The sequence below is a fragment of the Phocoena phocoena genome, chromosome 19 (assembly GCF_963924675.1).
Source record: "Phocoena phocoena chromosome 19, mPhoPho1.1, whole genome shotgun sequence".
NCBI classification, from domain to species: Eukaryota; Metazoa; Chordata; class Mammalia; order Artiodactyla; family Phocoenidae; genus Phocoena; species Phocoena phocoena.
This window is the reverse complement of record NC_089237.1, coordinates 25074962-25204767: the sequence shown is the minus strand read 5'-3', so window position 1 is coordinate 25204767 and position 129806 is coordinate 25074962. Positions and strand designations below refer to the sequence as shown.

Here is a 129806-nt window from a genome sequence, read left to right as displayed (position 1 = left end):
TTGATAATCTACCAAAATGACCACAGATAGTGCTGGTGGTTTAGTAATGTGAGGCGAAGAACGGTGCAAGCCATGGGGTGATAGCACACGGTCCCCCAGAGGATCAGTGGGCCTGGGAGACAGCCCAGAAGGTTCTGCCGGTTGGGTGGGGTTCCAAGTAAAGTGAACGGCCCATCGGTTCTTCTGATTTCTTAGTTTGCTAATGCTGCATGAGAGATATCTGTTCTCTCAGTGCCTGCCCAAGTCACCTCCCAAAGTCTCTTACTGAGAATGAAAAACAAGTGTTTTTCTCTGGGCAGTGACTTGTTGAGGCAACAAGTATTTACTGTGTGTAAGGCCCATGACTAATACTAGTAACGATAGGAAGCAGCAGCAGCCAGCATTTACCACTTGCTTGCTTGGTGCCAAGCCCTGGGTTAGGCATCTTATGGTCTAATTTAGGCCAACAGTCCGTGGAAGCATATCTTGTTATCCTCGTTTGACTGACAGATAGGAAACAGGGTTTAAAGAATGTAGGTAACCTGCTCAAGGGCCCAAGGCCCCACGTCCAAAAGTGTGAGTTAAGGTTGGAGCCCAGAACTGTTAGACTCCAACAGGGATGCAGAGAAGTATAAGCTGTGTTTGCCACCAAAGAGTTGATAACAATGATAATAATGAGGAGAAGGAGGCAGCTGCTGTTTATTGAGCACCTGCTATGGACCAGGTACAGTACTAGGCACTTTGGTTACACTATTAGGTCACAAGAGCGGAAGGTCCCCATGCCCGCTCAAACTCTGTAATGAGTGGGGGTCTGATTTCAATAAGAGAGGTGGTCACAAAGACAGGGAGCTGACGAGAAGCCAGGGGTAGAGATCCTTGTACTGCTGGGCTTCCCAAAGTGTGGACCAGCATTCCAGGTAGCTCCGGGTTCCTATTTTGGGAGATTTCCATTATTTCAAAGTTGGTACATAAATGAGGCTTAGATAATATTTTTGGTGTCTTACTACCTCAGATTTGTACAATTTTTTATTAGTCTCAAATGCTACCCTACCGTATTTGTAAATTAAAATTCCCAAGAGTAAGATTCTGCATTGCCCAGCTTGACCTAGATTGGGCAGTGTTTTTGCCAGAGCCAGAAACTTCACCTGGCCAGCCTGTGAGTGAGAGGTCTCTCCTTGGATCAGGGACTCATCCCTGGCTGTGGCCCAGAAGCAGGAGGGGTGCCCAGGGTCAGGTGGTACAAAACATGGCCGCCTGGGGCTGCCTCTGTCACCATCTTACGATGGACAAACTAGCTCAGAGCCCAAATCCTTACTGAGACCTGAGAGATAGAAGGAGAGAGGGAGATACGAGGCCAACAGCTACTAAATGAATGAAAATTCTGATTCTGATGAAATCTATCAGAGAAATGAGCCACTTTTTGAAAGATAATGAAATGAGACAATATATGATTAGGGCAAAAATGATACAAAAATGTAGGATTCAGAGGAGGGAAGGTTAGGAAACTGGGGAGGGTCCATGAAAAATGTAGAACTTGTTCTGGGCCAGGATTATATACCAGACACTGTGCCTGGTGCTGGGGAAAGAGTTGGTTAGGACAAAGTCCCTGCTCTTGTGGAGCCCTAAGACTGAGAGGAGGCACAGACACCTGAAGACATATTATACATAGAAGACAGTGTGTTGACATGACAATGGCAGTGTACCAAGAAGTGGTTCAGCTCTTGGTTCACTGGAAAGGAGTAAATGTGAGGGATGGCTTAGAGGAGGGGAAGAAGAAGAAAGCCAAACAGAAGTTTCTTGGGAGGACGAGATGAAGGAAAGGCATTCTAGACGGAGGACAGTACAGAGGCAAGAGGCATGAAACTTTGGGTGGGCTTGAAGCGTGTGCAGTCTGGTGTTCCCAAGCATGAAGCACAAGGAGGAAAGGGCAGTAGGTGAGGCTGAGCGGGTGAGCAGAGAACCAATCCCAAAGGGCCTGGTCAAGGCACATGGCCTTGAGCGAACAGAGCACAAACTACAACGTTTTAAACAGAGAAGAGACATGACCAAGCTTGAGTTTTACAAAGAGTACTTTGATGGTGGCCTAAAAGTAGAGAGGCCGAGAGGTCAACTTGGGTGTTTAGACCAAGTAGGAACTGGGAGAAAATGGGGCACCAGACCAGAGGTTTTGATGCAACTGAAGAGCATGTACGGTGGATACACGTGAATGAGAACTGAAAGGACAAGAGCTTATGTTCAGAGAATGAAAGATTGTACTTTTAAGATTTTTTATGACAAATTCCAGATGATGATAAAGTCCAAATGTAACCTGGGAATGGAGATCAGTGAGGTGTTACGAATCCAGGAGGTGATGAGAAATAATTCAGATAGTCCTGGACACTCATTCCTTTCCCGTTTCAGTAGCTCAGCAAAAAGCTAGCTCAGCAGCTACCAGCGAGCTCAATGGAAAAAATAGGCTCCCCCTCCTACTGCGACCATTTCTGTCACCAAGCAGTTGCCACTCTTAGTAGTACAGACGTTCCCTGCCTCACCATCCCTGTAACTGTGACGCACTCCCGGCTGTCTCCTCCTCTACGGGAACTCTACAGGTCACGGGACACACAATCCAGCTAAGTCTGATCTAATCCCCTTCTCTGAAAGCTTGGGGGATTGAGTGCACTCTGTTATTGTTCTGCTTATAAGATCCCCCCGCCCCCGAACAATAAAACCCTACTGTACATTTGCACAGTAGGAGGTTGAGGAATTTTGTGTCCAGGAAAATCCGTGGGTTGTTGGCATAGCAAGTATTGTGGTAGAGGAAAAGGCTTGGGGTCCAGGACCAAAGTCCCCAATGGTTACGAGGGCATCATTCATTAATATGCCAGTTCGGGCTTCCCTGGTGGTGCAGTGGTTGAGAGTCCGTCTGCTGATGCAGTGGACACGGGTTCGTGCCCCGGTCTGGGAAGATCCCACGTGCTGCGGAGCGGCTGGGCCCGTGAGCCATGGCTGCTGAGCCTGGGCATCCGGAGCCTGTGCTCCGCAACAGGAGAGGCCACAGCAGTGAGAGGCCCGCGTACCGCAAAAAAAAAAAAAAAAAAGAAAAAAAAAAAGTCAGTTCAATATATTGAGGGTCTCAAGTCTGTCTGGTTCAACCCTGAATCAGACAGTGTATTGATTATCTGGTGGTATGTAACAGATCACACCAAAATAGTGGCTCAAAACAACAATAAACATTTATTGCTCACAATTCCTGAGTCGAGCCTTTAGGAATATCTTGGGCAATCTGGCTCTGGGTCTCTCATGAGGTCCTCAAGATATCGGCCAGGGCTGCAGTCATCTGACAGCTGGACTGAGACTGCAGGGTCCACTTCCAAGATGGTTCACTCCCTTACCTGGCTGCCAGGGTGGTGCTGGTTGTTAGAGGGAGGCCTCATTTCCTCTCTGCATGGGCCTGTCTCTCCACCTGCTACTTGATTGAATGTCCTCACTACATGATGGCTGGCTTCCTCCAGAGGGAGCTGTCCAGAAGAGACAGAGGTCATTCCTCTTGTGGCCTGGCCTCAGAAGGCACATAGCACCACTTCTGCCACATAGCATGCTTAGAAGTCAGTCACTCGTTCCAGCTCACATTCAAGAGGAGGGGATTTAGACTCCACCTTTTGAAGAAAGAAGAGTCAAAGAATTTGTGGACATATTTTAAAACTACCACAGACAAGAAAATAGAAGGCACTCTAGATATTTCAAGCAAAGAAAAAGCCAGAGAGAGAGAAAGATTAGAACCAAACAGTTGGTGCTTATCCTTGAGGGGGCTAATGTTGGGGATGGGGGCATTGTAGCGCTAGCCTTCAGGTTACTCCACCCCAGCTGCTTTCCATAGACTCAAAACTGCTGCTGCCACTCAGAAGTCAGGAAACTTTGGGAAACCACTGATGAGGTCATTGCAGCCCCTAAGCCCCAAGGGTGGTGACTAGATGGGGAATATGGAGTCTGCTGCAGAGGAGGAAAGAATGATCTCCATCTGCTTTCCACCTTCCAAATCTCACACAAGTACATTTTATTGGCAGAACCCAATTGTCGAGGGGATCTGTGAAATATGGTTCCCAGGCTTCTAGCACCTGCAGAGAAGAGGGTAGAAATGGGTGTCAGGAGCCAACCAACACGACCCAACATGCGTCCGTATACAGGTATGGTGAGGAGGCACCACCTGTACTTGGAGAAGTCCTGGAGCCCTACTCCTTTTTTTTTTATAGGCTTATGGGTGTCCAAGTCTTTGTAAAAGGGGGGTGGTGTCTACACAGAATAACATGGTGGAGAGCTAGCTGAGTCACAAATCTGGAAGGTGTCAGTGTAGTTGGGCAGCAGGTGAGTTGCTGGTGGCATGCAGTCAGCCCCAGAGGTGACTGGAGAAACACCTGGAGTTGATCCTTAGTTGCTCTCTGGAATGTTCTCACTGGGATGAAAGCTGGGTAGACTGCAGGCAGTGCAGCATCGGAGAGAACATAGCTGCCATTCAAAAGGGCTGCCAGAGGAAAGGTGTCCATAGGGAAATATCATCTCTCAAAATATGGTCTGTGGACCTCTGCACTCAAACATCTCTGGGATGCTTCTTTAAAAGGCTGATCCTGGGACTTCCCTAATGGTTCAGCGGTAAACAATCCGCCTTCCAGCCCTCCCTGGTGGCGCAGTAGTTACGAATCCGCCTGCCAATGCAGGGGACATGGGTTCGAGCCCTGGTCCGGGAAGATCCCGCCTGCCACAGAGCAACTAAGCCTGCGAGCCACAGCTACTGAGCCCTTGTGCTGCAACTACTGAAGCCCGCTTGCCTAGAGCCCGTGCTCCGCAACGGATTAATCCCAAGTATATTTGAGTACCTAATAGAGTATGAGTGTGCTAGGTACTAGAAAAAGGATGATAAATCTGTAAATATCGTTCATGAAGTGTTCATAATCTATCTGGAGAAGATTATGGATCTTCTCCATACACAGATAATGGATACAATGAATAAATGGATACATACAATGAATGCCATGGATAATGATATGGATAATAAAGCTATAGTTATTGCTTTGAAACAGTATCAAGATCCAAGTAATTCCTCCAAAGTCAACAATTTTTGAAGTAAAAGAGCTCAGAAGTAGGTAATGGGTGGTCTCCGCTGAGAGGAATCTTAGTTCTAGAGCCGACCTGAGCAGTCAGCTCGCCCCCATAGATTTTTGAGAGATAGTTCCCAACAGACGGCATTGCCTCCTAATGCTTCTCGAAGCTTAGGATTTCAGAGGGAAACTTGTTCATAAAATGAGAAGTGTTTGGAGTTGCAGGCTCACCACAGTTGCCTGTGGCAAAGGGCTGGGGGAATATAAGGGAATGGGCGGTTTGTTTTCCTGGGCGTGAAATTTCCTGCACTTACTTAGCATGGGACCACCCTACAGCATTCTCTGTTCACAGTCTTCTCCCAGGTTGGCCTTCTGTATTCGGTCCGAGTCTTCCCAAACGCAGCAGTGGCCGGTCCTGGCTTCTATGCCATCATCAAGTTTTATTCAGCAAGGGATGCCCACAGAGCCCAAAAGGCATGCTACCAGAAGCAGCTTTTTCAGACATCTCCAGTGAAGATGGGTCCAAATGTGGAATTCCTCACTCTACTGGGATGAAGTGCTGAATTTAAAACTAATAGGCCATCGGGAATTCCCTGGCTGTCCAGTGGTTAGGACTCTGCACTTTCACTGCTGAGGGCCCGGGTTCAATCCCTGGTCAGGGAACTAAGATCCTAGGGGGAAAAAAAAAAAAAGGCCAGCATTTGTACAGCACTGTGCTGTACAGAATGCTTTCAGATGCACTGCTCCACTGATCCCCCAGTTCCCCAGGTCTTTCTTTCTTTTTTTTAGATGAAGAAACTCAAACTCAGGATGGTTAAGTGACTTACTTAAGGTTCATGACAGTAAATGTGGACACTAGAGGCCAAACCGAAACTTAACTGATGGTAAACCCCGTGTCATTTTATGCTGCCCCTTAATTTAAGAAACCTTCACAAGAGTCTTCCTTATATTTACGTTTATGTTGATTGTAAATGTGTGAGGTTGACAAATGTTTTAATTAATTAATTAATGTATTCATTTATTTTTGGCTGCGTTGGGTCTTGTTGCTGCTCGCCGGCTTTCTCTAGTTGTGGCGAGTGGGGGTTGCTCTTCGTTGCGGTGCGTGGGCTTCTCATCGCGATGGCTTCTCTTGTTGCGGAACACGGGTTCTAGGCACGCGGGCTTCAGTAGTTGTGGCTCACGGGCTCTAGAGCACAGGCTCAGTAGTTGTGGCACACGGGCTTAGTTGCTCTGTGGCATGTGGGATCTTCGCGGACGAGGGATCGAACCCGTGTCCCCTGCATTGGCAGGCAGACTCTTAACTACTGTGCCACCAGGGAAGTCTGGAGCTTGACACACTTTTGTCAGATGTAACATAAAGGAGGCTTCATCATCACCATCACTCTCAAAATGCCTATTCAGAACTCCCTTCGGATTCCAGAGAATGGTTAAAATATTCTTTCATGCATTGTAGAAACCTTATTCCATATTAACATGCCATCCAATTTTACTTCCCCAGAATTAACATTTCATTATGTGCCTCCATTCAGCCACCATTCCTTTTTCAAGGACCTTTTCAATTCCTCTGAATAAGTGAGTGAGGCTTAGATTTCCCAGACCTTTCCCTTTATAATTGTGTGTCTTCTCTGATTGGCTTCTTGCTCTGGCTACTTCCTACTGACCTTGCTGCCTATTCTCACCCATATTTCTTTACTCACTGATTTCACGTTTATTGAATCTGAGAACTCTCCTCAGATGTGACTCCAGGTACACTACCTCCCACTTCTGTACCCTGTTTAACACCCTCTTCAATCCTGGCTGTATTCCCTGGGATTGAAATGATTTTATGTCAGACATTCTTTAATTTGTGGACCCTGTGACCATTTCACATAACCACTCAGATACTACAGATGGTCCTGGAAAGATTATGAAACAGTTACTTGTATCAGTTGTGAGTAATGAGTTGTTTTCTTATATTGGACATTAAGACCATTGCATAAGCTTAGGTTCTGAGATTTTCACAGCATAAAGCCCATCACTGATAGAGTAATGAAGAAAATGTTCTACAAGTCACTGTAGAGTTGAGAGGAAAGGGCATTCGTATTAGATTTCTTTATTTAATGCACAGCCTTAGTTTACTACCCACACCCCCGAAATTGTTACCTACTTTAATTATGCGTTCTTTTTCAATTTTATTTATTTATTTATTTGGTTGCACTGGGTCTTAGTTGCAGCAGGCGGGCTCCTTAGCTGCGGCTCAAGGGCTCCCCAGTTGCGGCACGTGGGCTCCCCAATTGCAGCAGGCAGGCTCCTTTAGTTGTGGATTGCAGGCTCCTTAACGGTGGCGTGCAAACTCTTAGTTGCAGCATGCATGTGAGACCTAGTTCCCTGACCAGGGATCCAACCCGGGCCCCCTGCATTGGGAGCACGGATTCTTAACCACTGAACCAGCAGGGAAGTTCCAATTATGTGTTCTTTTATTCATTGGCAGGTATACATACTTCTTCTCTTGTTTCCCCTGTATTTTTTATAAATACAGAAAAGACAATAACATCTTAAAATAAAATGAAGGAGGGTTTCCCTGGTGGCACAGTGGCTGAGAGTCCACCTGCCGATGCAGGGGACACGGGTTCGTGCCCCGGACCGGGAAGATCCCACGTGCCGCGGAGCGGCTGGGCCCGTGAGCCATGGCCGCTGAGCCTGCGCGTCCGGAGCCTGTGCTCCGCAACGGGAGAGGCCACGACAGTGAGAGGCCCGCGTACCGCAAAAAAAAAAAAAAGTGTGATATGCTTAAGTAAAGATAGTAAATTGGGATTTTCACACAGGGGTGATGGGAGTATAAACTGATAAGGGTTCGTAAAGCAATTTAGCCATATCTATCCATATTTCCAATTAATACTGGTCCCATGTGCTTCACGAAATAATACATGTGACTACAGACGGATAAGTGTGAAGGACTATAGAAACACAAGGTAAAGACAAACTCAGGCTGATCAAGCACCTCGTAAATGTCAGGGAGAGTGCTATACTAAGTCCTTTATACATATCATCTCATTGAACCCTTTATAATCTCTGTCAGATAATTATCATTTCAGATGTGGCAACGAAGGCTCAGAGAGGTTTAGTAACCTACCCAGAGTTACCTAGCCAACAAGTGAAAGAGCTTTCACTTCAGAAAGTACTACTCCAGAGGAAAGAGAATAGGGAAGCACTAGCATCTACCCTGACAATTCGCTGGACATCAAAGAAGAATGAAACCCAGTGCTTTCATTGAAGAAAATGGAATATTCTTGCTGATATATAAAAGCAAGAAGCCCAGAGGCCTTGGATGAGAAATAATCTTTTGTAGAAAGAGTAACAGTGTAAAAACACATTAGTATCTTTTCAGCAATATCATATTACAATACCTGTTATAAGAATTAAATGATTCTGGGCTTCCCTGGTGGCGCAGTGGTTGGGAGTCCGCCTGCCAATGCAGGGGACACGGGTTCGAGCCCTGGTCCGGGAAGATCCCACATGCCGCGGAGCAACAAAGCCCGTGCGCCACAACTACTGAGCCTGAGCTCTAGAGGCCGCGAGCCACAACTACTGAGCCCGTGTGCTACAACTACTGAAGCCCGCGTGCCTAGAGCCCGTGCTCCCAACAGAGAAGCCACCACAATGAGAAGCCTGCACACTGCAATGAAGAGTAGCCCCCGCTCGCTGCAACTAGAGCAAGCCCATGCGCAGCAACGAAGACCCAACGCAGCCAAAAATAAAAAAAATAAAATAAAATAATTTTTAAAAACAAGTGTTTTTAAAAAGAAAGAATTAACCGATTCTGCAGTTTTCAAATGCATAAACATATGATAGGTCTTATTTCAAGTGGGAGGGACTCGAAGTAATTCTACTCAGTAGACATCTAGGTGAACACCCAGCTGAAGGCTCAGTGCTCACACTGCATGGATGAACCCCACCAGCCTCACAGCCGCTGAGTGCCCTTCCTGGTCCCTCCTGAGAGAGACCTGCATCCCAGAGCCTCTGAGCGACAGGCAGAAGTTTGGCCCTGGGGTTTCTGGAAAAAGCACCAGGCAGAATTTTGGTAAGAGGAGGAGCAGCAGGAAGGAGAGAGAATTCACAGACATGAAAGGCAGGTCCCCAAGGGAAATACCACTCATTCCAGAGGCCACTCTGAGAACAGAAGAAGCACGGAACTCAGAGTCAGGACACCTGGGGTCCTGACTGTCATTTACTGGATTTGTGACCTCAGACCAAGTCATTTAACATTTCTGAAACTCAGCCTTCCCAGGGGCATAAAAGGGTCAATACAAACTGCCCTGCCTACCTCCCTGGGCTGATGAGACAATAATAACTGCTGGCATTTACTGAATGCTTGCCATATGCCAGGCAACAGGCCACACGTTTTATATGCTGCAGTACTTCTTAATTCTCCATCAAGCCTCTGGAGTGGCCTCTATTATTGCCCCTCTTTTACAGGTGAAGAAACTGAGACTTGGAGAGTGTAAATAATTTGCCCCAGTTAGGGCTGACATTCTAAAGCAAGTAGATTGACTCTGGGTTCTTTGCTCTTAACTGTGATGCTGTACTGCCCCCTGGAGTACATACAGCATAACTAAAAGGACCCTGTGTCCTTAAAACTGTACAACAGGAAGACACACAGTAGGTACCAAATGCCATCTATAATGCAACATCTCCCCAAGCAAAGCAGAAGGGATGCTTCAAGGACACCTCCAAGTGAAGACTGAGGAATGCAGGGAGATTCAGGAATATGTCCTTCAAACCCTCAAGACAAGAGAGACTTGGAAATAGCAGGAGGGGGTGTTGTATCCTCTCCTACCCCACCCCCTTCCCTGTGAGACAGCCAGAGGTGCTCCCTGCACTGGAGAGAGGTCCTGGGAGTTTCCAAGGTTGCACAGGACAGTCCTCTTTTTGCAGAGGAGACAAGAGGAGGCTTCTGAGAGCACAGACTCAAGGTCTTCTGGTGAAAAGAGACAGGGAGCCCCACTGAGCATCCCCAAGGAGAATGAAGAGCATGGGGTACTGTAGTAGAAACAGCATTAAAGTACAAGTCAGGACACTTGGGTTGGAGTATCAAAACTTGGATCTTAAGTCTAGCTCCAACATTGACAGGTTGTGTGCCCTTGGATAAATCACTCTACTGTCAAGACCAGATGACCTCTAAGGTCCCTACCAAACTTGATTCCTACAGCCCTATCTTCTCTGCTCTGCCTGGGCCATGGGGCCCTTGGATGAAGGAAGGGACTCATTACTTATGAAGTCCTTATTATGCGCAATGTACTGTCAGAGTCTTTTTAAAATAGTAATAGCATTAATAAGACATATATCAAGAATTTACTCTGTGCTTGACCCACTGCTAAACTGCTTTATGTTATGATAAGAAAAGTTATCCAAAACTTGGAAATAAGACAAAATGATTTCTCCATCCCTTTATTAGAGCATTGTCTAAGAAAAAAGAGAAGCTGTAGCATTCTCTCTCCCCAAACTGAGAGGGGGAACGAGGTGGATGGACAGATCCATCAAAGAGGAGACAGAGGTCCACTGGAGACCCAGGATCTTCAGGGAGAACCCAGGGTTCGAAATAAAGAGAAGCAGTCAGAGAATGCACAGGGAGTCTTCCCAATAGGATAAGAAATTCCATACAGCATAGTAGAGGCCAAGGCCTTAGAGAGAAATGGGGTGCGGTGACATGGAGGGACTGAGCTAACTCCTACTCACTCCTCCAAACTCAATTTAAACCTGGCTTCCTCAGGGAGCCTTCCAGGACCCTTCGGACCAGGTCGAGCTTCCCTGCTCCATGATCCAAAGCACTCTGCCCTTCCCTTCCAGTTACACTTGTTGAACTTGCAATTACCTGTCTAATGTGTGATTTTCCCTTCGTGAGAGGAAGGCCTGTATCTGTCCATGACTGCTGGGAATCCAGCTTGAATGACATAGTACCTGACATACACAGGAGCTCACCTGATATTCAGTGCGTGGATAGATGAATGGATGATCTGAAAATTCAGGTGAAGGCAACAGGAAGAGGGAGCAAGACTCTGAGGTAGAACAGAGTCTTTCATCTTCTGAGAATTTGATTTCCTTTCACAAGTCCATACATGCTTTCTGAAGGGAGGCAGGACCTACAAAGAGGGAATTCTGTCACCGCTCGGCTGTCTGTGAGATAATGCATTTGCCCGCTGCTGGCTGACTCAAAGTTTCAGAGTCTATTTTCAACTCATTACCTATTTTTAAAACTACTGACTTGAGTTTTGCCTCTGGCTCTCGGCAGTTCATCTCTCCTTATGCCTCAGCATTCTCTCTTAAGCTCTTTTTTACAACTTAACCTCCAACATAGTCCCAATTTCAAGTATACTGACCTGCTGTCTGTATAAACCATCAAAATACCTCAGAAGTTTCATTTCTATATTCATGTTATACCTCCAAGATGGCTTCCCACATCAGAAAGTGGCACAAAAATCCTTAGTTGGGCTTCCCTGGTGGCTCGGTGGCTGGAAGTCTGCCTGCCGATGCAGGGGACGCGGGTTCGTGCCCCGGTCCGGGAAGATCCCACATACTGTGGAGCGGCTGGGCCCGAGAGCCATGGCCGCTGAGCCTGCGCGTCCGGAGCCTGTGCTCCGCAGCAGGAGAGGCCGCAGCAGTGAGAGGCCCGCATACCGCAAACAAACAAAAACAAACAAAAAATCCTTAGTAAACCCTCGCATCTTGATTTGAGATGCAGAAAATGTGCTTTTAGTCATTATCAGTCCATATTTACCCCTTGTTCTCTCTGTAATCAAGTCAGATTTTCTTGAACTCATAAAATTACATATCTAATATATGAAGCAAGCGCTGAACTAGATGCTGGAGATACAGAGAGTAATAAAATATTAGCAGGACAGAAATATATTAACAAATGCATGTCAAGGACGGGTTGAGGGGAGGAGGAAGACTGCTTTCTCTGAGGGACTGGTATTAACTTCTCTTATGGACAATGTGGACCACAGAACTTTGTTGTTTTGTTTTTCTTAATGGAATCAGAATGATAGCACAGGCAAAGTAAGATAATAATAGGTATCATTTTCCCTCATTATGTTATGAACAATAATATCCAGTGGTGAAATTTTATCCCTGTTTAGCTGTCAAAGAGAAAGAAGGGAAGGGGAATGTTCATCCCCATCAGTGGAAATGTCATTGGCATAAAAGCCTTTCTGGAGAGCAGTTTTTATCAAACTTTTAAATCAAAAATTTTAATGTCTTTATCTAGCAATTCTATTTCCAGGTATCTCCCCTGGAGAAATACATATGTGTACAAAGAGCCTGTATAAGACAGTTAATTGCAGTATTGTTTAGTTTACAATAGTAAAAGACAGAAAACTTACCCTCAGTCAGAGATACTACGCAGTAGTTACAAAGGAGGTAAATCCATACGCACTGCCATATCGGCTGGGTAAGTGAAAAATAAGTGCAAATAGTGAGTTGGAGAATACTGCAGCTTGGGCCCATTGCTGTTTAAAAAATAAAACAAAAAATTTTAAAACATGCATGCGTGTATCTGCGGCAAGCACTGTTGGTTTTCTCCCAATGGTCATTCCCTCCTCCCCCTCCCTCCTTGCAAACAGAATGCCCAGAAGTTTTCAAGCAACAGGCAGATCGCAATGTGCTATCTGGGGCAAAAGGTCCCACTGCCAGCCCCTGGGATGAAGCATGATTGGTTTTATGGAAAAATCGGTCCTCTTAGACAGTGATTGGTCTAGAGGTGGGCTTGTGACCCTATTCTGCCAAGGAAACATTAGGGAAAGTCTGCAGGGAGACTTCTATCAAAGACTTTCTCCTTTGATCAAAAAGAAAAGCCCTTGGCGAGGATGTGGAGAAAAGGCCACCCTTGTACACTGTTGTTGGGAATGTAAATTGGTGTTGCTTCTATGGAGAACAGTATGAAAGAGCCTCAGAAAGTGAAAAATAGAACTATCATGTATGATCCAGCAATATCACTTCTGGGAACATATCCAAAGGTAACAAAAACACTGACTCAAAAAGATATCTGTGTGTTTATGGCAGCATTATTTACAATAGCCAAGACATGGAAACAACCTACGTGTCCACTAATGGGTGAATGGATAAAGAAGTTGTGCTATACACACACATACACACACACACACACACACACATATATACACATACAAGCGAATGTTATTCCACATAAAAAAATGAGGAAATCCTACCACTTGCAATAAAATGGACCTTGAAGGCATTATGCTAAGTCAAATAAGTCAGACGAAGACAAATATTATATGATCTCACTTATATAGGGAATCTAAAAATAATAATAACCAAACTCACAGCAAAAGAGATCAGACTGTGGTTACCAGAAGTGGGGGTGGGGGGAGAGAGGGAATTGGAGGAAGGTGGGCAAAAGATACAAACTTCCAGTTGTAAGATACCTAAGTACTAGGGTGTACTGTCCATAATGTACAACACGATGACTATAGCAAACACTGCTGTGTGTGGCATATAGGAAAGATGTTGAGAGCAAATCCCTCTGCCACCTCCATCTATGTTATCTACTATTAATGGAATTTTGTGCAAATCCCTTTGGGTGTGTTGATAAACAAATTAATATGCAAGTCATTTGGGGGGATCTATATACTAGCTACAAATTTTCTATGCAGCAAACACGGTTTTTATATAAATTGTAAATCTATCCAACTAATCTGTTGAAATAATTCCAATGAATTGGAACTGCTAGGACTAAGGATATCCAAAATTTATAGTTTGAGTCCAAACTAGATTCCCCCCTACTATATATAGATGGGACCTCATCAATCTTGTCCCGTGTTTATGTGTGTCTGTTTCCTAAGGCTGTACAAATGTTAGATTTTTAATCTTTGGTAATATGATATTACAGAGAAATTGCTTTTCTTCTTATCGTTCAGCTCAGTCATCTTCATATATGCTTAATCCTTACTAGTCACTTGTGTTTTTTCATTTCCCTTGGTACCTCAATGTCTTTGTTACTGGTTTCTAAGAACTCATTTATGACTGAGGATGGTAACCATTTGTCATGCAATGCAAATGAAATACCATACTTTATTGCCATCAACTTACTATGGTGATTTGTATTTTGGTTGTATATTAAAATATAATCATGTTGTGTTTTATAAAAAAGAGTAAATCCCAAGAGTTCTCATCACAAATTTTTTTCCTTTATTCTTTTCTTCTTTCTTTTCTTTTTATTGTACTACATGAGATGAATGTTAGCTGAACCTATCGTGGTGATCATTTCACAATATATGTAAGTTAAACCATCATGGCTGTATGCTTTAAACATATAGAGTGACGTATGTCAATTACTTCTCAATAAAACTGGAAAAAAGAAAAAGAAAAGCCCTGCCAGGGAAGAGACTGTTTTCTCCCTGTTCCCTACCTTCCAGCTTGGAATGCTCTTGGGTTGTGTGAGGATGTGAGACTTCAGGTACAGCAGCCATTTGGCAGCCATGAGAAACAGGCAAAGAGAACCCCAGACACACTGACCAAAGATAGGGCATTGCTGAGCCACCGAATGGATTCTGAAGCCAGCCTGCCACCTCTAGACTTCATCAACATTAAATGTCCTTATGATTTAAGCCACTATTGGTCAGGTTTTCTTGCATCTGAACATATAATTGACTCAATACCCCCCCCAAAAAAACTACTAGCAAAATATACATCAAACTGTTAATAGAGGTTCCGTTGGATAGGAAGGGAAAGAGGACTTTCACTTTTTCTTGAAATATATTTTTCAAGAAATACTCAATACTCAAAAAATATATGAGTATTGCTTAGGTCAAAAACTGAAAACAAAAAATACAGTTCAACTTTAGTAACCACACATGGCCTACATATTTGGCTTCTAATTTCCCTTGTCTTATTCACTTTCCCAGGCTCTGATTCACTTCTATTTTCCCTCTTTACTGTGTGTTTTGGAAGGCCACTTCCAATCTTCTGTTGAAAGACTGTATTAAAAAAAAAAATGCAACAAAGGGTATAGGTACTATAATAGAAGTCCATCTCAGTCTTGTTAGATGTGCAGAGTTTGAAAGGCAGAAAAAGTAAAGGCAAGGAGGAAGCATCAGCAAGAACAAAGGCATGTGGGAGAAAAACAGCTAAGTTTATTCAGGGAAATCTCAAGTAGCTCAAGATTTCTGGAGTGGTGAGAGCTAGAGAGATGGAAAGAGGCTGAAATTAAGGGTCCTTCTACGAGCACAGGAGCTTGAATGTCAGCTTGAACCTGACTGTGGTCATGGTGATTCTAATGATGGCAGCTAACATTCACTGAGAACATGTTCTGGACCAGGTGCTGTTCTGAATCTAATAACTAGTCCTACAAAGCAAGTCAACTTTTATGCCCTTCCCATAGATAGGGAAACTAAACGGTTTGGGAGAGATGAGCTGTTGAAGGATTTTAAGAGTAGCATGTTGAGATTTATATTTTTAAAACACATCTCTATACATACTTAAATATTTAGAGATGAAATGATACATCTTGGCTTTGCTTCAAAATAACCAGTTTGTGGGTGGGGATATAGATAAAAGTTCCCAGGAGCTGATCATTGTTGAAGCTGGGTGATGCGTAGAAGAGGGTGTATTATACCAACCTCTCTTCTTTTGTATACATCTGAAGTTTTCCATAATAAACGTTTTTTTAAAATCTCTGGCTGCAATATGGAGATCCAACTGAAAGCGTGAAGTTAGGGTATTAACAGGTGAGAGCTGATGAGAGTCGGTGAAGTGGCAGTAGGATAAAAAAAATAAGACATTTTGAGAGAAACTAGTCTTTGTGGTGGGGGGATGGAGTAGCGGAAAAACCTCAGGTTTAAAGTCAGTCTTAGGTGCCTAGCTTAAGTGACGCACTTAATGCAGCAGCTGTTAACATTATAGGGAATACAAAAACAGGTCTGGCAAACAGTGAAAGGAAGGGTGTGGAAGTGTGTTCAGTTTTGGATATGTCAAGTTTGGTATGGCAGTGTGTGGGGCATCTAAATCAGTGGCCCTTTCATAGAAAACCCTTGAGTATATACCTTCAATTCAATCAAACCTATTTGTTTACAAATTACCTAAATGATCTATAGTAATATGTTATGTAACAAAGATAACTTTTTGCATGGCATAGAAGTTCTAGCATTTCCTACCCACAACCTAATGGGCTGTATTTCATACTATTAAGAGTATGGACACACTACCCTTTGAGGACCACTGGTCTCCGTAAGGGTGATGGTTTTAGGACTGGAATGTTCAGCCTCTCTGAACCTCAATTTACTTCCATGTTTATAGAAAATACTACTTTCCTTACAGAGGAACAATGAAAATGTCATGAGATACACATATATGCTGATGTGAGCACAAGTATGGTGCCAGGGGCTGCAAAATGCTGTTTGTACTCCATTCTTCCTTCTCCCCACACCTCTTCCCCCAGTCTCCATTTCCTCCAGATTAGAATAACAGAATAGCCAATGCTTTTTGCTTCTTGTGTGAGGAATCTGGAGATGCATTTAGGTGGACTCCCGAGTGGCCTGAGAGCTGATTACAGGTGTGAGCAAGCACCTCATTTCATGGGCATCTGCTTGCTTACATCCCATCCCCAAGGTGAAGTGCAAAAATGCTGGTCACAAACCCTGCAGCTGGCCACTTCATTCTGCACAGGCTCAGAAAGGGTTACATACCCTCACCAGGAACACACCACACTTAACAGCTAGTACAGCAAGAGACTTCTCACAAATGAAGAAATTTTTCAAGAGGCTAATAATTCTTGAGTTCATTGAATATTAGCAGGGATTGGGTGAGAGATGAGTTGAATACACTGAAGGTCAATTCATTACTCCAAATAAACCCCATGTGGCTCTAGATGACAAAATATCACCTCACAGCTTGACAGTCCCCCCTAAAACACATATAAGCCACATTCATGCTACCTTAGCAACTGCCAATAGAGAAGTGGGTAAATAAGTTCATGACTGTGGCTCTTATCTCCTTGAAGAGTTCGCTTGGCACTGGTTACAAGAAGGATTTGAGCTTGACTCAAATCCTCTAATCCCCATCAAGGGAGTAAAAGAAATTAGAACTGGGAATTCTTTATTCTGCCCCTAGTAGAGTATAAATATGACCTAGAGATGTTAACAAAGTAGAATTAAAATTTAAACTCTGGGGGCTTCCCTGGTGACGCAGTGGTTGAGAATCCGCCTGCCAAAGCAGGAGACACGGGTTCAAGCCCTGGTCCGGGAAGATCCCACATGCTGCGGGGCAACTAAGCCTGTGCGCCACAACTACTGAGTCTGCGCTCTAGAGCCCGCAAACCACAACTACTGAGCCCACATGCCACAACTACTGAAGCCCGTGCTCCACAACAAGACAAGCCACCGCAAGGAAGAGTAGCCCCCACTTGCCACAACTAGAGAAAGCCTGCGCACAGCAACGAAGACCCAATGCAGCCAAATAAAATAAATTTAAACTCTGCTTCCATTATTATTGTCTAGAACGATAAATTCCTATAAGTCTTTCACTCTGAAAACCACATGCAAAATAAGCACATATAACGCTTAGCGTCCATTTCTGAAACAATGATTGAGCTGAAGCTTAAGATAAGGTGATGACAAAAAGCTACAAAAGCTTCAATTACTCACATAATCTATTGCTGCCCTCTAGCAACTCAAAAGAGAAATATGAATAAGCCTACTGGATCTAGGACTCTGAAATTTTTAGCCTTAGTACTATTTACGACAGAAGATGCTGAAAAAAGAGGCCACATAGGAAGGGTCTCCACAATTGTACAGCAATAACTCATCTTAATAGAAAATGTTCTTTTAGAAGGATGCTGGGATACGTTAACACAATCCAGTGGGCTGCTCGAGGTCACCACCCGTAGACCTGGCAGGACCCTGAAGACACTGAAGATACCCAGCACTGGCCTGTTTGTTTGTACAGTTAAGTGGGATCTATTACTTCTCTGGGCAGAGCCAGAACCATTTTTTGTCATTGGAGTAACTTCCTTTTCTAACCTGCCATTTCTTTCCCACATTTTAGAAAGGAGGTGGGGTGAAATACATAATATAACGTCAGTTTTTCCTAAGAAACACAGGGACTTAAGCAAGGTTATATTATGATTAAAGAATTACGCAATCAACCGACAAACTTGGAACCTCAACTAAACTTTTAAGTTGGCGTCATGTACGTTTCCAGGAAGGGGAGTGGCTAGTAATTAGTAGGACAAGCATACCAGGTTTTCATATGCCCCCTTCCCCACAAAGTAACAGTGACAATCATTTGAAGTACTAAGCCCAGAAAAGTCTTTTCGCTTCCACAACTACCTTTCTAGGAAAACCTGAAGGTTCAAAATTTATACCATTAGAGCCCACGGTTCTCATAAATGTGGACTGACCTCCAGCTCATCAGAACCTCTGTTAGCTGATACCCAGAAACACAGAGAAATCTATGCTGGGAAAGGGGGAAATACTAATCAGGGTTAACTGTGAAACAGGAGACTAACTACCTGTATTATTTTTGGCTACAGACAGGTGTTTCCAATCTCTCATGTTGGGTCTTAAAAGAAATGCACCCAAATTAGCGTGTGTGTAGCTGGACAGGGAAGAACCACATACACTTAGTTTCAAACAAAAGTTACTATGGGTTTATTAAAACATTTCTGGTAACTTAAATAAGCACAGCTGGCTCAATATATCATTATCCTTATATTATCACTCATTCTGGAAAGTTTCTGAGAAGATTTATCAGGATGGGTTTCTCTTGTGGCTCAACCGGATCTGAGGAAAGAACAGAAGAAATTATATACTTGATTTACAGTCACTGGTCACCAACAAACAACATGCACTGGCAGTGCTGTTTTGGGAGGCAAGGCAGCTGGACTGCTTTCCCCTCCTGGCTAACGTTTTGCTCAAAATTCCACCACCTTCAAAAATTCTTTCCCCTAATTAAGTCTACATGCACTCCCAGAGTCTCTCCTCAACATTTATGAATCTCAGAGAAGACCAAATTAGTCAACTGTGATGAACAGCTGGTCGCAGCTCCACCTCAGAACCACCACCATATCTCAGGTGAAAAATCAAGCCATAGGAAGAGAAGCATGTCCTACTGTTTTAAATACCAAGCAGCAATTGGAGGAAGGCACAAACCTTGTACCTGGAAGTCAAAAGGTACAAACGTCCAGTTATAAGATAAGTAAGTACTAAGTACTAAGGATGGGATGTACGACATGATAAATATAACGAACACTGCAGTGTGTTATACAGGAAAGTGGTTAAGAGAGCAAACCCTAGGACTTCTCACCACACAGAAAGAAGTTTTTCTCTATTTCTTTAATTTTTATCTATACGAGATGACGGATGTTCACTAAACTTATTGCGGTAATCATTTCATGACCTATGTGCGTCAAATCATTATGCTGTACACCTGAAACTTATACAGTGCTGTATGCCAATTATATCTCAATGAAACTGGAAGAAAAAGAAATACATATATGGCGTAATTGTGTACATATATGCATATGCCAAATATATCTACTATACATGGCAGCAAAACTAATGACCAACCATTAACTAGCTACAAGGCAAGCCACTTATAATCTCTCAAGAAACATACAAAATAAAAGGGTTTGAGCTTACGGAAGCTATAATTATATCTGGAGATACTTATCTCTCTCAGTTAAGTCTCTTCTCCTTTGTGGATTAAATATTCAGTAATTATAATTTTGATGACCATTATGGACAAAATATTAAAGATCTGCCCTCAGAAGAACAGAGCCAGACTGTTGTGATTTGGGATAAAAAATTCCCAAGGAAGATTCAAGTCCAACTAGGCTCTTCCTGATCTATATCCATCCCACTCCCTTAACTGAAGACAGAGCAACCCAGAGGCAAAGAAACAAAAATCAGTTAATACGGCCCCTCTGCCAACTGACAGCAATGGGTGTAACTTTAAAACTTTGTAGGATGAAAAAAAAGTGAAAGATTTTCTTACTTCAAATAATCTCTTTAAAAGTCTGAGTAATGATGCAACCTGAAAAAGTAAAAGACAAAATCATCAAAACAATTTTGTGATTACCCAGGATACTGTCAATCAGATCACAGAATGACACTTAGGGAGACTTCAGGTGTGGGAACGGAATCACAATCGCTCTCCCTAGGCAGCCAGGCGACTCCTCAAGCTGCCATTCTGAAGTACCCTAACGCTAATACCTCAGATTTTAGATAAAAGCCATCAGCTTGCTCCAAAGCGCTACATCACGGTCTATGAAATACCCGATCAGCCACATCCAACAGAAATGCTGTCAGTCCAGCCCACATGCTAGAAACAGTCTCACTAGAGACCAATGCTCTGGTGAAAACTCTAATGAGCTTTGGGGCTTAAGAAAAGAAACAAATCAGCTATAATAAACCAAAGCTTTGGAAGAGAATTCCTAAGTTCAGTAAGAATCTGCATCCTTTTATAAAATCCAAACTGAAAGAACCACTCCAAAAATGAAGTGAAATGAGAATGACGGAATTATCAATTTTCCCGGTACCACCCAACCATTCTCCTTTCAAAGTAATCAAAACTATAAGCCATATTATTGTTTGCTATGTTCTCTTTTCAAAACCAATTTGTATTCCTCCTCTTCTTCACCCCAGATTTCAGTTTCTTTGAAAGCAGGCCTTCCCTGAAGCATACAAACATAAACACAGGGTTCTATGCAACATTCACTGCCAACACATGGGAGCAAGGAAAGGTGGCTATTATTTTTAAGTCACAGGTTCTCCCCCAGAGCTACCTTGTCACCTGTATCTCCCAGCAACAATGTAATTAGATTTTATTTGTTCTTGCTTTATAGCCAAGTAGGTTGAGCACAGAAAAGAACCTGGACAGAGCACAGGCTTTTGGTATCTTTGTAGTTAACATCCTTATTTACAGCTTACAGCTGCAGGAAAAGAAATACCTCTTTAAAAAAATCACTTACATCAAGTGGAGTAAATAGAGCATTCAAGTCAACAAAGGCTAATCTAAACATAAGGCACCAAGAAAGTGGCAGTATTATTAAAGTGGCAACTTTTCCTCAATTTGACATTTTCAAAATATAGCTTCCCCCTGTCCCCCAAAAATTCCCCAAGTAAATTTTCTGCTAGAAAAATCTTATGGTAGAAAAATGCACATTTTTTTTAGATATGACGATGGGAGTCGACTATAAACACTCTATAATTTATCAGTTAATAATTCTTAATTATAATTAATAAACTACAGATCTAATAAATTATATATAATTATAGACTTGAGAATGTAACAACTTTATCTTCACATTTTCAAAAGAAGCTGAGACTTCTTTCTGACTTCTAAACATAAATAATACCTACCTATACATCAGGGCCTTGCCCTTTTCATTCCCCAAAGCAAAATAACCACTTCTGGGAGAAAAATCCATAGTATAAACAAGAGAAATATTCTTCTTTTTAACAACTGGGAAGTTTGAAAATACCGTACAGGAAGGAAGGTGGACCTGCAGGAAATAATAAAAAGCTTTAAACTACAACAACTGGGAGCGCATCTTTCTTAAATTTTAGTCTTCATCCTGTCACTTTGCTAGAACAGAAAGTTCATTTTGATTGTAGCACACATCAAGTACAGTTCTCTTAATAAGGCAAAGTGTTCCAAAATTAAAATTTGATTCTCAATGTGCTATTAACTAAGAAGGAAGGGAAGGAAGAGAAGAAAGTGCTTTCTTGATGCTGCATTAAAATGCGGCATCTAGCATGGTGCCTGGGAGGGTCAAACGAGTAAGTGAATGAATAAAGTGAAAAGTCGACAGCAGAGCCCATTAATGCTCTAACTTAATAACCACAGTAAAGGGTACTAAAATGTAATCACAAGGAACAGATTCTTCAAACATTATGAAGAGTTTGAATCCAAGACAAAGTCATATCAAATCTTCCAATATCATCTAACTTCCCCTTTTTTCACTTTTGTTTCTCTATTTTGTGGTATATTCTTTGCCTTTTGCAATCTCTCCTTGAGGAGGGCTAAACCATGAAAACCTAGTTCATCAAGTGAAACTGTGTTCTGATTGAGAAAGAGCCAAAAGCTCACCCCAAGGCCAGGTCTCTTTCTCCAGCAAAGTCTACCTGGGGGAAAACAGGCCCAAATCCAAGCTAGGCAAGACAAGTCCTCGTCCAATTTGTGGATAAATAAAACCCAAGCACGGAAGCCGTTACCTTAAGCAGACTAGGATTTTAACAAACTCTCGTTTTCACACATTCTCTAGCTCTTCCAAGAAATACAGCACCTTAATACTCACATACAGAATTATCATTCAGCTATTAATCATGGTAGTCTATCATCCTTCACTTTTAGATGAGACTTTAAACCACCCAATCAAGGTGATTTTCATAGACAAGTACCAGGTAAAACCCACTGTTAGATACACCTGTCTATTACACTGGTTTCAGTCAGTCACTAGGTCCTACTCCCCCAATAAATGCCTATTGACCATTTTTTGTCAAGAAAGTAAAGTTTACAGTGAATCTCCAAGCCATTTTCAATTATTTTCCACTTCTCTGGGAAGCAGGCTCTGCCTGCACAGCCTAGCATCAATGCAAAGGCACTAGAAGTGGTCTTGACCCATTAAAGCTAAGAAGTTCACAAAAGTTGGGGCACAAGACACAAAGCAATTTTTTAAAGTTCATTTTTACCAGAAGGTAGCTGTGTATTTTTCTAGCTAAATAAACAGAACAATTCTGTTACCAAAATTATCAGAAATACTACAGTAAATACAAACACAAAGTTTATGACGTAAATGGAGTCTCTTTAGATGTGGTGCCTTGTGCAACAAATAACCTACACAACTGTACACAGCGGCCATGGTTTCACACGACAAGCTGATGTGTTCTTCCTGATGGAGGATAAATACCAACTTATGGGCAATTTAATTTTTTTTTTTTTTTTTTTTTGCAGTACGCGGGCCTCTCACTGTTGTGTGGCCTCTCCTGTTGCTGAGCACAGGCTCCGGACGCGCAGGCTCAGCGGCTATGGCTGATGGGACCAGCCGCCCCGCGGCATGTGGGATCTTCCCGGACCGGGGCACGAACCTGCGTCCCCTGCATCGGCAGGCGGACTCTCAACCACGGCGCCACCAGGGAAGCCCTGGACAATTTAATTTAAAATTTTATCTCCCCTACTGACTTGGATATCAGGGGCAAAAAACATGTTTATGCCCTCCTAAAAGACTCAACTGTAACTATTCCCCAGTGTTTTTAGTACACCTTCCCTCAGACCAATGACCCCCACCTGGTTAGAACTCAGCTGTGCTCTAACCTCTCTTTATGACCCCCGTATTAAAAGCTGTAATTGAACTAATAAGAAAAAGTCCCATAAAAACCCAACTGCTGGGCTTCCCTGGTGGCGCAGTGGTTCAGAGTCCGCCTGCCGATGCGAGGGACACGGGTTCGTACCCTGGTCCGGGAAGATCCCACATCCCGCGGGGCGGCTGGGCCCGTGAGCCATAGCCGCTGAGCCTGCGCATCCGGAGCCTGTGCTCCGCAACAGGAGAGCCACAACAGTGAGAGGCACGTATACCACCAAAAAAAAAACAACCCAACTTCTTTAATTCAGAAAGTTCCCTTTATCTCCAACGCAATTTCTGTATTACATTTAAGGGTCCAGATACCAAAATTCAACAAATAAAAGGTCTCTCATCCTTAATTTAATGGATAAGGAGTTCCACAACTTCTACAACATCCAAGATTGTAGATGTAATAACAATTTAACTTCTGAGTCTCTGACTGGTGCAATGGCTTAGATTTATATTCACTGCTTTGTGCTGGAGTAACAGAACTCTTTGGATCATTATAAGAGATTGCATTTAATGACACTACCAATGTTTCACTGAGGCATTCTAAAGCTATGCCTGGCTTCTTTCCATTAGATATTATGGTTGACTACCATTTAAAAAATGGGAGTTAAAAAAAAAAATGGGAGTTGGCTGTTACTAATGAATTCCTTGTGTGATTTTGCCACAATAAAAAAACCACAAATGCTGCCATGATCACTGAAGCAAACTAGGCAGAACTAACTACTAGGTATCTTGCAGAATACACTATGTCAACAGAGATGGATCCCATGGTTTTCTAAAACAACTTACTACCATTAAAATGATAAAAGGTTAATATGTACTAGTCCACCACTACCATTACAGGAGCGGAGATTTTAAAGCTGACTTGAATTAGGATCCTCTCATTTATCAAATGATTCATTCAAGAGGCAATAAAACACAATGCTATATTTTCCAAACACTTTTTCCAGCAGAACTCTTTCTTCCCTCAAAGAAAATCTTATGCAGAATGCCAATACATACCACAAGTAATACTGAAGCTGCTCTATATAATACAGGGAGGAGCTTAGCCTCCTACTTGCCCTACTTACCATCTGAAGTCCTATACACATTCTAGGGCTCTGAGGAGTTTAGTCAGAAAACCATTAAAATGTTAGAAAGAATATGGAATCTAGCATCACAGTTCACTGCCCTTTACTAGCTGTTGACTTGGGGTGAGCCAATCCTCTGAGGACTGTTATTTGGCTCAAAATATTTCTGTACAATTCTTTATAAATCTTTGTAAACTATACACTATTAAACAAAGCTGATGAAGTGTGTACGGTTTATTTGCTGAGTAAGCAAGATAAAAATAAGAATCTCTGTGAAGTGCTTATGGTATACACATAACAACAGCACAGTGTAATGCTGCCATTCAAAGTTCTATGCCATCTGTATACCTGGCCCACAGCAAATAACTGTTGAATGAATGAAGAAATTGCTTCTGCCTGAAGGGTAGGAAACTTCACACAGATGGAGTGACATTTAAGCTGAACTCTGAGGTTGGGCAGAGAAGAGTCAACACTGGCCTGAGGCTGCTATCCTTAGAAAGGCCCGCTTGCAAGTGGCTCCTAGATGGCGTCTGGGAACTTGACTGGCATACAGGTCCCTACACACATGGGAAACTTTCCCTAAATGATAAGGACAGCTCACTATGCCTAAATGATTTGTCTCATGTGGTTTATGCTGAACACTTGCCTTTACTTCTGGGAGCCTTTACTTTGGGTACCTCCTAGGCAGAGGGTACCTACATGATCAACCCCCAATAAAAACCTTGGGCACTGAGTCTCTAATGAGCTTCTCTGGCAGAAAACACTTAACACATGTTGTCACAACTTGCTGTTGGAGGAATTAAATGTGTCCCATGTGACTTGCACTGGGAGAGGACTTGTATTAAATGCGTCCTATGTGACTTGCACTGGGAGAGGACTTGTATTAAACGTGTCCCATGTGACCTGCACTGGGAGAGGACTTGTATTAAATGCATCGTATGTGTCTTGCACTGGGAGAGGACTTGTATTAAACGTGTCCTATGTGACTTGCACTAGGAGAGGACTCTTGGAAGCCTGTGCCTGTTTCTTCCAGGCTTCACCCCATGCACCTTTTCCTTTTGCTGATTTTGCTTTGTATCCTTTCCCCGTAATTATTCTTAGCCATGAGTTTGACCATATTCTGAGTCCTGTGAGTCCTTTTATTTACTATTCTATTCACCAAACCTGGGGGAAGTCCTGGGGATCCCTGGCACAGAGCTATCTTCACAAGTAACTATCCAGCTATTTAAATTGCAATCTTTGTATACAATTTAATTTCAAGCTCAATTTATTTTCAAAAATTAAGAATTGCCTCTACTCCATTATGACACCAGGCCTTAAAAAGTAGATGAAGAAAGAAAACTAGGGATTTCCCCGGTGGCACAGTGGTTAAGAATCCGCCTGCCAATGCAGGGGACACAGGTTCGATCCCTGGCCCAGGAAGGTCCCACATGCCGTAGGGCAATTAAGCCCGTGCGCCACAACGTCTGAGGCTGAGCTCTAGAGCTCACGAGCCACAACTACTGAGCCTGTGTACCATAACTACTGAAGCCCACGCACCTAGAGTCCGTGCTCCACAACGAGACGCCACCTCAATGAGAAGCCTGCGTACCACAACTAGAGAAAGACCGTGCACAGCAACGAAGACCCAATGCAGCCAAAAATAAATGGATTAATTAATTAAAAAAAAACTATAGAGGAATGAAGTGTTTGCTTTAAACATATTCCTTCATGTATATGCCGAAAGAAACCTCTGAAAATGAAGACTACCACTTAAGAAACGCTAGGAATGGACAGCACAGCTTTCCCAAAAGAACTGACATAATACAAATTTGGTGGCTACTGTTAGTCATTTCTATAATAACACCCAAAAGCTACAATATAAGGAATTTCTACATCAAAAGAGGCTACTCTTTTTAAAATAATCCAACACTTTCCTATTATCTTTCCATGTTTTCAACTTTAAATTTTAAAATTATCAATGCTAAAAGCAAAGGGTAAAGAAATGTTACCAATCTGACTGCTTCTTTCATTTTTTCTGAAGCAATTGCCAAGATTTCTGTAGTAGGATTGAAGGTCAGAGAAGTAACACCTGTAACCAAGTTCATTATAGCTTTTATTGGCTTTGGGTTTGCTTCTTGGAGACAAGAATCTTGATTGTATATGTTTACCACTCCACAATTAGAACTGCAAAGAGAAAAAGGAATACAACAGATTAAAAACAAGCAAAAGGGTTTTCACAACCTAAGTGAATAAAGATCTAACCCCCCAAACTGATATTTACAGGAATCGTATTGTGTTACACAGGGACCATGGGCTGGAGAGTTCATCCCAAGGCAAAAGCTAGACACAGTCTGTCAGTTCTACTGTAGTCTTACTGAACTCTTGTTAACTCTGGCAGCTTTTTAGTTACGAGCCTAGCTAGAAAATCCTACAAAGCGTAAAATCTTCATTATTCATTCCTTCAATAAATATTTACTGTTCAACTCTATGCCAGGCACTATTTAATCGCCTCGGTTGCAAAGGGGAACAAAAGAGAGTAAGACTGCCACTCTCATGGTATTTATGGCCAACCTAACATCCTAATATGCGAATGAGAGCTGTCCTTCCCCTATCTAAATAGGTTTCCTCCTTTCCTTTTTTATTCTATCCTATTTATGAGAACTTCCAAAACAGTGCTGAACAACAGCTGTAACAGCAAGCATATTAATTTTTTGCTCTACCAGGAATATCTACAGTCAAGAGTTATGGAAATGATCATCCACTCCAAGTTAACTGAAACATTTACCAGCAATGAATTATACCCAATATTCATAAAAAGTAGATCTTAATGGCTTTAACAGAATCATCCAAAGACGAGAACTTTCAGTAAACTTTTTTGCCCTCAGTGTTCAGACAACCTAATGTTATGGGCATCATTTATAAGGAATAAGAATAAGGTACTTGTAATTCATAGATACTTAATTCGAACTTAATTAGCAAATGCAACATCAACCTGAAAGATGCAAGAAATTAAGCCTCAAACTAACAAGGGCGACACATATGTATTCCACTAAGTGTTCCCTCATTCCTATACTCATTCTCACTTAAACTTACTGCCTACAGTGAACCAGGCACAGTGCATACACAAGACAAATTCAGTTCACATACAAGATTCCATAGCTTGAAATTATAGCCAACACACAAATAGTATGTTAGATTTAGTGCTTTAAAGTCTTCAAACTGCTTACATATACAGTTTCTGATATATATTTCATATACATTAAGAACGCCTTAATTTAAGGACAGCTAACTATATAGTCCATATTAACCACTCAGGAGAAACAATATATATCCTGGGTTTATATAATTTTGTTATGGACTGAACGTCTGTGTCCCACTAAAATTCTTATGTCGAAATCTTAATCCGAAACGTAATGGTATTAGAAGGTGAGCCTTTGGGCGGTAATTAGGTCATGAATGGGATTAGGGACTTTATACGATCTCTTTTTTTTTTTTTTTTTTGCGGTACGCGGGCCTCTCACTGTTGTGGCCTCTCCCATTGCGGAGCACAGGCTCCAGACGCGCAGGCTCAGCGGCCATGGCTCATGGGCCCAGCCGCTCCGCGGCATGTGGGATCTTCCCGTACCAGGGCACGAACCCGTGTCCCCTGCATCGGCAGGCGGACTCTCAACCACTGCGCCACCAGGGAAGCCCAGGGACTTTATAAAAGTGACCCCAGAGGCTCTCTCACTCTCTTTTCACCCTGTGGGGTCACAGCAAGAAGCCAGCCTATTGCAACCTGGGAAGAAGGCCCTCACCAAGGACCCAAGCATGCTGGCAACCTGATTTCAGACTTCCAGTCTCCAGAAATGTGAGAAATAAGCTTCTGTTGATTATAAGCTACCAGTCTATGGTACTTTGTTACAACAACCTAAGACAAAATTTATATTTTCCTTATTTATGTATTTGACTTGGATCAAAATATCTATTCACTGTACTTATTTTATACTGAATCTCTTTTCTTGCTGAAAACTAATTTATGCCTAAATCCATCTTAATTAAAGATGGAAAGTTATAATCCATATACTCTCTTCTAAATATCAATTTTAGATCAAATCTTATCCTCATGAACATCAGAGTACCCTTAAATATAGCCTATGTTGCTTAGATGTGTGGAACAAAAATGGTACAAGTTAATCATTTTGATATATGGAAACTTACAGTGGTATTTGTGCTAAAATATATTGATAACTGATTCTAATATGCTACTGAGAGCAGTTATTTATTGAATGATATCTATATAACCAGCAATATGCAAACTGTCACAGGAACACAGAATATCAGAAGGAATTTAACCCCAGAAAAAATGCACCTGCAAGAAATACCCAGAAATACAGGAGAACATAAGCTAAGCTCTTTACGTGATCTAGAACCTCAAAGAAGGGAAAAATCAATATGAGGTGAAGTTGCTCCAGTGAAGCTCTGTGGAAGAGGTAGGTAAGACGTGAGATGGAGAAGGGAAATATTAGGTTAAAAAAACAAAGAACAACAACAACTAAAACCAGGTATCGTAAGTGGAAGAACAGGACCAAAGGGAGAAAGGAGCTCATCCCTGAAATCCAAACTAAAGAAACAGACATGACTGTTATCTTTCCACCCTCAACCACAGCTGATTGGACTAGAAGCAGGTTCTTGAATCAAGAAGCCAATCCATTAGCAGATCAGCAACCACGACGTATCCTGGTACACAAAAATCTTCCCCAACAGGAATGATGGCAATTAACCACATCAACCTACCTCTAGTGTCTCTCTCATCTCATTTACCCCCGTGGACCATCAGTGTCTTTAATTCCACTCACTTCTAACTGCTTGTGGAACAGCCCCGTGACACGCCTATCTCTGGCACGCCTCCCTCCTCCACCCTCATTCTATGGACAACTCCACTCTTCTGGCTGTCTTGGCCTAGAGCCTGATAATGTCACTGCTTCTCTCCCATCCCAATTTTCTAAGCAGTTATGACATATGTTACAAGCATTGTTTACCTATCTCCCTATTACCATTCCCACCGTTACTACTTAATGCCTGGATTATTGCAATGACCTCAAGGCTCATTTACCTGCACCTCTATTCCCCTTCTAAAGGCTGTCATGCAAATTATCTACTTCAAACTCTAAAATTCAAATATCATCATGATTCTCCTCTGCTTAAAAACTCTTAACGGCTTCTCTTTCCACTTAATGTCCATATTCTTCGACACAGCATAGAACAACTTTCTACAAGTTATCCCCTGACTGCTTACCTTTGTAGCCTAACCTCCCTTAAGAGTCATCCCATCCAGACTTCTCTCAGAACACAAACCTGAATTTTCTCATCCTTTCCACTATCTGCAATGCCTTTCTCTGAACCCCATCTGGCCCTCAAAATGGCCAGCTCAAGTGCCAATATCCCCCAAAACCTTTTCCAGACATTCAACAATAACAGCCCTCACCATTCCTAACATTCTTAAAATTAAAACACTGTATCTCAACTGCAGCCCTTAAGACATCTCACCTTGTAAACAGAGATACATGTATGCATGTCCTCACATAAGATCAAAAACTATGAGGTGGGCTTCCCTGGTGGCACAGTGGTTGAGAGCCCGCCTGCCGATGCAGGGGACACGGGTTCATGCCCCGGCCCGGGAAGATCCCACATGCCGCGCAGTGGCTGGGCCCGTGAGCCACGGCCTCTGAGCCTGCGCGTCCGGAGCCTGTGCTCCGCAACGGGAGAGGCCACAACAGTGAGAAGCCCGCGTACCGTAAAAACAAAACAAAACAAAACAAAAAAAACTATGAGGTGATGATGCATAGTTCCATCTCACAATCTCCAGCTCAATGCTCAATAAATGTTTTTATCAATGAGGAAACTGAAGCAAAAACGTATCCCTGAATAAAACAGGTTTTCCTTGCATTATAAAGCATACATGTCCTGAACAATCTCTAGATGAAGCAAAATGAAACCCATTTTATATGTTCAATGAGAGCACTAAAATTAAAGAACTATTAATTCCAGGCCCTAAATCGTAACAAATTTCATACTTTTCTATAGCCCTGAATTATTCAGTATTCTTTTAAAATAAAATCAAAAATACTTGGGGGGTGGCAGTGTGGAAAGAACACAGAACTGGAAACTAGACAACATGAGTTCCAGATCCAGCTCTGCCAATAACTAGTCTGATGAGTAACAACATTTAAATTACCTAACTCATAGACCTCAGTTTCCTTATCAATAAAATGACTGGATAAGACAGGCACTACTCAGTATACCTTTCTGTGACTATGGAAATACTCTACAGCCGTGCTGCTCAACATGATAGCCACGAGACACACGTGGCTACTGAATACATCAAATGTGGCCAGTGTCATCAAGGAACTAGATTTTTTAAATTTTAATTAATTTAAAATTAAATAGCACATGTGGCTAGAAGTTACTGTGATGGATGTGCAGAATTAGACTAAGACACCAGCAAGAAATTAAAAACAGATATACAAACAAATGGAAAGATAACAGAAAAGGGACAATCATCATCAGAATAAACTAATACTGAAAATATCTTAGAAAGAGAAACTTTTTGTTAGCTTTAAGTTACAAAAGACTAGTTTCCACATTCTCCCAATCCAGGTAGATTACTGAAATCACAAAAATCCTGAAGCAAAGTTTTAAGCTAAGGGTTTAAAACACAGATTTAAGTAGGAAAAATAGCAATCTAAGGTATATTTAGACATTTTAAAAGATGAAGCTATATAAAAGCTGAAGCACAGAATGTTTGAAGCTGATTTTCCAAAGGGATTATATACATGGCACAAAAGGATTCATTCTAAAGACAAACTGGACTAAATGTTCTTTACTTCTTGTAAGACTCCTTAATTTGCAAAACTCCTAGTGATTGTACCATTTTATATTTAAACACATCAACACACAGAGATGTACCTTTAAAAAGGCAGTAGAACTCAACCATAAAAAACAATGAAATGTTGCCATTTGCAACAACATGGATGGACTTGGAGGACATTAAGCTAAATGAAATAAGTCAGAGAAAGACAAATACTGTATGACACTTACATGTGGAATCTAAAAAATATAACAAACTCGTAAATGTAACAAAAAAGAAACAGACACAGATATAGAGAACAAACTAGTGGTTACCAGTGGGGTGAGGGAAGCGAGTAGGGGCAATATAGGGATAGGGGTCTAAGAGGTACAAACTATTATGTATAAAATAAGCTACAAGAATATATTGTACAACACAGGAAATATAGCTGATATTCTAATAACTATAAATGGAGTATAAACTTTAAAACTGTGAATCACTATGCTGTACATCTGTAACTTACATAATATTGCACATCAACTATACTTCAATAAAATAAAACAGTCCAGACAAAACTATAATTCAAAAAGATACATGCACCCCTATGCTATGAGCAGCTCTATGTACAATAACCAAGACACAGAAGCAACCTAAATGTCCGTCGACAGATGAATGGATACAGTATATATTTATATTCAATGAATATACTCAGCCATAAAAAAGAATAAAATAATGCCATTTGCAGCAACATGGATGGACCCAGAGATTATCATATTAAGTAAGTCAGAAAGAGAAAGACAAATACAGTATTATATCACTTATATACGTGGAATCTAAAATACGACACACAAAAAAAAAAAAATAAAATAAAATAAAATAAAATACGACACAAATGAACATACCTACAAAACAGAAACAGACTCACAGACATAGAGAACAGACCTGTGGTTGGGGGTGGTGGGGAGGGGTGGGAGTGTGGGATTAGCAGAGGCAAACTATTAGATATAGGATGGATAAACAACAAGGTCCTACTGCATAGCAAAGGGAGCTATAGTAAATATCCTGGGATAAACCATAATGGAAAAGAATATGAAAAAGAATATATATGTATAACTGAGTCACTTTACTGTACAGCAGAAATTAACACACCATTGTAGATCAACTGTACTTCAATAAAATTTTTAAAAAGAAAACAAACAAAAATTTTAAAGGTTAAAAGCTCCGGCTCTGGAGCCAGACTATTTGTAATCTTGGGTCTTCCACTTACTGTCTGACCCTAACCAAGTTACTTAACTCACAGTGCCTCAGCTTCCCCACCTGTAAAGCAGGGATCATAGTACCAATATCATGGAGTAGGAGATGAGAATTAAGTTAGATTATATATGAAAAAATATCTATATACATATTTGTATACACACATACATATGTAGCTTATATATATATACACACACACACAAAATACACATATACAGCTATATATGAAAAACAGTGCTTGGCAGATACTAAGTGCTGAAAAATTTTGCTATTAATATTATAAATCTTTTTATTGTAATTATTATTCAGAGCACAGTTTAAGACTATTTAGATGGAAACTAGTAAAAAGACAATCTTAATTTGTGTACTTTTAAGAAGGTAATGAAGACTAAAGTCAACAAGTATCTAACCACCTGATAGAACTTTGATGAGAAAATATAAAAAGAGGTATTTTTATGGCTTTGACCAACAGTTCTCAAAATAGAAAGAGCCCGAAGTGGTTTATCGTTTGCACACCCCCAGCCAAGGCAGGAGCCCAAGCCAGTGATGTTCCATGACTGCAGCACAAGATGCTCCTGACTTCTTCACTGTAAAGCAGAGAAAATAAAGCAACAGCAACAAGATACAGGGGATTCTCCAAGTCACCTTATGGGGCCACCTGAAGTTAGTGAGCTATCTTCTGAAGTCTATGTATTCAAAGAGCTGTCACGTGCAAAGGAGAGAATATGCCAGGTCTCAACTTCCCATTCTTCAATATACAGTGCTTTGTAATACATAGCCAGCATTCAAATATTTCTTTTTCTTTTTTACTGACTGACTTCTAGACTAGATACGAAGTCACAAAACACACTACTGCACATACAGAAGATGCATATACAGAAGGTACAATTTAACTAAGATTCTACCCAGTAGAGCGAGAAGGGCACTGCACCTGGAAAAGTAAGACTGCAGGCTTCAAGACCCCTCCTTATCAATGATTTCAGTTGTGTCTTACAGAACGCTTCAGGGCATCAGCGCCCCCCCCCCCCCCCCCCCCGCCGCCGACCTGTAAGGAAGGGTTAGTCCCTAATGATTTCCCAAGTATGTTCTAACACTGATGTACAAATTAATGTGAAAACTTTCTAAAAATATGCAGCAATCCTTATATTAACCAAAGCCATAAAAAAAAGATACTGTAAACTAACAGACCTCTCTATTTACAACATTCTTAGCGTCCCTATTTCCCTATCAGAGCAAAGCTGTAAATCAAAAGCATCCACTTTATGCCAGGACACTGAGGAGAGTTAACAGACACTATCAGACAAATTCTGAGATCAAGGGAGGAGTTAATTCCCAGCAGCCAAGTCCAGGATAGAGAAATTTCACACCAGTACATGGAGAGGGGTAAGAGAGGGAGGTGGGAGGAAGGGAAGGAGCAGCCAGCCAACCAGTCAAGTGAGTTCAGTTTCTCCTACCTCTGCCCTGATTCCACCACCAACTCTTCCCCGCCTGTCTAATAGCATGGGAAATTCCTCTAACAAGGTAAGGCCTTTCTTTCCAGGTTTAACAATAAAAACCTAATAATGGTCTTTGACCAAGCACATCAGAATTCAATTACACTGAAAGGCAATTAAAATCAAATGAGTTTAAACAACTAATACTAGATTCTTTCCTCTTTGGGCCCTTCGAAGGCGATTCACAAAAAGTGATACAAAAAAGAGAGGCAAGGACTAGAAAAAGATTAACTTCACAGATTTGAGTGAAGGTTATGTTTGTGCAGTTATTCTTTCCCACATAAAGGCAAAAGCAGGCCTGCTTAAAATTATCTATAATTAATTTAAATACCAGTCTTCATTGTAAAGGAGCTTTAGTCTCAGAAGACCTGCTCATCATGCACTGCTGCCATAGTGCACAGCTCTAGCAACGCTGGGCTCAGGCTGCCCTACTGCCTATGCAGACCCACGTGACGTTAGCCTGGCCTCCAAGCTCCACAGCCTGCTTCCACTTTCCTTTCTTCCCAGGCCCCAAGGTAGCTGCTGACCAATTTCCAAATGGTGGTAGGGATATTTATAAGCAGTTTCCCCAATTTTAACCTCTGAAGGAGTGAAATGAAGAAAAAGTGGTGAGTATGCTATAACAGCAAGACCCACTGGACCTCCCACCAAGGCAGAATTTGAAATCTCTTTATGGATCAATTGTGTTTAGTCTAAGAAAGTCATAAAGATTGACTTCTGGAAGTTCTAAAATTACAGGTGCTGATTAGTGATTTGGTAGGTAAAATCGTTTAGAATTACAGGTAAGTATCCAATACCCCCTCCTCCCACCCTGCATCTTTAAAATCAAGTAGGACAATAAAGCCATCTTTTCCCCAGTGTAATAACCATTTTTTTCAGCAGTGACACAATAATATGTTCTAGATAATATTTTCAAAGTCTCGAAAATACTAACAACAGTGTTCCCAAAAAACATGTTTTTGGTTTATACCACCTAGCTAGCTAAAGGCAAAAATGCTTTAAGTATCTTTAAGACTTAAACAAATATTTCAAACATAAGAAAACATACCATAACATAAGGTAGTCCAGTATTTTCATTGCTAAAGAGCTGAAACACTGCCATTAGTATTATTAAACACAAATATTAACAAGTATTATTAAGACAATAAAATGTAAGACCTGGATTTATTAATTTCATATTACTAGTTTATAAACAGAACTACTAGGCACCATTCAGTATACTCAATTCTTTTTTCTTTTTCTTTCTTTTTATAAATTTATTTATTTTATTTTTGGCTACGTTGGGTCTTCGTTGCTGCACACGGGCTTTCTCTGGTTGCAGCAAGCGGGGGCTACTCTTCGTTGTGGTGCGCGGGCTTCTCCTTGCGGTGACTTCTCTTGTTGAGGAGCAGGGGCTCTAGGCGCTTCAGTAGTTGTGGGTCGTGGACTCTAGAGTGCAGGCTCAGTAGTTGTGGCGCACGGGCTTAGTTGCTCCATGGCATGTGGATCTTCCCGGACCAGGGCTTGAATCCATAACCCCTGCATTGGCTGGCAGATTCTTAACCACTGCGCCACCAGGGAAGCCCCTCAATTCTTTAATATTTTCTCATTAGCAAAAGGTGAGTAAAGGTTACCAGAACCTCAGTTTACTTACCCACAAGCCACATACTGTCCATTCCTAGATGTGGCAATGCTTAATCCATATAAACTGCCTTCATCAACAAATCTGTTAAGGCACTTCCTAGAGTTCACATCCCAAACATAAACGTCTCCATCCCCTGAATGAAACAGCCAAAAAATGGGTTTGGTTAATTTTGTTTTAAACTTGAAAGGCAAGTGAACTGACTATTCTCAGTCCCTCTTTAATAGTACAAGATACTACAAATAAAGACCTACTATATACTATAATTGTCCTAGGTCTAGAAAACTGGTCTAAAAATGTTTCTTGTATACATTTTCATATATAGAAAACTACATCCTCATTAGTCATTAATAAATAATATCTTTAGGTTTAGAGTGAAAATCACAAACTCTTGGCTTGAGTTGAACTTTCAGAAAAAGTTTCTACATTTCACTCAGATAAATTATTGGCACAAAATTTGAAAAAACAAAAAACCCACCAGCAAAGGTTTTCCCACATCTATCAAGAGGTATCAGAGTAACTAACATGTGAGGCTAGGTGATTTAGATACCAAACTGAGGATGAAGTTGACGACAGAGGAGGAAATGAAGAATGAACTGCTCCAGACCAAAAGGAATTTATAATTTAATTAAGGAGATATGGATAATTTACTGTAATAAGCACAAATAGTTTAGAGAAGGGAGAATGTGTGAAAGATAAAAGATATTAAATCTGATGAGAACACAAATATTTTCATGATAGAAATGGCCATCTAACTGCCAAAATCAGTCCTCCTTTTTTCTCTCTCCTATACACTCAATATTGATGATCACCCCCTTCCTCACACCCATTACAGATGTGTATAATGACCCTATACCCATCTCAAAGGTGGCTCCTCACTCATGTATTTCATCTTTCTTTTATGTGGATATTGCTCTAACGTTCACCCTTCTATACTATTATCCTTCCAATGAGAATTCAATGAATCTCACTGTTTCAACTGTTTCATTAAGAAACAAAATTTCCCAGGCTGGCATAAGGGTTTAGGTTAGGTAGAAGTAAAATATGTATTTAGAAAAAATTTAATAGGCTCAAATTTTAAAAACTTACGTCTGTCTGTAGCGTAATGGTACAATAAAGGAAGGGGTTTAAAGATCAGCCTAGCTAGCAACAGACTAAAATGGGAACGGAAGGGATCAAGGGCAGGAAGACCATCTAGAAAGCAAGTGTATTAGATGGTCATAAGGTGATGTTGACTTAAGAAGCAATAATTAATCCAAGAGAAAACAAAAAGAAAAAACTGGTTCAGCTAAAAAGGTAAAAGGTAAATTCTTTCTTCAACACTCCTTCTATCAAAATATTCCTTATATGTATAAAACAATAAATATGAACAATATGGTGCCAATCACACAAATCACTCCTTACAGAAGAAGGAAAGGAGGAAGGGGAGGGGGGAGAACACCAATCAAAGTATAGGTAACCCCTAACTTACCAAGGCTCAACTTTTGATTACTCCTTCTCTGATTTTAGGACCTTTCTTCTTATGGTAAATTAGACCTCCATGGTACTAACCTAATTTGTAAATATTCAACATCTATATCCAATTCATATAACCAAATCTCAGTATCTGTGCTGACCCTTCAACTCTTCTCCCCAACTCTGACTCTCCCAGGATCCAAGGGCCATTTCATTAGGAACATTATTTCTCTGAACCAATGTTTATTCCTCACCCCTCATAAAACCTAGCATATCAATTAATAGAGACTATATATGCTGCTGACATTCTTATATTATTGGATTAAAAACATACAAATGTAAGTAACTCAACCTTGTGAAAGTTTGATCCTGGGCCAAAACTAAAACAAAAATTAAAGTTAATGCTAAACTTAATCCTTTTTTTAAAAAAAGTTTTTGAATAGATTGAAGAATAATACTCACTGGCAGAACCACTCTAATGCCTCCCACTACCAAACAGCATGAGCTACGCTGAGCTTGTGATGGTCCCCAAGATCCTTTAGGGAAAGGGGTAAGAGTCACAGGACATTCAGAAAGGCCAGCAGAAAAGCACAAGATTAGAGACTGTCAGGAATGATAAAGGGTTGGTTGGTAGTACTAAAGAAATGCCAGGATGAGATCAGAATTGTTTTCAGTCAATAATGAATAAAATTCCAAACATTATCCAAGTCAAAAGAGGCTAAAAGAAGTGATGATTCTAAGTAACTTTCAAAAAGAAAGTAAGAAAGTCTCAGAATAAATCATCTTTTAAAATGCATTTTCTGGGGACTTCCCTGATGGCGCAGTGGTTAAGAATCCGCCTGCCAACGCAGGAGACATGGGTCTGATCCCCGGTCCGGGAGGATCCTACATGCCACGGAGCAACTAAGCCCATGCACCAGAAACTACTGAGCCTGTGCTCTAGAGCCCGCGAGCCACAACTACTGAGTTCGCATGCCACAACTACTGAAGCCCACACACCTAGAGCCCGTGCTCTGCAACAAGAGAAGCCACTGCAGTGAGAAGCCCACGCACCGCAACGAAGAGCAGCCCCCGCTTGCCGCAACTAGAGAAAGCCCGCGTGACAACGAAAACCCAACATAGTCAAAACTTAACTAATTAATTAAATAAAATGCATTTTCTTCCCATCTTTTCCCCAAACAGTGCATGTTAAGTGGTTAATCCTTCACCATTACTAGTTAGTAAATGAGAAGGCAAATGGCAATGAAAAATGAATTGTAAAAATAAAAATGATTTTCTTACTAACACAAAAGAGTCTCAAATCAAACCCAGTTTTGGTTAAAGTTGGTATTTAAACACACCCAAAGCTTCAAAGAAGCTTCGGATCATCTTATCATTAACTTAACTTACCTGAAGATGCATACACTTTCTTACTATCTGAAGAGAATGTGGATGCTGCAATCCTTCCATTAATTTTCATACTACCAAGTAGCTCTTTAGTCTGGAAGAACAATAAATATTATTTATCAAATTGTTAGGCGCTGCAGAGAAGAATCACAACGTGCAGAATAAAAGCAATCTAGTTCTCTCTTTTGTAGCACCTACTCAACTTTGTTTATCCCTACCCTCAAAAAAAAATTCTTCCCAAACTGCCCACAACTTCTCCCCAAGTCTCAATATGTTCCTCTACTTGAGATGCAGATTTAAGGACACCATGAGTTATGGTTCAAGACCATCCCTACACTAATGTCTTATCCTAGAAAAACAAGCAACAGCTAATAATGGTTCACCTTCATTGACAGCAAGTGAAAATATCCAGCGACACCATTTATAAGCAAAAAGGACCCATCTGGGGAGACTTCGAAGCTCCTCACTATCTTCTCCTTCAAACCTAAGAAAGGAGATGAATCAATAAGGATTAATGGTTTACAGTAAAGCTTTCACTGACAACTGAGTTTCTTACTTTTTAAGTGCCTTAAATAAAACATGGGCTCAGACTCTGAATAAGTCTGACCCCATGCATCACTGAGTATGACCGAAATACAAGGTCACTACAAAATGCTTAGCAAACTTCTGTTCTTTGTCTTGGTTAACATTCACCATTCTAATTACAGGCCTGAGAGCCAGCTCTCCAACCAGTAAACTTATCGATTAATTTTCCAAACGTAAACAGTAATACCTGTAAGTAACTAAAAGGATAAATTATACTTCTCTGTCAAAACGTTCATCACCAGAAGGAAAATACACTGCCACAGAGACAGCTAAAACACAGTAACATGCAGAAACTAGTTGCTAGCCACCTACTATACATCCCATGATGAATGGGAGTCTAATTCTTAACTTTGTGGATCAGAAAGAAAAAACAAAACAAAACCAGGTGTCAGTAGTGTATTCAAGAGTTGATGAAGAAGAAGTAAAGTTGTCACTGTTTGCAGATGACATGATACTATACAGAGAATCCTAAAAATGCTACCAGAAAACTACCAGAGCTGATCAATGAATTTGGTAAAGTAGCAGGACACAAAATTAATGCACAAAAATCTCTGGCATTCCTATACAATAATGATGAAAAATCTGAAAGTGATATTAAGAAAACACTCCCATTTACCATTGCAACAAAAAGAATAAAACATCTAGGAATATACCTAAGGAGACAAAAGACCTGTATGCAGAAAATTATAAGACACTGATGAAAGAAATTAAAGATGATACAAATAGATGGAGAGATACACCATGTTCTTGGATTGGGAGAATCAACATTGTGAAAATGACTCTACTACCCAAAGCAATCTATAGATTCAATGCAATCCCTAGCAAACTACCACTGGCATTTTCCACAGAACTAGAACAAAAAATTTCACAATTTGTATGGATACACAAAAGACCCCAAATAGCCAAAGCAATCTTGAAAAATGGAGCAGGAGGAATCAGGCTCCCTGACTTCAGACTATACTACAAAGCTACAGTAATAAAGACAGTACGGTACTGGCACAAAAACAGAAAGATAGATCAATGGAACAAAATAGAAAGCCCAGAGATAAACCCACGCACATATGGTCACTTTATCTTTGATAAAGGAGGCAGGAATGTACAGTTGAGAAAGGACAGCCTCTTCAATAAGTGGTGCTGGGAAAACTGGGCAGGTACATGTAAAAGTATGAGATTGGATCACTCCCTAACACCATACACAAAAATAAGCTCAAAATGGATTAAAGACCTAAATGTAAGGCCAGAAACTATCAAACTCTTGGAGGAAAACATAGGCAGAACACTCTATGACATAAATCAGAGCAAGATCCTTTTTGACCCACCTCCTAGAGAAATGGAAATAAAAACAAAAATAAACAAATGGGACCTAATAAAACTTCAAAGCTTTTGCACAGCAAAGGAAACCATAAACAAGACCAAAAGACAACCCTCAGAATGGGAGAAAATATTTGCAAATGAAGCAACTGACAAAGGATTAATCTCCAAAATTTATAAGCAGCTCAATAACAAAAAAACAACTCAATCCAAAAATGGGCAGAAGACCCAAATAGACATTTCTCCAAAGAAGATATACAGACTGCCAATAAACACATGAAAGAATGCTCAACATCATTAATCATTAGAGAAATGCAAATCAAAACTACAATGAGATATCATCTCACACCAGTCAGAATGGCCATCATCAAAAAATCTAGGAACAATAAATGCTGGAGAGGGTGTGGAGAAAAGGGGACACTCTTGCACTGTTGGTGGGAATGTGAATTGGTACAGCCACTATGGAGAACAGTATGGAGATTCCTTAAAAAACTACAAATAGAACTACCATATGACCCAGCAATCCCACTACTGGGCATATACTCTGAGAAAACCATAATTCAAAAAGAGTCATGTACCAAAATGTTCATTGCAGCTCTATTTACAATAGCCCGGAGATGGAAACAACCTAAGTGTCCATCATTGGATGAATGGATAAAGAAGATGTGGCACATATATACAATGGAATATTACTCAGCCATAAAAAGAAACGAAACTGAGCTATTTGTAATGAGGTGGATGGACCTAGAGTCTGTCATACAGAGTGAAGTAAGTCAGAAAGAGAAAGACAAATACTGTATGCTAACACATATATATGGAATTTAAGAAAAAAAAAAAGGCATGAATAAACTAGGGGTAAGACAGGAATAAAGACACAGACCTACTAGAGAATGGACTTGAGGATATGGGGAGGGGGAAGGGTAAGCTGTGACAAAGCGAGAGAGTGGCACGGACATATATACACTACCAAACGTAAAATAGCTAGTGGGAAGCAGCCACATAGCACAGGGAGATCAGCTCGGTGCTTTGTGACCACCTAGAGGGGTGGGATAGGGAGGGTGGGAGGGTGGGAGGGAGGCAGACTCAAGAGGGAAGAGATATGGGAACATATGTATATGTATAACTGATTCACTTTGTTATAAAGCAGAAACTAACAAAAAAAAAAAATTGAAGCCCGACAAAATTTATAACATGGCCTTGAGAAAGAAGATACAGAGCTTTAAAGATGTCAGGTATAAATGTTTCTATGGATCAGGGAATGAGATTTTTTTGGCCACCCCACACAGCATGTGGGATCTTAGTTCCCAGACCAGGGATTGAAGCCGCGCCCCCTGCACTGGAAGCACGGAGTCTTAACCACTGGACAGCCAGGAAGTCCCAGGAATGAGATTTTTAGGTCAACTGCTGAGCAACTGATAGATAAGAAAAGAATGGCTAATTTAATTAGAATAGAGCCAAATTCCATAGGATGGAAAGTGAACTGGTGCTTAGTTACAATCTTCTAAAAAATTCTTTTAATATTTTAGAACCCTTGAGCTTACAGAAAGAGAAAACTAGGCTCAGCAATGACCATATGCCTATAAATCAAAATGGCTGCCTGACAAACTAACTGAATTCCCAAATGGTCAAATTCTTTGTGTTTTCCTAGAACAAGACAGCTCCCTTAAGAACTGCCCTTCTAGGACTTCCCTGGTGGTCCAGTGGTAAAGAATCCACCTTGCACTGCAGGGGACAGGGGTTAGATCCCTGATCACGGAACTAAGATTCCACATGCCTTGGGGCAACTAAGCCCACGCACCCCAACTACTGAGCTCGGGCACCTCAACTAGAGAGCCTGCATGCTGCAAACTACAGAGCCCACGTGCTCTGGAGCCCATGTCCCATGCACCACAACTAGAGAGAGAAACCCCACACGCCACGACTAGAGAGAAGCCTGCACACCGCAAAAGAAGATCCAACATGCCTCAACGAAGATCCCGTGTGCCGCAACTAAGACCCAATGCAGCCAAAAATAAAATAAAATAAATAAATAATAAATAAATCTTAAAAAAAAAAAAGAACTATCCTTCTAGGGACTTCCCTGGTGGTCCAGTGGTTAAGACTCGGTGCTCCCAATGCAGGCAGCCCGGGTTCGATCCCTGGTCAGGGAACTAGATTCCACGTGCCACAAATAAGAGTCCACATGCCACGACTAAAAGATTCCCGCATGCTGCAGTGAAGATCTCGCATGCGGCAACAAAGATCCCATGTGCCACAACTAAGACCCGGCACAGATGGATAGATATAGATAAAAGAACTGTCCTTCTAAATGATGCAACAGAAACTGCTTCTGAACTTTGAAATAGTAATCTGTGGTTCTTAACCTTTCTGTGTGCCAGTCTGGTGAAGTGTATGACACCCTTCTCAAAATAATGGTTGTTTAAAACTTTCGTAACCAAAGGAAATGCTAAATTTGATTTAGAAATTAGTGAAAATAAAGGTGGAATGTTTTTCCTATCCAGCTTCACAGACCCCTGAATTTTGAGAGTCCACAGACCCCACTTTAAAAGCCCTGACAGGTTAGTGGAAGGAACCATCAAAGCGGAATTCTTCAGAATGCATCAATTCTGAATTCTTCATTTTTCAGACTTGCATTTGCAAGAACCAAGAGCTCACATACATGTAAGGCTTGCATATCCTACTTGTCAGCAATTTTCCCCCTTGTTCTACTGTCCTTAGTTAATTTCGAGTTATGAATACTGTTTTATAATCACGAGAGACTGAGAATTATATTCAATAACACCACCACAAGAAGAAATAAATGTGATTTACCATTACTATTATAATTATCATTATTACCAAGTTATGCTTATTGAGGAAAGAGAAGGAAAAATATTAAAAGGCAAAGATAAATGCCATGTCTTAGAAGAATCCGGTGATCAGATACACACCCCTGCACACCAGCAGATCCACAGTACCCATCACTAACTACTGGATCTCAGCCACCCCTGGTTTGCTTTTCCCAAGAGGATGCAAGGCAAGGAAGGACCACAGCACATTCCTTTTGATTAGTGGAATGACATTTAAGAATAATAACTACTACATGTTGTTTTCTATTTCAATACGGGGAGACAGTTAAAGGTTTTCCAACTCAAAGGGAAGTCCATGGACCAGTAGCATCAGCAGCATCTGAGAACTTGTTAGAAATGCAGAATCAGGCCCGCCTCAGAACAACAGAATCAGAGTCTGCATTTTAACAAGATCCCCAGGTGATTCGTATGCACATTAATGTTTGAGAAGCACTGATTTAAAGCATAAATAGATAAATTAAAACCGCCCTTGGAGAGTTTCCCTGGTGGCGCAGTGATTGAGAGTCCGCCTGCCAATGCAGGGGGCATGGGTTCATGCCCCGGTCCGGAAAGATCCCACATGCCATGGAGCGGCTGGGCCCGTGAGCCATGGCCGCTAAGCCTGCGCGTGCGGAGCCTGTGCTCTGCAACGGGAGAGAAAGAAAAGAAAAAAAAGAAGAAAACCCCTTGGAAAGGATCACTGAAAGTGTCAGGAACACAGGAAAGACCAGACCGGAAACACTGAAAATAAACTTCATAAATGTTTCTAAAGTTGGCCTTACTCACTTTTAACCACTAGCAGGAAAAAGGCTGTACAGAGCAACCTGTAACCTTTACAGCCCCACATATGTGCAACTTAACAGGGAGACAGCCAGCAAGCTGTAGCATATGACAGCAACACCTCCCAAGATTTATAATGTTACCCCAACCAACTTCATTACAAGGACTTTGGTTCCCAAAGGATTCATGAAGGTGTCATCATATTTTTGAGGTAATGGGAGTAGGAGAATGCAGAAGAAGAGATAAAGCAGAGGAAAGATAAAGTTTCATCTGATAAAAAAAGATGTATTATTTAAGTAGTTCATTCTTCAAAATACATTACAAATTCCAAAAGCAGTGCTTTATTTCCTTTAAACATAAACCAAAATTGTATTATAACAAACAGCAGAAGAACTGGAGGGCACCCAAATTTCAGGTCAGAGGAGTGAAATAATTTGTCCAAGGAAGTAGAACCCAGGTCCTCTAGCTCCCAGGCTCATGTTCTTTCTGCTGCAGCAACTGCTAATTTTACAGCCAAGTGTTTGCAACTGCTTTTCTGGTCTAGGGGAATATATATTTGCAAATTATGATTTTCTTCCCATAGGTACTCAGTAAAAAGTCAGTTCACTTTTTTCATTCAAACATGTTATCTCAACAACATGACATTTTCCAAATACTAAAACCAAAGAAATCCTTATTCTTAATAATTCTATGGGGAGGAAAAAAAGTGGTTGTAAATACTGTTAAACAAACTCAACTATGGGCTGCGGGGGAGGGAGGTGCGTGTCAGCTATATGTTCGTTAAAAACCTTACCTCTTACTTGATGCACAGGAATTAGCTTTCCAGCCAGCATATCATAGACATAAAGAACCTTGCTGTGAGTACTCGTGGCTAAAACCTCTTCTCCATTAGCACTGAAACAAGCTTTAAAGATCGGAAACTTTTCCAAATAGATGCTCTGAATTTTAGGATTTGTTTTTCCATCAACCTATAAGGAAGTACAAAATATTCCTTTTGATTATTTCCACAGACCATGTAAGCTGACTGTAAACACTTTTCACTACAAGTCTTTTTTTTTAATTTATTTATTTATTTTTGGCTGCGGTGGGTCTTCGTTGCTGTGCACGGACTTTCTCTAGTTGCAGTGAGTGGGGGCTACTCTTCATTGCAGTGCACGGGCTTCTCATTGCGGTGGCTTCTCTTGTTGTGGAGCAAGGGCTCTAGGCACATGGGTTTCAGTAGTCGTGGCACGTGGACTCAGTAGTTGTGGCTCACGGGCACTAGAGCACAGGCTCAGTAGCTGTGGTGCACAGGCTTAGCTGCTCTGCGGCATGTAGGATCTTCCGGCACCAGGGATCAAACCCGTGTCCCCTGCATTGGCAGGCGGATTCTTAACCGCTGTGCCACCAGGGAAGTCCCTACAAGTCTTCATTTAAAAATGCATACCTGGGGCTTCCCTGGTGGCACAGTGTCTTTCCCTGGAAAGACATTTCTAGGGCATCAAGCGAGTAGAAAGGTGCCACTTTAGGTAAGATGGCGAGGAAAGACATTTCTAGGGCCTCATGTGAGCAGAAAAGTAAGAATGAGGGTTTCCCTGGTAGCGCAGTGGTTGAGAGTCCGCCTGCCTATGCAGGGGACACGGGTTCGTGCCCTGGTCCGGGAAGATCCCACATGCCGTGAAGCGGCTAGGCCCGTGAGCCATGGCCGCTGAGCCTGCGCGTCCGGAGCCTGTGCTCCGCAACGGGAGAGGCCACAACAGTGAGAGGCCCGCGTACCGCAGAAAAAAAAAAAAAATGCATACCTGAAATAGCGATACAGCATTATCTAGTCCAGCGACCATCACAACCTGTGCACGAGGATGGAACTGCACAGACGAGATCCGAGCAGTAGTAGGACGTTCAGCATTAGCATGCTGGCAGTGCTTCATCTACAGAAAAATAAAGCTGGAATTTTATCAGTTCGAATGGGTTAACATTATTTTCTTTAAAGCATGAAGACATTATAAAGTAGTTTACAATGCAGAAGAAAGTGCATTGGAAGAGTAACCAGAAGACCACAGCTCTGCTACCAACTAGTATTCTAGTACAGTGCTTTACCATACAAGAATCCACTTTTCGGGGGCTTCCACTATATTGAAAATGCAATTACATAAAAAACACAGTATCGTATGATGTTTTCTTTGTAACCCCTGAAGATAAATTTTTGTGGTGACTACATTTTCAATGGAGGTGAATTCACCCTATGAGGAGCTAAATGAATTATCTGCACAGGGTGGGGAGAGACAGAATCACTCTGTCTAATAATTTACCATAATAAGGTCCCCTCTCACCATCTAAATTCGCATGCTACCCTTTTATAATGGGGAAAATTATGTCAAAGAGAGAACTGTTCATTTGGCATATATTTAACTGAAGCAAGTGCTGGGTAGGCACTTGGTTACCACAATGAACAAGTGAGACACAGTGATGAGTTAGACAGTAACTAGAGTAAGCCACTTCAGATAGGATGGCAAGGAAAGACATTTCTAGGGCATCATGTGAGCAGAAAGGTGCCACTTTAGGTAAGATGGCAAGGAAAGACATTTCTAGGGCATCATGTGAGCAGAAAGGTGCCACTTTAGGTAAGATGGCAAGGAAAGACATTCCTAGGGCGTCATGTGAGCAGAAAAGTGAGAATGAGGGCTTCCCTGGTGGCGCAGTGGTTGAGAGTCCGCCTGCCGATGCAGGGGACACGGGTTTGTGCCCCGGTCTGGGAAGATCCCACATGCCGCGGAGCGGCTGGGCCCGTGAGCCATGACTGCTGAGCCTGCGCGTCCGGAGCCTGTGCTTCGCAACGGGAGAGGCCACAACAGTGAGAGGCCCGCGTACCGCAAAAAAAAAAAAAAAAAAAAGTTAAGAATGAGTTGGTCACTGGCAGTGCTTAAAGAACACATGGAGGGATGAGCAAGAGCAAAGGTTCAGGGGCAAGAAAGAACTTGGCATGTGCAAGAAACAGAAAGAAGGCCTGTGTGGCATGAGTAAGGAATAAGAGGAAAAGGCATCAGATGAAGTTGAAGACATCGGCAAAGGCCAGATCCTGTGAAGGGCAGTGTAGACTATGGTAAGGAATTCAGAAGTTTTCAAAGAGCAATGAAAAGTGACAGGACATGATATTTTATTTTTAAGAGAGCCCTCAGGCTACTATAGGAAGAACGGTTTAGGAAGAAGGAAAGTGGAAGTGGAGAGTCTAGCCACAAAGCTGTTGCTATGCACTGGGCGAGAGATGAGAGCAGCATGAACAAGGCTGGTGCCAACAGAAGGAACAAGAAATGCAAAAGGAGGAATCAAATAACATTCCTAAAAAATTCCTGGGAACATAATTTAATCTTGTTTTTGCAAAAGGTAAAAAACCTAACACAAATATTTACCAAGGCAAAATGACAGCAAGCACATTTAATCCCACAGATAACAGGAATCCATACATTTGTAACTGGGAAGTATACTGGATTTCAGAGGTAATTAGTTGGATTGACCCAATTTTACTGATTCTCACCTTTAAGATTCCTTTAGGAAGAGAGGTTGATGTGGAGATGAAATTCCCAGTCCTTTGCAACAAATCATCTTCATCCTCTTCACTTTCATCTAAGTCAAACAAACCCATAGGCTGATCTTCAGAATCAATGAGATGGCCATTACCTATCCCAAACATCTATATTTCAAACTTCAACTCCCCTCCCAGTCTCCCAACCTCAATCGTTTCACTTAAGCTGCAACTGGTAAAAGTAAAACAGCCAAACAAATTTGAAGGAGAGGAAAACGATGACAAGACCTCCATGTATACGGTTAAAATCAACGCCTGACTCTGGAACAAAAGACACGCATTCACTACAGTGACTAAAACAACATGAAATGAAGATGAAACGGAGTCAGCATTTAATTTAAAAAGAGAAACTCGTAACAGTGGCAAGATGAGCAACAGGATGAACAGCAGATCTAGCTTAACAACTCACAGGAAAAAGAACTAGAACTTTTAGCTGACTGAAAGAACAATGCCAGCAAACTGTGTATCAAAACTTCCAAGAGAGGTAATAGGGCTGCTTTTCCCCTGGAGATGACTGACGATTCTAGTAAAGAAAGCTGAGAAGCTAAGCAGAGTGTTTAAAACACTTGTAGGGTTAAGAGAGCAAAAACTAGTACCAAAAGCCCTCTAAGGTTCCTAAGGAGTCTGGTAAACCACCAGGCTCTGGATTGTTGCCACAAAAGGCTATACATAAAATTAAAGGTGAAATCAAAGAATTACGAGAAAATCTCCCAAGAACAGAAACCCGGCATTGAATCCTCACACTCTCTCACTAGAATAAGATGTTCTAGGATTGCTAGTGCCCACTGCCCAACCACCTACCCAAAAACAAACATACAAATTCTCTGGAGAAAGATACCATTGTCCTAGACCTCTAGTTAATCAATACTATTTCTCATATACAATGCCCACCACTCAATGACATATAACCAGGTAAATAATGACAAGGTAAGATAACTTAACTGAAAACCTAAAGAAAAACAAACAATCCTCACAGGAGATCTAGAATGAAGTTATCAGACATAAAACTTTTAAATATTACATTTAAAACTCATAGAAAAAGAGATCAGGTCTGTGGTTACCAGAGATGGAGGGTAACGTGAGGGGAATTGGATGAAGACAGTCAAAAGGTACCAACTTCCAGTTATAAGAAATAAGTACTAGGGATATAATGTACAACGTGATAAATACAACTCTGCTGTATGTTATATATGAAAGGTGTTGACAGTAAATCCTAAAACTTCTCACCACAAGAAAAAATACTTCTTTTCTACTTCTTTAATTTTTATCTATTTTTATCATGAGATGATGGATGTTCACTGAACTTACTGAGGTAATCATTTCATGATGTATATAAGTCAAATCATTATACTATGCACCTTAAACTTATACAGTGCTCTATGTCAATTATATCTCAGTAAAACTGGAAGGAGGGCTTCCCTGGTGGCACAGTGGTTGAGAGTCCACCTGCCGATGCAGGGGTCACGGGTTCGTGCCCCGGTCTGGGAGGATCCCACATGCCGTGGAGTGGCTGGGCCCGTGAGCCATGGCCGCTGAGCCTGTGCATTCGAAGCCTGTGCTCCGCAACGGGAGAGGCCACAACAGTGAGAGGCCCGCGTACCACAAAAAAAAAAAACAAAACTGGAAGGAAAAATAATAATAAAAAATAAATAAAATAAAAAATTTATGTTTAACATATTAGAGATAATGAAAGGCAAGACTCAGAATTAAGCCAGAGAACTAGACTATTAAAAAAAAAGAACCAAATGGAAATTCTAGCACTGAAAAACAGTAATTAAAACTAACACCCCAGTGGATGGTGTTAACAGGATATCAAAATTACCTGAAGAGAGAATTAGTGGTCTGGAAAAAGGATCAGAAAAAAATATCCAGACTAAAGTACAGAAAGCAGAAAAACAGAAGATACAGAAAGCAGAAAGACAGAAGATACAGAAAAGAACACAGTCTACAGCCATACCACCCTGAATGCACCTAATCTCATCAGAAAAGAACAAAGAATGTTTAAAAAAAATTTTTTAACATACATGTAATTGGTATCCCAGAAGGAAAGAAAGAATGGAACAAAAACAATGTGTGAAGAGATAACAGGCAAGAATTTCCAAAACTTAGAAAAGACATGTAGCCAGATTCAACAGCACCTATGAAGACCAAGCAGAATACAAAGCAAGCTAAAAACACTGGAATAGGGCTTCCCTGGTGGCGCAGTGATTGAGAGTCTGCCTGCTAATGCAGGGGACATGGGTTCGTGCCCCGGTCCGGGAGGATCCCACATGCCGCGGAGCGGCTGGGCCCGTGAGCCATGGCTGCTGAGCCTGTGCGTCTGGAGAGACCACAGCAGTAAGAGGCCCGCGTACCGCAAAAAAAAAAAAAAAAAAAAAAAAAACACTGGAATACTGCGGCAGGGGGCTGGGGGGTGGGGGTGAATAAATTGACAAAACAGCAACAATAAAACTCCATAATATTAAGGAATTACTACTGATTTCTGAAGGTGTATGCTAATAGCATTATAGCTGTGTTTAAAGGGGGGAGTACTTCTCTTTCAAAGATGCTCAATCTAGGGACTTCCCTGGTGGTCCAGTGGTTAAGACCCTGTGCTTCCACTGTAGGGGGCACAGGTTCAATCCCTGGTCAGGGAACCTGCATGCCAGTGGGCCAGTGGGGGAAAAAAAAAAAAAAGGTAATTCAGGAAAAAAAAAAAGATAATCTAGTATTTACAGATAAAAACAAATAATATGTTGGAGATAACTGTGAAGCTGGGTTGTAGTCACCGCTCCGCCAATAAGTATACCTTGGACAAGTCACTTCTATCTTTTTGAACTTTACTACTGTCATATGTACAATTAAGGTATTAGACTTGTATATCCCAGATAGTAACAGACTGGCTAACTGTTGACCTAATTCATTTCCTTTTTCTCCTGGGCACAAAGACAAACTATATTTCCTCGTATTGCATGCAGTTAGTGTGGCCTCGTGACTGAGTTCTGGCCAATAAAATGTAGGTGAAAGTATCACGTAGCACTTCCAGGACAGGACAATAAAAACTTCCCTTGGTGAGTTCTCTCTCTTCTCCTATAAGTCAACTGGTGGTCAATATCCTAGGCAACATTGGAAGAGCCAGCCTGAAGATGGCAGAACGTCTATAAACTTGGGCCCCTTAAGTAGAGCATCACCTTCTCACCACCTCAATTGTACTCACAGGAAAAAAAACAATTCTACTGGATTAAGCCACTGGGATCTGGGAGATTTCCTGCTTCAATGTCAGCATAAACCTAATCTATATCTAAACTGCTGTAGTTCTATGAATCCAATATTCTAAAATGGATAATAAAATTATATTTCATCCAGGAAGGTAAACTGATGACCGAGGTTTATAATTATGCCATGTAAAAAAAAGTGACAGGATGGGACTTCCCTGGTGGTCCAGTGGTTAAGACTCCACGTTCCCAATGCAGTGGGCATGGGTTCGATCCCTGGCCTGGGAACTAGGATCCCACATGTTGCGTGGGGCAGCCAAAAAAAAAAAAAAGTGACAGGACAAGATGATTAACATATTTTTAAAAACCTGGAAAGACATTTCTCAAATAACAGAAGACTCTTATATGAAAGAGAGATAAGATTATATCTCTTCAAAAGGTAGGACTACAGTGTAGGGAGGCTAAATTTCAATAGTAAAAAAATTACAATTAGTTTTTAAAGAGAAGAAGAAAAGAGGAAGAAATAGTCTAATAAAGGGCACAACATTATTTGAAATATTTAAGCAGAGGCTAAATTATCATCTAACAGATGTTATAGAGAATTTTCTTGCAGCAGATAAAGTCGGGCTACATCACTAAGAGTCCTTCAACCTCTAAAAGTATCTGGTTGGAAACCAGAAGGTAAGTTTCTACTTAATAACAGATTGAGTTTTCTAACAGATTATATAAAACTGGCTCCTTGTAAGGGCTCCCTATACGTGAATACCATGAAGACTGACATGGGTGGGGAGATGGGAGGGAGAGGTGATGATGATAATCCAACAGAGGTTCATCAGATACCAAAGATGCTAAGAAAGGAGCTCCTGTATTACAATGGGAGGATATACTCTGGAGTTCCTCAAGGATTTCAGAAGTCAATTCCAAGGCTAAAATTTATAACTCCAAGAACTCAAATCAGATCTTGGCCAAACCATCCATATAAATAATATCTAAACTCAAAGATCTAAACAGCAGAAAACAGTTTTGGTACAAGTCAAACTTAAAATCTGCAGTTGAAAAATAGGTTTTTAGAAAGTGAATAATCATCTGGGCCTAACCTGACATGTGCTCCTTAGAAAGACATTCCATTTCCTAGTGGATAGCTAGATCAGCTGCTCATGTCTTTGGAAGGGGCTCTGAATCAAGAAATAACACTACTACTTATTTTTTACTTAATCTATGCCATAATGTAACAGTTCTGTTGAGGAAAAACATCATAAAATCCATCCATTATTGTCTCTACAAGTAAAGAATATGCTACTAAGTACCTCTTACACTATTGTAGAAGAGCTTCCTTCAGAGAAATGATAGACTTCAAAACCAGACATAAAAAAAAAAAAGACATAAAAAAAAAACACAAAAAAAAAACACACCAGGTTTTAACAAGCCTCGTGAGAAACCTCAAACAATAACAGAACAGGAATAGGAATCTATTTATCAACTTAAACAGAGGTGTCAACACTCACCATCTGAAGATGTTTTCCGCTTATTGGTTTCTGCCCAGGCAGGTACTCCCCCCATGGCATGCTGGAATCTAAGCAAAAATGTAAAAATAAAATTTTGTAGTGACCACTGTATTTATATAGAGTTTAATACATTTCAAGAATATAGGTCAGAGCATGAATAGAATCTCTTCCAAAGAAGTTATCTTTCAGAACAGAAGGGCTACTCACACAGGATAGTCCTAAATTGGTAATAACCACCTGGATACATATTTGTTGTTATTTATTTACATCTAGTTACATAGTTGTCTTATTTGCACATATCAACACACCAGATTTGGTGACTAAGTAAAGAAACAGAAATCTCTTTGTGGTTATAAATCAGTGCTATAGGACACAGAGTACACAAAAGAAGGCTAGAACATGTCTGAAAGAAAACCACCAGATTGGTAAAATAAACAAAACTTCATCATATATCCTTTGCATAAAATGGGAGCATTTCATCCTGGAAAAAGTAAGCTTCAGGAGAAGCATGACAGTTATATTCTGAAGGGCTGGTATTTGGAAGCCTGAAAAGAATCTTTCTGTTTAATGCAGAATCACAGACAAGTCCACCAAACTAAGCCCACTGGCCATAAGTAACTAGAAAACTGGACAAAATACGTGAAACTATTTTCAGAAATTGGACAACAGGCAACATAGGACTATGATCTCTAAGAGAAGAAAAATAACAAGGTGAGCAATGCCATTACTGGGATTTTCCCCTCAAGGCATTTTTATAAGACCCTGACACAGAAACAAGGAGACAAAGATCAGACTTGAAAGAGGCTGAAACAACACGAATTTGAGGGGCAGTCAACTGTAGAAGAAAAAGAGAAAGAGCTCCAGAAATCTGCACAGGGGTCCACAGACACTTCTTCTGAATACTAAAAACACTCATAGGATGAAACTCCATGAGGTCAAGCAAAGATCTACTGGGGGTCTGTAAGTTGCACAGAACCAAAACTCAGACATTTGAGTTCAACCAGTCAGAGGAAGGGTCCCTACTGAACACTCAGGGCATTCAGGAGAGATCCCAGGAAGGTCATAACCTAATAATGGGGCTAAACCAGCCTAGAATAAATGCTACTGTAGAAGAAAGCTAAAAACAAATCCTGAAAGGATCAAAGTGATTTCCAAGTCAATTAACTGCCTGCCAAGGCAAAGTTCAACACACATTAAAAGCAAAAAACAAAATCCAGACACTGAACAACATTCACACTGCCCAGAATCCAATCAAAATTACTAGATATACAGAGAAGCAGAAAAACATGAACCATAACCAGAAGAAAAAGCAGTCAACAGAAACAGAAATGACCGACCTGACAGAATTAGCACACAAGGACTTTAAAATAGCTAATACACATAAAAAGGAACAAAATTGTGCCATTTGCAGAGATGTGGATGGACCTAGAGACTGTCATACAGAGTGAAGTAAGTCAGAAAGAGAAAAACAAATACCCTATGCTAACACATATATATGGAACCTAAAAAAAAAAAAGAAGGTTCTGATGAACCTAGGGTCAGGACACGAATAAAGACTCAGACGTAGAGAATGGACTTGAGGACATGGGGAGGGGGAAGGGTAAGCTGGGACGAAGTGAGAGAGTGGCATGGACTTATAAATACTACCAAATGTAAAACAGATAGCTAGTGGGAAGCAGCCATATAGCACAGGGAGATCAGCTCGGCGCTTTGTGTCCACCTAGAGGGGTGGGATAGGGAGGGTGGGAAGGAGATGCCAGAGGGAGGAGATGTGGGGATATATGTATAGCTGATTTGCTATACAGCAGAAACTAACACACCACTGTAAAGCGTTTATACTGCAATAAAGATGTTAAAAAAAAACAACATCATTGATTATATTTAAATGGCAGGATTACAGGTTTTTTCCAAAGATTTTGTACTTGATTCCTTCTCAGACCCCCATACTAAAACTTAATCATGTCTTCCAAGAACAATGCTCTTCCAATTCAAAATGGAAATCTGACTACCCAAGAAGCCAAAGACTGAGCAAATCAAAATAAAATACTGGTTATAAATACATCTTGGCAAACCTATAAAAAAGGACACTTACTCTTCCTTAAGTCTCTTTTGAAGCTCATCTTTTGAAAGCTTATTTTCACTGGCATTTTTCATCATATCTTTCCGAAAATGATTGTTCATCATGTCAACCCTATAAAAAAAACAGAAAACAGCATGCTTTCAATAACTTAAAGAATCAACAGAAATAGTTGCTGCCTTTAGTATTTTGAGCAAACAACATAGGTCAAGATTTATAAGATGTGGAACATCTCCAATGCACATTCTCCATTCTTCCCGAAACAAAAAGGAATCTCCAATATTTCGGATCATCTAGTTTACCCTTTGAAGAGCTATTTCAAATTCACAATTACTTATCTAGACACAGCTTATGCCATTCACCAAAATAAATTCCAGGTAAATCAGAGTTAAATACAAAAAATCAAAAAACAAGAAAAACCAAAACCTTAAAATACTGTGAAGGAAAAATACAGGCAAATATTTCTCTCTCTCTGAAGAACTTTTTACTAAAAACAACAGCAAAAAAAAAAAAAAAAGGAAAAGTGTCATAGACTTCACTACATCAACATTAAAATATTCTGTGCATTAGACAACATTAAAACAAACTTAAAGGCAAACAAAAAGCTAGATAATGTGCAATAACTTTGACATATAAAGGTTCGAAATTCTCAATATGCAAGGAGCTGATATACTAAAATCATTAATAAACAGTCTCATCTGCCATTTGCAACAACATGGATGACCCTGGAGGACGTCAAGCTAAGTGAAATAAAACAGACATCAAAGAGAAGTACTGCATAATCTCACTTATATGTGGAATCTGAAAAGAGTAGAATACGTAGAAGCGAAGAGCAGAATGATGGTTACCAGGGGTGAGAAGGTAGAGGAAATAGGGAGATGTTGGTTAAAGGGTTCAAAGCTGCAGTTACGTAGCATGACTGCAGTTAATGACAATATTGTAGGCTGGAAATTAGCTAAGGGAGTAGATTTCAGGGGCTCTCACCACAAATAAAAATGGTAACCATCTGAAGAAATGGAAATGCTAATTAACTCACGTGACTATAGTAATAACTTCACCATGTATATATAGCAAATAATCATGTTGTACACCTTATGTACAATTTTTATTTTAAAAATAAAAACACAAAATGAAAGTCTCCAGTAGACAAATACGCAAAGACATAATAGAGACTACTTTTAAGAAAAACCAATGACTAATAGTTTTCTCAACACAAGTTAGATGTTTCCTACCCTAAACTATCACCCTAAACTGACAATGTCTGAAAAAAGAGAAATAATTGCTTTTATTTTTCTTTAAGATTTTTTTGATGTGGACCATTTTCAAAGTTTTTATTGAATTTGTTACAATATTGCTTCTGTTTTATGTTGTGGGTTTTTGGCCGCAAGGCATGTGGGATCTTAGCTCCCCCACCAGGGATCGAACGCGCACCCCCTGCACTGGAAGGCAAAGTCTTAACCACTTGGACCGCCAGGGAAGTCCAGAGAAATCATTGCTTTTAAAATGGAGTGAAATGGACACTTTTCAATGGAAAGGTAAATTAGCAGAACCTCAGGGTCAGCCTGGCAGTATTTATCAAGAACCTTAAAAATGTCTGCTCTTTGACTAAGTTCATCTACCTCAAAGAATCTTTCTTAAATAATTTTAAGTAGAAAAAGATTTATGCGTAAAGATGCTCATCTCAACATCAATCTATTAAAAGGAAAAATATTTATCCAACAATAGCTATGTAAATTATGGTTAAATCATATAATGGACTATAATACATCCATTTAAAAATGTTTATAAAGGTTTTTTTTTTTTAATTGGGGAAAATACTTGCAATACAATACATTCTCATCTTAAGGTACATATTGTACATTATGGCTAACTTTTTTGGGTCTTTTCTCAATTTCAGGCATTGTGTTAAGAGCTCTACATACACTATTTAATCTCAAGAGCCTTCTGATACAGTTACTATTATCTCCATTTTACACATGAGAAAAGGTAGGTTCCAAACTTGCCAATGGTCAGTTAGGACTGGCCAAACTAGGAGGCAAACTCAGGTCTGACCCCAAACACTGTGCTCTTTTAGCTTTTCTATACAGCACAGAAAAAAGAGGGAGAGATGTATGCCAACATGTTAACAGTGGTTCTCCCTCGGTGATGGGATTATGAATGATCTTTGCTATACTTTCCAGTACTTTTCAAGTCTTCACGTACTCACATATTCAGAAAGAGAACTTTCTTAAAACCTGCAAAGTAACTTTTGAAGAATCCGGAGGGACTCCAGAAGAAAAATTAGGCAACCTACATCTCCTCATCTTCATCTTCTTCGTCCAACCAAACTGGCTTCTTTTGAGGTGGAAAATTATCTTTTGCTTCATTCTCCACTTCAGAGTCACCTGAGTCTTCCTGTACTTGAACCTAGAAAAGACAAAATACCCACAAGCACTGAGTCTTTCATACCCCATGGTGGCAGACTTTGCAGAATGGTGGCTTGTAGAATGCTTTGTTTTTATGGCCCTCTTATCAAATTATGGGACAGAATGCTACCACAGCAAATGCTGGAGATCGAACAGAAAATGAGGAGATTAGAGAATGGCACCAGCCGTTGGACACGTGAGGTAAGATTGGAATAGTCAAAGAGTCAACTTGCTGAAAGGAAAAAACCAAGTAAGACAAGTAAAAAAGGTAAGTTGGGCTTCCCCGGTGGCGCAGTGGTTGAGAGTCTGCCTGCCGATACAGGGGACACGGGTTCGCGCCTCGGTCCGGGAAGATCCCACATGCCGCAGAGCGGCTGGGCCTGTGAGCCATGGCCGCTGAGCCTGCGCGTCCGGAGCCTGTGCTCCGCAGTGGGAGAGGCCACAACAGTGAGAGGCCCGCGTACCGCAAAAAAAAAAAAAAAAAAAGGTAAGTTGACAGATGAATAAAGGAGCAGGGAAAATCACAGAACTACAGAAATCACAGGACCAAAGGCAGACACCTAGATAAAATAAACATGACAATGTCATAATTAAGTCATATTTCATATTCATAAACATACTTCTCCACTTTTCTTAACTGTTCTTGACCCCTTACCTCCTCAAGAAACTTTATACTACCCAAACAAATCTAAATCTAGACCACAGAATTTCACCTGAAGTGAGCTTGAGAGCTTTCCCAAAACCACATGATAGAAATGTCCAAATGATTTCTACTTGCTCTATTATTGGCCTATGATCCTTCAAAGCCCAACAAACCCCACCTCACTTAAACTGTTTCTTTTCCCGAATGGGAAACTGTCACACAGTTCAGCATTTTTCCAGTAGTATTTCTCTATCTCCCAACTAGATTCTGCAACCTCTCCCATAAGCACCCAAATGAGGTTCTGGCAATCAACTGATACTTGCTAGATCTGCATTCGTTTATCAAACTGAGTAATTCTCAGTAAGGCTTTGCTTGACTACCCTATGTAAAATTTCACAGGCCCCCTCGACACACGCTTATCTCCCTTTCTTGAACGCCTTTATTTTTTTTTTCCTTCAGCACTTCACTGACATAACTTGAATTTTATCTTCTGCCTCTGCCACTAAGTATCCAAGCTCCAAAAAGGCAGGGGTTTTTGTTAGTTTTCGCCCACTGCTGTTTCTCCTCCAGTGCCTAGAAACTGCCTGGGACTCCCTATATTGGAAGAAAAGACAGGTATAGGATTAAAAAAAAAAAAAAAGGCAAAAAGCATGCAAAAAATTATAATCAATTAATCATGCAGGGTTTGCACTGCCAGAAGTATCTGGCGCCAAACTGGCTCACAAATATTACTTTAATAGACGAATACACGGCCACTCTCAAAAGCTGGCTTATCAACCACTCGATGTGGTTGTTAAAACAGACTCCCAGGCCTGTGCCCACGAATTCTGATTTCACAAACGAAGTGGAACCCCTGAATCATAGCAAGTATTGAGGCAGGCGATTGAATGACCAAGAGAGAAGAAACACTGAGTCTGGGGAGAAAACAGTGGAACTGAGCCACTGCCACTAATCGAAAGATGCTCACGATTAGTTGGCTAAACGAATATGTGTTGAGCGCCTGCTGCATACCAGGCTCAGCGGCTCCCTCGGGGGCGGAGAAAGGCGCGGTCTCCGCCCTCCCGGAACTTTCAGTCTGGCACCCCGCGGCGTCCGCATTCCCGGTTCCCTCCCACCTGAACGCTCCCCTGCGCCACAGGTCGCCCAGGCTCCGCCCTCGGAGGCACACCGCCCACCGAGAGCCCAGCCCGCAAGCCGCGGCCTCCCTCACCCGTGGGCTCCGCAGACGCCGCAGCAGCGCGTCCTCGTCGTCCTCGACGTCGCCGAAGACCAGCTCCTCCAAGCACCGCTCCACGGCCGGCTTGTCCTCCTCCAGCGTCTGGCGGTTCCGCTGCCGGAGCCGTCTCTCCTCCTCGGCCGCGACTACGGCGGCCGCCGCGCGCGGCCGGGCCGGCGATTTCCGCTGAAATGAAGGAGCAGCCTTTTGGAGCGGCCCGCCCGGCCCCGCAGCTCTATCGTCCGGCCTCATTCGGGTCTTCCGGTCTGGTCTCGCTCCGGCTCTCCGGTCCGGTGTCGTTCGGTTCCTCCGTTCCGGCGGCATGGTTCGGTTTGAGAAGGAACGCAGATGCTCACGTGGATCCTCACAGCGCGTGCGCCGAGGCCCTCGCTTTCCGTAGCGGCTGAGGCCACGGGGGGCCGGAAAGAGGCTGCACCGCCCTGTGAGCACGTGACCAGCACTGTCCCCCTTGTGTAACGCCCATCCCCTCACGAGCCCCTCCCCGTGTGGGAGTTCCTCCGAGAGAACCAATCTTCCGGGTGGAGGGGGAAGCGGCGTGACTGGAGTGGAAATTTTTTTCCAGCACAACTTCGCAGCTGCAATTGATTGAAAGGAGCGCAAGAAAGCCAGGGTATAAACTGAGATGACAGGCTAATACTGCTGCTCTTCTTCCTAACTTTTTAATCACTCGACTTACACGAGCCCAATCGCCTTTTCCACCCCTTCGTCTTGGTACGGCCCTTGGAGTACGGAGCCTGCAGAGGGTCCCACGCTGGAAGACAGACGGAGGGTATGTAGGGAAGTGGGCCAATCGGGGCGCGGGTCACGGCGCAGGCGCGTTGGGGAGGGAGGGCTATGCTAATGTTGTTGATATCCTGGGGCCACCCGAGTTAAAGGGGGGAAATCCGGGGGCTGCCGCCGCCGCCACCGGTCTGGGCCCAGTCGGGGCCCCCCTGTAGTCGCCGTAGTCCCGGGGAGAGGCGCCTGCCCCCAGCTCGGGAGGGGGCGCCGCGGGCCCGGGGAGCACGGACAGCCCCTACCCATGAGGCCCTGATGGAAAACACAAAGGATCTGGTGAGAGCCGAGCGCGGCATCTGCTTTGTGTGCCAGGTTGGGGGGACGCCGGCAGGCCCCCGACCCCAGGAACCCCTGCAGCCCCCTGACCCCGCTCCCAGGCCTGCTTCTCCATCCCACGCCCCCTCCACCTCCGGAGCCCCCCTCCCCCTACCGGCCGTTAAACGATTCGGGGGTTCCCCTCCCCCCACCCCCGGACTCATCAGGGTTCTTTCTATCCTCTTTACTTTTTGGAAGAAAAATTTTAGAAGAAAGTTCTCTTCGTTCCGGTCCCCCGTCCCCCTTCAGCTCTGGCTTGGGGAGAAAGGCTGGATTTGAGACTTCCTTTTTTGGCCGCCCAAGAATCGGGGAGTGGAGTCTTCACTTCTCCCAAGGGGACAGAGTTTTGGTGCTTTGCAGGGGAAGGCGCCTCTCCGCTGTGGGGCAGGTGCCACGAGGCGTTTCGCACGTGGAGGTGGAAAAATTGAAAGGGGGCGGGGTGGGCACGTGTGGGATGGGAGAGGTGGGAGTGGTGATTGGGAAGCCGCCGCCTATTTAAAAGGGTTCTAAGTCGGTGGGCTTTTACGACCGTTGCGTTCTCTTTTGTGAAATAAGAATCCTAACATTTCAGAGTCCGAAGAGACATTAGAGGTCACCCAAAGCAGCCGTCCCCTGTGCAGCCTCTCTGACAAGTGGTAGGTAGCCTGGCCTCTGCCTAAACCCCTGCAAACACTGAGCGCTCGCTGCTGCCATGGAAAGCCCTTGCCGTTCAGTTCTGATTGTTGTTTGCCTACCCTTATTAGACTCTTTAGACTCATTCATGTCCTTATTAAGTGGATTCCCTTTTTACTTCTCAAATTTTCTCTCACATTCTCCTCACCCACTGCTCATTGGCCTATATTTTGTGTGCCAGGAAAGAACAGCAGGGAAGTGGGGGAAGGAGGGCTTGAGAGATAGTGAGGGCCGTCTGAAAACTTTGTTTTGTTACATTCGTCAGTTCAAATGTGCTGGCTTCTATGTCTGAGAATGGTTGATATTTTTCTACAGGAAGTTTGGGAAATAGGATCTGGGAATTTCATGACTGTTTTCTCTCACTAGTGCATCTTTTTAAAGTTAGAAATTTCAGCATTCTATCTCAAAGCACATTTCTCGTTGCCTAAATCACTTTCCCTAAGGGATGCTAAATTGCCTCTTGGAGATAGTACCGAAGCTGTTAGAAGCATCTCCTGGTAGAGGGATGATCAGAAGAACTGCACTCCCCACCACCACCTCCTTTTGACCTGTGTTTTCCTTTCAAGCTGGGCTTCCTGCTTGGGGCCCCTCCTTCACAATACATTCTCTTTTTTGTTTCCAATTTTTAATGAGATATGAAATTTTTGCAACACTTTAATATTTGCCTAGAGTTTGCAGTATTTTTCATGTTTCTTGTATTAGTATACATCAGTAGTTATCACTCGGTGGTTTATATAGTTCAGTTCTACTATCGTCACTTAGCATTTTCCTAATATTCTCCTTCATTTGGTGAGCTATGCTGCTTCCAAGAGAAGTTTTACTGGCATAGGAATCTTGGGGGCACATGTTTTCCTCTTCCTAATATGGTGAAGTGGGAGTCAAGATGTAACAGATAAAATGTAGAGGTAATGAATCTAGTATAAAAGCCAGAGAGTAAATTTTACTTTAAACTCCCAGTCCCCCGGTTAAAATGTCAGAGCACAGAAATTGTTTTCTCTCCCCCTTTTATGACTTGGAGACTGTTGGTTTGCTCTAATGTGCTTACACTGTATTTTTTTCCATTTGTTTACCTCTACACCGATGAGTGTTTAGAAAGAAAATAGCTGTCTTTTTTTGCACCACCTCCTTCCCTGAATAACAAGTAGCTTCTAATTATGTAGAACCCCATACTCCACGCTTCTGGGTGCCTTGCATATTATGGCAAAAACTGTCTGAATAAGTATCTGTTCATAAGTATCTTATGTTGAACCATGTTTTTTAACTGTCCAGTTTTTAATTTTGTACACACTTTGACATGTGATATTTTCTCTAAATCTAGTCACTGAAAGTTAACATGGGAATGAATACTAGATACTGATAAAAGTTAATGGAGCTGCATAATTCTGTCTTGAAAGTTTTCATTAACGTGAAATTCCCAAGTTCCTGTTCACTTTAAACATGAACTGTCATGACTTAAGCTGACTGACTTTGGAGACGTTTGCATTCTAAACATACTAGACAGGAATGACTGGTTTAATTTTAAAGAAGACACTACTGTATATTTTTATGGCTGGTTATATGTTGATTTAATTAGTGTCTAAACCTTTTCTTAGATGTTCAGAGGCTTCAAACCCTCAGTTTCATCAGAAATTAAAACTATTTAAATTGTTTTAAATGTAACATAGTTGTCAAAGGAAGGTTAAACTATAGCTTAGAAGTGAAAACAACCTATTAATGTTATAAATATAAAACCACTAGATTACTGAAAGCCATGAGTTCTCAGTGATTTGAGTGACCACATCCTAAAATTAGACAAGTCACTATTCTTTTGGTTGCTCTTTGTTTCTTAATTTTTCATCTTTAAAATGTTTGCTAAGTAAGATTTAACTTTTTCATATTTATAATGTTAAGGTAAGCCAATTATCATTAGTTTCAGAGTTTCAGATCCAAAAGAAAGATAAAAACATCAGGATGGTAAAAGAGGAAGGAGTTAATAGTTAAACTAAGATATGCCTCCTAACACTAGGGTATTCTTAACTGTCCAAGGCTACTTTTAATTTTATACAAAAATTGCAGATTGTTTGATTTTAGTCATGAATTTTAAATAAACCTTTGTTTTTTTAGGATTTTTTTCCCACAAATTTAAAATTTCTTACTGCAACCCACAAGGAAGGGTGGAAAGAAAACAATTCCCATTTGAATAAACCCTAAATTTATGGGGATGAAGTGATGCAGTATGAGGGACACTGGCAGATTAGGTTAGCATTTCAGTTCTGCCACTAAATAACTTCATATGCCTTGTTGGACAAGATTCTGTGCCTCAGTTTTCTCATCCTTAGAGTGGAAAGGTTGGTCTAGAATTAACATTATCCAATAGAACTTTCTGCAATGATGGAACTGTCCTATATCTGTGCCATCTGTATGGTGGCCACTAGCCACATGTGGCTGTTGAGCACTTAAAGGGTAACTAGTGTGGCTGAGGAACCCAATTTTCGATCTGATTTAATCAGGTGTAAATTTAAATAGCCACATGTCTGCCACACTGGACAGATAATAGAACAGTGTTTTCCAAGCTTAGCTCATCACCACAGTCACCTCTGGGGGATCTTATAAAATTACAAAACCTCCCTCTTATGGATTATCAATCAGTAGGTCTGCAGTGGAGCCTTCTTCAGAAAGGTTTATCAGATTGGTTAGAGCAATACTGCATGAGAAGATTTCTGAGCTCCCTTCTAGTTCTCACTTTAGTATTGATAACTTAAAATGTAATGTAGTAGAAATGAGCTATGGACAAAGTTGGCAAACTGGCCAGGCTCTGCCTGTGCCACCTCCTGACCTGTGATCTTAACGCAGGTTGCCTAATCTCTTCAGGCTTCATTTTCCTCATCTAAAATAAGGGCCAGCCAGGGATCAGCTGTGCCTTCCTCCCAAGGTTTCCGTAAACCTCCAGTCAGATGTGATGACCACTGTATAAGAAAATGGGAGCTGCTATAAATGATAAAATGTTAAGATATCTATCCAGAATCCCCTTTTCTGATTTCCCTTTTCACTGTTATTATCTAATTCCTACTTATATTGTAGAACTAGTTGTATACGATACGCATTGATTAATTTAGTAATTTCTTATTGTCTCAACTATCTGGCCGTAGTTTATAGTCTAGTTTTAGGATGTGCATATTCAGTTTAACACTTTTTTGTATTTCTGGTGCTTAGCATAATTATTTGTATATATTGCTTAGTAAATGTTGGATAATACCATCTATTACTTTACTATTAGACTTCAAAATTTTAATTAGCTAGTTTCAGATTATTTTATACACCAGAGAAATAACCCCCTTGTGTGCACATGTGTGTTTAACTCTATTTCAATTGTTCCATTATTAATACCCTATAGTGTTTATTGTTAGTGATTGTGTATATTTTGAACAACCAGCTCCAAATATATTTTTAAAAGATAAACACCAAGAGACTGTCATCATTTTGCATCAGTATTTTTAGGTATATCAAATCAAGATGATGCTGAATAACCTATTTAACTTATTTTTGCTACATTAACGTTATAAATGCTCTTGTTTGATTACTCAAATTACATTTACACTTCAGCCCAGCCTTAATATGAATTCAGTTATTTGGAGTAGAATTGATAGCTGATAATGAATGATCTCAAAGGCCCTCTCGGTTACTGTATTTCAGACTTAATTTTGATGAGGTCATCTTATTTTTAATTAGCTTTTCAGGTTCCTACTTAAGGATTCATAACTTTCTTCTGAAGAACTGAAAGCACATTCATGTGAATTATTTTATTTTTCAAACATCCTTCCTGTGTGGTAAGTGGTGTTTTCCTTATTTAGAAGAAAGGGAAACTGAGACCCAAATAATTGTTACATCCAAAGTCCTGAGTAATAGAACCAGGACTTGAACCCAAAGAGATAGAAATTTGTATTTTTTATATATCAAAGATAGCTTCCCTTTGCTCACTGTCGCTTTAAGTCTTAGAGTATTGTTATGTAGAACATTGTCCTCTCCTGTCTTTCTCTGGGTACTTTTCACTTTCTCTAGGTGGGATATTCAGGATATTATTGCTTTCAGTTTCGATGACTGTATTATTGACATGGACTTACTCTTTCACATTGAACTTGTGGGAAACAAAAACCCAACAATCCCAAATCCTTACCATTTATTTTTCTCCTAATAGTAAGCTTAGAAAGCCAGAAGGCCCTTCTGTTTAGCCCAGTGAATTGTATCTTGACAGTGGTATGAGGAAGAAACCAGCAAGAGCTAAGTAGCTCTTGCTGAGTCCAGTCATCATAGAGTATCTGTTAATTCTTATTTTGAACTTTGTCAGTTCACACATACAACTTTCAGACTTAAGTTTCTAGGAAACTTATATTCCATGACTAAATATAAAACTGTGATAATTATATGGGTCACTGTACCCTGTTAGTGTGGATAATGGAGAATTGGTTAACTTTTGATTAGTTTATTCATGTTGAAATTATGCTATTAGTACTTGGTTGCATATTTATATGTGCTTGCATTTAGAATCTCAAATATTTTCTGTAAAATTTCTCCTGGAGAGGTTTACACTTTTACTGCAACCTGTGGGGTGATTATACAAATAAGTTAATGGTTATACTTTTTAATTCCTTTGTAGATTTTATAAGGAGGAAGGTTCATCAGGGTTACAGTCACGGTAGGAAAATGAAATTCTACTGCAATTTATGACTTCCTACATTTTGTCACTCTAAAAACCTCTTTTTTGTTTTATTTGTTTTATTTTTCATTATAGAAGTGTTACATATTTACTGTTTTAAAAAAAAGAAAATGAAAAATATGGAAAAGTTAAAATTATCCTCCCATCCCATTCTCACACTGTTAACAGTCTAGCTGTTCCTTTCTAAATGCATACATAAACAAACACAGATATATCAATCTGTGCATATACCAGCATATATTGTTTCTTTTAATAAAAAATGAGTCAATTATTCATATTTGGCAATTTACTTTTTTTCAGTATTTCAAATACTTTTTACTCAGTATTTTACCTGTAGTAAATCACCCCCCTACTGATTGGTTACATTGCCTTCAGTTTTTCACTATTACATTATTGCTGCAAGAAATATCCTTCCACATGGATCCTTGTGTCCTGTGAGTATTTCTGAAGGACAGATTCCTGAAAGTGGAATTCCCTGGTCAAAGGCATGCTCATTTTTTTTTTAAGTTTTCATAAGTAATGCAAATTGCCTTCCAAAAAGATGGCATATATTTGCCTTCCTACCAAGTGTATATGAGTGCTTTTTCTCCCATACATAAATTTGCCAATGCCAGATATCATCAGTCTCTCAATTTTTTACCAATTATTGAACTTTTTAGAGGTAGTTGATACTTTATAAAAATTAACTTTTGTTTTTATAAAACTAATGCATGCACTTGATAGTACCATGTAAACAATAATAGAAGTGTACCCCCAAAAAGGATCCCTTGCAGCAATCTTTTTTTCTCTTCCCAGTTCAGCTTTCATGAGACAAGTACTTTTTTTTTTTTTGGCCGTGCCTCATGGCATGTGGGATCTTAGTTTCCTGACCAGGGATCAAATCCATGCCCCCTGCAGTGGAAGCACGGAGTCTTAACCACTGGACTGCTAGGGAAGTCCTGAGACAACTACTTTTAATTCTTTTATCTTTTTGATCTAATATCCATCTCCATAATTCTAAATATTAGACTTCCATTACCTGATGTATGAATTTTAGGTATTATATTTTGACTTCCTCTGTGCTAGTTGAGGAGTTACCATATATGCCCTAATATTAGGCAAGGTTTCACCACCTGCAGTCATCCCATCACCTTATATTCAAAGCCTTGAGTAGTCACCTAACATGGTTTTTCAGTTTTATTTTGAAGAGCAGTGTGTTCAGAATGGCACATTACCTGAAACAGTTTTATTTGATATTTGTTTTCTGTGCTTACAGAAGTTAGCTGATAGAACCATAATTAAGAAAGAAAGAGAAAGGAGGTTAAAATTGAACATAGATTTTAGATTATTCCCTTGATTCGTATTGCTAGTGTTCATTTTAGCTCTATGACCTTGGGCAAATTACTTAATCCGTTTGAACCTCTGCTTCCTCATTTGTAAAAAGGGAGTAATAATATTTGTAAGGATTAAATGCATTGCTACATATTAAGTGCTTAGAATGTCCCTAGCACATATTAAGCATCCTTTAAGTTGTATGACTTATATTAGTTGTATTACTAATCTTACCAGACTTTTTACAAATAAGGAGCAAAAGTATTTCATAAGGTTACTGCGGAATTTACAAATAAACTCCTGTAGAGAAAATGTGTTTCTAAACCAAATTAGATGAAAATGAACAAGACTTACTCTGGAGAACTGTCAAGTGATACAAAAAGTGAATCTAATGTGTGACAGGGGAAGTGTTTCAGAAAATGGCAAAAGCAGTATTTCTTAGATAATATATTCTAATATACTACTTAAATAAACATGTATGTATAGACTTCTAAGTCTGGAGAACAGTGGCAGAAGCCTGATGCAATTTTCCCACCCACCTACCTATAAACCAATAAAAAAGCATGTATAAATCACACACCACCCCTGCCTTCAGCATTAAGAAACAGATTACCACAACCTTCAAATTACTTATAAGCAGAGAAATCAGATTCCAAGAGCTCCTCCTGCCCATATGAAGAGTGGGAAAGGGAAGTCTTAACAGGTTTGTTGAAAGAGTTTAGGGACATGGAAGGCTTAGATGAAGCACAAAAGTACCACTTCCAAAAGAGAGAAATTCATCACTTAAGTTCCAAAATACTGAACACAGGTTTGAAATCTGATAGTTCACAGTTCCAGCCACAGAGAAGAGCTTGAATGCAAGCAATACCAGAATTGGTAAGCTGAAATTACCAGTGCTTCATAGGGAAGGAGGGAAGACATGGAGACTTGGAGTCATGGATAAAGAGACAGAAGGAAGAGGAAAAAATTAATAATCTTTCAGAAAAAGAAAGAGGATGTTCTTTAACTAGGAGCTCTGACCATGAAATGAATAGAGATAGAAAAGAATGGATCACATCCATACAGAAATTCTCTGAGAAGAAACAATGTGAGTCAAAGCCTATCAGCTGATGAATATCTCTCCTCCCCCAAAAAAGAAAAACGTGAGGCAGAAGAAAATTGACACAATAATACTGAAAATGAAATAAAACATCTTCAAACCATACTTGGAGATAAGGGTAAAAAAATACCTTCACTCAGAAATATAACACAGAACAGAAAGGGACAAAAAACAGTATGAAATAAGGTCAGATTAGATTAAACTGAGAAAGTAGAAGGAAAAAAATCATATCAGAAATGAAGACTAAGTTACAAGTTTCCCAACAATAGAGTCAAATGCAATAAAAGACATAGAAGAAAAACAAAACTAAGAGAATGAAAATGACAGTTTTAGTGAAAGGTGGGTACAAAAAGTCTCACATGTAATTGGTGTCTCTCAAGAAGGCAGAGGAATAAAAGCATAACATTTAAACGCATAATCAAGAAAAGTTTCTGGAAATAAAAGATCTGAATCTTGAATATATGAAAAGTTCATACCAGAAGATAAACTCCAAGATATATTCTAGTAAAGCTATACAACTTTAAAGATTCAGAAAAATTCTCAGGGCCTCCAGGGTAAAAAGATGAAGTGACTTACAAGGGCCCGAGAATTAGACTGGTATTGGGTTTCTCAAAAGCAACATACACAGCAAGAAATAGTGGCGCATCGCCAATTAAAAATATTTTCAAATTGGCTTAGAAAAGCAAAACCCATTTTATAACGTACAAAAGGCCCTTAAAACAGTGAAAGTAAAAGAATGAACAAAGATATACCTGGTAAACAAATAATAAGAAAACAGGATTGGCAATGCTGATAACAAAGTAGAAGTCAAACCAAAAAGCATTGAACAAGACAAAAGAGGACAGTTTATAATGCTACAACCACAATTCACAACAAAGATACAATAGTTGCATATATGAACCAAATAACAGCAACAATCTGTGTAAATCAGAAGCTATAAAAAATACAAGTAGTGAAAAGCACTAAAAATTGGAGACTTTAAGACTCTTAGCACAAGATAGGTGTTGTAGACAAAAAATAAGGTCATAAAAGATGTAAACCACATAATAAGGCAGATCATCAGGTATATCCATTGCTACATCCTAGTAGACACTATATTTCAAACACAGAGTATTCATAAAAATTGTTGCTAAATTAGGAAAACATCAGTAGGTTCCATTCAAGAAAACAAAAGCAAAACCAAAAAGCAAAAGGGCACTTCCATCTTGAAATTTAGAAACCTTCTATTATATGTTAGAAAGCCTTGTGCAAAAAAGCTCATAGCAGTTTTATTCATAGTATTCAAGTCTGGGTGGAGAATGGATAGACTGATATATTGATAAAGTTCAGTTTCACTCAGCAGTAAGAAGCGTTGAACCATTATACATGCAATAACAGATAAATCTCAAAATGTCCGTATAGTTTTATTCCATTTATGTAAAATCTTAAATATATGCAAAATTAAGCAATTGTGCTAAAACTGGGAGGAGGAGAAAAACTGACTGTGAAAGGACATGAGGGAGCTTTCTAGAGTGATAGAAAATTTCAGCATCTTGATTGAACTTGAAAAGTTCAGCATCTTTGATATGCATTCAAAATTATGCCTCAATTAAAAAAATCAACTTTTGGATAAACAGGGAATGCAAACAAATTACAGTTTCTAAAAAGTAATAATAATGGGGCTTCCCTGGTGGCGCAGTGGTTAAGAATCCACCTGTCAATGCAGGGGACATGGGTTCGAGCCCTGGTCCAGGAAGATCCCACATGCCGCAGAGCAACTAAGCCAGTGTGCCACAACTACTGAGCCTATGCTCTAGAGCCCGTGAGCCACAACTGCTGAGCCCGTGTGCCAAAACTACTGAAGGCCACGTGCCTAGAGCCCATGCTCCACAACAAGAGAAGCCACTGCAATGAAAAGCCCGCGCATTGCAACGAAGAGTAGCCCCTCCTTGCTGCAACTAGAGAAAGCTGCACGCGGCAACAAAGAAACAAAGCAGCCAAAAGTAAATAAATAAATAAATTTATAAATAATAATAATGAAAATGCTACATACATACCAGAATCTGTGGAATATGTTTAAAACAGTGAGCAGAGGAAAATTCGGACTCCTAAATTATCAGCTGTTAAAGGAAAATTCAAAAGTAAATTCTAAAGATTTTATTGGCTTTATCAGCAGTTGATACATTGGGCAACATCCAGTCTAGCAGGTAGAAAGGGGCTCTGAAGAGCTGCAGAAGGCCAAGAGATTTTGATAGACCAAAGTGAGCAGGAGGAACAAGGAAGTTATACTGGGCATTTGCTGATTGGTTAAAATGGGGTTACTGGCCTTAATGGAGCAAAAGGAAGTCTTGGAGCTGGGTCAAGTAACTTGTGCTGATAGGTTGACTTAGGCTTATCTTTTTCTGGAAGAGCTGAGTGTAGAAAACTAACCACTAAATTTTGGCTTTCTGACTTGGGGCATAGCATGAGCAACTCCACCTTGGGCCTAATCCGGTTACTTTAGCATAGTAAAAATAGAAGATTGAAAAGAAATAATTCCCAACTCAGAAACAAAAATAGCAAAGCAAAACACACACAAAAAGGGAATAATAGATAAAAGTAGAAGTTAATGAATTAAAGGACAGAAAAACTATACATAACATTGATGAGTCAATCCTGGACCTTTGTGGGAAAATTCACAAAGTATGTAAACCACTAGCTAGTTTAATCAAGGGGGAAAGGAGAATGCGCAAACATACAAAATAAGAAATAAGAAGGAAATGATACAGAAGAAATTGAGAAAATCGTACACAACTATTTTGCACACACTGTGCAAATAAATTTGAAAACCTAGATGAAATGGATTATTAGGAAAATACAGTTTGAGAAAATTGACCTCACTAGAGAGTTTCTTAAAAACTTAGGTAAATTTCTCTATTTCTTTATTAGGGAAGACAACAGATATCTGTTATCTGGGAAATTATCAAGGAGCTATCCCACAAAACACCAGGCCTGAGTGATTTCACAAGGGAATCTGCAAAACCTTTAGATAGCATGTAGTCCCAATGCTACACAAATCATTTCAGACCATAGAAAATGAAGGAAAACTTTCTAATTATTTTTATGAAGGAAGACTAATACTGATTTCTGAACCTGATAAAGATGGTGCAAAAAAAAGAAAATTAGACATTTATGAATATCAGTGCAAAATCCTAAATATTGTGCAATCTCTTAACACAATATTCAAATACATTATGACGAAGTGAGCTTGATAGTAGCAGTACAAGAATGATTCAGTATATGGAGGTTTGTTGATATAATTTACCATATTAATAGCTCTAAGGAGAACAGTCATATTCTCTTTTTAGATGTTGGGAAAGTCTGTGACAAATTCAACACCTATTCCTAATAGAAACTTTTAAGAAAACAGGAATGGATAGATAGATCCTTCCTTAACATGATTTTTGTAAATGCACATGCACACTCACATACATACATACATCAAAATGTCTTAATCCTGGGGCTTCCCTGGTGGTGCAGTGGTTAAGAATCCGCCTGCCAGTGCAGGGGACACGGGTTTGAGCCCTGGTCTGGGAAGATCCCACATGCCGTGGAGCAACTAAGCCCGTGCACCACAACCACTGAGCCTGTGCTCTAGAGCCCGTGCTCTGCAACAAGAGAAGCCACGTCGGTGAGAAGCCCGCGCACAGCAACGAAGAGTTCTTCCCACTCGCCCGTGCAGCAACGAAGACCAACGCAGCCAAAAAGAAAGAAAGAAATAAAGCAAATGCAAAAAATACAGTTAGGAAAAAGAAAATTATAAGCTTAGTGGAAAAGAGAAAAGTTTCTTTGCAAGTGACATTATAGTGTATCTGGAAAGCCCTAGAAAATCAATGATAAAACTTTCCAAATAATTTAGCAAGATTGCAGGATATAAAATAATAAATCTAAGTGTACTCAGTCAATTCAACAATATAACAAAAGGGAAAATTGCATTTACATTGGCCACGAAAAATAAAATACTTAAATTCATAAGGATTTCCTTTTAACAAGAAATGTTCAAAAAAAAAATTGTTCAAAAGCCTATATGATGCAAACTATACAACGTTTCTTGTTCTCAGTTAAGACATTTCAACATTATGAAGATTCCGAAGTTAGTAAATCTAATGAGGCCCTAATAAAAATACCCAACAATTTTTTGATATAGAACTAAGCTAGTTAATACTGAAGTTCATTTGGAAAAATAAAACATGCAAGAATATCAAAGCATTAAAGGAAAAATATTGGGGGAGGGTGTCTAGGCCTACCAGATTTCAGACTATACTAGGAAGGCTCTCTAATTCAAAAAGGAAGCTATTGGCACATGAATAGACAGACCAATAAGATAGTATAACGTTTAGATATGGACACAACTACATATGGAAATCTAAAACATAAAGTGGTATTTCAAAGCACTGTGACAAAAGGGACATTTTAGTAAAAAGCGATGGTACAACTAGATAGTTGGGAAAAGATAATATTAGAGCCACTGTTTATACCATACATAAGAATAAACTCTAGGGGCTTCCCTGGTGGTGCAGTGGTTGAGAGTCCGCCTGCCGATGCAGGGGACACGGGTTGGTGCCCTGGTCCGGGAGGATCCCACAAGCCACAGAGCTGCTGGGCCCGTGAGCCATGGCCGCTGAGCCTGCGCATCCGGAGTCCGTGCTCCGCAATGGGAGAGGCCACAACAGTGAGAGACCTGCGTACCGCAAAAAAAAAAAAAGAATAAACTCTAAATGGATCAGAGATGTAAATAACAATATGGGTGAATTTTTCTATACCATCGTATAAGGGAAATTTTTCTGTGACTCAAGGTACAATGAAAGAAAATACTGATAAATTTAACTACGTTATAAAAATTTTATTTAATTGTATGGCAAAAAATTCCATAAAATCAAAATTTGCCATATATAACAGAGGTAAATTTAGGGTAAATTCCTAAATACAAAGAGTTTTGAAAAAACATTTAAAAGATTAAAAACGCTTAAAGAATAAAGGGCAAGAGATAAGAACAGACAAGTCCACACACATATACAGAAAGGTACAAAAATGGCTTAGTGTAGAACTATACTGGTTTTTAATACCAAACCCCAATAAAAAGGATGTGAGATCTCCTTGGAGAAAAGGGTAATTTAGGAGCTGGAGCAGTGTAGGGTTTAAAACGATCCTAGAATATCTTGATATTCCAGAAAGTAAGGTACTGCTCAAAAATTGATGTGGGCATGTCAAAATGACATGGGAGTCAGTTCAAGGGGATCCTAGTAGCCAAATCTGGGATAATTTGAACCCCCAAATAATTAAAGACAGAAATGAATTATGAACTAGGGGGGTGGGGCGGGGAAATAGGAGTTAGTGAACTCATACTGATAATGAATAGGTAGATAGATATATGAAGGGGATGATGAGAGTTTCCTGCTGACTGGTAAGAGAGTACTAACACTAGAAAATCATTTTGCAGACATCATAATGTTTGGTTCTGCAGGAGTTATTGGATGCCTAATTTAGGGATGAGGGGGGTAGAATTTCAGTGAGCAACTGTATTAGTTTGTTTTAAATGTGTCCCCAAGATTGCTTATTAGTTGCAAGGAGAAATATGGTAAGTATACTGGAAAAACTGGACAACACCTTGGCAGGGTGATGAAAATGAACATCACCACTGAGGGGCAGATATGTATCTTGTGCCTCTGGATGTAATACTCTTTAGAAGGAAAAATCACTTATATAGTATTATGGAGATATATAACCTGAAAATGAGGAAACTTCAGATGAACCCCAAATGAAAAGCATCCCATTAAAAAGAGGAGAGGTCTTCCCAGCATTGCTTGGGTCTGGATGTAGGTGTTTCCCCAATTGGTGCTGTATGCACTTTTATTTCTATCTATATATATATTGCTTGTTCTCCCAATTTGGTGATGTAAGTTCTCCAAAATTGGTGATGTATGTACATTTATCTCTGTCTCTGTCTCTGTCTCTCTCTCTCTCTCTCTCTCTCTCTCTCTCTCTCTATATATATATATATATATATATTGCTTGTCCTTATATTGTAACTTACTACTAATATAATAAATTTCCTTATTTCTTGCTTATTAAAAAAAAAAAAGAGGAGAGGAGGCCTACATTCTCCAAAAACAATCTTCTAGATTAAAGGAAACAAATACAGCATGTGATGCTGGACTGGAGGGAAGAAATTCTATAAAGGACATTGGGTCCATTGAAATATGGATGGTAAATTAGGGCAAAGTATTAACGTTAAATTCCCTGAAACTAATAACTGTGCTATAGTTATGAGAGAATGTTTATATTCTCAGGAAATGCACAGTGAAGTAGTTTGGAATAAAAAGACATGTATGGGACTTCCCTGGTGGTCCAGTAGTCAAGACTCCACATTTCCACTGCAGGGGACATGGGTTTGATCCCTGGTCAGGGAACTAGGATCCTGCATGCTGCTGCCAAAAAAAAAAAAAAAAAATTGTATGCAACTCACTCTCAAATGGTTCAGAAAAACACCTATATATTTCGAGAGAAGAATAAAACAAATGGAGCGATTTTTTAGTAATTGGTGAATCTGAGTTGAATACAAAGGATTTCTTTGTACTATATTTCCAGCTTTTCTGTAAATTTGGAGTTATTTCCAAGTAAAAAGTTTCTTTTAAAAAAAAAAGGGGAAAAAAGACTACACTGACATACCATTTTCATCCAGCATATTATGGCAAAAAAAAAAAACCTCCCAGTATTGCTGGAGCAAATACAAAACGGTAAAATTTCCATGGAGGGGAATTTGGCAATATCTAACAAAACATTCACCATTCTACCCAGCAGTCACACTTCTGAGGATATGCCCTGAAGTTATACCTCAAACAATTTATATACATATATGTGTATATGTATATATACATGTGTATATGTTCATTGCAGCAATATTTGTTATTGCAAAACATTGAAAGCTGTTGTGTCCAAATGAAATTGATTGAATAAACATGCACACAGTGGAGAACTGTGCAGATTAAAAAGGAATGAGGAAGACGTCTGTGCCCCGAAATGAAGTGGTTTCCAGGATGTATTTCTAAATTAAAGGACAGAGGAATTTAGTATGTGGCCTTTTGTGTATATAAGGAAGCATAAATATACCTGTTTACCTTTTTAAAACATACACACATAAGAAAGATGAACCAGAAAGCAATAAAGTTGGTTACCCACCTACAGGAGACAGTGGTGAGGTAAGGGAAGGAAATATTTCTCCAAGTTATACCTTTTTGTATAGCTGTTTATATTTGAAAGCAGGGTGATTTTTTTGATAGTCCCAATAAATGAAATTAACTCAATAAGGATGTCAAGGGAGACTAAAACCAAAAGCAAACCAAAACCAACTTATTTCAAACTGACAATTGAAGGAGGGAGAAATAGCTAATCCAAGTAACTCTAAAACTCAGTACTCTGTTCCTCAGTTTGAGGAGAAGGGACTACAAAGAAATTCTGAACTCAAAAGTTCATTTTTGTAGCAGTATGGATGTTATGCTCTGAAGCTATTTAAATATATAAAAGGATGGAGCAAATGAATAAATGTTAATTTTGTTGGAAGCCAGGGTTTTCAATAGAAGAAGAGAGAGACAAATACGGATGTGAGAAGGTAAGGAAAAGCCCTGTGGGGATGGATTCTAATTGGAGGTGTAAGTGTGAACTTATGATTTTGAAAATACATTGTATATACATAAGTCATATGTCACATACATGTGTGCATATATATTCCAACTCACATGCACTGAAAGGCTCCAGAAGCAAAGAGATACCCCAGTAGCAATGAACACATGGACCACCTAGATCTTTATTTCTAACATTCCTAGTAAAAGAAACCAAGGCTCTTTGGAGAAATGGTTGATTTCAGAGCTGAGACAGGAAAGTGAGATAAGCCTAGAATGTCTTGTTATGCCAGAAAGCAAAAAATTGTTCAAAAATGATAGGGGCATGTCAGAATGACACAGGAGTCGGCTTGAATGGGTTCCCACTGCCTGAATCTGTCATGATTTGAGCCCCCAAATAACAAAGGACAATAAAGAATTACAAACCATTGAAAAGTTGGAATCCAGGAGTTAATACCCATAAGAGAAAAAAGAAGGGATCTTCCTAACAGAAGAATGCCAACTGATGAATATGGAAGGAATTCTGGGATTGGAAAATCATAGTAAAAGATTGGGCAAGAATCATTGGATGCTAAATCTGGAGTGAAATTTTGATGAGCAGTATATTTGCATGGTCTTGAAGTGTCTTCCATAGGTTGCTTATTAAAAGAGGGAAAACAGTAAAACACCAGTGGAGAACCAGATCCCACAGCTAGACCAAGTCTTATCATCACCAATAAGGGGCAGATGAACATCATATAATCTGGGTTTACTACCCTGAGTAGCATGAGTTATGTAGTATTTCAACTGGGAGTATACAGTCTGAATCTAACGATGAGAAGACTGCAAACCCAAAAGGGGGAAGTTTTTAAAGGAGAGGAAATCTATGTGAAAGAATTCCAAATAATTTGTGTAGATAGCCACACTCAAAGAGGGGGTGCTTGATGGCCTCTTGCTGATGTGCTTTCGCCTATGCTGTTCTCTGCCTAAAAAGATCCTCCTCTTGCCCATCAGAAATCTTCTCTCAGCCTTTAAACAAGTCTAATTTGTGTGTGTGTGTGTATGTGTGTAATACTGAGTTGACCTGACCCCCTGTTTTTCTCTCGGAAATTTTCATTCCATTCATCCACATAATTGTCTTTGGAGCTGCTCTGTTCTTTTATGCCCCTGACCCTCTGGTTGAATACCCCTAGGCATGCACTTAACCCAGGTGAAGACAACATACCCATTATTTGGGATTTTTTAAATTTAGGAACTCTGCTCTTAGAACTGTAAGATGGCAGATTTAAGAAATGAATGATAAAGAGATAATACCAGGGAAAAAAGCTAAAGGCTTTGACTAAGATTTTGTCTGAGGAATAAAGAGGGATCCTCAAATATTCAGGGACAATAATGAGAGAATAAAATGGTTTCTGCTTATCTCCTACCAAATTCAGTTTGTTCATCAAATTAGGAACCACAGTTTAATTAGGTTTCTGTCACTTATAACCAAAAACATAAAGGCTCAGTTTAAATCAGGGTTTCTCACCAGTGGCACTAAACAGCGTTTTGGACTCTCCTGTCATGTTAATGCAAAGGAATGTGACTCTTTTCCTCCAGTCCTCTTAAGGGATATTGCCAAATATCTACCAGGGGGCTAATATCCACTGCCCCCAGTTGAGAGACAACAAATATTTGAGTCCTGCAATGCTGATCGCTGAGAATATTGTGAACAAGACAGAAATACTTACAGTTCATAGAAGATAGGCAAAAAATTAAGTGCTCACAAAAATCTTAAAATCAAAATTCTCTGAAAGAAACAAACAGGATACTGAAATGAGAAATAATGGGGTGAAGAGTGCTACTTCATTTAATTAATTTGTTTAAGAGTGCTTTATTTTTTTAAATAAATTTATTTTTTTAAAAAAGAGGGGGTGTTTAATTCCCCACTCCTTGAGCGTGGGCTTCGAATAGTTACTTCCTTCCAAAGAGTACAGTATGGAGAGAGGTGAAGAGTAATTTTATAGTAGAAAAAACTGCCAAATAATTCTTCAGGCAAGTGGAACTTCCCTGATGGTGCAGTGGTTAAGAATCCATCTGCCGATGCAGGGGGCGCAGGTTCAATCCCTTGTCCGGGAAGATCCGACATGCCGCGGAGCAACTAAGCCCATGAGCCACAACTACTGAGCCCGAGTGCTGCAACTACTAAAGACTGCGCACCTAGAGCCCATGCTCCACAACAAGAGAAGCCACCGCAATGAGAAGCCCGCGCGCTGCAACTAGAGAGGGCCCACGCGCAGCAATGAAGACCCAACACAGCCATAAATAAATAAATAAATTTATTTATTTTAAAAGAATTCTGGCAAGTAATCAAGGTAAACATCAACAGGGATAAGTTATGTTGACAGGATGTATCCCCAGTCTAATCATGAGGATATGAGACAAATTCAATAGAAGCGACGTTCAACAAAATACCTGACCAGTACTCCTCAATTGTCAAGGTCACCAGAAACCAGGAAAATCTGAGAAATTTTCACAGCCCAGAGGAGCTTAAGTAAATCTAACAACTAAATGTAATGTGGGATCTTGGAACAGAAGAAGAACATAGGGTAAAAATGAAGGAAATTTGAATAAAGTATATATAGACTTAGTTAAATGACATCAATTGTAGTTCATTAACAAATGTACAATACTAACGTAAGATATTAATAGGGGAAACAGGTATAATATGGGAAATCTGCGCTGTATTTTCAACTTTTCTGTAAATCTATTGTAACTATATACATTGTAAATCATTTGTAAGTAAAGATATTTTGCAAAAATAGCCATCTATTGTTAACATTCTTAAGGGGGGACATAATCTTATAATAAAGAGTAGTCATTTAAGTTTAATAAGTTAAGCTTTATGGAAAAAATTTATAACCCAGGCAATAAATATAAGTTGACATTCGCCCTTTTTATCTCCATCCTCCAAACTTTTTATTCAAGTTGATCAAAAAACTCACTTCTTATTATTTTTAATCTCATGGGGAAATGAGGAATCACTATATCTTTATACCTATCCACTTCATAAGTTAAATCATTAGTGTTTATATGATAATGTTTACTGCTGCTCAGCCCAGTCACTGGATTGAACCCGGGCTACGGCAGTGAAAGCCCAGAATCCTAACCACTAGGCCACCAGGGAACTTCCTTTGTTCCTTTTTGTTTGTTTGTTTTGGGTTTTTTTTGCGGTACGCAGGCCTCTCACTGTTGTGGCCTCCTCCGTTGTGGAGCACGGGCTCTGGACGCACAGGCTCAGCGGCCATGGCTCACAGGCCCAGCTGCTCCGCGGCATGTGGGATCTTCCCGGACCGGGACACGAACCTGTGTCCCCTGCATCAGCAGGCGGACTCTCAACCACTGCGCCACCAGGGAAGCCTTCCCTTTGTCCTTTTTGATATAACTTCTTTTCCTGGAGTTAACAACTGTCTCATATTTTTTCGTTTAATCATTTAACACTATTAAAAGTGTCTATTGCCTTTTTCCTAAATCCTCCAACAAACTGTCAAACACAAAAGTTTTATTTTTATCCTGGAGCTGCCATCATCCATCCTCCTCCAGTATAGTCTGGTTGCTTTGCAGGCCTCCTGTACAGCTGTCATCCAAGGACATCCCTTTTATCATTGTCTTGGGAATTCCCTGTCCTCTGTTGGATCTTTCTCTTTCTTCATTACTTTGATATTATAATGAAGCACATCTGAGTAAAAGTGGGATCTAAGTTTTTTGAGACTTGGCATATCTGAAAATATCTTTATCCAGCCATTACACGTGGCTGATAGATTGACAGGATATAGATTTTTTTAACAGCTTTCTTGAAGTAAAATTGACACAAGATTTAAACCTTTAAAGTGTACAATTTAATAAGTTTTGACAAATATAACACTCGTGAAACCATCACCACAGTCAAGATACAGAAGCTGTCCATAATCCCCAAAAGTTTCTTCATGATCCTTTATAACCTCTTTCCCACCCCTGGCCCATCCCTTCCCCAGGTAACTTACTGATCTGTTTTCTGTCACTACATTAGTTTGCATTTTCTAAAGTTTTATAAAAATGAAATCATGCAGCTTGTGTTCTTTTTTTTTTGGGTATGGTTTTCGCTCAGCGTAATTATTGTGAGATTATCGCTGTTGTGTGTGTCAAAAATTAATTCCTTTTTATTGCCAAGTAGCAAAATGGAATCATTGTATGGATGTACCACAATTTGTTTATTCATTTACTTTTTGATGGACATTTGGGTACTTCCAGTTTTGAGCTATTATGATCATTCATATATATGTCTTTGTATGGACTTAAGCTTTCATTTTTCTTAGATAAATACCCAGGAGTGGAATGGATCGTAGGCGGTGTATATTTAGCACATCTTATTTAACACTGTATTTAAAACTGCGTGTTCTCCAAAGTGCTTGTACCATTTTACATTCCCATCTTCAGTATATGAGAGTTCCATTTGCTGCACAGACCATAGAGGGCTGTGGGTTTGTTTGGCCATTCTAATAGATGCATAAGAACATCTTGTGATTTTAATTTGTAATTTCCTAATGACCAATGATGTTGAACATGTATTCGTGTCCTTATTTGCCATCCATGTAGCTTCTTTGTGAATTCTCTTTAGATCTTTGCCTGTTTTTTTTTAATTATGTTGTTTAAGTTACTGAATTTTGACGGTTCTTTATATGTCCTGGATACAAATCCTTTATCAGGTATATGATTTGCAAATATTGTTTTCCAGTCTGTGGCTTGTTTTATTCTCCTAATAGTGTCTTTCAAAGACCAGAAGTTTTAAATTTTGATTAAGTTTAGTTATCAATTTTTCCTTTAATGGGTCATACTTTTGATGTCATATCCAAAAACTTTTTAATACCTAACCTAACATCGTGAATGTTTTTTTCCAGTTTTTTTTTCTGGAAGTTTTTAGTTTAAGCTCTTACTTTTAGGTCTGTGATCCGTCTTGTTTTTGTTTTTGGCCACGCCGTATGGCTTGTGGGACCTTAGTTCCCCAACCAGGGATTGAACCCAGGCCACAGCACTGAAATTGCCAAGTCCTAACCACTGGACCACCAGGGAATTCCCTGTGATCCATTTTGAGTTACGTTTTGTTTATGATATAACGTATAGATCCCAGTCTTTTTTTTTTTTTTTTTTTGCATATGGTTATCTGCTTGTTCCAGCACCTTTTGTTGAGAAGACTATATTTTCTCCACTGAATTGCCTTTTCACACTTGTGAAAAAAAATCAATTGACCATATATGTATGGGTCTATTTCTTTTGATCTGTTTGTCGGTCTTTATGTCAAAATTCCACTGCCTTGATTAGAGTAGCTTCAGCATACGTCTTGGAGTCAGGAAGCTTAAGTCTTTCAACTTTGTTCTTCTCAAATTTGTTTTGGCTATTCTAGGCCCTTGCAGTTCCATATGAATTTTAGATTCAGCTTGTCAATTTCTACCCCAAAGTCTTCTGTGTTTTGATTATGTTTTTCGGGGTTGGTTTGTTTGGCCACTCCATGTAACATGTAGAATCTTAGTTCCCCAGCAGGGATTGAACCCCTGCCCCCTGAAGTGGAAGCACAGATTCTTAACCACTGGACCACCAGGGAAGTCCCTTGATTACAATTGTGTTGGATCTATAAATCAACTTGGGAAGAATTGGCATTTTAACAATATTTATTCTTCTAATCTGTGAACACAGTAAATCTTTCCATTTATTTAGATCTTTCTTTAACCCTTTCAGGAACATTTAGTAGTTTTCATGGTATTGGTCTTGCACATCTTTTGCCAGATTTATCCCCAATTATTTCATACTTTTTGATGCTATTGTAAGTGGTATTTTTTTATTTCCAGAAATTGAACTCCAGAAATTTCAATTTCTGGAGTTTTGTTGCTAGTATATAGAAATGCAGCTGATTTTCCTGTACTGATATTTTGTCCTGCATCCTTGCTAAACACTTATTAGCCCAACACTTACTGTATATTCCATCAGATTTTCTACAATCATGATGTCTGGGAATAAAGATTTAGTTAAATTTACTTCTTTACAATCTGAATTCTTTTATTTCTTTATTTCTGTACTTTTTGTTTCTTATTGCGCTGGCTAGAATTTCTAGTACAATATTGAATTAAAATGGCAAAAGCAAATATATAAACTCCCAGTCTTCATGGGAAAACATCCAGATTTTCATAATTAAATTTCTTTTTTTTTTGGCTGGGCCACACAGCATACAGGATCCTAGTTCCCCTACCAGGGATCAAACCCGTGCCCCCTGCAGTAGAAGCATGGAGTCTTAACCACTGGACCACCAGGGAAGTCCCCATTAAATTTCATGCTAAGTTTAGGATTTTCCTGAATGTTCTTTATCGGGTGAGGAAGTTCTCTTCTATTCCTAGTTTGCTGAGGGTTTTTTTTAAAAATCAGGAATAGGTCTCGGAGTCTGTAAAATGCTTTTTCTGTATCTCTTGAGATAATCATATGACTTCTGTTTTTAGTCTATTAATATGATGAATTTATTGATTTTCAAATGTTGAATTAGCTTTGCCTTCCTGGGATAAACCCACTTGGCCATCCTATATTATTCTTTTTATGTAGTGTTTGATCAGTCTGCTAAAATTTAGTTTAAAATGTTTGCATCCTATATTCATGAGTAATATTGCTCTGTAGTTTTCTTACAATAGCTTTTCTGGTTTTGGGATCAGAGTAATGCTGGCCTAATAGAATGAATTGGACACTATTTCATCCTCTTCAGTTTCCTGGAAGAGTTGTTGTAGAATCAGTAGTATTTCTTAAGTAGAATTCTCCAGTGAAGCCATTTGGGCTGGCGTTTTCTTTGTGAGAAGGTTTGTAACTACACATTTAATTTCTTTACCTATTCAGGTTATTATAGTTATTTACCTATTCAGGTACTATGTTTATATGTGAGATTTGGTTTTATGTCTTTCAAAGAATTTGTCCGTTTCCTCTAAGTTGTCAAATTTATTAGCATAGAGTTGTTGGTAATATTCTTACTCTCCTCTTAATATCTCCAGAATCTGTAGTGATGCTGCCTCTCATCCATGATACTGGAAATTTTGTCTTTTCTCTTTTTTGCTTACCTCTAATCAGTCTTATTGATCTTCTCAAAGAACTGGCTATTGCTTTCTTTTTTTTTTTTTTTTTTGGGTTTGTTTGTTTTTCAGTTAGTTGATTTTCACTTGGAGCTTTGAGTGTAGATTTTATGATAAGAATCTTTTTCCTTAACCAGCTATTGCTTTCTTTTTTTTCTTCTTTTTGTTTGTTTGTTTTTTAGTTAGTTGATTTTCACTTGGAGCTTTGAGTATAGCTTTTCTGATAAGAATTTTTTTCCTTTAGAAGTTTGAAGGCATTACTTTTGTTAATCTTGTCATTGAGAAACCCACTGATATCCTAATTCCCTTCTCTTTTTGTGTGATATAGTGTTTTTCTTGAAGCTTTTAGTATGGCAAAGTTCTGTAATTTTTATAAGGATGTACCTTGGTATAGTTCGGTTTTTTTTTAAGTCATTAAGCTGGGCTTGTGTGGTCCCTTCAGTATAGGAACTCTGTCTTTTGATCCTGGAATTCTTGTTGTTGTTGTATTTTTTTCTTTGTTCCTATCTGTTTTCTTTCTTCAGTATCTCTATTCTTTGGATTTTGTATCTTCTGTATTTAACTTTTCTCTTTTCTCTTTTATTATCTACCTATTTGTCTCATGTATACACATACACACATGCTTTTTGAAAGATTTCCTTGATTTTACTATCCATGTATTAATTTATTATTTTGCCTCTTCTGTTTTTTTAAATTCCAAGATCTGTCTTGTTCACTGATAGCATCCTATTATTATATTTCTCTGAAGAATTTTTTTTTGAAGTTTTCTTTTGCTCCCTGTATTACTTCTATTTCCTGTAGATTCTTTTTTTCTGAAGATTTGTTTTGGTCTTTCACATTTTTTTAATTAATTTTTTTAGTTTTAAAATTAATTAATTAATTTGGCTGTACTGGGTCTTCATTGCGGCACACGGGCTCTTCATTGAGGTGTGCAGGCTCAATAGTTGCAGCGCAAGTGCTTAGTTGCAGTATGTGGGATCTTAGTTCCCCAACCAGCGATCGACCAGGGCTCGAACCCAGGCACCCTGCCTTGGGAGCGAGGAGTCTTAACCACTGGACCACCAGGGAAGTTCCTGGTCTTCCACATTTTTAAGAGGCTTTTCACAAATGACTGGTAATCCTTGCCTGTTTATTCATATTTAATGGTTAGTTACTAAGCAGCTGATGGGACTAAATGTGCCTAAACTGGGCTTGTTGACTAGTGAGATTCACTGTTGTGATTGGTTACTTTTAAAATCTCTCTGGTCTCCTGCACTTTTACTGTCATCTGTTTAGATGTGGATATCTTTTTGTAGTGCTTAACGTATATTGTAGTTCTATCTGTGAATTCATGTTTTTGTTATTTCTTCAAAATTTTCAGCCAGTATCTCATTCAGCTTTACCTTTTTCCATTCTCCATAGTCTCTCCTTTGAGAATTTTTTTATATATATATAAATTTATTATTTATTTTTGGCTGTGTTGGGCCTTCGTTGCTGCATGCGGGCTTTCTCCAGTTGCAGCGAGCAAGGGCTACTCTTCGTTACCATGTGCGAGCTTCTCGTTGCAGTGGCTTCTCTTGTTGTGGAGCACAGGCTCTAGGCACGAGGGCTTCAGTAGTTGTGGCACTCGGGCTCAGTAGTTGTGGTTCGCAGGCTCTAGAGCACAGGCTCAGTAGTTGTGGCACACAGGCTTAGTTGCTCCGCAGCATGTGGGATCTTCCCAGATCAGGGCTCGAACCCATGTCCCCTGCATTGGCAGGTGGATTCTTGACCACTGCGCCACCAGGGAAGTCCATATCCTTTGAGAACTCTTACTGACATTTATTATTAGATCTTTACATTCAGTGCTCTTTTAACCTCTTAGTTTCTATGTTTCTGTTCTTCTTTGCCTTTTTGGGTTCTTTCTTAATGTTTATCTTCCATTTCCCCAATTATTTTTTAGGCATGTCTAATCCATTTAGGGTTTTTTTGGTTTTTTTTTTTTAAATTACAGCAATTGTATTTTTCATTTACAGAAATAACATTTGGTTCTTTCTGATTGTGTTCTCTGTTCATTTTTTAATAACATTTTTTATTTCTTCTTAGTTCTTGTACGGTTATTTTATATTCTGTCTCTGGCAATTCCAGTGCCTAACTATTTGGGATATCTAATCTATTTCTGCTGACGCTTGCGGTGGACCGCTTATTGTGTATTTGATATTTGATTGTGTACTGATATTTGATAAAAATCTGTGGAAATGCTGAAAGGCCGGAATTGTAGGTGATTATTTCTGAAATGATTTAGGATTGCTTTTTCTGGGTGTCAAGGGGCACTGGTATCCTAGAACCACTTTAATTTCTTGACATGGGAATTTTCTGACCATCTAGGGTAGGATAAATTATAACCTCAGGTCTTTGGTTGCAAAATCCCAGAGAAGCCTCTCCACCCAGAGCATGGACAGAAAGGCTCCTTTGTAGGTCCCCGAGCTGTGCAGCTTGTGGGATCTCAATTGCCTGACCAGGAATTGAACCCAGGCCACCACAGTGAAAGCCTGGAATCCTAACACTTAGGCCACCAGGGAACTCCCTACATGTAGTCAGTTTTTTTCCCACCCATTTTACAACTTATATTGAAGTTGCAGCCCCCTCAGGGGCTTTGGTCTGATATAGAGAACATTTCTCTAGAACATTAGTCCTTAAAGATGCTTTGGGGGCTTCTCTGGTGGCACAGTGGTTGAGAGTCCGCCTGCCGATGCAGGGGACACGGGTTCGTGCCCCGGTCCGGGAAGATCCCACATGCCGTGGAGCGGCTAGGCCCATGAGCCATGGCCGCTGAGCCTGCGCATCCGGAGCCTGTGCTCCGCAACGGGAGAGGCCACAACAGTGAGAGGCCCGCGTACCAAAAAAAAAAAAAAAAAAAAAAAGATGCTTTGGAAAACACTGCATACTATATATACCTCTTAAATTATTGTAATATTCACAAGCATCTTAAGGGTTCGAAGAGGGCTTTGAAGTAAGGAAAATTTCCCAAATGTATTTGACCATAATACGTTTTTTTAAATGTTAACAGCCTATACTTATTGAAACCAAAATGTTTGTAATCATTGGGTCCCTGAAATTTTAAGTTTATATTCTCTAACAAGTTGAGTCAGAATAAGATATTCTGTGTTGACATTTCAGGATCAGTAAATAGCGGCTAACCAAGCTGACTATAAAGTGGACGACAAACTTATATGAAAACTCTGGATGCAAAAGATCATCTCTGTATGGAGTCAGGGTGTATGAATTTATTTGGATTTAGAATTCTAGCCGGTGTTTACTAAATGTATCTTCCAGGCATTGTGATAAATATTTCATAGTGTCTTTATGTTGCCCTCAGGAAGAAAATACATCAAACTTTAACCTAGCCTTCAAGGGCCCTGGTGATCTGGCCACTGCATCCTCCTCCAACCTCATCTCCCACACCTCTCACACTGGACACCAGCCACATTGGCCTTTCAATGCACCAAGTATGTTCCAGCCCAAAAGCCTTTGTCTTGCCCTTTCCTTCCAGCACCAGATATTCAAGTGGCTGCCCTTTTTGTCCTCAGGGTCTTTCCTCACCACCGAATCTCAGTTGACTACACTTGCCTTATTACTCTATTATCACATGGTCTTGCTTGGATTTCTCCCACCAGTAGACTATAACCTTATGAGAACCATTGATCTCTCTTAACCTCTCTTACTGTGAGGCACACAGATGCTTGATAAATAGTTGTTGAATGTTGAATGAATAAGAGAAAGAAAGTCATCACTTGCCCAAGTTCACAGCTAATAAATGACAAAACTAAGTCTCAAACCTGGGTCTGTCAGAATTCTGTGTTGCTAGTACCATACTTTATCTAAACAAGCATTATCCTATTCCCTGCCACCTTACCAGTTCAAAATATTGTTAGGCTTTTCCTTCTGAATTGCGTTCAGAGTCTTTATTCTTTTGAAATCTCCTGGTGGTAGCAGATTTTGATTCTTTGAAGATACATGTAATTTATAGAAATAACAAAGCTATTCAGAACCAAATCTGCTAAATAATCAGGCTGGGGAAACCAATAGTGGGGGAGGGGGGAATATTCTAAAGTGACCTCAGTCGGCTTTTCTTTTTTAAATTGGGTCTAAAAGAGGGTTCTGAAAGAAGAATAGTAAAAAAAAAAAAAAAAAGAGTTTAGAAGTTGCGGCAATATTAGTAGAACATGTGTAGAGTCTCCCAAGGGGACTTCTTTAAAAGACAGTATTCATTTGAGTATATAATATTTCCATTGCGTGGATTAAGAAACTAGTTTTGTTGCTTTCATAGTTACACCTGATACAAATGAAAATCAGTTCCCCATCTCAAAGCAAATGTTTAATACAAGCATATCTGAAAATGACAGTTTATTCAATAAAACTAAGATATGCATTCGGATGGTTTTATCTTGTCAAACCTTGGACCACAGATTTCAGCTTTGTTATTGGTCATGTTAAGACGTTAAACTAGCCAGAGAAGAAATTGTGCATAAGGTGAAAGATGATACAAAAAAAATTATAACTGAAGCAAAATAATAAGATACGTACCAAACTCTAAAGATTTTTTGGTTGATGGTTTTCACTCTACTTGTAACTCACTGGTATGTTTAGTGATGGTTTGATTTTTTTTCATTTCAAATATTCCGTTTCTTTTTTCTCTTTGTTTTTCCCTGCTTTCTTTTAACTTTCTTCTCACTGAACTTGAAGTTTTGGAATTGATTTCAGGAGAAGTTGGAGTGGTGGTAGGTGTTTAGTTTGGGGGTTTTTGGGTGGCTTGAGTGAGGGAACATTTTTGGAGGAACATATGAGTAGCATTTGCTGAACATGATATGTAGTATCTTTGTGCTTTTTCTTTTGAAAAGGAAATAGTGTTTAGCTGGAGATGATTGGGTTTTTTTCTAATTATGTATGTTAAAAAAATGAAATAGTGTTACATGTAGAAATGCTGTCTTCTATAATTTTTGAAATAGGTATTTGTTATGTGTATTTCACCACAGTTGTTTTAAAAAAAGAAATCATCTGATCTAATCGCATTTTATAGAGAAGTGATATATCTAGTTTATGGCAAAACTTTAATTACATGATGATCTTCTGATTCCCATTTAGTGTTTTTTCCATCATTATTGTTACTCCTTTTAGCTAACATGGTAGCTAATAGATTTGTGCCTCATGGAAGTGGAGGGCTCCACTTGACACAAACATTTAGCTTTCCATTATAAAATAAAATTATCAATTCTCAGGGCTAGATTTTCATTTTTCAAATCTCATTTATCACAATTTGAACTAAGGTCTTTTAGGTAGTGTACATGAGTGCTGTGTCATGTGTTACTGATTTCTTCTACTTTTAAGACTGAACATTCTTCACGATCCGAAAGGAAAAGAAGAGACTCTTTCGGGATGTTTGACGGTTATGATAGCTGCAGTGAGGACACGAGTAGCAGCTCCAGCTCTGAGGAGAGTGAAGAGGAAGTTGCTCCTTTACCTTCTAATCTGCCAATTATCAAAAACAATGGCCAAGTGTACACATACCCAGATGGTAAATCTGGCATGGGTGAGTATGGAGATATATACTTCAGCTCAGGTGAACAGCCTTTACCTGTTACACACCTTTATACTTGAGGGTATGTTTTGATTCCATTTCTCCTGTCATTTCCCTTAGAATTTTTAAAGAACAGTTTGAAGAAACACAGTCTGAAACTTATAGTTCTAGATAAGATCACTGGGTTTGTGTTAGATCTCTTTATTTTGCATACCTACCACCTGCTGGTAGAAAACAAGTAGAAAAAAATGAAAACAAAAGGCAGCTGAGAAACTTAATGGGACTTAAGTTCCATAATTAAATAATAAATCCCTATGTAATTGGAAGTGTGTAAGATAATAGACTTACAGAGTTGAAAGAGACTTTCAAGGTTAAGTCTCCCTTCTCTTTAACGATTCCTTATAAGTTTTCTGTTTTAACACTTTGGCTATAGGGTATCTCTAATTACCAGAATATCCTTTATATTGAACCAAAATTATCCTTGCTCTAACTTTGTCTTTTGGTCTTAATTTTGATTTTTAAAGGTACACAGAATGATTCTAATCCCTGTAACAAAGACATCTCTTCCCATCACATTACAACACTTATTTCTAGGGTGTCTCTAGGACACACTAAGTAAACCTAATTGCTTCAGTCATTTCTCAGCATCAATGATTTAATTCATCAGTATCCTGCTCACTTTCTTCTGGGAATACTTCAGATTATGTGGTAGTAGGGTGACAACTTGTCTTGCCTGAGACTGTCCTGGTTTTAGGATTAAATGTCCCACATCCTGGAGAAGGACCTCAGGCAAATAGTTGGTCACCCTGTGTGATTAGGACAGAAGGTAGTTCAGCTTTTATCTCCTTTTTTTACGACACTGTGTTTCCATTCAGGCCACCAAAATTGCTTTAACTTTTTTCAAACTAATACTGAATTTGCAAATAACTGAAACCACATGAACTAGACCAATTTAAATCAGTCTTGCGCTTTTCCAGTTGATTTTTTAAACCCAAAGTGTTAAGACTTTAAAACTCTCCATGTAACCTTTTTCTTACTAAATTTTGGTCTTAGAAATATTTTATTCCTGATTCTTTCATCTAATGTTGAATGCAGTGTCATCTGATCGTCATTTGCAGATTTGATAATAATGCCCTGTAAGTCATATTCTAGTCTTTTTTTTTTTTAATTAGTTTCCTTTGGCCTTTAATGACATTGGTAACTTTTTTTTTGGCTGTGTTGGGTCTTTGCTGCTGTGCGTGGGCTTTTCTCTAGTTGCGGCGAGCGGGGGCTACTCTTCGTTGTGGTGCGCGGGCTTCTCATTGGGTGGCTTCTCTTGTTGTGAAGCACGGGCTCTAGGCGCGGGGGCTTCAGTAGTTGTGGCACTCGGGCTCAGTAGTTGTGGTTCACGGGCTCTAGAGCACAGGCTCAGTAGTTGTGGCACACAGGCTTAGTTGCTCTGCGGCAAGTGGGATCTTCCCGGACCAGGGCTCGAACCCGTGTCCCCTGCATTGGCAGGTGGACTCTTAACCTCTGCACCACCAGGGAAGCCCTATATTCTAGTCTTTTGATTAAAACGTTGAGCATCGAAGGCCCTGGTACAGAGTCCTGCAGATCATATCAAAGAACTTAACTTCACTTATCAGGACTCACTAGGTGTAGTCATCCAACCAGTTAAAACCTACCTAGGTGTTTTCTACTTCAGCTTGAATTTCTCAATCCTTACTGACAAAGCTACATGAGAGATTTTATCAAATGTGTTAACTCCTGTTAATATACATCTTGTCATGGTTTAGTTATGATATACCAGTCTGGTAATCTTATAACAAAAGGGAGCTTTATATGTGCCAGACTCTGTTTTACAGATACAAATAGAAACAATATAGAATAAACTGCCTGGTGGAGCTTACATCCTGGTCATGAGAATTCTAGTTTGACGTGTTTAGTTCTTGGAAAAGATATACTGTCCCCTTGGGATCGCTTTTTTTTTTTTTTTTTAATGTAGATGATCCACAAACCTTTTAAATAATCTGTTCTAGAATTTTTACAACAGAAAATCATTCAGGCTTTTTTTCCCTTAGACAGCCTTTGTTTATCTCTTATCCTTGGCTTCTTACATTTTTTCCATGATTTCTCATAATTTGTTATGAGAACTTACTGGTTAAACTGTAAGTTCCTCCAGTTATAACTGTTTAGATGGAGATTTGAACCCACTCAACCCACTCAACAACATAGTTTGCTCTGTTATCTTTTTTCCCCCCAGCTTTACTGAGGAATAATTGACAAATATAATTGTATATGTTTAAATGTATAAATGTCTATAAATGTGGTGGTTTGATATACATGGATACGGTGGAATGATTACCAAGATCAAGATAATTAACACATCTGTCACCTCACAAAGTTAACTGAGTGTGTGTGTGTGTGTGTGTGCGTGCGTGCGGTGTGAGCACAAGATCCCCTCTCAGCAGCTTCCAAGTATACAATACAGTAGTGTTATTAACTATAGTCACCATGCTGCACATTAGATCCTCACATCTTATTCTTTTTATAACTGAAACTTTGTACCCCTGGCAACCACCATTCTATGAAATGGGCTTTCTTTTTTTAAGTTTCCACATATAAGTGATACCATACACTATTTGTCTTTCTCTTTCTGGCTTATTTCACTTAGCATAATCCCCTCCAGTTTTGTCCATGTTGTCAGAAATGACAATATTTCCTTCTTTTTATGGCTGAATAATACTCAATTATAATGAATAATATTCCAATTTAATGAATAATATTCCATATATATGGATACCATATCTATCTGTCTATCTATAGATAGATATATACCACATTTTTTTTTTTTATCCACTCATCCATCAAAAGACGTTTAGTGTGTTTCCATAACTTGGCTATTGTGAATAACGCTACAGTGAACATGGGAGGGCACATATCTCTTTGAGATACTGAGTTGCAGTCAACTAATTTTTGATAAGGGCAACAAGAACACACAATGGGGAAAGGATAGTCTTTTCAGTAAATGGTGTTGGGAAATTTGATATCCACATGCAAAAGAAAAACTGGACCCCTATCTTATACCACTCACAAAAATTAACTTGAAAATGGATTAAAGACTTAAATGTAAGACCTGAAACTATAAAACTCCTAGAAGAAAATATAAGAAAGAAGCTCCTTGACGTTGGTCTTAGCAATGATTTCTTGGATAAGACACCAAAAGTACAAGGCCACAAAAGCTAAAATAAGCGGTGAGGTTACATTAAACTAAAGAGGTTCTGCTCAGCAAAGGAAACAGTAAATTGAAAAGGCAACCTACAGAGTGGGAGAAAATATTTGTAAACCATACATTTGATAAGGGGTTAATATCCAAAATATATAAAGGACTCATACAACTCAATAGCCAAAAAAGCAAATAATCCAATTTAAAAATGGACAAAGGACCTGAATAGACATTTTTCCAAAAAAGGCATGCAAATGGCCAATAGTACAGGAAAATGTACTCAACATCACTAATCATCAGGGAAATGAAGATCAAAACCACAATGAGATATCACCTCATACCTGTTAGGATGGCTAGTATCAAAAAGACAAGAGATAACAAGTGTTCAGGAGGATATGGAAAAAGGGAAGTCTTATAAACTCTTGGTGGTAATGTAAATTGGTATAGCCATATTGAAAACAGTATGGTGATTCCTCAAAAATTTTAAAATAGAACTGTTATGTAATTCAGCAATCCCACAACCTATGTATCTTTTTTGAGCTTCACTTCTTACTACCCTGTTCTTCTAATTCTCCTTTCAAATTATTGTCCATTATGCTAGTTTACAAAAGAGACCCACTAGTGGTTAGAGTTTTGTTGCCCTCTATTATCAGTTAACAATGGTGCACGTACTTCAAGCTTTGAACCTATCCTGTTTCTCTCGTCTCCTGAATATAACTTGAGAGAATCCTCATACTGCCTTTAGCATTTTTCTGAGTTGGCCATTTTTATGTTTCAGTCTTTACAGTATTTTAAAGACCTGTGCTGCACTTTGTATTAATCTTCAGTTGTGTTGCACTTTTTTTAATCTTTTGTTTATAATCCTTTCAAACATCAGAGCTTATAATGTCTGGCACAAGGTGGGCACTAAGGAAATGTTAGTTGAATCTAACTTATATTTGTTTGTGAGTCTTTTGACCCTTTTTAAAGCCCTTTCAGACCTTAAGCTACTGTCAGACCTTCTGGAGCCTGTAGCTGTGGTATCATTCCAGTCTTTCCCCTACCTTTTATTAGGTTTTTATATCATTTATGTATCAGATAGAAGAAATTTTCTATCTGCTTTAAAGAAATGTTTTAAATTAAAACCTTTAGATAATTGGAGGAATTATTAAACTGTTAGATGAAAATTGGTTTTATTATATGATCATAACACCAATGTTTTTGTTAATTAGCTACCTGCGAAATGTGTGGGATGGTTGGTGTGCGAGATGCTTTTTACTCTAAAACAAAGCGTTTCTGCAGCGTTTCATGTTCAAGAAGTTACTCGTCAAACTCCAAGAAGGCAAGCATTTTGGCCAGACTTCAGGTAACGGTACAGAAACCTTCTTATTCTTTATATCTGTTATTTCTATGGCTTTCACTGTTTATCTGTCATTTGATTGTGATTCGTTGCACTTCACCTTTGCCCAATTGGCCAGTTATCATTTTCTACCCCACATTTTAAAGAAATATGTTCATTCTATAAAATTGAGTAGCTGTTATAAATAGAGAAGGCATACTATCCAAAATAAACTATGACTTGTTTGTGTCTTTTTTCTAAATAAGTATAGATGTAATAAACATCTTTAGATATATATGAATTGAAGCCATTTTTCCCCCTAATTTTCTTTGGAGTTAACATCAAAGTAGAAACTTTCAGTGTTGGGAGGGGGAATGATTTACCCTTTGGTTTTATTTTTCCATCATCTTTGGTTTGTATTTTTGATTGTAACCCATTTGATACCTTGACCAAGTGTATTTGGTTAATCCAACTAACTTTTTGGAAAAATTCATAATACGAAAGGCAAATCATCTTTCTGTAAATGCACGTCAGTGCCTACAAAATGACTGGAGATTTGACCATTTGACTAAGTTATTACTATTGTAGCATATAAACTACTTTTTAAAGGCATCATGTAACTGATATTTGTAATATATTTTATTTGAATGATCACATTTTTCATATTCTTCTTTACCTTATTGTGATCATTACATAGCACTGAGAGGATTATTTAAATTCCCCAGATTAAGGAAATACATCACTTAGATGTATTTCTATATTTCAGATAGACAGTACCTAAAGATCCTGAGCAATGGTCTGTACCCAAATGGATGGCAGTTTGTCACACTGAATTTGGCCCATGATCATTTTGTCATTGATCTTTTGCGTTAGCGCTAAAGGTATAAACCTCAGTCACTTGCTCTTTAAACATTAAATTATCTTTTCTTATATGAATAGCAATGCTTGGCAACCTGCATGAGTGAATAACCACTGGTTTTATCTAGTACAAGAAGGAATGAATTATCCACCACAGCCTATATTTTAACATCTTATGGGATATAATTTTTTATTAACATATTAATTTGCATATTGCTATTTTAGTCTGTGCCAGCTCTGCTACCCATATTACGTATCTACATTGTAGCAGAACTCCAGAAAACATTTCTCATGTTAAAATTCCTTGTATGTTTCCTCTGCTTTAATAATTTTCTAAACCCTCGATGTTTACTTAAGCAGAATGAGTAGTATGCAATCAAGTTAGTTTTCAGATTTGGGGGTGGGAGGATGAGAAAGAATCCTATTTACTTAACTCTTCTTGTTTTAGGGTAAGCCTCCAACAAAGAAAGCAAAAGTTCTTCAGAAACAACCTTTAGTTGCTAAACTAGCTGCATATGCTCAATATCAAGCTACCTTGCAAAATCAAGCAAAGACTAAATCAGGTAATATGGGTGAATGTAGTGGAGGTGAAATATTTGGTACTGATTCATCTAGTTTTAATTAATAACATTTTAATTTTGGATTCTGTTAACTAAGCTATTTGTGTACTGTATTTGCACATTATGACACTGGGCTTCCTGGTAGTGGTTTTGGTTTCAGTAAATTATTCTAGAATAGAATAGTGTTTGCAAGTTACGGTGCTATTAGGTGGTGGATACTGGATAGAAATCTCATTGAAGTGCACGGTAATAGCTGCGTGGGAATAAAACACAAGAGCAGTCAGAACAGCATTTGTTATCCTGAAGGTATCTGCTCTCTGCTGTTCTTTGTTTCTTATAACTGGAGAGCCCTTGCCTCACTTCCCAAGGAGCATATGTTGTATATAGAAGAGTTAAACTGCCATTTGTTTGCAAATATGATATATGCTAAAGTTCATGTTTATTTAGAGAAGTTTTGTCTTTATAGAAGAAACTTTCTTTAGAGGTGATAAATTTATGTCATTTCACATTTTAAAATAATAGCCTTCTTACAAATTTGAGAACTGTAATATATCTAAATTTATTTTATTTCAGTAGCAGTCTCCATGGAAGGTTTCAGCTGGGGTAACTACATCAGTAGCAATAGCTTTATAGCAGCTCCAGTTACCTGCTTTAAACATGTGAGTATGGAATTTCTCAGTTTATGTTGAAATGCTTAGTCATTGTTTAAATCTGAAGGCACAATGGCATTTAATCATCTTATCCTTAGAAGGTCTTTATTTTATACGTTGTAATGGAAATGTTTCTTTTTTTATTAATTATTGTACTATGAATAGTTACATAACTTCTCTAAGTTTTATAAGTAAAAGGTTCCTATAAAGACATTGCAAGTTGAAATTGTTTCAAACGGGGAAAGCCACTAGTCTCATCCAATTTTCGTATTAAGTTGAACCATATAAAATTGCTGGTTTTGTGCATCAAAAATAGTTGTATATTGGCAAAGTCATATGGTTCAACCTCATAGAAACCATGCATTGTATATGTTACCTAAATTTTTGTGATTTGACCTAATAATTGAGAAAAGGAAGGATCTTCTAGTTTTGTTTTGTCTCAAATGTAAAATCACAAAAACAAAGAAGGAACTATTAGTAATACAGTATCGTGGGCTGAAATGATCTGTCGGAAGATGTTCTTTTTAACAAGTAGTGTCACAGAACATCTGAAGTAATTGAGAGTTATGTTTAAAATGTATCTAATGATAAATTCTTTCCTTTTGATTTCATTCCTTTTGATTCAGTTATCTGATTAATTCTCTTCAATACTTTTTTTAACCTTACTCTAAGCTTAATTTATATTTAAAGCTTCTATCTGCTACTGACCATGCATAAGAAGGAAAGAGAATTTAGAAAGTTAATGAATGAAGTTTTGTGTACACTTGTACACAAATTGTTAAATAATAGCATGTGAACAAAACTGAGCTTGAGTTCTTGCTGTGGAAATCCAAATGAATTTTAATTCATTCGTGTCCAATAAAGGATGTTGATCAAGGCCAAACATATTAATTCAGTGGCAGAAATATGACTTAAAGCCAAATTCATTCATTTGCTAAGTTTTCTTTCTTAAAAGTCCAGGTGTTAAGCCCTTAGTCGGTGGCATGCTGACCATCTGAATCAGCCTAAGTGGAATCTTAGATACTTTACCTTAGTATACAGTAGCTGATATATTTTACTGTAGTGTTGATAGTAGTGTCACATTTATGAGATACATTAAATACATGGCAACAGCAGCTTTCATGAGAATTACAAAGCAAGCCTTTAACTCTCCTCTCTTGAGATAGTTCTTTTTGGTACTAAGAAGATAAGAATTAGATTAAATTCTCAGTTATAATAACTCTTTCATCCCAGATTCCTGGGACATTTGTCTGTTGTCTCCTTCTGAGTATCCTTTATCTCTTTTCCTATCTTTATTTTAATATTTTGTTTTTTTAGGTTTTAATATCATAAGCCATGTTCAGCTATTTTATATAAGTAGTCAGCATATTTTTAAAAATAGCATTTCAAAGTCCCAAAAGTATAATATTTTATTTCATGTCCGTATCTTTGAATAGTAATACTATGTTAAAGTTCTTTGCAAGAAAATCTCTATTATAATGAAACAGATTTTTTTTGACTTTGCTTTTTTAAGATTAAAGTGTTCTATCACATAGAATAGAGCAGCTAGCCTTAGCTGTATGATTAATAATGATACTGTGGGACCTCCTGTTTCTCGTTCAGAAGCAAGGTATCTGTCACCCAGTGCCTTCCTGCTCCACTCATCTTCCTTTACTGCCTTCTCCTTACCAAATAGGAAACATTTTATACTGCTAATGTCTTAATATACTTTAGTACAAAATGAGTTTGCTTTGTTGCCTTAACCAGCATTTTTATTTGAAGTCATTTGGTTTAGGAGGTCAGACTTTGTGCTGTACTTGATTTTTGTCCTTTAGAGTTGACTCTTCATGGTTCTCCCCCTTAGATAGTTTTTGGGGTCTCCAAGGAGAATTACTGGCTTTAGCTTTAGAAAACCTATTGCCAGGAGCAGCTGCAAGCACAAGGTCCTGCCTTGAATCATCAGTCTTCTAATCTTCTAACACTTGATGCCTGCTCTAACACTGGTTCATCTGTGGGGCCTCTTCCTCCACACTCTACACCTGCGTTGTCTCCAACTTGAGCGCAGGTTGGGAGCCTTTCCCTGCTCCTAGGGGATTCTTTTTTTTTTTTTTTTTTTTTTTCCGGTACGCGGGCCTCTCACTGTTGTGGCCTCTCCCGTTGCGGAGCACAGGCTCCGGACGCGCAGGCTCAGCGGCCATGGCTCACGGGCCCAGCCACTCCGCGGCATGTGGGATCTTCCCGAACCAGGGCACGAACCCGTGTCCCCTGCATCGACAGGCGGACTCTCAACCACTGCGCCACCAGGGAAGCCTAGGGGATTCTTTTTTCAAGCATAAGTTTTTAACACATTCTATCTGTGGGAATTCCCTGGCAGTCCAGTGGTTAGAACTCGGCGCTTTCACTGCTGGGACCCAGGTTCCATCCCTGGTCGGGGAACTTAGATCACGCGGCTTGCAAGGCACTGGCACCGCCAAAGAAAACAAAACAAAAAAAAATTTAATGTGTACACGGAAACAGAGCTGTTCTGGTTGAACCAGGATTTGGGGGTGGGGCTGGTGTCACAGCTTTGACTGCCTTGCTTCTTTAAGGTAACTCAGCCTCTTCTGCAGTAGGGACCCCAGGTAAATATATTTTCCAGCACTTAAAAATGATAGTGATTAGTTCTTAAACCATAGAATTTCAGTAGAATTCCTCTTTTCCACGGTCTGTCTTTAAATTTCTGGGAAGTTTCTGCAAAGTATATCATAGGACAATATTCTCTTTGAATATTGCTGTAATTGTGCATAATGGTTTATACTTAATCACTCAATTACAACAGTGTTTGACATTTTTTATAATTATCAGTGTAAATGGAGCCCAGTTGTCATTAAGTATATCTACTTAGAAACCTGTATATTATGATTGCTGTATATCTGATGCAACTTTCATTTCATCTAGGTGGTAGTTTTCAGACTTTTTTTTTTTTTTACAGCATTACGATTCCCGCTTTCCCTAATAAACATAGCTAGCATAGGGGAAGTTATACTGATTGGTCTGGCAAGAGTAGGGTGGTATGGCTAGAGCCTTGGCCCCTGACCCTTGGCTTTCCCTTCTTTGACAATCTCTGAGGTTGGAAACCACTGAATTAGGTTAATACCATTTTAAAAGAAATTTTTATTGGAGTATAGTTTATTTACAATCTTGTGTTGGTTTCAGGTGTTAGGTAGTATCATTTTTAATTAATCCTAAATCATATGGTCACAAAGCTGTAAGTTATCTTAAAAATCATCTAGCTCATCTACTCCATCTCTTATTATAAATGAAGAAACTCTTGCTACATTTTTCAGTAGCTGGATTGAAATTTTCAACTTTGGGCTTTAACCTGCTTTTTCTCACGCAGTTTTTCTTATTTGTTCGGGTGTTAACATAGTTTTGAATTAGGCCCCTATAGGAAAACCCTCCTGTGCTCCCCCTTTACTTACACAACTCGACCACACAGTGCTGCTGATACCAGATGTGTGGGTTTCCGCATATCAAGCATTTCTCTGACACCAGCTTGGGTGTCCTACAGTTTAGTTCAATTCTGACACTGTCTGTCGGGAGTTACCATCAGATCCCACGCTTACGGACTCAGTCCCACAAGACTGCCCCTACTTCAGACACCAGTTGCAAATCCCACATTGTCACCTCTACTTCTGACAGATAGCTGTAAATCAGAGTTCCCATGCTCCTTCCTTGGGTTTGATAATTTGCTAGAATGGCTCACAGAATTCAGGGAAACACTTAGGTTTACTGTTTCATTATTAAGGATATAATAAAAGAGATGAACAGTCAGATGAAGAGATGTGTAGGGCAAGGTATATGAGAAGGGGCATAATTTCCATACCCTCCAAGGTGCACCACTCTCCTAGCACCTTTACTTATCCACCAACCCAGAAGCTCTCCAAATCCTGTGTATTGGGATTTTTATGGAGGCTTCATCACATAGGCATAATAGGTCATTAACTCAGTCTCTAACCCCTCTCCCTTTCCTGGAGGATGGGTGATGGGGCTGAAAGTTCCAAGCTTCTAATCATAGTTTGATCTATGTGGTGACCAGCTCCCATCCTGAAGCTATCTAGGGGCCCACAAAGAGTTGCCTCATTAGAACAAAAGACACTGTTATCACCCAAGAAATTCCAAAGGATTTAGGAGGTCTGTGTCTTGGAATTAGGGTCAAAGATCAAATATTAAAATAAAAGATACCTCTAGTACTCTTATCACTTAGATAATTACGAAGGCTGTTAAGACCTCTGTGCCAGGAGCAGGGCCAGAGACTAATACATACATTTTTTTATTTCACAGCTTCTAAAAGCACCTTTTAGCCTTATCTTTACTAACTGTGGAACAATCTCCAAAATACTACTGCAGTATCACATGCCAGTTAGGTACTCTACATTAATGAAATTCACAGACTATTTTCTCCTATTGACAATTTATGTTTGAACCCAAGAGAGTTGTTCTGTGTATGCAGAACATTTAGCTTTAAAGCATTCTTAATTTTTTTAATATTATAGTCTTTTAAATAGAAGCACTTCTGTTCCCCATTATTTGCCTTATAAAATCAAGTACAGAGAGTTCCATGGTGGCCTAGTGATTAGAATTCCGGGCTTTCACTGCCTTGGCCCGGGTTCAATCCCTGGTCAGAGAACTGAGATCCCACAAGCCACATGGCGTGGCCAGAAAAAAAAATCAAGTAGAATATGTCTTTCCTAAGCATTACAGCACAGGCCAAAATGTGCTAATATCAAATGTACGTGAATCATAAAAAGCTAAAATCATATTCCTTTAGTTATGTATTTACAGACTTCAGATTTCTTTTGTTTGGTACCTGGACTGTATACTCTGGTGTCTTGTTGATACTGTCATTGCCAAACCAGAAATGTAATCATCCTACTTTCTTCTCCCTTGAAAATAGTTGTAGTTAGGTATTTTTTAAAAAGGTCCTTTGCACACGTGCGTGCCATAACTTTAAAGCTGCGTTTACTATACTGTTTCATCCTTTCTCCACAGATATCACCTTGTATTGCTTACATGATGTTTTCTGGTTTGTTTGGGTTTTTTTTGCGGTACGCGGGCCTCTCACTGTTGTGGTCTCTCCCGTTGCGGAGCACAGGCTCCAGACGCGCAGGCTCAGCGGCCATGGCCCACGGGCCCAGCCGCTCCGCGGTATGTGGGATCCTCCCGGACCAGGGCACGAACCCGTGTCCCCTGTATCGGCAGGTGGACCCTCAACCACTGCGCCACCAGGGAAGCCCTACATGATGTTTTCTAATCCTCTCTTTGGTACCAGACCTGTATGCCAGCTATTTTGAAGGGGATAAGGTTATCCATATTTCTTTGCAACACATATTACAAGTATATTTTTGGATTTTAAGGACAAAAACAGAAACCTTTTTGTTTGTGTATGTGCGGTAACAGTAGCTTATAGTAAAACTCATGATTTATTTCTCAGGTCTGTATTTATTACTAAAATAATCTCTTTCAAATAAAATTATTCTTTGTTTTTTTTCCTAGCCTGAACCATGCATACGTAACTCCATTGAAAATTGAAAATAAATGTGATTTCACATCCATTTTAACTAAAGTTAGAATCTTCAGTATGTCAATCCTAGATTGCAAAACTTCTTTCTAATGGAAATAAGACTTAAATTAGTTTCTGGTACTTGTTAGTACTCCATCCAGTTTAGCTATTATGAGTGTTGCCACAAAATAGATTCTCTGCAGGAAAGCAGTGGACTCATATAATAAAACTCACCTGTTTTAAGGAAGGCCTGAATAATCTAGATTATTTTCATTTGATATGTTTTTTTTAAATTATGGGCTGTTTATGCCTTTCAAATTAGTAACCACTGCTTCCTGTCTCTTTTTACATACACTAGCATTCCCTCATTCTTAATCTTACTTTCACCCCAGACATCCCATTTTACTCTTGAGCTTTCCTTGTACTCCCTATCCCCCTGCTACCACCACCCCAAAACGTATTGGGATGGCCAAAAAGTTCCTTCGGTTTTTAAGTAAAAATAAGAACACACATTTTTCATTTTCACCAAGAACTTTATTGAACAACATATTCACTCTTTTGTTCCACTACCTTCTGCCATTTTTTCAGGCAGCTTCATAATTCCATCTTCCCAAAGCTTTATCTTTTTGAGCAAAGAACTGTTCCAGGTACCTTTTAGTCTTCCAGGGAATTGAAATTATTTCCATTAAGAGAATTTTGTAAAGACCGAAGTAAGTAGAAATCCAAAGGTGCAGTGTCTGGTGAATACGGCGGATGAATCAGAACTTCCCAGCCAAGCTGTAACAGTTTTTGCCTGGTCATCAAAGAAACACGTGGTCTTGTATTATCCTGATGGAAGGTTATGCATTTTCTGTTGACTAATTCCGGATGCTTTGCCGATGCAAAGTGCTGCTTCCAGTTGGTCTAATTGGGAGCAGTCCTTGTTGGAATTAATCTTTTGGCTTTCCGGAAGGAGCTCATAATAGAGGACTCCCTTCCGTTCCCACCATGTACACGGCATCACCTTCTTTGGTTGAAGACCAGCCTTTGATGTGGTTGGTGGTGGTTCATTTCGCTTGCCCCATGATCTCTTCCATTCCACATTATTGTACAGTGTCCACTTTTCATCACCCATCACAATTTGTTTTAAAAATGGAACGTTTTCACTACATTTCAGTAGAGAATCCCATGCAGAAATACGGTTAAGAAGCTTTTTTTCACTTAACTTACGTGGAACCCAAACACCAAAGCGATTAACATAACCAAGCTGGTGCAAATGATTTTCAGTGCTTGATTTGGATATTTTGAGTATGTTGGCTATCTCCCGCGTGGTATAGTGTTGATTGTTCTCAATTAATGTCTCAGTTTGATCGCTGTCAACTTCAACTGGTCTACCTGACCGTGGAGCATCATCCAGCAAGAAATCTCCAGCACAAAACTTCGCAAACCACTGACACGTTCCATCAGTCACAGCACCTCCTCCATACACTGCACAAATCTTTTTCTGCGTTTTAGTTGCGTTTTTACCTTTCTTGAAATAATAAAGCATGATAACGCTGAAAATTTTGCTTTTTTCCTTCCATCTTCAATATTAAAATGGCTACACAAAAATTCACCAGTTTTGATAAGTTTTTTTTTTTAAGTGCACACTGATATGACAGCTGTCACAATACAGTCTAACAAAATTGTTTCAAATGAAGTTAAAGACAACTAAGGGCTACTAGAGCCATCTTACGGAAAAACTGAACGAACTTTTTGGCCAACCCAATAGATTGTGTTATCAAATCAAAAGGTGAGTGGACTTTCTGGGGAAAGAGGGGTCGATTATTTTTTCTGTTTCTACTTCCTATCAGTTCTAGCAAATAATACTTAGGAGTTCTACTTTCTTTCTCGTTAATTTCCTATAATGTTTTCTCCCCTTTTTGGCCAAATAATAGTCTGTCTTTCTCTACTAGGTTCATTTTAGTCATCATAATGCCTATTCGTTGAAGTATTTTAATGGTGGCTTTTTGTATATTTGCCATATCATTATTAGGATCAATAATAGTTACCTATGTGCAACCTGAAGGCTAACTTCTGCCCACTTAAATTCTTTGTCACTGCCGGAGGTTGTGATTATCAAAAGCTGTAGGTTGTCAGCTCTGTGGAGGGAAATCTGTATTTCTCCCATAAAGCATCACATGTACAGTGTGTCAGCCCTCTGAGAGTCTAAATACTAGCCATCTGAGCTGTTGGACTATCTGGGAATATTCTTAAAGCACAGAAAAGTAAGAATCCCACCCAATTACTTTCTTACAGATAGACAGTCAGGTGGAGGTTATCATACATTTGTGTTGGGGAGCCCTCAACATTTGGATCTGGCCATGTCCTGCAGGACCTGATGACAGCGTACCTTGCAGGGAAGGAGAGTCGCTCCCAGATAGCCCTCACGAGTGGCCCTGGAGCAGGAAGTGGTGAAGCAGATCTTCTTGGTTTGGGAGGAACCTGAGGTGGACCTCTCGTCCTGAGTCTGGAAGGTAAATTTGTTGTTACCTGTAAATTATGGTTCTGCTAGTTCATGCTATGCCAATCCAGACTTTCAGAGGTATCCCTCCTGCCAGCAAGAGAAGACAGATGACTTGGATGAAGATGGCTCTCAAGCCCTGGGTCATTTAGTCTTCCACACTTAAGAGTATTCATTTTAAACAAAAGGGCAGATATATCTATGAAATGACTTTATTATTTCAACACATTGAGCACATACTATGCAATGACTGTGGTGCTCGTTTTTGTTTTTGTTTCTTCATTTTTTTTCTTAGAGTGAACCATATGGATTGGTTTAAGAGGGCCTAGCAGAACCACAACCTTACAGGCAAGAACAAATGTCACTTTCTGCTACTTTCTCCTATACCAATCCAGACTGTAGGGAGCAAAACATAACATCCCCCACTAAAGTGAGCATTAACTTTATTTTCTAAGTGAGCATATTGACACATTCTCTTTAGTAAAATGTGACCGGAAGTTATTTTCTCCAAACAATGGTTAAGACTTAAAAAAAAAAGTCAGTATGACATTGTCACATCTAGCTCAAAAGGGAGCCAGTCCTGTATGCCAAATTCATTTAACAGTGTGCCCACCTAACACACAACTTGTCAGCATAACCATGCTTCTTCCTTCTCAGTGAAAAATAAAGCCCATTCCACAAGCTTTGGCAGCCAAACAAAGAGGAATGGATAGCCTACCTTAATTTAATGCATACATTTCACCGCATCTGTCTGCTCTAATTGGTTCATCCTCACAGAAATTAACACATGGTCTTTGTGTTAATATATGGTAGCTTAATCTGTTACCTATCTTCTTTCCAGCCTCTCCTTTTCTAATCATATCTGCTGGCAATAGGGATGGCCCTACAGTCTAGAATGATATAGGGGGAGATAGCAGAACCTGAAGAGTCCATTCTTTCAATTTAAAAAAAGCAGAAAGAGGTAGTCATAATAGATGTATTATTTTTTTGCACAGCTCGGGAAGATAGTTATGTGTATCCTTCCAGAATTACAAATAGTTGAGATAGGCCACTGTCTCCAAGTGATTGAAGTATATTCGTTGCTTGCTACTTTAAAAAATAGCCATAAGTTGATTCTGTGTTTGGTTTCTAGACTTATCCTAGTTCAGTGTTGTTTGACATTTTCTTCCTCTCCTTCAGAAATTCCTTAAACTATCGAGAGCATGAGGGTTGAGTACTGTTTTAAGCTAATCCTGTTGGGTTAGCATCCACCCAAGTGTGAGCAGCCTTGCATGGAAGACATTTGCCCAGTGTTCAGATGGACTAGTTTGTGTGACTCTTGGATATCTTTGTTTAGTCATCTTTGAGCTTTGAAGCTATTTTGTCTTTTCCTGATTTGTTCATATTATCAGGTCTTTTATAACCTTACCTAATCCTTTTTTCTGTGATCAAGGTTCTAAATTGTATTTAACGAGGAGCTGATTATCAAGGACCGCAGAAACTGTTTGGTATTATCAGCATTTAAATTCCTATATTCATTTATTTGGTTTAGTTAACCATTGCTAAATTCCAAATAATTGTAAACTGCCTCAAATTTAAGGATTAAAATATAATGGAAATTGTAATTTGGAAACATATTAGATTTTGGAAAATCCCTTCATGGTATTCGTTTAATAGGTTTTCTGAGTCCCCATCTTAACCATTTGCGTGGAGGCCATTGATTACCAGATCTAACACTGAAAGTTTTCTCTTTGTTTATGTTAATTCCTGCATGAGAAATTTTGAAATAATAAATTATTTAACAATTTACCATGGTACGATTCTCCAAAAACTCTTCCACTCCACCTTTTTAATAACGTTTATCTGGTGCTTTTGCCACAGGTCAGTTGTAACAGACTATATTTCTATTCTATGAATTTAACTGAAGTTGAAAATATAGATAACTAAGTTTTGTTTCTCTTATGTTTCTGAAACCACGTTGCTGATTGGAATTATCTTTCTTTCTGCTCTTTGACCAGATCTTTTAAAATTAGAGGTTAAGGTAAAGTACATTCATTCAGTTCATATTAAAAATAATGAATTTCTTAAATCAGCTTTTTCCTTTGAAACCTACTGTCAAGTTTGTAATTTGGATTTTGCAAAAATTGCTGCTCAAGTCTTGTTTTAGGGCAGTTTTGAATTTTGAACTCGACATGGATCTATTCTTATATATGTGAATTCGCTTCATCTTGAGCTTGTCCCTGACATCAGCTTTTTCCAAATAGAATTCTGTGACACAGGGAATACCAATTATATTTTTAGAGAAAAATGAATGAATTAAACGGTATTTTTAGTTTAATGTTTCCATGATTGATAGTAGTGCTTAATTTTGAATGATGTGTTTTAGGCTTTATTTAATAAGATGATAATTTAATAATTTTTATATGACAGGCACCTATGGGGACCTGCTGGGGTGATATCTCAGAAAATGTGAGAGTAGAAGTTCCCAATACAGACTGCAGCCTACCTACCAAAGTCTTCTGGATTGCTGGGATTGTAAAATTAGCAGGTGAAAAGCATGTGTAATAATTTACTTTAAAAATGTCAGTTATATTTGTAACTTATGAGAAAGCATATTTGTAAATTTTCAAGTATTGCCAGATAAGTGTGATGTAGGGCAGAGGTTAGCAAATTTTTTCTGTAAAAGACCAGACAGTAAATATTTTCAGCTTTGTGAGCAATGCAGTCTCTGTCACAACCATTTAACTCTACCATCATAGCATAGAGGCAGCCGAAGCAGTACGTAAATGAATAGGCATGACTGTGTTCCAGTAAAACTTTATTTATTGTTACGTGTCATAAAATATTATTTTACCTCTGATTTTTTTTTCAGCTATTTAAAAATGTAAAAACCATTCTTAGATGGCAAACTAAAAAACATCAGGCAGTAGGCCAGATCTGTGGGCCATATATAGTTTACCAGCCCCTGATAGAGGGAGATGCTTTGGAAAGTAACAAAAAAATCGAAGTACTAAAAAATAGTGATATGGTCCATAATATGAGAAGTAAACTAGTGGTGAAAATTTCATCTATTTTGGGTACTACCTTTTTCTTCATTCCCACCTCTTCCAAGTACCCCAGCCCTTATTACATTGTTGCTCATGAAGTAAATGCATTAGGTGTCTGCTGTGTTAGACACCGTGGGCAGTTGACATGCAGATGTATAAGATTTTTTTCAGCGAGCTCACATCTGCTAAATATTGAATACGTTTTAACACAAGGTGCTTAGTGAGTGGTGCAGTAGGACACTAGTGCTTCAGAGGGGGAGCAGCCGCTCAGATGATAAAAGTTGTCCTGAGATTACTGGTAGAGGTATCTTACTCCTCCTACTCTTTCTGGGCTTATCTCCAGCCATTCTCCCCCATACACCCTGCGTATTGCTCCCTATGTACTGCTGATAGACTTAATTTACCTAAAAATGATCTCAATTCCATCTTTCTGTCTTTAATGGCTTCTTTGTCCTAAAGGATCAGGATGGTCAGCATTTACAGCTATTGATGAGTTTCACCATACACCACTGACAAGATTTTTTATTGTCCCCCAACATAAATGATCTGTTCTTGTGAGATTAGTTTTCCTCCTCTCTCATACAGCATGTTCTGTGTCACCTCCATGCCTTTACTCACTCTCACACTCTCACTTACCGTATTTAACCCAGTTCAGTTCTCACCTTTTCCTTGAAACATTTCCCCAGCTATATAAGCATTCTCTAAATGCTTGTATTATGCTCTACACCTTAATTGAAAACAGCAGTATATATTTTTTGCTTGATGTTTAAATCAGTTGCATTTAACTGGCTCTAAAGATCAATGTATTTAATATCCAAGAATTATTTCTATCTTCCATCTGGTTTTACATTTCTGTTTTATCTAATTGCAACTTATATCTCATTTTAAGCCCCTTTAATGACATGTTAGAAGTGAGCCTGATATTGATCCTGAACCCAGAATCAGCAACAGTTAGCAAAGTCATGAGTTGTTCTGTGAATTATAGAATTTTAAAACTAAAAGTTTAATGCTATAAATTTTCATCATAAATATTAACACATGAAAATGCTGACTGAACTTAGCTCCCAGGCTGAAATACAAGTTTATTGGGCCTTTTTTATTCCACTAAAGGCCTTAAATTAAACCTTAATCTATTATCAATACAAGGTTTATTAAATTATAAACTATATATCATATACTATTTGTTCTTTTCAGGAAATAATTCTTCCAATTTGTTTAGTACATATAGATTTTAAGTGATTTCACATATTTTATTTGTGTTTACGGAACTTTTTGACCTCGCATTTTCAAATCTTATTTCCAAATAAACAAGACAGAAAAGTTTAGGCTCCTAAAGGAGCCACATCCAAATTATCCAATAATAATTTGGTCACCTGATCACTTGGATAAAGCAGTTTCTTTGAAATGTACTTTAACTGGATTTCTGTGACTTAACAAGGTTATACTAACTTACCACAGTCTTCTTTATTTCCAAAACTACACATTCTAATAGAACTTTCCCACCGCTCTTTTCACTGAGAATTTCTTTTGTAGAATTTAAGAAACTATGGGTCAAGTTGAAATATATTCAGAGGAGTAGGCCGTGCTCTGAAAACAGTTAAACTAATGACATTGTTCAGATAGTTCTCAAAGCTTCATCTATACCATTAGTGACAGCAGCCTCTAGGAACGTGTTATAAATGCAGATTCTCAGGCTCACCCAAGATCTACTGAATCTGGATCTCTGGGGTGTGAGGCCCAGCTATGTGTCTGTTCACAAGCCCTGCACGTGAATCTGTTTCAGATGCTCACTGACATTTGACAACCACTACCAGCAACTATATCCTGTTTTATTTCATGTGGTTTTCTTATTATGCGGCAATTGCTTTGTTGGTTTCAGGCTACAATGCCCTTTTAAGATATGAAGGATTTGAAAATGACTCTGGTCTGGACTTCTGGTGCAATATATGTGGTTCTGATATCCATCCAGTTGGTTGGTGTGCAGCCAGTGGAAAACCTCTTGTCCCTCCCAGAAGTGAGTAGCTTCTTTACCCCTACTATAGAGTATTTGCACTTTAATGCAGTTTTACACTTAGTAACGTTAAAGTGACATAGAAATTAAAATAATGTTTTTTTGGTTTCAAGTAACTTACTTGCTAGTAAGACATGCTTATTTTCCCTATTTTTGTTACTCTTCTTGAGAACTTTAATCGCAGGGAAATTTGTTACTTTTTTTATTTTAACAGTTTATGAAGCAATTCTGTTCTTTGCTAAAGTGTAACTGGTTATTTCTTTTGTTTTAGCTATTCAGCATAAGTATACAAACTGGAAAGCTTTTCTAGTGAAACGACTTACTGGTGCCAAAACACTTCCTCCCGATTTCTCACAAAAGGTAAAGACAGGATCTTAGAAAGGACTGAAGTGGCAAATGAGAACTCTAAAAAATGGAATAACTTCGAAGTTTTTTAAGGAATTGTTTCAATTAGTGAGTCAGATGACCTATGTTAACTATCGAGTGCGCTCGGTATTTTTATAGTACAATACTAAAATTATTTGTAGACCTTTGTCATGAATTCCCAACAGTTCTGCTTTTGTTTCAAGGTTTCAGAGAGCATGCAGTATCCTTTCAAACCTTGCATGAGAGTAGAAGTGGTTGACAAGAGGCATTTGTGTCGAACACGAGTGGCAGTGGTGGAAAGTGTAATTGGAGGAAGATTAAGACTAGTGTATGAAGAGAGTGAAGATAGAACAGATGACTTCTGGTGCCATATGCACAGCCCACTAATCCATCATATCGGTTGGTCTCGAAGCATAGGCCATCGATTCAAAAGATCTGGTAAGCACCTGTCACAAGAACTCCTGTTGAAAATATCATTGAGGCTAAATTGTACTACTTGGTTATTTTTCTCTGCAGAATAGCATAGATCAAAACTAGTTGCCGGGGCTGCTTATTCTACCTTAATTAGGAAAGTTTCACACCAGGATATTAATGTCCTAACAGTTCGTTTTTATTCCTTCCATTTGTGCTCAAGTAAAAAATAATGCACTTTTGGTCACAACTACATTTGTTTTTCTTACACTTCTTTATCCAGTCTGTTTGAAAGAACTGAAGATAGCCTTTCCCTTTCCATTCAATTTTAGTTGAAATAGTGAAATTAAATGTGGTTAGACTTAATAGTAAACACATTAAAACATACTTTCTAAAGTTGTAATTCCCTAACTAGGGAATTTCCAGCATTCTGATTGGCTGAATGTATTTAACAGCACATGTACTCTAAAGAGAGAAAGACTTTTAAAGAATATTATTCACCATAAATGTAGAAGGCATGTATTTTTGCCATGTTTTAGAGTATACATACCTTGTGAGTTTGAAACCTTCAAAGAAACGTGGTTTTTGGTCTTCCCACAAATGCTGACAGATTAGTATGTAACTTTTCCTTGTAGATATTACAAAGAAACAGGATGGACATTTTGATACACCACCACATTTATTTGCTAAGGTAAGAAGTTTTTGTAAGAACTCTCATTTGTAAATTAGGTTTGAAATAGGGTTGTGGGTTTTTTCCTAATATTATGGAAATCGTAATTACGTATGTTCACCTAAAAGGATTAAGACCTTGTAATCCATATGTGTCACAACTGTTGATTATAATTATTCTTCAATTCTATTTGCCTGAATTCTCTCTATTCCCTAATGGAAGTTTGAGTTATAATATTAGGTAGGTAGGAGAAGACACTTGGTATTTTCATCTGGTAAACTTCTTCAACTTGGTATTATTTTAATTATTAAACTGTTAACACTTGTGACAGTAGATGTACTTTCATGTAATTCTTTAGGTAAAAGAAGTAGACCAGAGTGGGGAATGGTTCAAGGAAGGAATGAAATTGGAAGCTATAGACCCATTAAATCTTTCCACAATATGTGTTGCGACCATTAGAAAGGTAAGAGAATAGGTTTTAAAATATAGAAATGCAGTTGTAGGAGCTAGGTTTAAGGTAATAGGAGAAGGAGGCCCCTAACGTAGTCGTTTTGACATAAAATGTGTACATCTGCATCTTCGCTGGGGAGAACGTTGCTAGTAATTTCAAAATAGACTTGAATTCTCTTAGGGGCTTTTCTTTTTATATATCTTGTTGTCAAGATTGTTATCTTGAGTCTGCTACCTTTATTTTATGGAAGTATATCCTTAAGTTAGAGGAGGAATATTTATTTAACTTACTTCCTGGTCAAAGCTTGTCCAGCACAGAATTTGTAACAAGGCCAAGTTTATCTTCAGTTTCCTATGTTTCCTTTGTGTGCTTTTTTTTTTTTTTCCCTTTTAGTAGTACTTTACTTCTTCTTTTCTCTTTTCTTCTGTCTTCTGAAACTGTTTTTATACAAAGATGTAGAAGAGTGGTTCTCAATTCTCAGTAGGCATCAGAATCTCCTGGGGAACAAAAAAAATACCATTGACTAGGCCTCTTCCCTGACCCTGCACCCCCATTCTGATTTAATCAGTCTGGTTTGGGACCCTAGCATTGGTTTTTTGTTTTTTTTTTAAGTCCCCAGGTGATTCTCAGGTACAACCAAGGTTAAGAACCATTGATCCAGAATCTGCTTACATAAAGGTGTAACTAAATTGTGATTTGCATTTCAACACAGTTTTAAGCCTTAAGCCAGAAGAATTAAAAACAGTTGTGATGGCTGCCATGTCCCAGACACTTGTGTTCAGGTCACACAGCTAGACCAGACAGGCTCCAAACCCTTGTTCTTCTTCTTGACCTGACTAGTGATCCAGACCACCTGGTACTATTTTAAACATAGATTTCCATGACCTACTCCAGACCTACTCAATCAGAATCACAAGAATTATTGCCCAGATATCTGTATTTGTTTAAAAAATAAAGAAAATAAAAAGTTCTCTTGGTAATTCTAGAAATCAGCCAGGTTTGGGAACCAGCGCCATGCTCTATGTGAAAGGAAAATAAGTGTCCAGCGAGTAGAATACCCAGCTTCACTCAGAACATACTTTATAAATTCTTGCCATGCTAGGTTTGGTTTGGACTTTAAGAAGCTTACAGTCTTGTAGAACGAGATAAGATGTATGAAAATAAGTTTAACACACAAGATCAACTATGATTTAAGAAAGGTACAAGTACTGTTGGAATTCAAATAAAGAAGAGGTCACATCTTCTCAGAGGAATCAGGGAAAGCTTTATGGAAGAGAGGACATTTGAAAACTTTGTCTTGAAGGATAGGAAAAACTCTGCCAAGCAGAGATGCAGGAGGAAACTGTGCCATGGAAAGTGAATATGCACAAAAGCATCAAGAGTGGAAAGTACAGGCCACGTTTTGGAAATGGAGAGTGGTTCGCACACATTACACATCCGACAAGTTGCTTTGAATATTCTGGACCGGGCTTTTTGTTTATAAGGAACAGAAACCCACTCGAGTGAGCTCTAGGAAAGTTACTCTAAAGTTGCAATGGGCACGCTCACAGACATGCAAGGACACAGGGATGAGACCTGGGAGGGCATAAACTTAGTGTTATCCTCCACCTCTCGGGGGCCTCTTTATTCCACCTATGCTCTGTGTCTGCACCACTCTTCTTTCACTCTTTCTCTGTTGGTGTCCTGCTCACTCAGTCTGCACATGTCCCTGTCTGTGTCACAACCTTTCAGTGCCAGCTCCCACCGATGGCTTGACTACTGTCTCTGTGTCTGTTAATTCTAATTACTGAGAGAGAATCTAAACAACTGAGCCCAGGCTTTGGCCTGGTCCTCTGAAGGTTGAATACTAACCCCTGATCCAGTCAGCTGTATTTAGAAAGGGAGAAAAGAATCCCATGTGAGTGGAGGTAGTCCTTTCGAGGTCTTAGAGCTGTTAAGGTTGAGGAGAAAGTTAGTGTGTATATCCAATACAGTAGAAATAACTAGGAGAGAGGAATCTGCAGGCAAAGACAGACAGATGATGTGGGATTAGATTATGCAGTCTTCAATGCTTGGTCAGGCTGTCCGAGTTTTCTTTATGAACAGGAGAAGTTGGTAAAGGTTTCTGGAATGAACAGAGGTCATACCAAAGGAAAGTTTAACTGTGTAAGAGGGGAGATGTCCATAGAGGAAGGCTGAAAGCAATGATATCAAACAACATAATGAGGAGAGAGTTAGTTAATGGCAAGGATAAAGGGACTGAATGTTTAGGGAGAGCTGTGGGGACCCAGTGATTGATTGCCTTTGAAAGGAGCAGGAGAAGGAAGTTGTTGGTTTGATGCCCTGTACTAACTCTCAGAGAATATGTTCAGCATGCAGGTAAAATGCAGGACTGAGACACTGGGAGGGTGACAAACTCGTGATAAAACTTGAGAAATTGTTGGCATAAAAGTCAACCATTGAAGAGTGGATGCCATCATGAAAACAAAAGAAAAGGGCTAAAATCAGAAACAAGAGTTGGAGGTGAAAGGGTGGCCACCAAAATAATGTGAAGGAATGAACACAGAGGTGGGAAGATGGACCAGTAGACTGTAATGTAATGAGAGTATGGGAATAAATGTTTCAAAAAATTGAGTAGTCAACTGGTATGGAATACTGTAAGGGAGGCTGAAGTGTTGGGGAAAAGGCACTGGATTTGACAAACTAGGAGGTCATCGGTGAATTTAGCAGTTTAGTAGGGTCAGGACAGAAGTCAGACTTCAAGGAGTTACATAGTATATAACTTGCATTGAGTCTCTGGGTGAAGAGTATATAGGAATTCATTGTATTATTCTTGTATCTTTTCTGTAAGTTTGAACTGTTTCAAAATAAAATATTTTTAATGTAATGGGAATTGGGAGACGTTGGAGTATAAGAGATGGTGTTTTAGGAGCAAGGTACCAGTGACAATAGGTCAAGATGGAGAAGTTTGTCTTGAGGGGCAAAGAAAGGACTACTAGTTACAACACTTTGAGGTGCAAAGGATGGACTGTGAGGCCCCTCACATAGTTTCTGTGATAGAGGAGCACGGTCATCAGAGCACGAGAGAGGTAAAGTTGGAGCTTGAGGAAGGTGGAAAAGGTTTAGAAAAACTTCTCTATGTGGTAAATCAGAAGGAAGTAACTGAGTAGGATTTAAAGCTTAGCTGAGACTAGATAGTTAAATCGTAGAAGAGCACTCAGCCCACTTTCATGTGCCACAGCGGCAGACAGCCTTGACCACTGGCAGAGGCACTGTTTTCCCTAGACCTCTGAAATCACTTCTATGGAACCATGCTGTGATTTCTGGTACACACTAGAACTTACACAGATTTTTTTCATTATAATTTCGGTTATTTAAGGTAATTAAATAAAGAAACATTTTTCAGTTTTAAGAGACCTTTATGTAATAGATTTTCTTTTCTTTTAGAATGTCACTTAAAGAATCGTTTTTATAATAGTGGTACCTAATTTTTTTTTTAACATCTTTATTGGGGTATAATTGCTTTACAATGTTGTGTTTCTGCTGTACAACAAAGTGAATCAGCTATATGTATACATATATCCCCATATCCCCGCCCTCTTCAGCCTCCCACCCCTCTAGGTGGTCACAAAGCATCGAGCTAATCTCCCTGTGCTATGCAGCAGCCTCCCACTAGCCATCCATTTTACATTTGGTAGTGTATATATGTCACTGCTACTCTCTCTCTTCGTCCCAGCTTCCCCTTCTCCCCACCTCCATGTCCTGAAGTCCATCCTCTACGTCTGCATCTTTATTCCTGACCTGCCACTAGGTTCATCAGTACCATTTTTTTTCCATATATGTGCATTAGCATCCGGTATTTGTTTTCCTCTCTCTGACTTACTTCATTGTGTATGACAGACTCTAGGTCCATCCACCTCACTACAAATAACTCAGTTTTGTTCCTTTTTATGGCTAATATTCCATTGTATATATGTGCCACAACTTCTTTATCCATTCATCTGTCAGTGGACATTTAGGTTGCTTCCATGTCCTGGCTATTGTAAATAGTGCTGCAGTGAACATTGTGGGTACCTAATTTAAAATACTTGGAATTCTGTTAATTTAAAAGGTGCTGGCTGATGGATTCCTGATGATTGGGATCGATGGCTCAGAAGCAGCCGACGGATCTGACTGGTTCTGTTATCATGCAACCTCCCCTTCTATTTTCCCTGTTGGTTTCTGTGAAATTAACATGATTGAACTTACTCCACCCAGAGGTACTTCTTCCTAATATATACACTGGGTTTTCATCCTTGCTTTCCTTTTACATGGTACCTGTTTACAACATTTACCACAGCCCTAGATTTCTTGCTGTATGAAAATATAGTATGTGTGTATACGTATATATAAACATATGCGTACATAACAAGAGCTGGGGGGTGCTCTGAAAACATAAAGAACTGTATCCTAAGTAGCTTTAATAAATTACATTGGTGTAGAATTTTCCCTTAGCATCTGTACATTTTATGATAAGAATTGGTATTCTCAAGCCCTGTTGAGATGTTGATGTAGGCTCAAAGAGCTACTGCATACATGAACTTTTTAAGAAAATAGGTACTTTAGCCTTTGAGAGGAAGCAAGTTTTCATCTTTAGATTACCATATGAGGTAATAATTCCCTGGCGGTCCAGTGGTTAGGACTCGGGACTTTCACTGCCGAGGCCCTGGTTCGATCCCTGGTCGGGGAAGTAAGATCCCACAAGCCAAGCGGTGTGGCCAAAAAAAATTAAAAAATAGAAATGATTACTATGTGACTTTTTAAAAGATTACATACCCTTAAATAGCTCATATGGCTTAACCAGTGACTTTCCTAATTTCAATATCTGAGCCTTGGATTTTTCTCTTAAGAAGGAGAAAAGCCAAACAGAAGACTATAAAAATAGTATTTGCCCAGCCAGTGTTCTTTCTTACAAAGAAAGAAAAATACTACTGAAAAAATATTAAATATTAGACTGTTCTAAGCCTAGGATTGAAAAGCAAAAGTCTGTAGTTCTTATACACTGAGGAGAGGAGAGTTACTTTGGCATTAGAATAAATGGGCGCACCTGTTTCTGCCTAAAAAAGAAGAATATCCATGTAACAGGGAGGAACTATTGTACACTGTACAGCATTAGCACTTGTGATTGTAGTGTGCACTGAATTACTTTATGTCTACATTTTAATATTACACTAATTTTAGGTGAACTCCTAGTTAAACCAGTTATCTTTTTCAGGTTACACAAAACTTCCTTTTAAATGGTTTGACTACCTCAGGGAAACTGGCTCCATTGCAGCACCAGTAAAACTATTTAATAAGGTAAATTTAAAAGATAGCATAATACTTATGTGGATTTCTTTTGATGCCTCACAAATGCAAATCATTGTTGATCAAAATGTCTTTGCCTTATGTTAGAATTTCTTAGTGGAGATTAATATAAACAAATATATATTAGTAAAACGATGTACATATTTCCTTTACATAGGCATTGAAGCTTGTTTCCAAACTTTGTTTCATTTTTAATCTGAGTAAAATAGGAATGAATACATTTCCTAACTAGTTCTTATATGCTTCACCTTCATATGTTTCAATAATTAATTATTTGGGATTTTGGGGGTCTAAACTGTTAATTGGTTCTGTTGCTTCTCTTTTGGCTTTCTTAGCGTTAGTAGAGTTATACATGCTTCTTTTCACCAGTGTTAATATTTTGCTTCTCCATGTTAGGATGTTCCAAATCACGGATTTCGTGTAGGAATGAAATTAGAAGCAGTAGATCTCATGGAGCCACGATTAATATGTGTAGCCACAGTAACTCGAATTATTCATCGTCTCTTGAGGATACATTTTGATGGATGGGAAGAAGAATATGATCAGTGGGTAGACTGTGAATCCCCTGACCTCTATCCTGTAGGGTGGTGTCAATTAACTGGATATCAACTACAGCCTCCAGCATCACAGTGTAAGTTGGTATACAGAAAAGGTGTCCTTTTGTAAAACTCAGCAATTCTCCGAGGACTATCTCACATAAATCATCTTGTGAGCTCACAGGACAAGAATATACCTATGTCTGATTGGTTGCCAGGTAAGATCTTAAGACTCAACAACAATATCACAGAATCAGACCATGTGTACCATGGCAGTGTGAACTCGATAGACAGTTGCTTAATGACTATAGAAACACAACATTAAGAGCACTCACCAAATTAAGCTAGACTTCCTTTAATGAGTTTAAAGTTATAGGCTAAAATTTATTGATACATAATAAGTGCTTATTGAATAAATAATGGAATCTGTCTGGTGTTGAGCTTCATGGTTTTGCAGGAACAAGTACCCTTATTTTCAAAGCATCGTGTACTTTTATAAACGTCATGGTTTTGGTGAAGATAGTTCATCTAAGTTGTACCTAGAGTTGTAAGCAATTATTTGATATCAATTTTCTCTTTTATTTTTCAGCATCAAGAGAAAGCCAATCAGGTTCATCAAAACAGAAGAAAAAGGCTAAGTCCCAGCAATACAAAGGACATAAGAAAAGTGGGTCACCACGTGGTGTTTATATACATTTCCTAACTTGTCAGCCAACTGGGATCTTGGTACTGTTGCACAGAAATGGTATCCCTTGTGAGAGCTGATAACTGTGCATTCTGTATTATGCTTAAAGGTGCAGTATGCCGTAAAAGGCAAACCTTTTCAATAATGAGAAGCACTTACCTTTGATTGACATGAAAAATTATTACCATAATATTTGATATATGGTAAAGAATAGAGTCTGTGAATGATTCGTTTTTTGTTCTTTTGTTTTCTGTTTTTTGGTTTTTTTGCGGTACGCGGGCCTCTCACCGTTGTGGCCTCTCCCTTTGCGGAGCACAGGCTCTGGACGCGCAGGCTCAGCGGCCATGGCTCACAGGCCCAGCCGCTCCACGGCATGTGGGATCTTCCCGGACCTGGGCACGAACCCGTGTCCCCTGCATCGGCAGGCAGACTCTCAAGCCACTGTGCCACCAGGGAAGCCTTGTGAATGATTCTCGAAGTAATATGTAAACCTTCTGAAAATCAATCCTTTTTTTAAAAATTTTTTATTAAAATAACTGTAAAAGCAGATGCTTGATGCTTACAATAGACTTGGAAACTAAAAAACCCATCCTTCTTATAAACCAAAACTCTCTTTCTAGAATGATACTTGTAAGAAATTGAAGTTAAAAAAAAAAAAGAAATTCAAGTTGATAGGTAGCACAATCAGGCCTAAGAAACTCTTCTTCAATATGCTGTCTGTATTATATTTTATCTTACAATGAATGATTACTGACATTGATGCCAAAATAATATAAAATATATTGATAGCTCTGATTCTTTTAAAATCTCCCTCCCCCACCCCATAGTAAACTACAGATTTTTCTCTTCATGAAACCTGTCATGGAATATTTCATTCTGAGATAAGATTATTTTTACTTAAAGATTTTTTAAAAAGTAAAAAGTATATTAGAGGATTAAAACTAAAACAGATTTTTCCAACTGACTTGCCATATGTTCGACTAAGTGCTAATCTGTCTCATTAACAACCAAGAGACTGAAACAGTGTGAAGAGTCAAATATACCTTCACACGTTTGGTTATAGTTGACGTTAATTGTTTTTTCAGTGGGGACTTCTAGCAGCCACTGCAGTGGTGCTTTAGTTTCCTCCCCACATGAAACCCAAGTCAGCCTCACAATAGTGATAATCATCAGGCCTGTCTCTTACCCTCTCTTTTATATTATGGACATAAGCCTCCCACAGACCAAAAATTATTTTGCTGACTGGCTGTTTGATATTCACCTAAAAGAACTCTAGAGAACATTGCCAGACCAGGTAGATGAAAGTGACTTCCCACTTATCTGGAACTGATTAGCAAGAAGTCACGTAGCAACTTCATGTCAGTGGACTAACCGTAGCAGACGTGATCACTAAGCTTTCTCTAAGACAGGCTGCTTTGGCTTGTCTTTTCACTTTTTATTTATTATTATTATGAGATTTCAGAATTTTCTTTGCAGTGTGTCGAATTTAAGAATGCTTTTTATTACTCAGTGACTTTATGACATATATTTTTTAGGACGAATTTCTGAGCATTGTATACACAGTTCACATACCTCCTCAGTGTGACACTTACATGATTTGTTTATGGTTTATGGGGCTTAATTATTTTGAATTAATGGGCTGGGGACATGGAAAGAAATGTGAAATTAATGAAGTGATGCTATCACTATCCCAGTTTTTAGTGACATTTAACATTATCAGATTTCTGGATTAGCTGAAGAAATGAATTTAGCTAAAAATATAATTTGTTCTTTAACATTTTAATAGCTCTTAATATTATGACATCATCTCTAATGCCTTTATTTTTTTAAATTTATTTATTTTATTTATTTTTGGCCACATCGGGTCTTCATTGCTGTGCGCGGGCTTTCTCTAGTTGTGGCGAGCAGGGAGCTACTCTTCGTTGCGGTGTGCGGGCTTCTCATTGCGGTGGCTTCTCGTTGTGGATCACAGGCTCTAGGCATGCAGGCTTCAGTAGTTGTGGCACGCGGGCTCAGTAGTTGTGGCTCGCGGGCTCTAGAGCACAGGCTCAGTAGTTGTGGCGCACGGGCTTACTTGCTACACGGCATGTGGGATCTTCCCAGACCAGGGATCGAACCCATGGCCCCTGCATTGGCAGGTGGATTCTTAACCACTGTACCACCAGGCCAAGTCCCTCTAATGCCTTTAAATTGTCCTTTGGACATAGAAAAGAAAAGAACTAGGGACTCACAGTCCCTTATTAGAAATCCTAGAGACCAAATGTGTTTTGGAATTTAGAATTTTTTGGATTTTAGAAAAGAAGTACAGTGTGTGTAGCATATATTATGTAACACCCCTTACAGACTCTGCAGCTTTTTTTTTGTTTTTTTTTTTTGCGGTACGCGGGCCTCTCACTGCTGTGGCCTCTCCCATTGCAGAGCACAGGCTCCGGACACACAGGCTTAGCGGCCATGCCATGGCTCACGAGCCCAGCCGTTCCGCGGCATGTGGGATCTTCCCAGACCAGGGCACGAACTCATGTCCCCTGCATCGGCAGGCAGACTCTCAACCACTGCGCCACCAGGGAAGCCCCATCTGCAGCATTTTTTGAAGCAAAATATATATAAATAGTTACATTTAATGGGCCAAATAAAGATTATAAATAGTATCACCAAGTGAGGTCTGATTTTGTTGCCAAAAAAACCTTTGAATTTTGGAATTGAGGATAAGGAATTGTAGTGCTTTGTGAATGAAGAAGCAGTCTTCATTGTAAGGACACTGTTCCTTTTATTTTTTCACATTACTCAGCAAATAATTTATTAGAAATTTTTTCCACAAAACTTTACCCACCAGAATAAGAAAGAAGTTGGGGTCCAGGAACCTAAGTCATCCATTGCATGCAGATTTATATCAGTCAGATAGGCCACAGAACCTTTTATTTGTTTTTAAGTTTGTCTACAGATTATTATATTCTGGCTCTGTTGTTTCATCTTATGGCTCTTTGGTCTTTTTGTACCTAAAGTCATCCATCGGTGTGTTCTTTGTTAGGGCTTATTTTTTACAGAACTAGACAGTTGATTGGCTTTCTCTAGTTGAGGCGAGCAGGGGACTGCTCTTCATTGCAGTGCGCGGGTTCTAGCCTATTTTTTAATTAGCTGTGTTCATGCTGCAGAGGGATAACTATTAATTAGTGCTTCTGAAAAATAAGGGTGATGTTCTGTCGAGGGAATCATATAGACTGTTGTGTGCGCGTGATCTGTCCAATCTGAAAAGCCTTTTTTCCCTCAAGGCTTAGTAATTCTAGAGCAGGAAAACCAGCACTAATTTCTGTACCATCTTCAGGGGCTATTGTAAGTAGTAGAGAGTTGGAGATTCTCCTTGCATTTTTACCTCCAAGTGTGTAGTACATTAGACTTTTTCGTCTAAATGAATGCTGCAAGTGATTTTGGTTTGGCAGTTGAGAGTTGAATGTGTACTCACAGGAGCTTGGTTTCCAGATCATTTTACATAAGAATACTGTCTAACTTAGATTTGTCTTTTAGTTCTGATTTTGCAAAGGATAATTTCTGATTGCTCTTGCCTGAGTCATTTGTAAACTCTGGAAGAAAACAGATATAATTTATAGTCACAAAGATATGTAAGTATCCTTCAGCTTTCAATCAAATTAATGCAGTATGCTTGGTTGTTCAGTATTTGCAAAGCTTATTTTTTTGTTGTTGGTAAAAGCATTGTGTAAGTCTTTGAAAGCTTACGTGTGCTTATGAAACCGTAACCAAAGGGTGTTTCAAAAGAAATTAGGTTGCTGAAGAACTTGCAGGCAACAAACATTTAAATTTTAGAACTGCTTTTCAGAGTAAGAATTACAATTGTTTTCTAAAAGAGTGAATTATAGACCAAAAGTTAGGGGAGCACATTTCATATCAGTAAAATCCTGCCACTCGTATAATTCATTAATTAAACTGTTTGATTTGTCCCTGAAGGACAGTGTTTGTTTGGGCTTATATGGGCAGTGAAATGCCTACAAGTAGGGTTTTAAAACCCTCTCTGCCATTGGATTGTCAGTCCCCCTCAAACTAAAATTTTTTTGAAGGTAATTAGCCAGCTGTTCTCCACACTCGATGCTCTCTGTAGTTCATTTTGCTTTGTTTTGTTTTAAATTGATTAGAGAGCCAAGAACCAGGATTACCAGACTCTGAGAGACTAGAAATAATCTCCCCCATCATCCACTCCCCAACACACACACACCCCCCTTGTTTTCGGAGATACAAACCTTGCATAGTTGGTTCTCTTTTCAGAGTATCCTGTGCAGCACACCTTTCCTAGTTACGATGCAGTTTTCTTACCACACATGTAAGTAAAAGCTTACTGTAGTTTAACTTGATATTTAGAGAGGAAGATGCCAATTGGGAAGAAGCCTGTCAGTTTGTCGAGCCTGCCCATGACAGGTGGGGTACGGAGGAGCTTCTCTGGTGGCGAAGAGTTGACTCCCCCTCTATATCGAGCCCTTCCAGCACAGACAGCCCCGGAGGCCTTCCCACCTCCCCGCACTAGCCGAGAGTTCAGTCCCAGCCTCAAAACAGGTAATTGGTCACATCAGCACCTCAGGTACTGCAGAGGGTCAAAGTCTGGGTTAGGGTGGTGGGAGACAGAAGCATGGTCTGGCATGACAGATGCTGACATTAAATTTTTCTTTTTCTTTCAACTAAAAAATTCATTTTCATTAGTCTTTGGTAGTCACTTCACTAAAATAAATCAGGGAAGGATTTTTATTTTGTTACAAGCCACTTTTGAGCTTCAAATTCAGGTAAAGCTGTGATTTCAGTTTATGGAATTGTGAGACAACTTGTACTGTTTCATGGTTTTGTTAAAATGGTTGAATGTTTTGCATTGCAGAATTCTACGTGACTTGACCTGAGGGAGAAATATGCCATAAGGGAGCAATCTGATTAATCAGATCCAAAAATGAGGCTTTGTTCATAGCATTCCATAGCGTCTCATTCAGTAGACAGGATGTGTTTTGTATTCCTGTGTGATTTTAGTTCTGGTAGTAACATTTACCACAGTCTTAGTTGAATAACATGGATTTGGAAATATAATACCTCTATAATTTTGGTATTGAATTTGAGTGAAATTTATTTCTATAATTTCATGTTTATGTATGTACAGTGATGAAGTAAGTAAATGACATTTAATTTGAGTTGAATTGGTTAGGCTAAGCTGGTAGAGTATAAGGAAGACTGCCCTTTGTAAATGCTGAGAACAAACGTGTTACCGTAGAATGTCAGAGGCTTCACTTGCATATGAGGAATCTTAGACGTGAGTACAGATCAAATAGCCCCAAAGCCAAAGTTGTATCTACCTTGGCATATATTCTGCCATATCCTAACTATTGCCTTTAAACAATTTTTTATCTAATTTGCAGTCTTTAAAATGCCTTTTATATGTTGAAAACCATGATGGGACTTAGTACCTAGCTCTGTTTTCTTCTCATTTCTCTGTTTGCTAATATTTTTGCACCTGAAGTTGTCATCAGCCTTTTTTTTTGCATTTTAAAATGTGTTCTTTAGCTTTTGCCTTCTTAAACAGTATATTAGGTGATCTTGATCCTTCCTAGTCTGTTTCTCTGAAGATCACTCATATCTTTATATCTAGAGAAAATTACTATACCTCTCTTGTATAAGAAATGGATTAGGACTGCACATGCAAGTTTATCTGCTCTTTTATGGAAATACCTTCAAATGACTAAAGAGCCTTTCAGCTTCTTTTCTTGTCTCTGTAACTTTTTCCTTTTTGTACTTGTTACTATGAAAGTTTTCTGTAACCTAAGTGATTAACTATAGATATTGTGAGCTCTGAATATGTTTGAATTTTTATTGCATTTAAGGTGTATTTTCTTTAAGCATTAGACTGATTTTGAAGGTGTGTGTCACGTTTTGTGAGAGAACTTGACTTTTAGGATTGGCAAAACCCAGGAACTTGGGAGTAGGCATACAAGATGGAACCCACAAGCCCTCCTAAGTGACTTCCCTTTCCACTAGTGTCTATTGTGTGTATCTTCTGAGCTAGGGGCACATCTTGTGGGATTTAATGTGATTTTACTGTGGTGAAACTATGTAGGGACTACATTGCTGTCTTAACTCTGAAAGCTACGGTTTGCTTAGCTATTGAGAGAATTTATTATTTATGGACTTCTAACTAGGAAAATGTGATTTCTGTTAGATTGTCTTTTGAAATGTTAGTGAGTATAGTCAGCAAAGTAACTTCTTTTTAAAAACAGAGCCAAGAAAATGCATTTGTGTAGAAAGTGACATCAGCCACAGGATCTATTTTATTTCATCCATCATTCATTGAGAATAAGGCCTGTAAAGGAGAAATGATAAGTGTGAAGATACCAGACAGGCTTTATTTTAGGTTCCTTGAAAACACTGAAGCTTTGCATTAGAACATTACACATCTGAGTGACTGTTTCACCTTTATCTTGAGTTATTTTTTTTAAGAACATTGTTTCCATATTTTAACATGAGTAGAAGCATAATCCAGAACTTTCTTGTTAATAATAAGTGCAAATAGTTTCAGGATGTGCTTTAGAATTTCAATTTACTTTTCTTACATTTTAAAAAAACCAAAAAGCATCTGTTTGAATGGAACATGTTTGGTCTTGAAGCACAGTAATTCTTTTCTCATTCATTTAGCCATCTGATCATCATATAACGAGATATTGTTTTAATCAACCTTTTATTGTGGGTACTGCACCTTTAATGAAATTTGGGGTTTTTTTCCTTTTCCATGTGTTTATTTTCATGGTATTGTTCAAATGTCCTTAACAACGCATGTTGGTTTGACTTGAAGGATAACTGTTATATGTTTGATATCCTCCGTAAAAGCATTTTTATCATATTAACTAATTTTTTTAAAGGATTTTTTAAAGAAAGTAAGCACAGTCATGTTTGCTTTACCTTTCAGCAGTCTGATTGGTATGTGTTTTGCTATTGTTGTAGGCATAGTGTATTCACTTTTCAGTCTTTGGGCTGTTAAATTTTTTAACACCATTACCAAAACAAGTACCAAAGTAAAATAAAATGAATTAGCGTTATTTCAAAAGATTATTCTTTTTTTAAAATTTTATTTATTTTTGACTGTGTTGGGTCTTCGTTGCTGCACGTGGGCTTCTCATTGCGGTGGCTTCTCTTGTAGCAGAGCACGGGCACTAGTTACGCGGGCTCAGTAGTTGTGGCTCGCAGGCTCTAGAGCACAGGCTCAGTAGTTGTGGCATACAGGCTTAGTTGCAACGCGGCATGTGGGATCTTCCCGGACCCAGGCTTGAACCCGTGTCCCAGGCATTGGCAGGCGGATTCTTAACCACTGCGCCACCAGGAAAGCCCCAAAAGATTATTCTTTAAATTATTAAATAAGCTGTCAAAGACCATTATTTTTGAAACTAATCTTTTGTAACTAAAATCAAGACACAAAGTATTTTTCTATTACTATTTGACTTTAAAAATAGCCATTTTAGTATTGTTCCACGTGGTGTTATTGTTTCATGAAACTTAGTTGGCTTACTACTCATCTAAATACTGAGTCCTAATTCTCATAAATTGACCTTTTTCCCCCTGTATAAGCAGTTCCCAATTTACATTCCATATATATCTTCATCCTCTCACTCCAATTGTTATGAAAAGAGCCATAAAAAAAGAAACAAAAAGATTTCATCTTTCCTTTGGAGACAGTCCCTGCAGGAAGCAGACAGGTGGTTACTCAGTGGCTGAGCAGCCAGTCTGAGAGTCACAAGTTGTGCAGAGGGAGGCCTTAGGCTACATTGGTTCCCACTGTTAATAGCCCTTCAAGAATTCTAGTCTTATGTTACCAAGTCTCCCTACTTTTCATGGTTTTATATGAAATCTCCTGTTTCAGAATATTCAGTCAATTTGAAAGAACCACAGGGCAGAGGTGAGGGAGGGAAAAGCCCAGTTTGTGAACTCTGACTTAACAGATCTCTGTGCTGAAGAAATTGAAGAAGAAAGTTAGCATTACTCACCATGGGATTAGATTCCAGTGAGAATATAAGCATAAAAGATCACCTGTTCTTTAAATTATTTGAAACTTTACCAACTCAATTTTGGTTAAACAGTAACTTTTTAAGAAACTCAAATATATCTCTGAGAGGTTGGCAGTTACTAAGACTAGTGTTTGTTTAACACCTAGCTGAGATCATTTTCATTTAAAAAGTAGGAAAGTAATTTTTTTGAAGGGAGGTGTTCTATAGGAAGTAGAGGGTTGGCTTTGGGGAAAGGATTTAGGGCAGCCTGAAATAACTGACTAACTGCGTTGAGGTAACTTAAGAGATGTTTATAAAAAGAGATAGGAAAATCTCAGAATTAAACAACCTAAACTTTTGCCTAAGACCAGTGCTGGGACCAGCAAAGAAAACATTCCTCTTTTTCTTCTTGCTTGTCCATGCAGTAAGAAGAGCCCTCCTGTCACTAAAAATTATGACTAGCATGACTTCAGTGACTACCAAGAAACCTAAACCCCACTGAAAATACTGGAAACTGAAAAACAGTTGTCCATAAAAATAAAGACCTATTGGAACATGACCTGTTCATAAATTGAAGATTGCCTATACTGTTGTTTGTTTTCATTAAAAAAGAAGTCTTCAGGGCTTCCCTGGTGGCGTAGTGGTTGAGAGTCCGCCTGCCAATGCAGGGGACACAGGTTCGTGCCCCGGTCCGGGAAGATCCCACATGCCGCGGAGCGGCTGGGCCTGTGAGCCAAGGCCGCTGAGCCTGTGCGTCTGGAGCCTGTGCTCCGCAATGGGAGAGGCCACAACAGTGAGAGGCCCACGTACCGCAAAAAAAAAAAAAAAAAAAAAAAAGAAGCCTTCAGATAAGGACTCAGACAGGTAGTACTACTGTTAAGTGATCCCATTGGTAATGTCAACTATTTTTGTTTTTGTCTTCTTTTTTGGCCGCACTGCACAGCTTGCAGGGTCTTAGTTCCCCCATCTGGGATTGAACCCGTGCCCTTGGCATTGAAAGTGCAGAGTCCTAACCACTGGACCACCAGGGAATTCCCAAAGTTAGCTGTTTTTTTATACCAAGGATTTTCATGTTGCTGGTGTCAATCATTTTTTATTTTACCTAAAATGATTACTTAAGTTTTTCTTCATTTTAGTTTTAATACAGGTGTTTAATATTATCAGATTTATATCTTTTTTATGAAGAGAGTCTTTAGGTACTCCTTGGAGATAATAACATGTTAACGTCATTTGTTGTGTTACTTATTATTCAGAACTATCCAAGAAGTATGCTGTTTATGTAGACATTGACATAAGAGTGAATACTTAATCATGAGAAAACTTCTAATCATTCTAGTCAAATTAGTGATCACTGTTACCTTCAGCGTTTCATCGACAGTGTCCATTTGTGCCGTGTCCATTTTGCAGTATTGTTCCTTTTTGGAACTCTTCTTAACTATGAATATACTTTGAAAATTAAAATTAATTAAGTGCTCTTCCTTCGGGGGGGTTAGTTTTAAGAGTTGTTGAAGACATGAAGAAGTCTTATTAACTGTGAAGCTGGTGGAACATGAAGCAATCTGAATATTCTAGAAAGACTTGATAACATCTTGTACATTTATTTCTTACAGTGACTACATTGCAGCTGAAGGAGGAGTTGATAGATGGAGAGGATTATAATTTCCTCCAAGGAGCCTCTGATCAGGAAAGCAATGGCTCTGCCAACTTCTACATCAAGCAAGAGCCCTGAGGTTGCTCAGAAACTGAGGGTGGGAGGGAAAAAGTTTTACACAGGACTGATTTATAATCAATCCGGCTGTACAGCGGGGCTATTCTACCGGGACATTTTGCTAAACATAGAAAATTTCAGTTCCAGATTTTTCAAGTGGGTAGGGAAACTATTTTAGCTGTGGGGGGAAATTTTTCAATTTATAAAGATGGACAATTTTTGTGTTGTATTTGAAGCTTTTGAAAGAATTTTGTAATATTTTCCAAGTTTGGATTTATGTGCATTGTTAACAAGAACTGAAATTCTAACTTTTTTGGTAAGATTAAAGTTTAGGTAGCAGGATTGAAGGAAATGATTTAAGAAGGATATAGTTGTAAATGCAAATGAACTGTCATTACAAATGAACCTTTTTGGTACCTGTTGGGAGATTTTGGGATTTTGGAAGTTAGGCCAGTCACATCTCCAGCTTCCTCTGCTACAGAATATGCAACTGAACCCCCCCATCCCCGCCCCATGGAGAGCCCATCCCCGCCCCATGGAGAGCCCATCCCCGCCCCATGGAGAGCTCATCCCCGCCCCATGGAGAGCTCATCCCCGCCCCATGGAGAGCTCATCACCACACAGATCACGGAAGGGTCACTAAGTCTGCTTGTTGGCATCTTATTGCAGCCCATTTTAAATATTTGTACAGAAGTGCTTTTCATTCTGTGAAAATTTCTTTAGAGTTCTGTATGAAACTGGAAGAACTCTGGATACTTTTATATGTTCTCTTTTAATTAAAAAATGAGTAAAATTATCCTAACACTAAAGTGTTAAACTGGAATGGTTGACAAGATATACAATATCTCAGTCTACATGTTGAGGGGTTGGGGAAAATGCAATATTGTCCTAAGTTTATTTTATTTTCCTTACTAAAAAATACCCCACAAAAGGGATTCTCATCAGTTCTCTGCCATTTCTCTCCATCTGTGAGATAATACTTGGTATAACCACACCCCAAAACACATGTTCTGTATTACCAGGAGAATCAAATTAACAGTTGTTTAAAGCCAAGATAAGTTTAGATTTCAAAATCATTCCAGCTCTGCTTTTAACTATCCTGGATTTGTTAGAAAACTAATTTGAAAGAGAATTTAATTTTCTTAAAATTTAAAGGCAATTCATACTAATTATATATATATAATTAGTATGAATTGTCTTTAACTCTATTCAGAATTAATTTTAACAATAGTAATGGATTTGGACCATTTTGAACATTCCCTATTTTAAAATTCACATGGCTTCCTTTGAAAAAAGGATATAAAGGTAAATTGGTGAAAGGTTTGCTCTCTGCATTTTTTGACTTTCTGAGTTGTGACTGAATGAGAGAGCTTTAGCATTTACCAGTGAGGTTCATAAACTAAACTCTCAGGAATTACTTGCATCTGTTCTAGAAGTGCTTCTGGGTCTTAGCCTGGCCTCTTCAGAGTGGTAATATTGACCATCTCCTCTGGAATATAGGTAGGGCTAATTAGAAATTAATCAAAATGATTAACCTCTACAGTCCTTCAGCCTATGGAATGCTTTAAAAAATGTTAATGGAAAGCCCCAGGAGACCATTTTAGGTAAGATTTTTTTTGTTTGAATTTTAAAATGCATAAAACATTAAAAACCAGCAATTTATTTTCTAAAATATTGCTCTACTTTTGGGAATAATAGCATTGGTAATATGCACAGGTTTACCTCATTCTATGCAAGAGGGGTTAATATCATAAGGTTTTATAGTTGCTACTGGAAGTAAAATTTGTTACTTTATAGTGTAAGAATGTATGGAATCGCATGTCAACATTTCTTAATACTGACTCTTTAGGGGCATAAATGCAGATCATATCAATGCCAAGTTGATTCTCATGTGTCAGATATATGTGAATTCAGCTGTTAAATTACTGGATATTTATCTTAAACAACATTACTGAGAGGGACCTACTGTAAATGTGACATCCTCACACTTCCCAAATCTTTAACTTTTAAGAATCTTCCTATAAACTTAAAGCCTGGAAGACTTCCAAAAAGCAAGGGTTACAACAATCTTTATTCTCAGGCTTAGTGAATTAAACCCAGGACTCCGATTCCATGATATGGGCACAAGAAGCCAGTTGTATCGTGTGCTCTAACAGTACCCTGGGCTTAGGGGCTCTATAGGGAACTGAATAAACCAGGAGGGATTTGATTTGGAGCCTGGTAATTAGTTCTGTGAAATGCTCATTTGTAGCCAGGTTTTATAAGCTTCCAGTTCTACAGCAAAGCCAGGCTCTGAGTGTTCTCAGATTTCCCACCTATTTATGAAGTGTTTCGTGTCTTAATCCCATGACCAACGTTAAATGTTGGTAAGGACTTCCTACCGAATAAACACAATCTGAAGCCCTCTTCATTGTTCAGACTCTAACTCCCTGCTGCCGATGAACAGAAAATGAGTTGATGCAGAGGAGATTTATGTCTTAGCCACAACTCCAGGTGTACAACTCAGTAGCCCCATTCTATTCTACGGTTCAAATGTACTGCTGACCTTGGGTTTGTTTTGTTTTTTTCCTGTTAGGATTATTTGGGGACTTTTGGTAGTTTAAACTCTTTAACCTTTTCCTTGCTGTGTATGAGGAAAGCTAAAGCTGTTATCAACTTCTTATTCTACGGATACTAACACGGGTTTTCAGTGTTTGTTTGTTTTTATTATTATTAATTTTGTGTGATGTGAATACCCTCTCCCGTCAATATTTGTATTATGGTGCTATATATTTGGTAATGATCCTTTACTATTGGGAAGGGATTTTAAAAATACTGTGATTAAACTGGGTTTCTTCCTTTGATTTTCATATTTTAAATAAAGCCACAGTCATTTATACAAAAGAAAAGTATCTGTCCCTGGGCAAATCTTTTGAGGACAGAGGTCAAAGTAAACTGCATAAGGTTTTTACATCATTTCTGTATGTATTTGATAAATAGATCAATATCTGTACAAATTTAATCTTTTATTTTCTTGGTAACTTGTGATCATTGAGAAAGTGTTTGAAACTTTCTCGTAAAGTGTATATAATGGCGTGAAAAATTCCTTTGGAGAAATTTATGTTCCTTTCATTTTTACCAAATTGCAGATTTTCAGCATGGATGTGAAAAGCATTAAAATTATAACTTTGTGTACAAGATGAAAATAATTCACTAAATTTGCCCTTTTTTACACAAAATAAAACGTTAAAGTTAAGTTGTATATGAGCAATTCTTTAATATGCTTTGATATTTGAGGGATTTCCTTTTTTATTCAAAATATTGAGTGCCGTCCTTTATTTATTTTATTTTATTTTTTTTTTTTTGGCCGCACCACGCAGCATGCAGGATCCTAGTTCCCCAACCAGGGATTGAACCTGCACCCCTTGCAGTGGAAGCACGGAGTCTTAACCATTGGACGGCCAGGGAAGTCCCTTGAGTGCCTTCTATAAGCAGTCGAAGGCACTCCCTCACAGAACCTGTACTCTCATAAGGTAAGCCAGCACAAGTGAGGAAGGATTTACTGCTGGCTGACGAGAGGAAGAGAATATGGGTGGATATATGGCCATAGTTGAATTTGAGCCAGGATCTCACTTGGAGGGAATAGGCAAAAAACACGGGAGGGGTGAGTGTGGACCCCCTGTGGGGAAATTAAATCACTTTAGTCAGAACATGGTGTTTCAGGGTTGGCATGATTGCTAGGAGACTTTTTTTTTTTCCAGCTCCGTTAACCTCAGCAACAAGGTTCATAGGATGTAAATGAAATATCCCGGCTTGCTCTTGCTGTTTACATTAAGAGGGAACCCAGACACCCTCCTTTATCAACAGCTGACTCTGTGGGAAATTATCCAACTTTTACTGCAGAAGCAGCTTGTAGAGAATTTTATGGATGTTAGACAGTAATGAGACGGATTGGGTATCTTTAGTAGTTAATTTCATCACTTTAGAAAAATATAACACACTCCAAGAGAGACAGAACCTAATTTCTGCCCTGCTTCCTACCTTAAATGGCTTGAAAACAGTTGCCCTAGTAAACTGGAATTCCCAGGTTGGCCTCAATTACTACCCCGAGCTTTGACATATACATTCTTCTTTAAACCCTTACGCGCCTCTTGGGAAACTAGTTTCCTAAAGTGCTTTATGCCCATGTTTTAAGAGGAACAAATGTTTCCCCAAAACAAGTAACTTTAGCACTGTGTTGTTTATCCAGCCTTGTGAGACGGGGAGAACAGCAACTATTTCCTT

At 39.2% G+C, this 129806-nt stretch overlaps 2 protein-coding genes across 2 annotated transcripts; one reads left to right on the top strand and one right to left on the bottom strand.

Moving 5' to 3' along the window:
• Nucleotides 1-20050: 20050 nt before the first annotated feature.
• UTP18 (UTP18 small subunit processome component) lies at nucleotides 20051-58911 on the bottom strand. Its single transcript, XM_065897767.1, has 13 exons — nucleotides 58582-58911; nucleotides 56617-56729; nucleotides 54339-54437; nucleotides 52247-52314; nucleotides 47500-47588; nucleotides 45770-45895; nucleotides 44782-44956; nucleotides 38868-38968; nucleotides 38488-38578; nucleotides 35656-35779; nucleotides 26456-26630; nucleotides 21404-21546; nucleotides 20051-20075 (listed from the first exon to the last, which is right to left on the bottom strand). Exons 1-13 carry the CDS (start codon nucleotides 58909-58911, stop codon nucleotides 20051-20053), a joined length of 1659 nt encoding a protein of 552 aa, XP_065753839.1.
• Nucleotides 58912-59477: 566 nt separating this feature from the next.
• MBTD1 (mbt domain containing 1) lies at nucleotides 59478-125564 on the top strand. The gene is made up of 18 exons (XM_065896924.1): nucleotides 59478-59661; nucleotides 60272-60335; nucleotides 65006-65044; nucleotides 87556-87757; nucleotides 92162-92295; nucleotides 93575-93689; nucleotides 94263-94345; nucleotides 104749-104866; nucleotides 107245-107379; nucleotides 107648-107736; nucleotides 107946-108180; nucleotides 108789-108844; nucleotides 109182-109286; nucleotides 113365-113512; nucleotides 114508-114590; nucleotides 114996-115230; nucleotides 115725-115802; nucleotides 125446-125564. Exons 4-18 carry the CDS (start codon nucleotides 87604-87606, stop codon nucleotides 125562-125564), a joined length of 1887 nt encoding a protein of 628 aa, XP_065752996.1. The 5' UTR covers nucleotides 59478-59661; nucleotides 60272-60335; nucleotides 65006-65044; nucleotides 87556-87603.
• The last annotated feature ends 4242 nt before the right edge of the window (nucleotides 125565-129806 follow it).

Coding starts and splice junctions, on each gene's coding strand:
- UTP18 (XM_065897767.1), bottom strand. CDS start 58,911: ATGCCGCCGGAACGGAGGAACCGAACGACACCGGACCGGAGAGCCGGA. Junction 44,957..45,769: donor ATGCTGTATCGCTATTTCAG/GTATGCATTTTT, acceptor ACTTCCTTATAG/GTTGATGGAAAAACAAATCC. Junction 38,969..44,781: donor TCCTGTGCATCAAGTAAGAG/GTAAGGTTTTTA, acceptor CTCCTTTCTTAG/GTTTGAAGGAGAAGATAGTG.
- MBTD1 (XM_065896924.1), top strand. CDS start 87,604: ATGTTTGACGGTTATGATAGCTGCAGTGAGGACACGAGTAGCAGCTCC. Junction 94,346..104,748: donor CAGTTACCTGCTTTAAACAT/GTGAGTATGGAA, acceptor TTTATATGACAG/GCACCTATGGGGACCTGCTG. Junction 113,513..114,507: donor TGAACTTACTCCACCCAGAG/GTACTTCTTCCT, acceptor TATCTTTTTCAG/GTTACACAAAACTTCCTTTT.